This window comes from Pyrus communis, chromosome 16, assembly GCF_963583255.1.
Source record: "Pyrus communis chromosome 16, drPyrComm1.1, whole genome shotgun sequence".
Classification (NCBI taxonomy): domain Eukaryota; kingdom Viridiplantae; phylum Streptophyta; class Magnoliopsida; order Rosales; family Rosaceae; genus Pyrus; species Pyrus communis.
In genome coordinates, this window is record NC_084818.1 from 6,847,056 (window position 1) to 6,968,951 (window position 121,896).

At 36.9% G+C, this 121,896-nt stretch overlaps 17 protein-coding genes and 1 non-coding gene across 19 annotated transcripts; 11 read left to right on the plus strand and 7 right to left on the minus strand.

Moving 5' to 3' along the window:
- Positions 1 to 15,654: 15,654 nt before the first annotated feature.
- On the minus strand, positions 15,655 to 16,978 carry LOC137721266 (uncharacterized). Its single transcript, XM_068460368.1, has 2 exons — positions 16,296 to 16,978; positions 15,655 to 16,187 (listed from the first exon to the last, which is right to left on the minus strand). Exons 1-2 carry the CDS (start codon positions 16,962 to 16,964, stop codon positions 16,083 to 16,085), a joined length of 774 nt encoding a protein of 257 aa, XP_068316469.1. The 5' UTR covers positions 16,965 to 16,978; the 3' UTR covers positions 15,655 to 16,082.
- A 4,705-nt stretch (positions 16,979 to 21,683) lies between these two features.
- Positions 21,684 to 23,237, minus strand: LOC137719646 (beta-glucosidase 24-like). The gene has a single exon (XM_068458680.1). The coding sequence runs from the start codon at positions 23,235 to 23,237 to the stop codon at positions 21,684 to 21,686; it is 1,554 nt and encodes a 517-aa protein (XP_068314781.1).
- A 340-nt stretch (positions 23,238 to 23,577) lies between these two features.
- Positions 23,578 to 28,897, minus strand: LOC137721264 (protein-tyrosine-phosphatase MKP1-like). 2 transcript variants are annotated; one of them, XM_068460367.1, is made up of 4 exons: positions 28,688 to 28,897; positions 25,771 to 28,405; positions 24,922 to 25,112; positions 23,578 to 24,111 (listed from the first exon to the last, which is right to left on the minus strand). In XM_068460367.1, exons 2-3 carry the CDS (start codon positions 28,234 to 28,236, stop codon positions 25,056 to 25,058), a joined length of 2,523 nt encoding a protein of 840 aa, XP_068316468.1. In that variant the 5' UTR covers positions 28,237 to 28,405; positions 28,688 to 28,897; the 3' UTR covers positions 23,578 to 24,111; positions 24,922 to 25,055. The 2 variants fall into 2 exon arrangements, with proteins under 2 accessions (XP_068316468.1, XP_068316467.1); XM_068460366.1 differs by having other exon boundaries at positions 23,585 to 24,114.
- Positions 28,898 to 30,817: 1,920 nt separating this feature from the next.
- Positions 30,818 to 36,674, minus strand: LOC137720081 (beta-hexosaminidase 1-like). The gene is made up of 15 exons (XM_068459091.1): positions 36,093 to 36,674; positions 35,928 to 36,011; positions 35,330 to 35,365; positions 34,409 to 34,520; positions 34,235 to 34,305; positions 34,002 to 34,132; positions 33,813 to 33,829; positions 33,626 to 33,674; positions 32,865 to 32,965; positions 32,697 to 32,756; positions 32,391 to 32,424; positions 32,019 to 32,117; positions 31,703 to 31,762; positions 31,362 to 31,612; positions 30,818 to 31,249 (listed from the first exon to the last, which is right to left on the minus strand). The coding sequence occupies exons 1-15, from the start codon at positions 36,426 to 36,428 to the stop codon at positions 31,074 to 31,076; spliced, it is 1,617 nt and encodes a 538-aa protein (XP_068315192.1). The 5' UTR covers positions 36,429 to 36,674; the 3' UTR covers positions 30,818 to 31,073.
- A 6,581-nt stretch (positions 36,675 to 43,255) lies between these two features.
- Positions 43,256 to 47,072, plus strand: LOC137720166 (metal tolerance protein 11-like). Its single transcript, XM_068459181.1, has 6 exons — positions 43,256 to 43,629; positions 44,323 to 44,432; positions 44,517 to 44,762; positions 45,783 to 45,863; positions 45,994 to 46,227; positions 46,523 to 47,072. The coding sequence occupies exons 1-6, from the start codon at positions 43,464 to 43,466 to the stop codon at positions 46,868 to 46,870; spliced, it is 1,185 nt and encodes a 394-aa protein (XP_068315282.1). The 5' UTR covers positions 43,256 to 43,463; the 3' UTR covers positions 46,871 to 47,072.
- A 13,036-nt stretch (positions 47,073 to 60,108) lies between these two features.
- On the plus strand, positions 60,109 to 64,002 carry LOC137720165 (metal tolerance protein 11-like). The gene is made up of 6 exons (XM_068459179.1): positions 60,109 to 60,538; positions 61,235 to 61,344; positions 61,429 to 61,674; positions 62,716 to 62,796; positions 62,928 to 63,161; positions 63,455 to 64,002. Exons 1-6 carry the CDS (start codon positions 60,373 to 60,375, stop codon positions 63,800 to 63,802), a joined length of 1,185 nt encoding a protein of 394 aa, XP_068315280.1. The 5' UTR covers positions 60,109 to 60,372; the 3' UTR covers positions 63,803 to 64,002.
- Positions 64,003 to 65,423: 1,421 nt separating this feature from the next.
- LOC137719714 (probable sulfate transporter 4.2) lies at positions 65,424 to 70,232 on the plus strand. Its single transcript, XM_068458750.1, has 7 exons — positions 65,424 to 65,634; positions 68,442 to 68,494; positions 68,649 to 68,709; positions 69,015 to 69,094; positions 69,296 to 69,371; positions 69,787 to 69,863; positions 69,954 to 70,232. Exons 1-7 carry the CDS (start codon positions 65,424 to 65,426, stop codon positions 70,230 to 70,232), a joined length of 837 nt encoding a protein of 278 aa, XP_068314851.1.
- Positions 70,233 to 70,935: 703 nt separating this feature from the next.
- LOC137721583 (U12 minor spliceosomal RNA) lies at positions 70,936 to 71,089 on the plus strand. The gene has a single exon (XR_011066658.1). It is a non-coding gene; the product is annotated as a U12 minor spliceosomal RNA (small nuclear RNA).
- Positions 71,090 to 77,952: 6,863 nt separating this feature from the next.
- LOC137720913 (uncharacterized) lies at positions 77,953 to 79,339 on the plus strand. The gene is made up of 3 exons (XM_068460034.1): positions 77,953 to 78,102; positions 78,229 to 78,334; positions 78,979 to 79,339. Exons 1-3 carry the CDS (start codon positions 78,067 to 78,069, stop codon positions 79,119 to 79,121), a joined length of 285 nt encoding a protein of 94 aa, XP_068316135.1. The 5' UTR covers positions 77,953 to 78,066; the 3' UTR covers positions 79,122 to 79,339.
- A 3,949-nt stretch (positions 79,340 to 83,288) lies between these two features.
- On the minus strand, positions 83,289 to 85,701 carry LOC137720041 (glutathione S-transferase DHAR2-like). Its single transcript, XM_068459041.1, has 6 exons — positions 85,535 to 85,701; positions 85,345 to 85,435; positions 85,089 to 85,232; positions 84,491 to 84,608; positions 84,236 to 84,376; positions 83,289 to 83,525 (listed from the first exon to the last, which is right to left on the minus strand). The coding sequence occupies exons 1-6, from the start codon at positions 85,590 to 85,592 to the stop codon at positions 83,436 to 83,438; spliced, it is 642 nt and encodes a 213-aa protein (XP_068315142.1). The 5' UTR covers positions 85,593 to 85,701; the 3' UTR covers positions 83,289 to 83,435.
- A 4,517-nt stretch (positions 85,702 to 90,218) lies between these two features.
- On the plus strand, positions 90,219 to 91,613 carry LOC137719715 (uncharacterized). Its single transcript, XM_068458751.1, has one exon. The coding sequence runs from the start codon at positions 90,219 to 90,221 to the stop codon at positions 91,611 to 91,613; it is 1,395 nt and encodes a 464-aa protein (XP_068314852.1).
- Positions 91,614 to 91,841: 228 nt separating this feature from the next.
- LOC137719716 (uncharacterized) lies at positions 91,842 to 92,706 on the plus strand. Its single transcript, XM_068458752.1, has 2 exons — positions 91,842 to 91,959; positions 92,093 to 92,706. The coding sequence occupies exons 1-2, from the start codon at positions 91,842 to 91,844 to the stop codon at positions 92,704 to 92,706; spliced, it is 732 nt and encodes a 243-aa protein (XP_068314853.1).
- A 641-nt stretch (positions 92,707 to 93,347) lies between these two features.
- On the plus strand, positions 93,348 to 94,253 carry LOC137719633 (dirigent protein 10-like). Its single transcript, XM_068458674.1, has one exon. It carries the CDS (start codon positions 93,348 to 93,350, stop codon positions 94,251 to 94,253), a length of 906 nt encoding a protein of 301 aa, XP_068314775.1.
- A 1,233-nt stretch (positions 94,254 to 95,486) lies between these two features.
- Positions 95,487 to 96,626, minus strand: LOC137719568 (dirigent protein 24-like). Its single transcript, XM_068458606.1, has one exon. It carries the CDS (start codon positions 96,624 to 96,626, stop codon positions 95,487 to 95,489), a length of 1,140 nt encoding a protein of 379 aa, XP_068314707.1.
- Positions 96,627 to 97,939: 1,313 nt separating this feature from the next.
- On the plus strand, positions 97,940 to 102,825 carry LOC137720351 (spliceosome-associated protein 130 A). The gene is made up of 3 exons (XM_068459411.1): positions 97,940 to 101,006; positions 101,532 to 102,023; positions 102,139 to 102,825. Exons 1-3 carry the CDS (start codon positions 98,001 to 98,003, stop codon positions 102,274 to 102,276), a joined length of 3,636 nt encoding a protein of 1,211 aa, XP_068315512.1. The 5' UTR covers positions 97,940 to 98,000; the 3' UTR covers positions 102,277 to 102,825.
- A 729-nt stretch (positions 102,826 to 103,554) lies between these two features.
- Positions 103,555 to 106,851, minus strand: LOC137721095 (caffeoylshikimate esterase-like). Its single transcript, XM_068460210.1, has 8 exons — positions 106,664 to 106,851; positions 106,542 to 106,574; positions 106,325 to 106,451; positions 106,054 to 106,200; positions 105,789 to 105,919; positions 104,259 to 104,396; positions 104,072 to 104,170; positions 103,555 to 103,976 (listed from the first exon to the last, which is right to left on the minus strand). Exons 1-8 carry the CDS (start codon positions 106,664 to 106,666, stop codon positions 103,707 to 103,709), a joined length of 948 nt encoding a protein of 315 aa, XP_068316311.1. The 5' UTR covers positions 106,667 to 106,851; the 3' UTR covers positions 103,555 to 103,706.
- Positions 106,852 to 112,277: 5,426 nt separating this feature from the next.
- Positions 112,278 to 113,425, plus strand: LOC137720032 (large ribosomal subunit protein uL29-like). Its single transcript, XM_068459031.1, has 4 exons — positions 112,278 to 112,362; positions 112,455 to 112,590; positions 112,694 to 112,850; positions 113,142 to 113,425. Exons 1-4 carry the CDS (start codon positions 112,359 to 112,361, stop codon positions 113,214 to 113,216), a joined length of 372 nt encoding a protein of 123 aa, XP_068315132.1. The 5' UTR covers positions 112,278 to 112,358; the 3' UTR covers positions 113,217 to 113,425.
- A 3,699-nt stretch (positions 113,426 to 117,124) lies between these two features.
- LOC137721544 (3-ketoacyl-CoA synthase 19-like) lies at positions 117,125 to 118,776 on the plus strand. The gene has a single exon (XM_068460641.1). It carries the CDS (start codon positions 117,150 to 117,152, stop codon positions 118,575 to 118,577), a length of 1,428 nt encoding a protein of 475 aa, XP_068316742.1. The 5' UTR covers positions 117,125 to 117,149; the 3' UTR covers positions 118,578 to 118,776.
- The last annotated feature ends 3,120 nt before the right edge of the window (positions 118,777 to 121,896 follow it).

Below are 121,896 nucleotides of genomic sequence, written 5' to 3' on the forward strand. Positions count from 1 at the left end.
GTCTTTGTGAACGTTTTTAACTTTATTTTACGTTTTTGAGTCAGTTTCCAAATGATTTGCAATCCCTCCTAATCCCCGGTTAAGAACGATCTCTACTTATACTTATACTACAATTGACAAAAAGAGGGTTTAATTTGTGTGCGTATAAATCTCGCATCAAATTTTGGCGCCGTTGCCGGGGATTAGAAAATTTGCTAATCCCTTGGATTGTTTTATTTTCGTTTGTTTTTATTTTATTCCAGTTTCTTAATCTTGTTTTGTTTCTTGTTCTAGGTACTAGTTTATGACTCGGAGTTCTCATCCGATTCGTGAACATATCCTGGAGTGATTGGGTTCTTCGTCCGGCTGCAAGACGTAAAAGAAAGCGCTACTTGGGAGGCAACCCAATGCACCGAATAAAACAAAGCATGTTCAAAAAAAAAAAAAAAAAAAAAAAACATGGCAGAACGATGGAGGCTTCACAAAGGTTGTTTACTTAAAGACCCACTACGTGGCAAAACTCTTGAAGCGGAAGGCATCGGGACGGAAGGCATCGGAGCAGAAGACATAGGAGCGGAAGGCATCGGAGCTGGAGGCATCGAAGATAGAGCATTCGAGGCCTCAATACTTGGCCAAACGCTGGATGATCCAGGAAAAAGGTGCCTCTGGAGGAAAGACGAAAACCTTTGACGGTCACTTTGAATCCGACCTTCAGACTCTTGCAGTTCATCAAGCTTCCTCTTCATGCCCGTCGAATAGTTGTTGGCAAGCACGTGCAAACTTCTATTCTCATGCTTAAGCAGTTTGATCTTCTGCTTAAGACTTTCTACCTCTGCCATCAATGATTCCACCTGACGGGAGCGGGCAAGCAAGCGTTGGCCCATGTTGGACACAGAACTCGCACACTGAACACTAAGTGCGAGGGACTCTTGAACGGCCAACTCATCGGACCGTCCTGACAGCAGCCTACTATCTTGTGGAGTGAGGAGGTTCCTAGCTACTATTGTAGCTGTTGTGGCGTCCTGCATCACGGAGTCTTCACCTGTGAGATGACCGTTAGAAGATAAGAAAGAAGGGCGCCATACGTTACCTTGACGCGGCGCGCCCGTATCACTGCTAAGACTCAATTCTAAGCTAAGGTTTGATGGGTTTGCCATTTTTCAAAAGTGTTCAAAGAGATGGGGTGGATGGAGTTAATTCTCAAAGGGCCGGAGTCGATTTTCAAGAATGGAAATTCTTCAGATTGTGTTTGTTGTGGTGATCGATACCTCTATAAAAAGCCAAGGCGACGCGTCCACCAATTCAAAAAAGCCGGAATTTCTGGCGTAATTTTGGCGACGCTTTCTCGGCTTTTCAGAAGACGTTTTCAACTTTGTCAAAAGATTTGTTCTTTTCAGAAAACACGTGGAGGCCATCATCGCAACTACACGTCTTTTGCCGACAAGCGCAAAGTTCGGCGACGCTTTCTCTGCTTTTCAGAAAACGCGTGCAGCTTTGTCAAAAGAGCCGCATCCGCACTACTACATGTCGTTCAGAAAGCGAAGGGGCGTTGTTCAGAAATCGAAGGGGCACCTGCTCAGAAATCGAAGAGGCGTCTTCAAAGATCGAAGAGGCGCCACTATTTCAAAAAGCCGGATTTGCGAGATCAAAACGTTTGTCGACAAGGGTAAAAGAACAGTACCACCACTTGATATTATCTCTATATATGTCGACCTTCATCTTTTATGGCAAAGCAGACCTGAAGAAAATGCCCAACTCTCCCTCACCTCTGAGGGCGCACTCCCAGCAAAGCCTTTCGAAATACTCAATTCTTTCTTCTTCCCCAAAGATGATACCAAATGCCTGGAGTACATATGACCCAGGAGGAAACGGCGGATTGAAGTGTGCTGATTCATTCACCGCTTCTTCAAAAGCAAAGGTATCTCATATCATCAAGGTCAAAAGCAAAAGTATCTCATATCATGCTCTTTCCCTGTCTTTTTCTTTGTCCTTGTTCTTACTCGCATGGCAAAGTAAAAGAAGCAATCAGCCGGCACTTGGAGTCAGTCTTCCAATCTGGAGCCAACTGCCTGGAATCTATTCCTGATTGCTTACCTAGCGTTGCTCTCGAGTAGTCATCTTCAACGGTTGATACACTTCCGGAGAAGGGACCACTTCTGCAAAGGGGAGCGAGTAAGGCAAGTGAAAATGATACATTGAAGCATGTGGAGACAAACATAGGCTGAGTTATCCTCCAACGCTTTTCAATACGAATTGGAAAGATTGAACAAAGAAACAGACCAAAGGGGTAAGCTCAGACCTTCGGGGAAGACCAAAAGAATCCTCCAGCCCAGTAGCACAAAGGAAAATCAACAAGTGGAGGAGACCAAAAGAATCATCCAGCCCAGTTCAAGAGTAAGCCTGTGGAATCACAAAGATCAAAGCCTCAATGCAATCACCAAGGAGAAGAGGGAATTTACACTCCATAACCAGATTTGCGTCTCTAAACTCTTCTCTTTGTTAATTACATTTTGCCATGTTTAGTATGTTTAAGTGTTTTTTTTTTTTTTTTTTTTGTGTTTACTTATGTTTTGTGTGAATCTAGGCTTAAAACATTGAGGACAATGTTTGATTTAAGTGTGGGGGGGTAACTAAGTATTTTTGATGCAAATTCGTGGGATTTTATCACCCATAACTTCAAATGTTGTTCCTTGCTGTTTTAAGGTGTTTTTAAGTTGTTTTAGAGTGTTTTAGTATGTTTTGTTTTTATAACTCCGAAAATCACATAAAAATTTGAAAAACTTGTTTTAAAAAAAGCCTAAAAAGAGTGTTTGGAGTCGTTTTTGTGTGTTTGTGTCTTAGGGTACCTTCCAACACTATGACATGGATTTGGTTTGTAATTGCATGACTGTTAAAAAGAGTTATAAACATGGATAAAAGTTTGATTTACTCTTGGTATATGCTTGGTTATGGTTATAATGTATGACTTCACATGCAATCATAAAAGAAAAATTCGTTTTTGTAACATGCTTGAAGGAAGGAACTCAAACAAACGCTACAACCCTGTGAGACTCGAGCCATTACCTTCTTTGGAGAGTTATTTTCTGTGATTCTTTATTTTCTAAAGTTGTTGCATGATCTCATTATTCCTTGCTTGGTTGCTACTTAGAATGCAATTGTATCATGATAGAACTAAATGCTAGAATTTATATCCGTTTCATTCAAAGCATGACATTGAATTGCATAACACATATCAAGATGAAGTTGTGTAATTGCCACCATAACCAAATAGCCTTACTTCCCATATTTCGTATTTGTTATTAGTTTTAACCCCGTTGAGCCTCGTTTAGCCTATTTTCTTTGCTAACCACATCACCCCTTACCTAGCCTAGATTAGGACCATCCGTACCCTTGTTCTTGAAGCATAGTAAGCATGACGGATAATGAATTCCTTTTGATTAATATGTTGCAGAAAATAAGTGTGGGGGAAGGGATTTTTGTGTGTATGTATGTGCCTAAGTCTTAAAGGAGGCACGGGAAAAAGAAAAAAAAAATGTGAGAAAAAGAAGAAGAAAAGAAAGAAAAGAAAAAAAAAAGTGAAAATAAGTGAGAATGGACTCACAAGTGTGATTGTTGAAGAAATGGCCCAAAAAGTTTGAATATGGCCCTAAGTTTTGTGACTTCCCCTTGGGTGTTCAAAGTTGACTTCTGCGTTCTAAAGGGAATTCTAAGTGCCTAATTCAATACTTTGCTCACTATTGCTTTAAGAATGTTTGTTTATCCTTCACCTTTCATTGTTAGCCAATACCCTAGCCCCGTTTCAACCCTTATGCTTCTATCTTGAGTGTTATGTATTTCAATTTGTGGAGTTTGAACTTGGTATAAGCTTATGGTGTCACTGGTTCTCGCTTCTAAGTAGTAGCATTCCATTCATGAGATCATACCTAAACATGCTTATTAACTCCAGAAATTGCTCTCTTTATGATACATATATGTGAGTGTTCGTTTTCATGTTTACATCAATCTTCTCACATATAACTAGTGTAGGGTGTGAAGTTAGAAAATCTGTGTGAAAAACGAGAGTACATCTAGTAAGGAATTGAGCAAATTCTCTAAGGCATGTTACTACATTCAAAACATGGTTTTAAATGCTTAATTGTGAAATAGTATGTGGTGACTATGATTAAGAATGTACTCAAGTGTGAAGATGACTAAAATCTATGGGACTAATGATTTTTAACTTGTCATGTGCATTGGAAATCCGTGAGACGATTGTTGGAAGGTGTGGGTTGTGTTTTGTTCGTTTTGTTTTGTTTTTGGTTTCTTTTGTTTTGTTTTGCTCGAGGACTAGCAAAAGCTAAGTGTGGGGGAATTTGATAGGAGCATATTTAGGCGACTTACTTAGCTTGTTTTCGTGCATTTATATTGTTAATTCATAGTTGTTTTTGGCATTTAAGCCATTTTCGTGTGTTTTTAGGTTCATGTGGCTAAGGAAGCAAAAATATGCATTTTGGAGCATTTTGGAGCAAAATTGGACATGGAAGGGATAACTTATACTTGGAGCAAAAGGAATGGACGAAATTGAAGAGTTGATGTCACAAGGATTCCTACTTGAAGTAGCCACACACCTTCCACATTTCAGCCACATGCACTTGTTCCTCCATCATTGCACCAACAACAACATTGCACATGCACTCCCTTTAATTAATTAACCCACATGCACCCTTTATTCTTTCATCATTCCAGCCACTCCACATCCCTCACCAAGAAATCATTCAACACATGCATCCATAATCATTTCTCCACACCAAAACCGTGCACATGCATTCCCCTTGTGCAATTCCATCATTCCACACCTCCATGGCAGCCACCAACCAACCTAGCTGTCATGTTTCCCCTTTAATCATTCAAACATTCACCCACATGCATTTCTAACCCACATGCACCCTAGATTCTAATCAGCCATTCACATTTAATCATTCATTCCCATCAGATTTCTAGCATATTCACATGCATTCATCCTAGCTGTCATGTTTCCCCTTTCATCATTCCCTCATATTCTTTAAATCAGCCAACACATGCATCCACCTTTCTCCCATCAGATTTCCAACATTGCACATGCATTTCCACCCTTTAATCACATGCATAAATCAGCCACATGCATCTCCCATCACCATTCCAGATTTCCACCAAGTTCCTAGCTGTCATGTTCCCCCCATTTCACCTATAAATAAACCTTCATTGCAGCCACAAAGGGGGGGATCCATTCACCACAGAAATAAGGCCTTTGTGCCAGAAATTCATCCATTCCATAAACACTTCCATTCCATTGTACATACCACCAACACTTCCCCCTTTTGTGCCGTGAGTTTCCCTATTAATCCAAACACCATCCTTCCATTTTCACCACTCCCCAAACCATTCACACCATCAAACTATCCTTAGACCTTGTGCTACAACGAAGAGGAAGAGAATAGTGCCTAAACGTTCATACAATTCAAGTTTGAGTTGTTGGAATGTTTAGGTGTTTCTTTGATTTCAATGTTAATTTCAATACTCTTTGTTTTGTACGTATGAGGAATGGAAGAGAAGAGTGCCTAAACGTTCATACAATTCAAGTTTGAGTTGTTGGAATGTTTAGGTGTTTCTTTGATTTCAAAGTTATGGGATGATTCGAAATATATGTTTATGCTTGCATTTTGATTTGATTACTTCTAATTGCGTTTCATAAGTTGTGGATTCAATTCGTTTAACTGTTTGATTGATAACTTATTTATGTATGTTTATTGAGAGTGCACGCTTAATTTTCATGCATGAATATGACGCTAGAATATAAGTGAGTTTCACCTAATAGTTACGAACTTATATTCACAAGTAGTGGAGGTTGCTTATAAACAATCGCGTTAAACGAATTCTTGGCATAAGTTTCATGCGTATTCCATAGTAACGAGTGCCTCGTCAACACTTATAATTTTCATAGAGCGTAATGATTCTTGCTTGTATCTCTATTATGCAATCATGTAGGGGACTTGTGGGGAATGTTTTGAATTGTTGTATGCGCTAACCCATCCAATTCAATAACGTTAGGAAGATTTGAAGGTTAATTAGTGCATCACGGTTAACTTGGGGTGTTGAGAATTCATGGTTTATTGAAATGCAATTGGAAATCATTTTATTATGCAAGTATAACATGTATGGAGATGAACCCCTTAGCTAGGTTCCCATCCATTCAATTCCATCAAATTCATCTTTACATTCTGTCTAGTTTATTAACTTGTTTCGTTATTTCAATTCTCGTCAATTTAAAACCCCCCTTTACTTTCTTGTTCTTTAGTGTTTAGACTTTGTTTAGTTTATGTTTTAAAGTGTTTTGATTCAATTTATTTCCCAAAATTCGTCCAAATTCACCAAAGTGCTCAAAACTGCCCAGAAAGTGATTTTAAGGCTGTTTTGAGTGTTTTGGGTGATGTTTGAGTCTTTTGGTTTGTTTTAGTGTTTTAAAATTTAGTTTTGCATTCTTTGAGTCTAGTATAGTGTTTTATATTTTGTTTTTACGTTTGAATCAAACCATAATCTTAAATTCGTCCAACATTGGGTTTAAGGTCAGAAACTGCCTAGTTAGTGTTTTTAGGCAGTTTTGAGTCTTTTGAACTTGTTTTGAGTCCTTTGAGTCTTTGTGAACGTTTTTAACTTTATTTTACGTTTTTGAGTCAGTTTCCAAGTGATTTGCAATCCCTCCTAATCCCCGGTTAAGAACGATCCCTACTTATACTTATACTACAATTGACAAAAAGAGGGTTTAATTTGTGTGCGTATAAATCTCGCATCAAGGGGTGGGTTCCGTCCACCAAGAAACAATGACCCAATGGGGTTGAGTTTGTGTGGAAAATATTTGTGGGGTGTCGCTGATTCGATTGATGGTGGTGGATCATCGCATTGTCGTTGAGATTCGCCAAAGTTGGGGTCGGATTGCCGTAGCAAAACGGCCCTGGTCCCGTGGGTAAATAGGTCTCCCCTGCTAACCCTTTCTCCTTTTTTTTTTCCCTTTCCTTCTTTTGCTTATGCCCATTTTCCCGACTCAGAAGCTGCCATTTGGCAGTTGTAGAATTCCCACTTTTGGAAATTCTAATTTATGTAAAAAAATGATAAAATACCAAAAAGTCCTCTAATTAAAACGCTTCTAATTTCCTCGTTTCAATTCCGTTTCATGAACGATTTTCGTCTATGCGCTCATGGAATCGAACTTTATCTAAAAATACTAAGAGTGACCCCGAACTGTCTACGGATTTTAAATGATTAACTACGAAAATTCAAACTTTATAACCAAATAATTAAAATTCTAAAATTGACAAAATTGACAAAATTAAAATAAAATAAAATAATCACGTATTGTGACATCCCACATCGCCCCAGGGGAGTGATCCTTATATGTATATTCTCATCCCTACCTAGCACGAGGCCTTTTGGGAGCTCACTGGCTTTGGGTTCCGTAGGAACTCCAAAGTTAAGCGAGAAAGGGGCTAGAGCAATCCCATGATGGGTGACCCACTGGGAAGTTGCTCGTGAGTTCCCAAAAACAAAACCGTGAGGGAATGGTAAGCCCAAAGCGGACAATATCGTGCTACGGTGGTGGAGCGGGCTCGGGAAGTAATCCGTCCCGAGCCGGGATGTGACACGTATATGAGAAATACGTAAGTTGATAATGAAATCCGGAGACGAGATTTCACAATATAATCTGAAAAACTATTTTAACTAAAATGTCACTCAAATATCTTCTCATGTAATGCAAAAACTTTGATTTTAAGCTTAAATATATAATAATTCTTTCCATTAAGATTTGAGAGAGAAAACCATAAACCTCAAACTGGCCAATATTTTAATTTAAATTAAAATATAGTTCTAAAATATAAATCTTGCATTGAGAATGCTCTAAATCACAAAATTTGGATGTTAGATCACACTCATTTATTCTACTTTGTTGCGGTCGCTTTAATTTTAATGGATGAGTATGCATGAGAGCTTTATGAGAAAAGCAAATACTTTGCATTATTTTAAGAGTTGTGTTTCCACACCCTTTATTACTTATATATATATATATATATATATATATATATCTTAATTTACGGTCTTTAATCAAATAAATTAAAGAGAATTAAATAAAAAAAAATTAATAAAACATGCGCAAGAGATAAATCTTGCATTGAGAATGCTCTAATTCTACTTTGTTGTGTTCGCTTTAATTTTAATCGATGAGTATGCATGAGCTTTATGCGAAAATCAAATAATTTGTATTATTTTAAGAGTTGTGTTATCCACACTTTTTATTACCTTTTACATGTCTTAATTTTCGATTTTCAGATTGCACAAATTGAAGAGAATTAATTACAAAAAAAAAATAATAAAACATGTGTGAGAGATAAAAATAATGTGTTAAGACCTACTCTAACCCTTGGAGTAAAACTCACATTTTAAGTTCTAAATTTACCCCAACTTGCTCTAACCATTGGGCAAAATATGAGTTTTAACCAAAAACTAATTTTCAGGACAAATTTAGGTCAAAATTCCCCCTGAGTTAGTGGGCTAGCCCATCATATATGTGTATTTTGTTTTAGTTTTATATTTATAAATTCATTGAATCCAACGATTAAGATTTAATATGATCAAATCCAACGGTAAAAAAGAAGATCTAACTGTCCAAATTTACAAATCCAACACCAAAAATAATCTTTCATGTGTTCGATGTTCTTTCATAGTCTTTCATGAGTTTCATGATGTCAGTTTAGTAATTTTTAATATTTATCGGAATCTACATATTTTAGGTTAAAATGTTCATAAAATTAAATTAGGATAGTCTACATAAATTTTTTTTTTTTAAGTTACTATAAGAAAAAAAATTATTCTAAATTTATTTTTTAATAATATTGGGCTGAAAATTTAACCCAGAAGAATTAGAGTAGAAAAATTGTTTATGAGTTAAAAATTTAAAATTTTAGCCCAAGGGTTGGAGATAATCTGATAGCACCATTCTATTTCAATTGAATTATGAAATTGCATTTCTTTTTCTTTTCAAACTTGTAAAATAAGAAAGTGAAGGGAAACTAGGTGGTAAATAAATAGTGGTGTGCAAGTGGCCACTTACTACAGTAATGGAAAGGTATTGAGCCTTTACAAGACGACGTGAGTTCAAATCATGTCGGTAGCTAATCTAACATTTAATATAACAAAAATCTATTGTTTGTAAAATAAAAAATAAAAAAAATAGTGGTATGATTTGTGTGTAAAGCAAAACGGAACGGATTGCATCAGCTTGGATGCTGATTGGACCTTTAGACCATCTCCAAATGAGATGTCAAGTTTTAAGTATAAAATTTAAAATTGAAGGCTTATGTAGCACATTGATTTTTTTTTTTTTTCTAAGTTTGTTCTCCAATCAAATTTAAACTATTATTTATTACATTATTTACTTTTTTATAGTTATAATTAGTATTTTAAAACAAAAGATAAGTATAAAAATTATGAAAAGCATTTACTAATTATTAAAAATAGATTTGACGTTGCTGTCAAATTTGACCGTAACTTCATTTGCTGCATTTCCATGTCATACCACATAGGAATTGACATTTCGGTTGGAAAACATTAATAATGTTTTTTTTACCGTTATTGCTGATGTTGACTTTTTGACATCTCATTTGAAGACGTTCTTATCTACAACTTCTTTTTCCAAATGACATTAATTGAAGGCTCACATTATGGTCTAGCAAAGATTTTCATTGTATTCAGAATATGGGTAGTATATCACATGTCAATTTAAAAAAAAATTATTTTATAATACAAATATCTCACTATTTATATAGTGATACATAATGTATCACTCTATATTTCAAGCACAATAAAAAAAATCTCTCGAAAATTTGTAATTGTTATCATTTATCATATGGTTTACATGAAGACTTGTACTTGTCATCATTAATAACGCACTCAGTATTATTATTATTTTTTTTTATATATTTTACATTATTACAATTGTTTTATATAAAGATTTATCTATAACACTATCTTTTTTGGAGTATGATTTTCTTTCCTCTTTCTTTCCCTCCTCTTCTATCTCCTTCTATTTGAACGGTCACGGTCAAACCATGTCAACATCTTATACTAATTTTTTATAGAAAGAGAAAGATAAAATAAAAAATGTGAGATGAGAGGATGAAAGGAGATATAAATATGAGGCGAGAGAATCATAATCCATCTTTTTTAGCTAAAATCTTTTTGTAATTATATTTTATCAAACACTTTCACAATTACCTAGTCTTCCAGCAAAGCCAGAATAGTTTTTTTTTTTTTTTCAAAAGCAAAGTAAATATCAACCTAGCCCTTAATAATGAAATTTGTACGAGAAGATTGCATCAGCTTGTACGCTGATTCGAACACCTTTCTTTTTCCACAACTTTTCCTTTTCCGAAGGACATAATGGAAGACTCACTTTACCTTATGGTCTAGTTGAAGGCCTGTAGTTGAGAAGGTTTCAAGTGACTATTAAGTTTTAATCAAAGTTTAGTGTGAATAGTATAAAGTTAATTATAAAACAAGTCTTGTTCAAACATAATCATTTCGTGTTAGGTTATTTGAGCTTGAATTTGAATAAAGTATGCATTCGCATGTGTTAGGTTTTGCGTCAAAACATAACCCAACCGTGCACAATATCCTTAGTAACCATGTGGACTAAGATTAGTGAAAGAAACTTAAAATTAAGTAGAAGAACCTTTGTTCAACTAAACCGACAAATTGGTGAGAAGTGCCTTTGAATGCATGTTATCTTCCCTCCGAGGAACACATTTGTGATATTCCTTAAGCAATTTCACACCCTAAACATAATATTATCATCAATATTGAACACATAAAATGGCATAAATTCAACTACTAAAATAATTAAAATAATTCAACGGTTAAAATAATAATAAAAATTCAATGGCTAAAATAATTATAAAAAAAAATTCTTGTGTTTCATATTCTTTTATAGTGTTTCACGAGTTTCATGATGTTGGTTTAGTGATTTTTCAATATTTATTGGAATCTAAATAATTTTTTGTTAAAATGTTCACAAAATAGTTTACATTTTTTTTTTTTTAAGTTACTATAAAAAAAATTTCCTAAATTTATTTTTTAACAATCTCGGATTATAAATTTAACCCAAAAGAGTTAACGAAAAAACTGTTTCTGAGTTAAAAATCTTAGATTTTAACCACGAATTGGAGATAATTTGGTAGCACCATTCTGTTTCAATTGAATTATTAAATTGTGTTTCTTTTCCGTTTCAAACTCGTAAAATAAGAAAGTGAAGGGAAACATGTAGTGGTAAATAAATAGTTGTGTGGTTTGTACGTAAAGCAAAACGGAACAAGATTGCATCAGATTGGATGCTGATTCGACCTTTATCCACAACTTTTCATTTTCCAAAGGACATTAATTGAAGAGTCACTCTATGGTCCAGCCGAAGATTTTCATTGCATTCAAAATATGAGTAGTATATTATATGTCATTATATAAATAAATACTTTATTTTTTAAGTTGTTAATTTTTTTAACACAAGTATTGCACTACTTGTATAGTGACACATAATGTCTCACTTCGTATATCATGCACAATAAAAAAAAAATATCTCGAAAACTTGTAGTTGTTATCATTTATCATAGGAAAATACCTAGAAATAGGATAATTTCTTAATCTTGGGAAAGAAATAGGACATTTTGAATATGCACACACCATGCACACACCATGCACAACAATCAAATAAAAAAAGGATTTTTCCTACACATTTAAATGAGCATATTGCGCTCCCATATAAATGGTTATCCTGAAATTTCGACCCTTATTTCTCATTTTGTAGAGAGAGAAAATCTCTCTTGCCCAATTCCAGTTCAAAGAACCCTAACCCACCCATCTTCTTTATCCAAGAGCTCTCTCTCACCCGCCCATCTTTTTCATCCAAGCCTTCTTTCTTTCTTTCTCTCTTTCTCTCGCCTCTCTCTACATCACCAAGAGCTCTCTCTTTCTCTCTCTCTCTCTCTCTCTCTCTCTCTCTCTCTCTCTCTCTCTCTCTCTCTCTCTCTCTCTTTCTCTAACCCACCCATCTTCTTCAATTTTTACATTTTCATTTGTAGTTTTTGTGAACTAGGTTTGCTTAATTTTGCTTTTTGATTGATCGGTTTCTGAAGTTAAAGTGATTGGTTTGGTGTTTCTTGGAGGAAACCAAAATCCTTCCTTTTTTATTTTTTATTTTTATTTTTTATCATTTCTCTTATTTATATGTGAGTTTTTATTTCTTCTGTCTTCTCCCTCCCTTTGCTGCCTCTCTCGATCCAAATTTACAAGCACTAAAATAGGGTTTTGCTTTTGCTACAATTAAATGAAAAAACGTATTAAAGATCAGTTGACTTTTGGAGAAGAGATAAATTTGAGGGAAATGAGAGAAATTAGAGTGGAAAGAAGGAAGAGAGAAGGATATGGGAGAAATTGTTTCGCGTACTCGTTTGCTCTCTTTGTATTAAGCTCACTCATACATTGTATGTACATGACATGCATATGTCATGCACATGTTATGCTCATATATCTGAGCTCAACCCAAAAACCTATAGCTCATAGCTCTCTCTTTGAAATCAGAAAAATAACGCAATCAGATAAATGACCCTATGAAGAATCGAAAATTTATTAATTTGAATTTGGTATCAAATTTGATTGGGTTCAAATATTTCAAGGATTTGAAAATTGCAGTTTGAATGGGTACGAAAGAACCCAACTGAATCAAAGGAAATTGTTTCACGAACTCGTTCGTTTTTTTTTTTTTTTTTATATCTGCAGGTCTTGCCTTTGAATCAAAGGAAAATGTAGTAAACTACGTTAATGCAAAGAGTATCAAAGATGTAAATATGCACCATATACACTATATGCACACCACATGCACATAATATGTACAATACATGCACATGATATGCACAGAACGGGAGAAACTTTAGCAGCAACATATTGGTATAGTGAATAAAATATTATTATTATCTTTTTTTATATTTTATATTGTTGTAGTTATTTTATATAAAAGTTTATCTGTAACACTTTTTTTTTTTTTTTTTTGCCAAAAGCCCTTATATAATTATATTTTACCAAACATTTTTTCTGTTACCTTCGTCTTTCAGAGCAAAAATATTTTTTTTGTAGTTATTTTATATAAAAGTTTATCCATAACAGTGTCTTTTTTTTTTTTTTTGCCAAAAGCCCTCATATAATTATATTTTACCAAACACTTTTCCTGTTACTGTCTTTCAGAGCAAAAATAATTTTTTTCGAAGCAAATTAAATATCAACCTAGCCTTTAATAATGAAATTTGTACGAAAAGCAAGATTGATTGCATCAGCTTGGACATGTTTCGACCACTTTTCTTTTTCCGAAGGACACAGTGGAAGACTCACTTTACCTTACGGTCTAGCTGAAACTTGTAGTTAGAAAAGGTTTCAAGTAAGACAAAATTGTTACTATCAAGGTTCTAAAAGGCGTTAGGCATTAGTTGTGAGATCCCACATCAACCAACGGAGAGGGGGTGATGTGCCTTATATGTACATATTCTCCTCCCTATAGCACAAGACCTTTTGGGAACTCACTGGCTTCGGATTCCATCAAAACTCCAAAGTTAAGTAAGTTCGGGCGAGAGCAATCCTAAGATGAGTGACCCACTGGGAAGTTTGCCTGTGAGTTCCTAGAAACAAAACCGTGAAGGCGTGGCCAGAGCCAAAAACAAACAATATCATGCTACGGCAGAGCCGAGTCTGGGATGTGACAGAATGGTATCAGAGCCACTCTACCATGTGGTGTAAGTGTGCTGACGAGGACGTTGAGCCCCCAAGAGGGGTGGATTGTGAGATCCCACATCGACCAACGGAGAGGGGGTGATGTGCCTTATATGTACATACTCCCCTCCTTATAGCACGAGGTATTTTTGGAACTCACTAGCTTTGGATTCCATCGGAACTCCAAAGTTAAGCGAGTTTAGGCGAGAGCAATCCTAGAAACCCATTGGGAAGTTCTCGTGTGAGTTCCTAGAAACAAAACCGTGAGGGAGTGGCCGGGGCCCAAAGCGGACAATATTGTGCTACGGCAGAGCCGAGTCTGGGATTTGACATTAGTCAAGTTGCGGATTAGACTTAGTGCTTAGGTGGCTAGACGGGATCTAGGCGGATTTAAGTAAATTTATTTATTTTTTTATATAAATAATTGCTTATTTATACTTAAAAACACACACATAATTGTATTAAGTTACATAAATTGCAAAATAAAATAACATAAATTATAAAGTATTAGAAACATGGGGAACAAGCATATAAATTATAATGAGTGTTCATCCAAGTATTCAATAAGTCGGATTTAGATCTCATCCGGATGCAAATTTTAGGGATCCTAGGATTCTCACATCCTAGCCGTTCATTATACATCGTGTAACCAGAAATTATTTTGAATTTTTTTTATTTAAAATTAAACAGAAATAGCACATAACGAAAACTGACCGCATGATGTACGATAAACGATTAGGGTGTGAGGATCCGGATAGGATCCTCATCCCAATAAGTCTCCTACATTTTATTGAAAACTTAAAATGTAAAATGAAAGTTTTTTATTTTCTATTTAAGTGAGAGTCGCGACCGAAACGGACACCTGAGCGAGTCTAGATACATTTTCTTAATTTTCAAACGCTTAAAAAATAATCGGGGCAGTGACCAGCCACCTAGCATCAAGAATTTTTATAACAGTGGTCACTATTAAGTTTTAATCAAAGTTGAGTGTGAATAGTATAAAGTTAATTATAAAACAAGTCTTGTTCAAATATGACCATTTCGTGTTAGGCTATCTGAGCTTGAATTCGAATAAAGCATGCATTCATATGTATTAAGTTTTGCGTCAAAACAAACCCAACAATGCACAATATCCTTAGTAACCATGTGTGGGCTAAGATTAGTGACTTAAAATTAAGTAAAAGAACCTTTGTTCAATTAAACCGACAAATTGGTGAGAAGTGCCTTTGAATGCATGTTATCTTCCCTCCGAGGAACACATTGGTGATATTCCTTAAGCAATTTCACACCCTAAACATAATATATATTATCATCAACCTTGAAGACATGAAATGGCATATTGTGTCAAATTAACTAGTTTACAAACTTGGAGTGTATATAGATCTGCTGTCTGCACCAACTCCCAGTCCAGAACATCCATCTTATGTTACTATATTTTGTACCGATGATGTCTATAGTATCTCTCACATATGACGAATTTTCAAATCTAATACGTGGACAACACATATCGAGTGACATGTCCGTAGGTATTATATACATACCTCGTCCCTGCTACTTTCTCTTCAAGGACACTGACGTCCGTAACATTAAGCCTGTTGAACAAAGCTACACTTGAACCTATAGACATAGGTTTATCACCATGTATTTAACAACCCCGCATTTTTTTTCCAAGTTAATATATTTAAATATTTTAGTGGCAATTGTATGGTGAATCATGGTCCAGAACTTAAAAGGCCTTGTGTAGCTACATAACTATATGATTATAAAATAAGAGAACATAATTTATATAAAAAGATAATTTAAAATAAAGGACTGAAATCCAAAACGAGACCGTTATCAAATTACATTAATCTTCCTGGGCATTGAGTATATATCACTTCCAAAACAACACAGCAAAACAGAGTCCAAATCAACCCCAAGTACAATAGATCTAGACAGGGACCTTCAGACAAAAGTCCTAAATTACATAACATCTAAAAAAGTTTGAAAGCCAAATCTACGTAGGTCATCACATTTTGACACCAAGAAGTTAGCAAACACATGAACATCCTCCAATTTGAATCACTCTAAAATTTGTCTGTTTCATCATGTTTTGCTCCAGAGCAAGTCGAAAGTCCTACATTAAGAATATAAATCAAAATATCAAAATTCTCGCAAAATAACCATTAAATTAATAATAAGAATAGGGTAAAATATATAATATAATATCGACTCATCACATTTTATCACCAGACATACAAAATAAAATATCATTCAGAAACAAACACCTCGTAGAAAATTCAGATTGTTCATTCCACAATACTTTCAGTTGAAGTGCACGCTTCATTCTTATCAAGGAATACGGTGGTCAGAACCAAGTTTGACAGCAACGATACCCTCAGCAATTTGACACCCTACGTACAAGGTTCAGATCACACATTAGGTCGACTACAAAATATGGACTCACAAAATTGAGAGAACAAAGAAAAAAAAAAACGGATGTGATTAGGTACTTTTCAGACCTCTTCCATGGTAAGATGGACCACTTTCTCTTCAAGGGCACCGACATCCTTGACGTTGAACCTGTTTAGCATGGTTATGCTTGAAATGCTAGACATGGGCCTCACTTCCAGGTCATCCATAATCATATACGTCACAACACCTTTCACATATCCTCCCTCGTCGGCCGTTTCTCCTTCAGCAGCGGATCCATGGACAAAAGTCGCCTTGGTATTTATGCTTGAACTGCAGTATGGACAAATGGCTTTAGGGTTGTCCGTTACAACGGTGGCTTTAGGGTTGTCCATTACAAGGGTTGGATAGGTTTGGTGGCGACTACGACAACCACAATAATAGAATGACTTTTCAGCAGAGGAGTCGTCTATCGTCAGCATATGAAGGACATCGGCACCAACACCAATCGTTGATGTTGCGTTAGGTTTCAGGAGGGATTCCTTGTTAAAGTGAGGTTGCATGTATATGCTGCTTAGGCTTTCGACACTGCCGTAAAGTTTGCCTAACGAGCCAACCATGCCATCTTTGGAGAGAAGCCGGATGACAGTGCCAATCGGCAAAGACAGAATTGTGAGGAGAAAGTCCACAAAGTCTTTGCCAGCTTCAGCATAGAGAACTCGTTGACGCGTTGTGTCGATAAGGAGCTTCAAACAAATACTTGGCTTGGAGGTTTCCATGTACACCGAGGGTTTTTGAGTATATTGTTCAAGCAACGGAAGTTTAGTGCATCTTACCTGCAATAATGGACCTATTTATAGAATTTGCTAAAACTTAGGCCACAAAAATGATTGATAAGTTTTAGTAGGTTCAGTTTTGGCTACACATTATACATTTTATTGGATAATGCCGTCTGGGAAGAGCTCATTCTCTTGCTGCGAATAACGTATCTTGACTGTGTAAATTTCATAATCAGAATTGTTTAATTTCTTGGAACTCATTTGGATGTGCTTTTAAAATGACCGAAAGCGTTTTTGGTGAAAATGTTTCTAGAACCAATATTTAGTAAAAATGTAAGTAAATCCTAGAAAAGCACTTAAAGTGCTTCCTGGAAGAAGCACATAACTGATGCTTCTTACAGAAAGCATTTCAAGTGCTTTTGGAACCCAAAAGTAATTTTTGTAAAAGCGCTTTCAGTCATTTTAAAAGCACATCCAAACGAGTCATTAATGTTCATTTGAAGATCACCCTTACAAAAAATCATTTCAATCAGAAATCATTTAATCATTCAAATGTATAAAGCAAATTGATAGTGCAGATACTAAATAATATATTCATGATGAACCGTGTATCTATTAGATGGGTTTGGGTGATGAAACGATCTCAAATTTGAATATTTTTTGTAGGAGTGATCTTCAAATAAAAGTTAATAACTCATCACTTTGGTCCCCGAGATTTAAAATCTATAGAATTGGTCTCTAAGTTGCTCATCGTCAATAATTTTGATCATTCCATGAAAAATTCAGGTTAGATAAAAAAATAAATGATAAAAATTCCGACGATCAAATATAATTCATGTCAATATATGTATTTAATACAAAAATCATTTGATCGTTAAGATAATAATTCGTTCAAAAACATGTAAACAGTGTTTTAAAAGTCTACATAGGCAATCCCTAAGCACTGAACGGATAATTACCGCTGCAATGAACTCCTAATTGGTCAGAAAACCAAAATCCTCAAATTGGCTACTTTTTTAATTTAAGTATATGCTCTATATCACAAAAATTGGATGTCAGATCACTCTCGTTTACCCCACTTTGCTCGTCGCTGTAATTTTAATTTATGAGTATGCGTGTGCTTTGTACGAAAAGCAAAGACTCTGCATTATTGATCAGTTGAATTATTACATTGTGTTTTCTTTTCTTTTCTCACATTTGTAAAATAAGAAAGCAAACGGATACATGTATTGGTAAATAGTGGTAGGATTCGTACGAATAGCAAGACTGATTGCATCAGCTTGGACGCCGATTCCACTATTCTTTTTCCACAACTTATATTTTTCCAAAGGAAAATAATGAAAGACTCACTTTATCTTATAGTCTAGTTAGAGAGTTTTTTTAATGTATTGGAAACATGCTCGTTATACAAAGGATGCTAGTATAATTGTTTATTTACACCTAGCTTATCGTACAGATCACATTAGGTGGTTTTGATTCGTGTGCAAGTTTAGAGCAGTACAGGTCACATTAGGTGACTCCGGCTGGATTGATGAGCAATAGGTTCAGCCGTACAGGTCACATTAGGTGACTCCGGCTGGCATATCACTTTTACATTGATTTATATCACCTAGCTTACATATTTACTGCTGAGATAGTGACATGGCATATACTTGGTTTTCAATACTCTCAAGCATGATTTCTATATACGTATGTATTATTATTTTCTAGGAAATTATACGGGTTTTACGGCGAAGGGTTATAACGTTTTCAAAAGGTTTTTATTAAAAACTTTATTTTCAGGCCCACTCACCCTTGTTTTTGCACCCCTCCAGGTTTTAGTTGCTGAAAGTTCGTATCGATGAAGATTCTTGGCAAATCTTAGTATAGGTGGCTACGTCTGAGGGTATAATTCTTACCCACACTACTGTACTTTACTTATGCTCAGACGTCACATGTGAAATGGGTTCATTCCCGCTTACAGCGCACTCTTGTCTTTAGGTACTTTTAGGTTTAAATTTATTCACATTTTCCACATTACTATACTTTATGGCTTCGTCACCTTCCGGGTGTCGGCTAGCACAGCTCGATTAGGAGTCCTGGTGGATATTCCGGGTCGGGGTGTGTCAATAGTTGGCTCTAACAAGGTTGTTATCCACAAGAATTGAATGAATAATTTATGTAAAACCAAATCTTAATGAAGTAAGGGGATTGTATAACTTGTAAGGATTGCAAAGTTATACCGAGAAAGAGCTTGGCTAATCAACATCGCTTGTTGGTGATAAATATACATATCAAAAGAGAGAGAAAAAAAAAGAACAAGACTTTGAAGTGTCCAAGGACTAGATGGTGGAATCTAAAAGGAGAAAAACAAGTCATTTTCGAAGAGAAAGTAATTACCCAATGCATTTAGGATAGAGAGGGGGAAGCTAGCCAAATGTGGGATTCCATGGCTAGTTGTATCCAAAAAGTAGCAAAAGGGGTATTAGGAGAGTCCAAGGGCTTTGCTCCATACTAAAAAAAATCTTGGTGGTGGAAGGAGGAGGTACTGACAAGGGTTAAGGCTAAGAAGGAATGTTGTAAAGCCTTATACAAAGATAGAACCTATGAAAACGGTTAAAGGTAAAGAATAGTGAAGAATGAGGCGAAGAAAGCTGTGAGAGAAGCTAAGTTAACGGCTTTTGACGATAGGTATAAGCGACTAGATACCAAAGAATAAGAGTTGGATATCTATAAACTAGCTAAAGCAAGGGAAAAGAAGACAAAGGATCTAAACCAAGTGAGGTGCATCAAGGATGTGAATGGAAATGTTCTTGCTACAGAGAACGCGGTCAAAGACAAATGGAGAGGTTATTTTCATAACCTTTTCAATGAAAGACGTGAAAGGAGTACTTTTTTTTTAGGAGTTGAGTAACTCAGAAGAGTGTAGAAACTACTCCTTTTACCACCGAATTAGGAAGAAGTGGTTGTAGCTTTGAAAAAGATGAAGCATAGAAAAGCAGTGTGCTCAGATGATATACCGATCGAAGTATGGAAAGTCTTGGGATAGATAGGTATAACATGGCTCACAGACCTTTTCAATAGGATTTTGAAAATGAAGAAGATGTCAAATGAGTGGCAAAAGAGCACTTTGGTGCCTATCAACAAGAATAAGGGCGGCGTACAAAATTGCATGAACTCTAGGGGTATTAAGTTAATGAGTCATACAATGAAGCTTTGGGAGAGAGTAATTGAGCATAGACTGAGGCAATAGACACGGGTCTCGGACAACTAAATAGGGTTCATGCCAGAGCACTCAACCATGGAGGCAATGATATGAAAAAGAATTTGCACATGGTCTTTATAAATTTGGAAAAATCGTATGATAGGGTCCCAAAAGACATTATTTGGAGGATTTTAGAGAAGAAAGGAGTACAAGTAGCATATATCCAAGCTATAAAGGATATGTATGATGGAGCAATGACTGTCGTAAGAACTCATGAAGGACAAACCGAATAACTGTAGAGTTACATCAAGGCTCATCTTTAAGTCATTACCTTTTTGCATTAGTAATGGATGAGTTAACGGGACATATTCAAGATGATATTCCTTGGTGTATGCTTTTCGCAGACGATATAGTGTTGATAGATAAAACTCAGGAATGAGTAAATGCGAAGCTTAACCTTTGGAGAAAAGTGTTGGAATCTAAAGGTCTTCGCCTAAGTCGGTCAAAGACAGAGTATATGGAGTGCAAGTTTAGTGCAAACAGATGCTCAAATGAGTTAGGGGTGAGGATTGGATACCAGAAAGTACTAAAAAGCGACCGCTTTGCTACCTAGGATCTATCTTGCAAAAGAACGTAGAATTGGATGGAGACCTCAACCATAGAATACAAACTGGATGGATGAAGTGGAATAGTGCATCCGGCGTGTTGTGTGACCGTCATATGCCACTAAAGCTCAAGGAAAAATTTTATAAGACGACAATAAGGCCGACAATGCTTTATGGCATAGAATGTTAGACGGTGAAGCATCAACACGTACATAAAATCGATGTAGCCGATATGAGAATGCTTCATCTACTATTTATTCAACGAGGAAGGGAATACAAGACATGAAAAAGATCCACCGTCATAGAGAGGTCCGATTAGATGTGATCATGACATTCTGGTATGTCATCAGTCACGAGTGATGAACCCATGGGTTGCTCCAAATATTGTCCTATTTTTAGCCCATTTATTAAAATTTCCCTAAAACAATTGTCAGGATACATCCTCAGGTAAATTCACGCTTCGATCTAGCTTAAATGATCCAATTAAGCATTCATTTTATTTAATTAAAGTAAAGAAACATCACAAAAACACCATTGCTAAAGCAACAATAATCTCAAATGTTTATGCCTTCTTTTGACCAAGGAACACATTAGTCAGAACAGTGTTGGTCTCCAACGATGCAAATATTTTTAAACGACTGAAAGCGCTTTCAGAGAAAATGTTTTTGAAATCAATCCTTAGTAAAAATACAAATTAACCAAGGAAAAGCAGTTCAAATCTAAAAACATTTTCTTTAAAAATGCTTTCAGTCGTTTAAAAACACTTACCAAACGAGCTCGTAATTAGTCCCAATGGAATTGCTGTTTTTATTGTCAAAGTAAATTGGAAGAAAACAGCCAAAAACATAACAAAGAGTGAATCCAAACTGCAAAAGATAAGAAGAATTGAAAAGACTTGAACTGGGAACTGGGGTTCGCAGTATTGTATCTTTAGGCTTCACCCTTCAAGAATTTAGGGAACCACTTAGCGGAGTCTTTAGGAATGCGCTTAAGATTGTCTTTGTAATCGATGTAGTAAAGCCCGAATCTTGAGGTATAGCCATCACCCCATTCAAAGTCATCAAACAAACTCCAGTAGAAATATCCTTTCAATTTCACACCATTCTGTCTTGCCTTATTGATCCAGTACAAATGCCGAAGAGTATTTTCGATTCTATGTTGATCCTTCAGCACTTCTCCAAGTCCGCGTTTATCATCCTTTGGCTCGGTAATTCCATTTTCTGTAATGTAGATCTTCGGACTTCGATAGTGTTCCTTCATGAACGCCAACAATTTCTCCAGACCTTGCGGATAAATGTAGATGAAAGTACTCCCATTAGCCGGAGGTCCGATTAGGACTCCATTTCTTTGTTCTGTCAGTGAAGCTAAAGCATCGTTGTGGTAGCATGTTGGTTTCTTTGGACTTGCTGGGTCGTTTTTACCATATCTTGATGTATAATAGTTGATGCCAATAAAATCAAAAGACCCTTTTAACAATATCTTTTCCTTCTTGCTAAACTTGGGTAACCTTTCCTTGACCAAATCTCTCATACTCTTCGGATAGTGTCCGTATACTAATGGCTCCATGAACCACCCGAGGTTGAAGTCCAAACCTCGTTTCGCTGCAGCTCTATCTTCCACCGAGTCTGAAAAAGGCTCGACATAGACTCCTACAAGACTTAATCCAATTTGTCCGCCTTGTTTTTCTTGGAACTTCTTTCGGTATAGCTTAACAACAGTGGCATGCGCGAGGAGAAGGTTATGGCTCACAATGTAAGGTTCAGTGGCTGAATTACCAGCTGTGCATTTAAAGCTTGTGTCTACAGAACACCTGCCTGGTGCAGAAATTCCAACATCATACCCCATGAAGGCAACAACATATGGTTCGTTGATCGTGATCCAATTTTTAACCCTGTCTCCAAATGTTTTGAAACAAATTTCACTGTAATCCTTCAAATCATTCACAAACGAACGGTTCAAGGGGCCTCCGTACTTGTCTTCCAACGCTTGTGGCCAATCAAAGTGCAATATGGTCACATAGGGTGTAATGCCATTCTTGATTAACTCATCGATGAGGCTGTTATAGTGATCGATACCCTCTTGGTTTATTCCGCCACTTAAGGTTCCCTTGGGCAGAATCCTTGTCCAGGCGATCGAAAATCTGTAGAAATCAACTCCAGTGTCCTTGAGAAGCTTCACGTCTTCCTTGTATCGCTTATATGAATCGATGGCAGTGAACATGTTCGACCGGTCCACAATTCTTTCTGGGAATTGCTTAACAAACGTGTCCCAAACACTTGGTCCTTTTCCTGCTGATTTGGCTGATCCTTCTATTTGTGCTGCAGCAGTAGACACTCCAAACACAAAATCGCTCGGGAAGTCGGCCCTCTTAACTTGGAGTTCTTTCGGGTTAAATGCAACGACGTAAACTTGTGACAAACGGGCAAACAAACCGATGATGCACATCCAGTTTAAAACCCTTAAGAAAGGTGGCGAGGACGCCATGGTTAAATTTCAGCAAGAGAGAAACAAGAAAGAACTGAGCTTGGCTTGATTAAGGATGCCTGGAGCAACTTCCACTATTAGTAACAGTGGCATTAATGTGTCCAGCATTTGCGTTACAAGAATATCTAGACAGTTGCCCTTTCTTTGATCAAATTTATTTATTGAGTAGTAAAAGTAGTAAATGTTTGACAGTTTCAGTCGTTTAAATTGTTGTTAATGCTCGTATGCATTCGCTGTTAAATGGTTGGAGCTGTTATTCGCACTCTAAAGTAGCCATCAATTTATGATGAAAATAAAATAAAAAAACAGGAAAGAGCGTTCATCAAGATGATAATTATGACATACTGTAGGACATAGTTTCACTCAGTGGGCTGGCGAAATCGCTTTAGGGCTGCTCGGGCCTTGGATTGCCGTTGGTAAAAAAATTGACCGGAGTTAGCTCCGGCAGCAAACATCCTAGGGTTCAGCAAGGTCTCCTTTATAACAAGGTGTTCGTACGTGTCACTAAGGTCTCCTAATTAAGCTGCTTAGAAGGTGAGGAATGAGCATCCCCGTTTGTCCGCAACTACCGAGTCTCCATTTTGTTCGAGGAATAACGAGTTGTAGCAGTTAAGTTAGCTCTACAATTTATTCGAGAACATACACATAGAACCAAATGGTTACAACTTACAGCCATTTCTTTGGGGAGAGAGAGAGAGCATTTCGAATGGAACGTTTAATATAAATTGCTTGTTGCAAAGAAAAGACAGTAAGGATTTGATCCTCGTATCAGTGAATATACAAGAAAAATCTTACGAGTTACCAGGGAGGGCGTTAAAGCGCTGTACAACCAGTAAAGATTAGCAACGAGGCAGTTAAGAGTTGAGAGGGCGGCCTACTGCACAGCATAGTACAAAACACACCATGTCAGGATTACAAAAACACCCATAAAATAACACATTTGTAAACGTAGACAACAATGAACAGTCCTTAAATGGAATTCCTACGGACCTAGCTATGCAAAACCATTGTTTTATGAAAACTTCATCTTCCCTTGGATCGACAGAAAATGGCATCAAGAAAATATCTCAAAGTGCTTTAAAATGGAGCCTTTATCATATGTCTGCATTTCACCGTTGTTTTACAGCAACTTTTTAAACTATTAGGATTAAAACGGACATCAGAATACATAAGGGACAGGCATATGCACACAGTGTTTACGCCAACCATGCATAAATCTTCCTTTAGTTTTGTTTTCGTTTTGATTGATTTACTCGCAGTAGCAGAAGCTAGCATCCAATCAAAGTTCACTCCTCAAGGGAATTTTTTCAAGAAATGGGCATTAATAGACTCTTCGAGGGACAACTACTGCAGCTGCCCTACTTGCAAATAAGGTTTCTGTACATTTAGTAAGTGCTTCAGCAACTTCAAACAGAAAAGATGCATGCACAAAAACATGTCTAAATGCAGGCAGTGGAATAAAATCAAGTGAAACGGACCAAGGGTGCATGTGCCGTTTAGTAAAACCTTGTATTTAGTGCAGCAAAACAGATCATACTAAGATGGTTGGTTCACTAGTGACATGCCACCCAAAGCCTCCAAGACGAAGCTACTATCCCAATCGCAGTACCAAAAAAAAAGTTGACTAGCATGTCTTTAGATATTAAGGAATCAGTTTAATAATGGTTACCAACTACTTCATTACCTTAATGTTTTAGCCACTGGCGTTTATCCTGATGATGCCTGGAAAATGTTGGACTGCAAATTAAGTCAGCTGGAGAAACAGAAGATTGATTTGGGCAACATGACCATAAAGAATCTCCCCTAATTGCACTGGCACTACAACCGGCTCAATATTTCAAGAAACTCCACTGGTTCTTCATTTTCTTTAACAATCTGTTCATACAGCATTCAGTGTTCACAGTTAGAAACCCCATAGATTTCACAACGATTGACACGCATGCATTCACAGGCTTTAATCCAACAGAAAATTACACTTTGAATGAATGAACACGAACAAATCGACATAGATACCTTAAACCCCAAATGAGCCAAAAATGAACAGATTATCGAAGAATATAATTGGTCACTGCTGAGTAATGACATCAGGCTAATAATCAAAGGAAAGTCAAAGACAATAACAGCACCAAAGATCTTTTGGCTTAGAGTAGATTATGTAAAAAACATAAAAGGAAAAGAATCAAACAATGTTGGAAAATCAGATTATAACAGATAAAAGGATCACAAATCTTAAACGTAAAAAGAGACAACCTAACGCAAAATGTAAGAAACTGCAACTAACCATGCAAAAAAATCAGATTTAAAAGAGGAAAATAAAAAACCCTAACAGCTGTCAAGAAACTCACTAATCAAAAGTCAAAGCCCCTGAGACCCAAAAATACTACGGATGCATAAGTAGATGGCAACAGAAATCTTATAGCAAACATACGCAATTACAAGAAGCCACATTAACTGAGCCCTAGAGACACAAGCACCAAAAATAAAGACGAAATCAGATAAAAAGTAGAGGTAAACACAGATTCATATTCCATACCTTAATGATTGTGTCCTTTGGCAGACCCATTTGAACAAGAACATGAAAACCAACTTGATCCCAGTCACTCTCTTCTACATCAGTTCTCTCTCTTCCACTATCTAGTTGAATGGAAAACTTATCACTGTCGAAAAATCTCCCCACCCAGAGGTACAAAACCCTGTCTTCACTTTTTCCAAAATCTGTATTTGGTGAGAAAATAGTGTAAGCAGCTTTAGAATCTAGTTCCCTCACACCAAATGTTGCAATCTTCTCTAAACTGGGCCAGTGGCACACAAAAGGTTGGATAAAATTGCATTGCGCTGGACAACTTTCCACAATCTCCTTTGAGGCAGAGGATTCTGTACCTTCCTTCAAAGGGTTCCAAGCCTCAGTGGAATGTTTGATAAAAGAAGTTTCCTTCTGGCATGAGTCAATACTATCTTCCTTACGTGGGGATTTGTCTCCCCCTCCATTTTGAACATCATCCTTCGACTCTAAGGCATTGTCAATATTATCTACGTGACCTATAGAAAAAGTACTGTCATTTATCCTAACACCGTCTTCTTTACTGGGAAGAAATTTTGACGAAGGACTCATCAGCCTCATCTCATCACTAATCACAGGTAATTTAAGAGACAAATTACCTCTGCGCTTTGCAAGCGAAGATGAAATTCTTTTAGATGGTAATGAGATTGATCGTGAATAGGGCTGTGAACTACAACTGGAAACAACATTTTCTAGTGTGTTAGACATGGGTTGATCTGATGATTTAGCTGAGAGGAGTGACACATCAGAATCATCTGACGATGTTGAAGATACTGGAAGAGAGCATGAAGCTGCAGATGGCGAATCGGTAGAGGATTCTGAAAAGTACTTTGAATTAGTGCTTGATTCAGAAGAAATGGAATCTGGTGATAGATATGAAGGTGACGAAGAAGAAGCTGATGAAGATGAAGACGGCGCTGATACAGGTGATGACGAATTTTTAGCTGAATGAACTAACATCATAGAATCTGAATAGACCCTGGAGAGGGATATCCTGGGTGCTGACACAAAGTCCTTCATACTTTCAGAGGCAAACTTACGCCTGAGAGCACTCCAGCTGCTCTCTCTAGCAGGAAGATGGGTTTCGTGTTCGTTCTCTGAGGATGCAATTGGAGGTACAAAACCACCACTAATAGCTTTCTGGAAAATTTCATAATCAATATTATACATGTCTGTTTTTCTTTCACCTGGGCGAATCTTAACTACTGACTCCCCAACGTCCCCTTCATTGCCAGACTTATCCATCAAAGGTAAAATGTTCGAGAAAGCATCCCAAAAGTACGCTGGTTCTTCCCCTTCCTTGATTATTGTTATTGGACCTTGCACTCTCTCATACCGAACTATCTGACAAACAGCCCCTCTTGCATCCCTTTCCATGATGGCCTCACAATTCTTACCAATCCAAACATATATGGCAGAAGGTATATGAACAATAAATGCACCTCTAGAATCCAAGGCAGACTGCGAAGGATCATTCAACATTTTTGGAACAAGATGCAAAGGATCATATGGTGAATGTGGGGCAATTCTGTACATCCTCAATAGTGAACTCGGGCTAAGAGGGAAAGCATGGACCCTCTTTTGGCACTGTAACAACTGACAAGCAAAACCCATATTTGGATCAGCAATACCTCTTGCTGCTTTCACATACTGAAACGCATCATCGAAACTCTGTCCTTCTCTCCACATAAGATACGCAATCACCAACGATGTGGACCGAGACACACCTTGACAACAATGAACCAAAACTCTTCCACCTTGTTCCCTAACGTCTTCAAAGTAATCAAAAACATCATATAAAATACTTGTAATATCCTCAGTCGGACTATCCTGCAACCACAGAGTTCTGTACACAAAATCCGCCTTGAAATACTCGGGACAAACAAAACCCACACAATTCAGAACATGGGTGATCCCGCTCTGCTTAAGTATGTCCCTATCCCTTGCAACAGCATCTCCACCAAGATAAATGTGTTCAGCCACTTTGGAACACTCTTTATCAAAGAAAGCAATCTTATCCCTCCTCACAAGCCCGCCATTCTTTTCAGGATTTCGCTGAATAGCTGACAAATCAAGCTTCAACCTCTCCCCACCGCTTCTTCCACTTGGGGTAGGAGGTTGTGGCCACTCACCAATATCATCTGAACCTGCCTTGGGCCACTCATCTAAGCTACGCCGAGCAATGGGCAACTGCAAGGGGGGCAAACCAGACCTAGCCTTGCTATTCTGCTGGGACCGAGGGGTTAAGGGTACAGGAAACCTACGATGGTTTTGGACACTGTTTCCTACAATGGCATTTGGATCTGCTAGGTCTCTTTCCTCAGTCTCAGGATTGGTCCGGGAAGCAGACCACGACGCTGAGCGCCAGAACATCTTCCGAGAGCTCGAAAGCTGGGCCGGAGGCCGTGAAGTAGCGGAGGCATCCTCCTTACTCACCATGCCCAATAGAAATTTTTAGTGAAAAAAACCCAGAAATCCGAAACACCCCTTAATTGAATTCCATTTCGCTTCAGTACACTCCAAATAAAGAGAAGAGCGTAGGGTTTTGATTTACAAGAATGTCAGGAATCAAAACCCTATCAGATCAAGCATCAGCAACAAACCCACTCTGAAGAAGAAGAACACAAAATCGTACTAATCTCATTAATTAACACCAAATCAAAATTCCCATATAAATTAGCGGTAAATCAGACCAATAAGGTCCCAAAAATAGAGAGAAATTAAACGGTAAAACTCATTAGGGTAGAATGGAAATCCCAATCTTAAGCTAAATCCTGAGTTTTTCGTCGGCAATAAGAAATTGAATAAAAAACGTGCAATTTCTGAGTTTCTAGGGTTCTATGTGATGCAAAACTTACAGAGAGTGAGAGAGAGAAGATTTGTGACTTACAGATTGAGATGTGAGAAAGGCGGAGCACAGCAGAGCTACGGAGGAGTGAGAAGGCTTGAGAGTGAAGAGAGAGAAGGCGGGAGGAGAGAGAGAGAGAGGGAGGGAGGGAGGCAAAAGCACAGGAGGGAAAGGGGGGAAGAAGAAAGATTCACAGTAGGAAAATGGCAGTGGGTTTCAATTTGATTCCTTGTTTTGTTTATTTGACTGTTTCAGAGAGACTGACATTTACATACCATTTTCTAACCCGCCCAATATCCCATATTCCCATGCCCATATGTACCGTACAATATTTGTCAATACAAGTGTGGGAGGAGAAAATTGAACTCAGGAGCTCGGATGCAAAAATAATATAAATAGTATATGAAGTAAGAAATTGAACTCGGAATTCAGTTGCAAAGTGAATAGTCTTAACCAATTGAATGAGAAAATTAAACTCTAGAGCTCAAGATGAAGGAATGATACAAACAGTTAAGGTAAGAAGATCGCACTCGAATGTCGAGTACAAGGTCAGTTCCGGCGCATGAAACGGGTACAAGGAGGGGGAAATCAAATATCAAATTTGAAAGTCAAGTGCAGGGTGAATATTCTTAACAAACTGAATGACAATCATCTCTCATAGTGCACTCTATATATAATATGATCATCATTCTATAATTATTAATTATTCAATGATGATTCCATGTTTTGTTTTGTGTGTTTTCTTATTGTTTTGGTTATATTTTTATGGTGAAAATTTAGAATTCTAAATTTGGTAATTGGTTGGTCCAAAAGAATTGGTTATTGGTAGTCAAAAAGGAAAAGTCCCAGAATTAGCACTGTTTGAATTTTTGGCCAACTGGCTGACTAGTGAAGATTAGTACAATCAAATCCTTGCCTTCCAAGTAAGAATGGAAACGACTTTGATTGGTATTTGGTAATTTCATAAAACTTGGATTCAAAATATGGATTTGAAGTTTGAACGTCATTGTTACTTACCAAAGTGAAATTGCATATTCAAAATGGTTTGTTTAGAAGCTGCTTATTCAAAAAGCTGTGTTAGTATCAGTCGCTCACGCGTGTATGGATGTTTGTAAGTCATTTATTCATATGGGGCTTGCTTGTGTAACAATTACTGTGAATAGTTGACCACTATTTTTCTTTTAATGACAAACAACATGAGGGATGAGAGTAGTCGATAGAGCCATGTTTGTTGGATCGTGTTGAACTGGATTAATCCATTAAATTGGACTAATGTCAGGGTTGGTTGTTTTTGATGAACTTTTAAATATTTGGCTTAAACTTATTTTTTATAGCAGTTCAACATTTATATCTTACACACACATTCCCGAAATTTAACGACCTCAATTTCAATCTTGTCCAATCACAACGACCAACGTAATAATTGAGAATATCGTCATAAGTTCTTAAAGGTTTTCCTATCATTAGGAAACAAGAGATTCGAACTGGGAATAAGTTTACGAAGTTATTAAACTACAAAACTATTAAGGTTGATGATTGATAGTTTTATAAAGTCCTAATTGCTTTGAATTTGGTGGTGCCAAATTTCCAATACAACAAAAGTCTCCCAATTTGGGTAAAATGCAAATTATTTCTACTTTTTACTAATTTTCCACATTCAATTCAATGAGGAAAGGGACTTCATGAACCTAAAGTCCCCAAAAATCAAACATTTCCTAAAGCTTAGAATATGACCCTTCAGAGACCCGTTTGTGATGAAAATTTGGTATTTGACATCACATATATTCCGTGTTTAAAATACATGTATCAGTGAAAATATCGATATATTTGTAGAAATATCAATACATCGACATCAGTTGCCTTCAATGGAAATGATGGAAATTATCTCAAAAACGTGGAAATTTAAAATGAAACTCAATGTCAAACACTAGTTTAGAGAAAATATAAGAATTTCTCCAATATTTAATCCGTATGTCAGAAATATCAACAAATCTATCGATTTTAGCCAAAACTAAAAATAAAAAAAATTCCGATACGGGATAAAGTCTAGACTTCACCTCCCCCTCCCCTTCTACCACATCTTTCAATGATTTTTCGGATATTTCCGCGGAAATTTAGAAGCTAATAGTGAGGAGTACAATGATATCCATAACACGAAAGAAGATCGGATGGTAACACGAATCATATCGATTTGATTTCAATAAGATTAGTAATCTACATTTTACAGCAAATCAATAACATCAAATTTTGCCAAATACAACGAGTCGTTCAAATCTGGCTCATCAAACTGACAGCAATAGCTACCATAAATAGGCAATGCATGTTCAAACGAGTGAAACAATGAATTCTGTAACGGTTCGTTTATTTGTAGAAGAGTGGAAGGGAATCTTACGACGCGTGAAATCACCTAATATAACAGTTGGAAGTGTTATTGATCGTAGCACGATCCAGACCAAGTTGGAGGACTTCGAGCATAGAAGTTTATCACTGGAGCGGCTTGAACTCCACGTCTATTTAAGAGGCATCTAAAGTATTGTAGCCGATGTAGTGCCGTTGCGTTATTCTTTCCACCAGATGTTGCCTCCCTCCTGCTCCACAAGCGTTCTATAGGGAAAACGAAATGCCATTAAATCAAATTAGACAGGCATCAAAAGAAATCCGCGGTGCAACAAGTTTACGTGTGCATTGTAATGGTGAACTATTTTTCACTGCTTACCTGCAGCAGCTGCTGCTCGAGGCCAAATTGTTTGCTGAACATCTGATGTATCAGCTTTCTCGCCCCACATGCATACTTCTCCTCCAATTACAAGCTTCTGCTGAGAAATATCCGTAATTCCTTCAAGTGGTTCAGCATTGTAAGTAACATTCCAAGGGACGTCTAGATGGTCAAGATACCAAACACCCTGATTGCTGAAAATACATCTGAAACCTTTGGCAACAGCCTTCGGACAAACTCCTGAGCCCAACCTGTTGCATTTAGAAAGTTAGTAAGTGCTTGAAACGAATAGAGCTTCACTTGATGCCAACACAAAAAATGTGCACAGGGAAGAAAATCACCAGTTATGCACTATGGTCTTGGGATTGAGCTTCGTTGGGAAGGTATCGAAGGTTTCTTCCCTGCGTAGAGAAAAATTACATTTGTCAAATGATGCTTTACAGTATTGAGGAACAAAAAAGATGAACACTCATTGATTTTAACCCCTTTATTTAACAACCAACCATTCATAACTGGAACCTGATGAAGATCCTAGCAAGAACTTATGAGTGAGAAAAAAAAACACTGCATTCAAATTTTCCATGAAAGCCAATGCAAAGGAAGAAAAAAAAACTTTGAAAGGACGGTAGCAAGTCAATGATATGATTTTTAGCATACCAGTTTACCGGGGACCAATTCTTTGAAATTGCTACTTCTTGGGCCTTGACAACAAAATACTGATATGCATCTTTAGTAGTCATGTTCCGCTCTTCAAGCCTAAAGATATGAAGTCCAATAAACATATCAAACACAAATCAAGCTTGGCTAAACAAATCATCTGAGGTTGGCGTGATGATTGTAATTAAATCAGTACATGCTCAATAGAAACATTAGCCAGTTCAAGATTGCGTGACTGTAAGACAAAGTTGTTCAAGTATTTTGTTGTGATTTTAAGTTATCATTGCTTGAAAGGTGCAAGAATTACATGCAAACAGTAATCAATCGTATAAGATCTGAAAGATGATGAACAAAGTCAAACGAAGTAGGTACCATTGCTTCACATGTCGAGTGGTGCTCCAACAAGCTGCCAATATTGAAATAACATCAGATGGTATAAAAGGATGGAGAGAGAGAGAGAGAGAGAGATTATGCACATGACATATAATTACAGGGGTGAGTAAGGGGAGAAAGGGGTGCCGGAAATCATTTCCTAAAATGGAATGCCCTTACGGTGAAACCAAAGTAACAGCAAAGAAGTTTTAAGAGAAGAAAGTATCATGTTCCCTTCGTATTAGTTCTTTCTAAACAACATGATTGCAGAATGTTAGTTTAGAACAAATGTTGCTTTTAACTTACTTGTATCAACTTCATCACCGCCCAAGTGGAACAGCTCGAAGGGAAAAATCTTTCTCATATCTGTATAATAGAAATTAAATTTCATAGGTATATGCAAGATAAAGGCAAAACTTTCCCCAGTACTTGCACACAGAGAGAGAGAGAGAGAGATGTTATCACGAGGTTAACCTGTCAGAATTCCAGAAATCACATCTAAACTTAATTCCTTCGAAACATCAAGTGGCTCTTTGCAGGAAGGGGAAGGCCAAAGATCAGGATACCCGATGCCCCTGCACATGGGGATCAAGAAAAGGTAGAAGTTACATGAATAAGTAGTTTTCAATAGTTAACCGAAAAGCATAATTCTTCAAGGATAAGGCAATGTCAGCAAGTTCTGATTTTTTGCTAATTCTAGATTTAAGTTCCCAGAAAGTGAGCACCATGTGGTAAAGGCACAAAAATAAATTACCAAAGACAAAAAGATTCAGTTCAGCCAGACCAAGTAGTAAATGAGAAAGAATTTTCTCCATAAGACGAAACCATATAGTGGTATGCAGTAAGTTCGTCATCATTCTCTCAAAATCATTTTAACTTTTAGCAAAGGGAGTTATTCAAGAAACCAAGATTACGGTATGATCTCCATAGAAAAAATTTACCCTTTTATATAGAAATAATTGAATAAGAGATTGAAAGGGAAGTATCTTCTTCACACGTGAAAATCCTAGAAAGCCAGACGATAATTACTGAAGAAATCAAAGGTGAGTAAGCTAGGTCTTTTCATTTGGTACGACCACACTAATGAACCATCAACTTCTAGCTCAGAGAAAATAGCTACTTGATAGGAAATGCTGAAATCCACTTTCTTAATTTTTACTTGCAATATTTTAGCTACAATGATACGCTCATAGCCTTAGTTTAAGACAACAGTTGATATTGAGAGAGGTTTTTACCAAGACGCTGCATGACCAGGGACATCTACTTCCGCCATAACATTGACGCCTGCCACAAATCATCCAAAATGATTAAGTAAAATATGAAAAAAAAATTTAACCCTTATGCAATAGGATGTCCCGCATCCAGGCTATATAAACAAAAAGGAATAGTGAAGAAAGTAAGCTTGTTTTCTGGCCCGGTAACCTCTTGTTTTGGCAAAGCTTCATGTTAACATGTCAAAATGTGGAAAGAAAACACACTATTAGTCTCTGTAAGAGTAAGAAAGCATGAATTGCACATAAGAAATGCAGATAAAGGTTTTCTTTTCTTTTCTTTACAAAGCATTTACAGTTCAAAAGCTAACGAGGTTTAGATAATCTTCAGAAACCTTACTTGACGATTTCAATTGCATCCTCAACCGTGTAGCGCTCCCATTTTGTGTATGCACCATTCCACAACTTTGGATATGAAGGTACTTCTAGAGGAAAAGCCTCTCTATCTATGACGTGCCAATGAAGAACATTCTACTTGATGTAATTCTCAACATCAGTATTACATGAAAAATAATTAGAGAAGCAGATCGGGATTCAAAATAAGTGAAAAATCCTTCGGATAGCATAGCTTACAAGTTTAGCATACGACATCGACTGAATTATTTGCTTAATCACTTCAATTGGTAAATAGTGCCTTGATGTATCTGGAAAAGTATCAACAAGATAGGCGCTCAGAAATATTATAGAATAGACTACTTAATGAACTTTGCATGGAATTTTATCTTCACAGGAAAAATTGCAGCTTACCAATCAAAAGCCCTCGGTATTGAAACCTTGGACTGTCCTTTATGTACCAGGGTGCCTTATATACTTGTACAGATTTACTCCCGTAATCAAAAGTACACAACTGGCTGAATGTCTAGAAAATGGAAGAAGAAAATGACGAATAAGGAAGAGACAGGAACAAGACAGAACCCCACCTATTTGTGAAAAATCAGAGATTTTTTAAGCATCCTATAATGCATACAAATTTTAGCAGCTTATCCTACAGTTTGGTCTCAATTACCAGTCCAGCTATGCCATTCTAGTTTCTCTATAACTAAAGCACGAAATATATCATCATTTCAAGCAAGTTTTTTTCTCAACCACCGGATTTAGAAGAGGATCATATGACATCATTCTACAATTTCTAAATGCAACAGTTCAGCACACATCATATGCATCCCGTTAGGTATTTCGGGCATCCAGTATTGTAATTACACCCATCTAGAATCATACAAAAAACTCTAACGTTACAGGAATGGATGTTAAGACAAGACACTGCCAAGCTGACATAAGGAGAGACCAGTAAGAGGAAGACGTCATCACAATGGATGCATGACCCTTTACCCTAATTGCCAGACTAGAGCACCAGTACCACAGTAACATTTAACTGGCAGCTGCAAACCGAACAAAGGTTTAGTTATGCATTCGCTCATTTCATGCACCTCAGTTTGGGGGAGCAGAGATAGAGGAAACATGATTTCCATTTGTTGGGCGTCTATGCAAAGTTTAGTGTTATTGAATTGGAACGAGGATGGAAACCTCAACCATTCCTCGCTTGCCTAAATGAAAGTCATGTTGCAGTCCTAAGTCCTAACTCACTATTAAAGAAACCCTCTAAATTATGTACATGTGCTTATACATCCATGCCTAATTCGTAACGAAATTAGCAACAATCACACATACCTCCAAAGCCCGCAGAGCACCATACACAGTGTTCGCCTGCAACCAAAAAGGGATAAAAAATCAACATCCATGGAACTACTGCACAACCCTACCATTATCTTTGGCATGTAAGTCAAGATTAATTAATTATGATAAAAATGCAACCTATGCTAGTCAGAGCCACAGGATATACTACAGAACTGCAATACACAATGCTAGAATTGTTGCACTTATAGTCATAGAAAGCCGTTTCAGTGAAACGGAAGTAAAATCTGTTAGCTTGATTACATTGTTGATTCATTCAACCAAAGCTTAAACTTTTAGACAGAGTGATAGTCTAAAATGGTGCCAGAGCTCTAGTTCGTTGATTTGAAGCCTCTCGTCCCCATTTCGTGTTCTCTGTTAACCCCAAGCAGTGCAGTCAATGCAAGCTGGGACAGCATATATATATGTTCTGCTTTATATACATTGCTCCCCATTCACGCTTAAGCTTTTCGGGACACGGTACCGCAGAAAAATTAAGTCATCAAATGCACAACAAACAATCATCTGCTTCCGCACCAAATTGCCATCAAACACCAAAAAATGAAAAAACCAAAACATCCAACCATCAATTTACCTCGATCGTCGCCTCCCCAACAACAGATTTCCCATCTTTCTTCGCCACAAACAAAGTATAGCTCTCATCCACACCAAGTTGCAGCTGCAAAAACACACAAAACCCACAATTATTTTCTCAGAAAACCAAAAACAAACTATAAATTTCAGCAAAAACCCAACTCACATCTTCGTTGCTCGATTGAACCACAATTCTCAGCTTATTAATATCAAAACTCTGTCTCTTTCCCCTCAGTCTATTCAAAGCTAAAACCCCATGACTGTTCTCGAATATAATCTCTCTGTATCGATCAAAACCCAGCTTCAGAATGCCGGAGCCGCCGCCGCTCCCGCCAACAACCAGCGACAGCGCCGGGTCGACGGAGAGGGTCTTGTTCCCGAAGGTGAACTTGGCCGGCAGCGGCCATAATAACGTCGGAGAGTCGTCAACTTTGCCGGCTGAAGTAACAAAAACACAGAGGGAGTGGGAGAGTAAGAACAGGATAAGGAACAAGGAGGACATGGTTTTCGGGGATTTTCAGAGGTTTTGGATTTTAGGTTTTTGAGTGTTCGACAAGAACTATGATGTTTTGGTAACGGACGAGTGGAGTAGGTCAGGCGGAGCGTCTTACGATGTTGTGAGGAGAAAACAAAGTTGGTGATGATACGATGATACAGTGTTTTATGATTGAATGTTTGTCTCCCGTGACGCTGTATTTATGACGGAATATCTGCAATTATTGCCGCGGTTAGACTTTTGGTGGCTGCAAAAATCCAGGTAGAGGCTGACTTTTAAAAATAAAGTTTGAAAGAAGATAATACTTCAGCAAGTCCGCAAATATTAACTTTTTAAATTTGATACAACTGTTAAAGTTATTACAATTTTTAAAGATGACTCTTATTTGTAGCGGTTGGATCAAATTTCAATGAGCCGAATCGATGGACTTAGTGAAAAAGATCCGAAAATAATCTCTTTCCGTATTTCAGAACACTAGAGAATTTTTATTAATTTTTTAAAAATTGCATCATATATTTGTAAAATAGTTTGATCATTCTTTACGTTAACGAAAATCAATTACACAATTTAGTTTTATAGTCGTGTGGTTTTTAGGTCAACATGTAAACGAACCCCTTATCTTTCACAACATTAAATAAGTGGGGAATTTGAGAACACTTCTTCATTGCTGAAAAAATGGCATCAGTTGCTAAACTCACAATAACAGATGGACAGGTGTTAATTTATAGTTTTCAATTTCAATTATTTGTCGAAAATTAGACATAAAATTTCTTATTTATAAATAAAAAGAAATATCATTAAATAGTAGTATTAAATGACAAGTAGTGTTTGAATTTAAAACCCATAATGCAATTGTGAGAATATCACGTGGAATAGAAAAACTCAACCAACGTAGCAAATGATAAGATCCGTATCACTTTAAACAACTAAGAAGTGGGTGCGCAAATATCAGATATTGTCCGATCTACTGTTGTCATGCGTGCCACCATGAATAAACAACCCATCATTTGTTTTGTAGGGGAGCTAGCGCGCCCCTTTCTTTCTCCAAGTACGTTGTATTTTTTTGCTCTTTTAATATTGATGAAAAGAGTTACTAGCTTTGTAATGTTTGGTCTATCGTTTATCGGCTCTTCTTTCCGGCTGGACGAAAACATAAATTATATAGAAAGTATGCCCTATGCTTCATGAATAAACCTAGGTAAAAGCGAGGTTGAATCCCCCATCATCCGTTTTGAATTTTTCTTTAACAAACGATATCATTCGTTCTGACTTTTTATTTTAGCCATATAAACTTGTATTTTATCTTCATTGATGTAGACATTCCAGTAGAGGACTACAATTCACATACTTTGTTTTAGCTCTCATACGCTCTTATTAATTTTATTCTTTGATCTTCTTCAATTTATTTTATCTGCCCAATCAAAAATTAAAAGATGTGTGTAAAGAGTAAAAATAACTATGTGAATCACACCATCCATTAAAGTATGTAAAATTATATAATGACGTGACATACTGCCTATTTAATTTTTCTCATTTAAAATTATGTCACACCATTATAGATTGAACTAAATAGGTAAGGTTATATCTTATTATTTTCTCGCAATATAACAGTTTTTATTTTGTCACAAAAAAATTATTATAAAAAGATTAATGGGGCTCGAATTGGCTATTCATGCTGAAGTAGGCAATATTGACTACGTTGAGGGGGAGTAGGCAAATACGTATACTATTGGAGTTAGTTTTGACTCATCAAAATGAATTTACCTTCTCAATTACTTATATTATTACCAATAGGATTCTTTCATGATTTTTTTGGTGAGGATCTTAAAGATCAGTTAACTGTATCCGTTTATCATAAATCATGCAATCAATTTTTGTTAAATACTGTTTATGTTTATTTTTAAATAAAAATATGTAAAATGATTTCTGACCGCACAATTTACGATGAACAGAAATGATTCACGGATCTTCGGAATCCTCACAAAGAGGACTAGCGAGGATCCGCACTCATATTATTATAGGAAAACTAATGAAAATGGCTTTAAAACTTTAAGTTTTAATCAAAATGATAAAAATATGTTATAAGTGAATAGTACTATGAGTGACTTTTTAGAGTAAAAATGTCATTTTCATTAAAAATAAATAGTACTGTAAGTGTTTCGTTAAAACCTCCTATTATTATTAGAGCTACTGATACTATATTGATTATCGTGTAGTCTACACGTGAATCGTGATGTATGAAACGAAAAATAAAACTTGTTGCTTTGTTGTACACGTGATGTTTTTGGATTTCATTTCAAGTTTAAATTATTTTTTGTTGTTTGCATTTTATCTCCACTTTGCTAGAAAGAATGGTTTTCTGGAGTTAAAAACCAGAAACTCCCTGAACTTTCCCTGTGTTTTTGTGAAGAACTTTAACGAAAATGTTTTACCACGTCATCAAACTAAATTAGTGATTAAACCTTTAATACATTTACTGTCACATTCCGGCCCAGGGCGGATCACTTCCCGGGCCCGCTCCACCACCGTAGCACGATATTGTCCGCTTTGGACTTACCATTCCCTCACGGTTTTGTTTTTGGGAACTCACGAGCAACTTCCCAGTGGGTCACCCATCATGGGATTGCTCTAGCCCCCTTCTCGCTTAACTTCGGAGTTCCTACGGAACCCGAAGCCAATGAGCTCCCAAAAGGCCTCGTGCTAGGTAGGGATTGGAATATACATATAAGGATCACTCCCCTGGGCGATGTGGGATGTTACACTTACCAAATAAAACTCACATAAAAAAAGAAGGGAGTGACCAAGAAAAATAATTTCAACGCACCGTTATAAAGATCTTTTTTAACGTTCTTTTTTTCTAGTATTTGACTTGAATAAATTAAGAAAATTATTATTAGCGTTCTAAAAATATTATCCTACACTCCTCACAAGTATATATTTTTTTTAATTTAAAAAATTTAGAATGTAAAATAAAACTTTTAGAGTGCCAATAATGATTCTCTAAATTAAAGATGGTTGTGAATGCAACTCAGGGTGGGTTCAAAAAATCGAAAACCGAAAAAAAAGGAACCGAACACCGAACCAAACAAAAAAAGAAAAAACTAAACCAAACTAAACTTTATCGGTTCGGTTTCGGTTTTGATTTTGGAGGTTCGGAAACCAAACCGAATCCCTTTTACACTTTACGAATGTATGCCCATGATGTTTCTTTTGCGAAACTTTGCAACCAAGTTTGAAACTAAGCCTAAGGCTTTTTCAATAAGCATACTTGGTTCAATTAGGGAGGATATTTTATTAGTTATAAAATAAAGTTTTGGGAGGCTTTGGAACTTGTAAGAGCTTCTCTATTTGTTTGCTTTGGAATGGATACAGTGATTTTTTTTTTTTTTTTTTTTTTTTTTTTTTTTACAATTGATGTTATTCATAGAATAAGATTGGTTTATACGATCTTGTATATGTACAACTATCTTCCCACTTTTCTCATTTTCTTATTATTAATCTACCAATGCAAGCCTCTTTTCTAAATTTCATATTTAAAAAAAATCAAGTTTATAAAATAAAAAAATAAAAAAATAAAACGAAACCAAGCCGAAAAAAACCAAACTGAATAAAAACCAAACTAAATCAAACCGAACCTAATGAAACTAAACTCACCCCTAAATGCAACCATAGCCTAACCCAACTCTAAATGCAACCAGAGCCTAATTGGCCATAATTTTTACGAGCTGGATTGGAATTTGGGTTACTCCTAAAATATGAGATTGAAAAGCCCATGTTCAAACCCATACTCTCTCTCTCTCTGAGTCAGATACATCATTTGTCGGGATACTGTCTTAGTCAAATAATGACAACCCATCATTTGTTTGTTAGGACCAGAAGAAAAAAAAACCCATCATTTATTTGAAAGCTACAAATTAAGAGTTCGTTTTGATGTGTTTTTAAAATGACTGAAAGTGTTTTTAGTGAAAATCTTTTTGGGAACAATCCTTAGTAAAAATGCTAATAAATCTTAGAAAAGCACCTAAAGTGCTTCTTGAAAAAAGCACATAACTAGTGCTTCTTGTATAAAGCATTTAAAGTGCTTTTGGAATCCAATAACATTTTCTCTAAAAACGCTTTCAGTCATTTTAAAAGAAAATCCAAACGAGCCCTAAAATCGAAAACAAATAGGCTAGCAATAATGTGATTCAATTTCTCTATTTTTAAACATGTTCAAAACATCTTAAGAGGCATGTAATGCCAGTTATAAAAAAAATATTTCGCACGTGGATAATAATGTGATTAAATTAGTTGTTAATTATTTTTTTTAACAAAATGATATTATCTACAATAAGGGGGAGGGGTTGGGATTAGTCTCACAATGGGCTAGCAATAATGTGATTCAATCAATTGTTTATTAATATTATTTTCTCTATTTTTAAACACATTCAAAACATCTTAAGAGGCGTGTAATGCTGGTTATAAAAAAAAGTTTTTCGCACGCGGACAATAATGTAATTAAATTAGTTGTCAAATGATTTTTTTTTTTTAACAAACGATATTATTTACACTAAAGGGGAGGGGGTGGGATTAGGCTCACAATGAGCTAACAATAATGTGATTCAATCAATTGTTTATTAAATATTATTTTCTCTATTCTTAATGTAAATTATATAGAGACCGATTTTATTATGTGAATTCAGCTGTTTTAATTGATTTATAAGGGCTTTCCTTTAGCAAGATCAAAGATTATTAATTTATTTTAAATATTTGACTTTTCTTTTGTTAACTTACGCAATATATTTCAAACGTATAAGTCGCGTGTAGCATGCTGTGATTTAAAAAATGCTTTATGCACTCGCATGAGCGCGTGTATGAACACTAGTATTAATAAAATGAAATGTTATTAAAATATGAATTTGGTGCACTTTTTTGACTTTGTATTAATCAGCTCTCAGTTTAGTGATGTCATTATTTTAAAATGTCTCAAGTTCCAATTGATAAAATGTGGCATCCCATATCGCTTAGGGGAGTGATCCTTAAATGTATATTCTCATCTCTACCTAGCGCGAGGCCTTTTGGGAGCTCACTGGCTTCGGGTTCCGTAGGAACTCCGAAGTTAAGCGAAAATGGGGCTAGAGCCATCCCAGGATTGGTGATCCATCGGGAAGTTCTCGTGTGAGTTCCCAGAAACAAAACCGTGAGGGCATAGTCGGGGTCCAAAGCAGACAATATCGTGCTACGGTGGTGGAGCGGGCCCCGGAAGTGGTCCGCCCCGGGCTGGGATGTGACAAATTGGTATCAGAGCCTAACCCTGGTTGTGGTGTGCCGACGAGGACGTTGGGCCCCTAAGGGGGGTGGATTGTGACATCCCACATCGCCCAGGGGAGTGATCCTTAAATGTATATTCTCATCTCTATCTAGCGCGAGACCTTTTGGGAGCTCACTGGCTTCGGGTTTCGTAGGAACTCCGAAGTTAAGCGAGAAGGGGGTTAGAGCAATCCCATGATTGGTGACCCACTGGGAAGTTGCTCGTGAGTTCCCAAAAACAAAACCGTGAGGGAATGGTAAGCCCAAAGCAGATCATATCGTGCTACAGTGGTGGAATGGGCTCGGGAAGTGGTCCCTCGGGCCAGGATGTGACATAAAAGAAATAAGTATTGAAATATTTTTTTATTTGTTGTAATTTTTTTTTTTTTTTTTTACAAACAATACTATCTACATTAAGAGCTGGGGAAGTGAGTTATGCTTCACAATAGACTAATAATAATGTGGTTTAAATATACCTTTAACAAGAATCAAACTTAAATCATCTCCTAAAACACACAAAAAAATCAAATAAATAAAAGACGACTTCCCAAAAACAAAACCGTGAGGGAATGGTAAGCCCAAAGCGGACAATATCGTACTACAATGGTGGAGTGGGCCCGGGAAGTGGTCCCCCGGGCCAGGATGTGACATAAAAGAAATAAGTATTGAAATATTTTTTTATTTGTTGTAACTTTTTTTTTTTTTTTTTTACAAACAATACTATCTACATTAAGAGCTGGGGAACTGAGTTATGCTTCACAATAGACTAACAATAATGTAGTTTAAATACACCTTTAACAAGAATCAAACTTAAATCATCTCCTAAAACACACAAAAAAATAAATAAATAAAAGACGATCGCCAAATTATTTATTATGCTTCAAAATATAAGATACCTTGGAAGATACTAAAAAACCTGGAACAAGGGCCCAAATTATTGAGATATGTTAGTTGGACAAGAATTGTCTGCCCTCCTACTTTCGGTGTTATTTTCGTGCTTTTCTGTTTTGTGTGGTCACCGTTAAGGCACGTCAACATTTTATATATTTTTTTATAGAGATAATAAGACAAAAATAAATAGTAAATATAAAATATTGACGCGACTTAACCGTAATCACTCAAACATAATGGCACGGAAGAGTACTAGAAGTAGGAGACCAGAGAATCTTTATCCATGTTAGTTAGATCTGAGTCAGCAAGTGGGCCCACGAATATATCGCGATCCACCCATTCCCAATTTTCACGAAACACCCTACCCTACCAACACTGACTATGCATATTTTAATCTGCAAGTTTCTGACCAAGCGCGCCATCATTGGTTAATCGCAACCCGTTTGCTCCATCTGACGGTCCATAAGAGAAGGTCTATGTGCTCCTCCGTCGCACCGGATAACCCATATCTGGAATCTAATCCAGAATTGGTACAGACGCGGGCCCCACGGAATTCAACATCCAGAATCTGCGGCCCAGACATTGTCTGTTCCCTTCTACCTTCGCCATAACGCCATCATCACCGTCCACGTGGCATCAGTATCGATCAGAACTTCCGTTTTCTTAGCTCACTTTTCCCTGGCGTTCTACCGTCCGAGCGTCCTAATATAATTTCCGTATCCCCAAAAACCCCTCGGATTCTCATCGAATTTTCAGTCCCTGCCCCTCGAATGCTCCTCTGGTCATCGTCCCACACACTCTCTTTTTACCTAGCCCTCTCTCTCCATCTCTTTCTCTCTCTAGCTCACCGTGACCGGGAGAATGGTGGAGCCGTTGACGCCCGACTACGACGAGGAGCGCTCGCTATTGCAGGAGTCGAGCATTGTCGAGGGGTCGTGGCGATTGAACTTCGACGGATTCCAGGTGTCGTCGGAGCACAAGGAGAAAAAGCCTCCGCGCGGAATCCATGACTGCCTTGGGGTTTTAGGTAATTTCCGCATCTTCTCCTCCATTGTTAACGTAATGGAATATTTGATTGTGATCTTTATATTTTATTTTATTTTATTTTATTTTGTATGGTCTTGAATGGGAATATTAGCTGAGTGTTCTGGTCTCCGAGAAATTTTCTTTTTTTGGTTGATTAAAAACTCGGATTAATTTCTGTGGTGGGAGTTTAGTTTTCTCTTTTCTGCATATGTATATATGATTCGAAATGGAGGGTTCAATTTGCTGTATATATATTTTTGTAATCGAAAAGCTCGAAGGAGAGGTTAATTATAAAGATTGGTGGGAGAGTGATGGAGTTGAGGAGTTCAGAGTTTGTGGGGTTTACTTGAATTTTTGTATGGTGTCCCTGGTATTGCTAGATCATTGAGACTGACTGTCACAGTGTAAGTTCACCTATTACCTATTTGTTTATATGTTTTCGACTTTGATCATCGGACAAATAAAGCGTTTTCGGGTTCTGGGTGGGAGTTTAAGTATTTGCGAGTTCATGCTTTCATCTTCCGGTTTCATATTTTCGGGTTGTCGTCGATGCAAAGTGGTGAAAGGGGCAGACGGATGTATGAAATGTTGTCGAATATTTGTAGATGTTCTTTATGTTAAAATGATGTATTCATTTAACATATGAGGAGGTTGCATGGGCACTAAGTTAAAGTTTTGTGCTTGATTGCCTCAGGTCCGGAGGATAATGTGGCGGAGTACTACCAACAGCAGGTAGATATGCTTGAGGGCTTTACTGAAATGGATGCCTTAGCGGAGCGTCGTTTTATTCCTGGAATGTCGAAGGTTTGATGTTGCATCATGTTTTCTGCCTTGTTCGCAGTATAGTCGTATTAGTTTTAAACTGATATGTAATGATTTCTGTCGCAGGAAGAACAGGAAAAGTTGGCAAAAAGCGAGACATTTGCCATCAGAATATCCAACATTGCCAACATGGTTCTCTTTGCAGCTAAAGTTTATGCATCTGTCAGAAGTGGTTCATTGGCCATCATCGCATCCACATTGGACTCATTGCTTGATCTTTTGTCCGGCTTCATCCTGTGGTTTACTGCATCCTCCATGCAAACCCGTAGCCCATATCATTATCCTATTGGGAAGAAACGAATGCAGCCGTTGGTACGTCTCTGTACTATTCTTGACCGTAGTTATAGCCATAGTTTCAAATTGTGTTACAGTGTTTAATATACAAGTTATGCTGCCTTCAATGTTCAAAGTCATACACCACGCCCTTTCTTTGTATTTCTGCTCTTTGTGGGGATATACATTACTGTTATATGATATCGTAGGTCTAATCACCAAAGCATGGTTGCTAGGCTTCATCGTGCAACTTGAATAGTCATGTGGCTCTCCAGTCTAGATCATTAATGATTTCGGGGTTCACCCATACACAGTGCGCTTGACTGTTGAGATTGGATACAATTTCTATCCTCTCTTCTCTTTTGGGAATGAAGATGGAAGTTATACATGGTAGTGCTTTTTCCCACTTTTACAAATAGCTAAACATTTATTCTTAATTCAGGTTTATGTATTCCATCTAAGAACTAACAGCAAAGTTCTAACAATCGTTCTTGATTCATGCTGCCTCTTGTCAAATGGTTCAAATCGTTCTCTATATGCTTGACCATTATCTTATTTATACCCATATGGATTTTTCATTGGCATATCTTGGCTACTTTGCTTTCTTCCATCAGCGCTTGCAAGGATTTTATCTGCCAGTCTGTAGTGCCTTTTGGAATGTGTATGTGATGAATTGTTGTCATGTGTTAGGACTTAGAAGTTGATCATATATTGTAAGTGTGTGTGTAACTTAAACCAGCCTACTAGCAAGTCTCACGAGCTAATCCCTGTTAAGCTCGTTTGGGTGGTTTTTCAAAAAACTGGTTATCATGTAGCTCAACAAGCCCTCTTAACTTTACACCAAGCAGGTTCGCTAGGTGGATGGATTGTTATACGATAGCTTGGTTTGTTTATTTGCCAGTGTTTTGAAGACATGGAGGTAGATGGATTCTTCTACATATAGCAGTCGTTATACTTCGTTTGAATTCTTGTATGGCATTTTTTTTTCTCATCTGTTATTAAGGTGTTGGTGAAATGCCTTTGTCATAAACAAATCTGAACCTTGGAAAAAACATGCAGGGAATCCTTGTTTTTGCCTCTGTTATGGCAACCCTGGGACTGCAGATCATCCTGGAGTCAATGCGCACACTAGTTTCTGGTGTAAGTTGTTAGATGCTGTTATTTAAGCAGAAAAAGATATTTGTTCACTTGGAGCTTGCATAAATGATGTCTTCGATTGATTGTTCAAATAAACACTCTCATGTTGACTTTGAAATTTATGTTTTTATAGGAGGATGAGCTCAGCTTGACCAAGGATCAGGAGCGATGGGTCGTGGGCATTATGCTCTCGGTGACTTTGGTAAAATTCCTTCTGATGCTTTACTGCCGCAGTTTCAAGAACGAAATTGTTAAAGCTTATGCCCAGGATCACTTCTTTGATGTTATAACTAACATCATTGGTCTCATTGCTGTGCTCCTTGCTAATTATTTTGATGATTGGATGGACCCCGGTGGAGCCATCATTGTAAGTGGCTTCCTGCTCTCTTCATTCCTCTACCCTTCCTCCCCACAAATAACTATAGGGAACTCTTTATGCTAAGAGTGTCGAAACTTTCATATTTGGTAGAGGGATGGTAAATCTTATGAAGTACATAGCAGCCGAACAAGATATTAGATGAGAGGTTGTCAAACATTTGTTCACAAATAACCGACGTCTCCTGGGTGTTGATTATCTTATGATTTGTGTGTTAAACTCAAATGTCAGTTGATGCTATGTCCATTATTTTGCTAAATGGGGTTTTGACCTTGGATTTTTGCAGCTGGCCTTGTACACCATTCGCACATGGTCGTTGACTGTGCTGGAAAATGTGAACTCGCTAGTTGGAAGATCAGCTGCTCCCAAATATCTACAAAAATTGACATACCTTTGCTGGAACCATCACAAGGCAATACGCCATATTGATACAGTCCGGGCTTACACCTTTGGCTCTCACTACTTCGTCGAGGTTGACATTGTCCTGCCGGCTGACATGCTCATACAAGAGGCTCATGACATAGGGGAAAACCTGCAGGAGAAGCTTGAGCTTCTGCCCGAAATTGAGCGCGCCTTTGTTCATCTGGATTACGAGTTCAGTCACAAGCCCGAGCATGCACAATCACACTCATAAAAGTCGGGATATTTCTACTTATTATTTTCTTCAACTTTGTATGCTAGAATCGATTCCGAATGGAAGGCAATATTAAACTGAAAATGTGTAGTTATTTGGTAGGCGTCAAGGACAAGCTGGGATTCTTGTAACACTGGGAAAATAGCATGTGTGTGTTTGGGTCTCATGCACCTATAAAAGAACAACCTACTAGTTGACCTTATTCCCCTTCAGTAACAGATCCAGAATTATAATGTCGGGTGGTCCTAATGTAAAGGTTTAACCAAAAAACATTACAAACTACAAAGACTAAATTTTTCTACGATGATGTTTCATAATCTAAAAATGTTTTATGACAATTTCATTATGCGTATGAGCGAAACCAACACATGAACCGAGAAGGAAAAGCTCATGGTTTTCAGTTGGTTTTGCAAATTCAAACATAAATCACCGTATAATCTATTTATTTTCATCTTTGCCTCACTATGAATTTTTGAAAATTAAGGTGAGACTTTATGTTGAGATTCTTGACTGTAGAACCCCATTTGACAACGTTTGGGGCCTCACTACTACAATTTTCACTTATTTTTTTACATTTCGGCTTAAATATTATACTAAATATACACTTGTTGCTCAATAAATCGTAAATCCGTTTCCAAATACATTATAAAGATTTGGGTCAATTTCAGTTTACTACCATGAAGTTTTTTGGTTTTTAACGTTTCATACATCAAGTTTTTTTCGTCCCTGTCTGAGCATGCAAACAAGGCAGGATACGTTGCACAAATCGATGTCAGCACTGCGCATGAAAAACAAGGCTAGCTCCATGCATGCCAAAACGACACGAGCTCCGTGGACGCAAAACGGGGCCGGCTTTTGGCACGCAAAACAATACGAACATTCATATGTAGGACGAGGTGAACCCAAGCACACAAGATAAGGCGGGGTTCGCGCACGCAGAATGATGCGAACTCCCAGGTGCTCAAAAAACGAATTGGGCTTCACACACTGAAAAATATATTTTGAAGAACATGAATATGATAGTTTGTTGTAGTGGTAAGAGAAATAAAAACAAAACAAACAAAAAAGTACAAAAATAGACCAAATTTTTGGGGTGCTAGAAAGCCTTGAATCTTTCGTTAATTTTCATTTTGTTTCTCTTACCAATACAATAAACTATCATATTCATGTTCTTCAAAATTATTCTTTTTCACGCAAAATCTATTATAATTCGTATTTAAACACTTGTATTCAACGATTTAAAACCGAAATTTAACGATATTTGAACCTTTTTTTTTTTTTTTTTGTTAATTTTTCTTTCATCTATATGTAAACTACATATTAACAGAACCCTCTTGACAAAGAGGGTGAAAGATTATTTTTTTTTTAAAAAACAAATTTTTGCTATTTTTTGTTTAAGCCTCACCTACGGATGAATTTGACATCCCTAATTTTATAAAATAAAATAAAAATATACACAAAATATATTTTTTTGTTGCAGTCATATTTAGAATAAGAATGTGGTTGTGTAAATCCTAGTAGATATGAGAATGTATCTTACATTCCAATTAGGATTAGATTACCTATTAAGAGTTGTAATCCTAAAGGGAAATGTTTTACCTATCCTACTACATAAATAAAGGCACAAGGGGTGGAATAGAACACACCCCACAATTACACATATCTCTCTTCTCTCTACTATTGCCGCACCTTTCTCTCTCTCTATGGCCTCTATAATTGTTCAGTAAATTATGCCTACAACACGTTATCAGCACGTTCTTGACGCTGCGCTAAAAAGAGTTTATTCTTCAATGAGGGGAGTATTACGTTTTAATCATTCTTTTTATGATTAATTTATTATTTTGAATTGATCTACATGTTATTGATTCAATTTAATTTTTCTATGTTGAACGTGATACAACACATTGGAGATACAATTCCGGCTTTCCGAGAAGGATCTTCTACAAATTCAAAGGCTTTGTCGTTTTCTGCTAATCAAGTATGCTTAAAATAAAGGAAGATATTTGAAACGTCCACGAAGCATGAAAACATTCCCCATAATGCATGAACCCCTCCATGTTTACATTTTCCTTCTGATATATATATTGGATATGTTTATATATTTTTCAATATATATATATTTGTTTCATGCATCGTATTTAAATTGTTATGTGGAATTTGTGAGTCAAATTATATAAATAAATTAGAAGCAATTTAGGGTTTGTCAAACCCTAACTATGTCGAAAGAAAAAAAAAAAAAAAAACAATTTGCGGTTGAGCCGCGTGCCATCACGCCAAACTCACCCCAAGCCGAGCCTGCAACTCGAGCCTTGGGCGCTGGAACTATAAGGTAACAGCCCTTTGGGCTTTGTTACATGCATTGACCATGCCTCTAACTTGGGTTTTGAGCCTGCCTGGCCCATTATCGCAAGCCTCATGCTTGCTAAGCCTTACCTTTTGTCTCAATCCACCTTCCATTAGCCAGAAGCTGACTGGGCTTGCTACTTGCGTATTGGACTAGGCCCGACTGACTAGGTTCCTTGATGCTGGGCTTCGGGCTCGCAGGCTCTGACCCAAAAGCCAGCCCAGGCTGGGCTTTTACTCACGCCGTATACCACACTTCCTGCAGCCTTTATACTGATGGGCTATGTCTCCTGGCCCACTAATCTGCAATCAAATTGGGCTGTTATGCAGTCGTGTAATGTAACCTAGGGCCTGTAAGTTTTGCAGGGTCGTGTATTGCAGTCAACCAAAGTGTGTTGGGCTGCATTCTTTTTTGACCCAATGCTATTCTTTTGGCATTTTAAATAATTTTAACCTGAATGTTATTATTATTTTTGCTTCTACGATCGACCCCGAATGGTCTTAATCTATTGAATTAATTAAAAGTGCCCTGCAGTCCATGAATCTGATAATGAATCCAAAATTATGGACCTGAAGATCACTTTTGGACATTAATGATTCAATAATTTATTTTTATACTTTGAACCGTCACATACTTTCGTAGTAACGAAGCTCTCACACTTGAGTTCCCGAAGAAACTCAAATCCACTATACTTAAATTAGCATATTGCATTCTGTGTTCCTTACAAAAACCTCTCATTATGAACTAATTGTTCATAAAACTAAATTGAACCTATAGTTTCAAATTTAGTGCCTTTGAAACCCGAAGTTTTCATAAAACAATACACCCATGAAAACCCGACGTTTTTCATGAAAACCATGTCTTAGCACTCGAATGTTCTAACTTTGATACTTATGGTTAATTCATTCCCATAGCACTGATCACAATCGTGTTCCCTCCAATTCAGTGGATTGTCGAATTGTAACAAGTTCAATTTTCCTGATTTGGACGTTTCTAATAAAAACCACTTTATGTGGGGTATAGGACGTGAATCTCCACTTGACTATTAAGAAGTTGAGAAACCATTGAAGCCAACAATGGCAAGGAAGAGCTGAATAAGCTTCCGCCATGATCTTCATTCGATGACTTATGCCCGAAGCATTATCAATGGAAATACATCCCGAACGAGGATTCCATAGCTCTTTGGCTCGCTCCTACGAACTGTGTGATCATGCGACATATTGCCCGAAGCACACCATGATTACATCCATGAATGAGTACAATTTTGAAGTTTATAAATGCGATTGAATTTTGACTAGAGAATACTTTTCTTGTCCTTCATGTTTTTAACTCGCCCTTGAAGCAGTAGGTTAGAAAGTGGAAGTTTACCAAATTCTTGGATTTGATAACTACCACAAACATAGGGTAGAATCAAGGCCTGCCAAGGTGTGGCATCATGCTTGAAGCGTGATCCTTGGCACCTAAGACCTAAAACTTCAAGAATAAGGGATAATATTCCCGAACCTTAACCCTGCAAAATCTTCTTCCGTCTTGATAGAATAGATCATTGGTTATGCACTTGTTCGTGCCCCTACCAATGTTGGTAAGGAGTACCATTCTAGTAGTCAATATGTGAGACTAATTTTTTGCTTCACCAAATACCGTTGAAAGAGCCGAATTTTGACATGGATGACCTTGTTGGCCAAATCCCCTTAGTAAACCATTTACTTTGTGAACATTTTTCCATGTTCTTGGATTCAAGCTTGGTGTATGTTTTGCTTATGGATAATCTTATTGATATTGTCCTCGAATATGAGTTAATTGGATCATGTTTCTTAATACATGTGACCAATTCAATTAAACACGTGATTAGGTAGGAATGTGGGAAAGTTACTTGTCTGGATGAATGCGTACTACGCACACTAACTTTACACCTAAATCACATCTCTAACAACGACTTCAGGTCTATCCAACCTGATTAAGAGCATTGGCACGCTCCATGTTGTATGAATGGTACTGCATCACCATTTAAGGGACCTTAAATTCTCCTTGACGTTGAGTTTTTAAGGATATTCGAGATGACAATGACCATAAATGAAACCACTGAAGAAAATAGAGTGAAATATCTTTGCACCACCTCCAAAAATGAGTCTGAAGCTTTGATTTGGGGGCAATTGGTTGTCTCCCAATTAGGAATACACCACATATGGCCAGTCTAGAGCCTGGTGATTAAGCAGTTTACTTGATTTGGCACGACCTTTTGGGACACTTAGGTCAAACAATGATGCTACGACGCATCTCCATACCCGAAGTAAGGATATTGCGCCTACAAGCATACTTTGCCAAGCTTGCTCATGAAGGAAATTGATTTTCTATATCATTCCTAGCAAAGATATGAAACAACCATTCTTTTCACAATGGATTCAAGGGAATATATGTGGACTAATCCAACCAAAACGTGGACCATATAAATACTTATGGTTTTGGTTAATGAATCGATAAACTGGTCATATGTTTATCCATACACATTACTGCTAAACCTCTTGGCTGATTAAGGGTTCACCACCATACTTATCCCTTATGGACCGGGAGACTGGATAATGTCGGAGAGTTTATATCGACGGTTTTCGATAAAGTATTGCATGTATTTTAGGTTTATAATTGAACATCGAATTCCCATGTTTCATATTTACGCATTTGGGTGAACATTCCATATGCCACGTTGCGCCGCAGCAATGTACCACCATGGGTCATCAAAGAAAGATGTGTATCTTTTGTCGATCATGATTTTCCTTCTCACTAGCTCTCTTAGAGCCCTTGCATATGATCTCTTTACCGCTCATTTACGGGTTGTCACTTTAATGAGACAGTCTTACCACCGTTAGGGGGAGATAAGAACGTCAACGTTCCTGTAGAACGTCGTGAATTTGCGTAGACATTACCCACTATGTCTCATCTCGATCCCCATACCGCACATGTATGATAAGTAAGTGCAATGAATTCTAGATTTCAGAATGTTACTCCGGACGCATTCCTTTGATCTAGCTAAAGTGACGAGATCATATACCAGTTGTAAACATGTCTGCAAGGATAGACGTACTTAACGAACATTGAGTCAACATCCCTTGAGGGTGTGCCGCCATCGTTAGACGGTTTGGACGCCCCAGTTGGACAATCCGGTACACCGGCGGATAGCCAATCAATCTGTCTTAGCTTGAAGCATGACAAATCATTTGGTTCGTAGGATTCACTTTCTTAGAAGAGGAAAACACGGCACAACAATGAATCTAAACTCAATTGCTGTCTCAAATCATTTCCATTTCATGAGATTAATCTGGATTTCTCCTGAAACTTAAAGTTCTTGGTCCAGTATACTAGTTTGGATGAGCTAAATGGAATTGAAATGAGATTATCATGGTAGCTACCGACATAAATGAAAAACGACGATATCGAACCATGTTCCGTTGATTAAGTGACAACGTAGAACTGATTAGACAACTAAAGTTACAATCCAGGTCAAATTCCTTACCAAAGTGTGTATTGGACCTATTGTTCCTACGCAGCCTAAGGTAACCCTGTTGTGTTACAAGTGGAAAAGGAAGCGTTATGAGATGAATGAAATAGTGCGATATGATGCACGCCTTACGGCGCAAGGTTTTTCTCAAACGTCCTGTGATTGATAGTAGCATTATTATGTGGTTAGTGTTTTCTCCATGGGGATATAGATACGAAGATTTACATGTAAGTTTCCGAAGAATTACATGAATTGGTTCAAATAGTTCCAAAACCACGGATTGAGGCGTTCACTTATGGGGATTGAGGCGTTCACTTATGGATTGAAAAATTCGACGGATGTGGTATACCCGTCTACGTGATTATTTGATCAGTCATGGATGAATTATGCCCTTACGTGTTAAACTATGAAACCTTATTCCAAATTGCTAGAGTTACAGTTTATGTCGTTGACACGAATCTCACTAAGACTCCGAAAGAGCTTGAGAAAACTGCCTCGCATTTGAAGATGAAATTTGAGATGAAGGATCTTGGGAAAACTCGTCTATGCTTTGACCTGAAGTTCAAGCATTGTTCTGATGGTATTTTGGTCTACCAGTCGAACTACACCCCGAATGTGTTACTTTTGAGTATACCTTTGATTATCCATACGTTATATGCAAATGAGACCTTTAAGAGGTTATGGAATCCGAAATTCCATATCTAAAGTTCAACTTTGCGCTTCGTTGTACTTAACTCATTGAATTTAGATAGTATATCTCATTTGCTGTTGATTTATTGGTAAAGATGCAGCAATGCGCCTACACGCATCCATTGAATTGGTATTAAAGATGTATCCTAAAGGTACTACATGGGCAAATCCCAACGCATCTCAGTGGATCTAACCCCCTGATCCTCAGAATGATGTTTGCCTTGTTTGTTATGTTGACGCTGCTTACATATCAAACCCACACAAGGCAAAATCCCCAAATGGTTATGTCTTTATCATTAGGGATATTGTAATATCTTGGAGGTCCACAATATGACCTTAGTTCCGAAATTTTCGAATCATTCCAAGACTCACCTCACTTCACTACGCCACAAGTGAGACATGGTTAGGAGTTCTTGTCGAGAATTTCGAAGTACTTGTTGTGTTTCCATCCATCGTTAAGTCCCGACAACGATCCATGAAGATTATGCCGCATGTATCAACCCGACCAAGCCATGATACATCAACGAAGTCAACACCAACACATATTGCGCCTACATCTACATTAGCAAAGCATCAAGAGATTGAAGTTATGTAATCCATTCCCAAGACAACTTGGCCAATCTCTTCACTAAGTCATTGCCTAAGTCTACATTTCAGAAGCTCGTCTAAGGAATTGGTATGCGTAAATTATCTAAGTTGAATCGCTTGTAGTTCTCTTATTTAGAAGTTATGTCTAACTTAGGGGGAGTATCTTGAAGCATACTCACATGATCTTACTGTGCTTGTTTTCCCTACGATTATGAGCATTTTTCCCACTGGGTTTTTGCTATCTAACTAGGTTTTAATGAGGCACTCATCCCGGGATGATCATACTTGGTTAAGTTCACTATTCTATCTTATCTGCTGAAGAATCTGATGCGATGGTTTGTTGAGTATTTACACACTCAAGGGGGAGTGTTGTAGTCATATTTAGAATAGGAATGTGATTGTGTAAATCCTAGTAGATATGGGAATGTATCTTACATTCCTATTAGGAGTAGATTACCTATTAAGAGTTGTAATCCTAAAAGGAAAGGTTTTACCTATCCTATTCCTATAAATAAAAGCACAATGGGTGGAATAGAACACACCCCATAATTACACATCTCTCTCTTCTCTTTACTATTGCCGCACCTTTCTCTCTCTCTATGGCCTCCATAATTGTTCAATAAATTATGCTCAACAATTTTAACATCTCTAGATTTTTCACTTATTTTATTACTTTTGGGCTTAAATATTCTACTAAATATACACTTGGTGCTCAATAAATCGTAAATCTGCTTCCAAATACATTATAAAGATTTCCTTAATGCTCCCTGAAAATATTTCTAGAAAATAAAAAATTTGGATTTTTTTTACAAAAAACGTGGATTACACACCTATGATTATCTCCACTCCTCTTCATATTTCCTTCCATTCCCTCATCTCACATTCTCTATTTTGTCTTTCTCTTTCTATAAAAAAATTAATATAAGATGTTAATGTAGCTTAACCGTAACCATTCAAATAGGAGGGAAAAAAATAGGGGAGAGAATCTAACTCCATTTGTGACGGAATATCTGCAAACTTATTGCCGCCATTAGACTTTCGGTGGCTGCAAAAATGCAGGTAGAGGGTGTCTTTTAAAAATAAAGTTTCAAAGAAAATATTTCGGAACACTAGAGAATTTTTATTAATTTTTTTAAATTGCAACATAAATTTGTAAAATAGTTTGATCATTCTTTACATTAATGAAAATCAATTACACAATTTAGTTTTATAGTTAAGTGTGGTTTTTATCTCAACATGTAAACGAGTCTCTTATTTTTCACAACGTCAAATAAGTGGGGAATTTAAGAACACTACTTCACTGCTGAAAAAATAGTAGCACTTGCTGAACTCGCAACCACAGATGGTCAATTTCAATAATTTGTTGAGAATCGAATCTAAAACATCTTATTTATAAATAAAGAAAAATATCATCAAATTGTAGTATTAAATGACAAGAAGTGTTCGAAAACAATAGTGATATAAAATGTTAACGTGGCTTAGGGATGAGAGTGTATGGGAACTGGGAGGGCAGAGAAGCCAGGTCCATCAGATATTGTCCATTCTACTGTTGTCATGTGTGCCACCATGAATAAACAACTCATCATTTGTTTTGTAGGGGAAAAAAAATCCCCCATCATCCGTTTTGAATTTTTCTTTTAACAAACGATATCTTTCGTTCTGACTCATTTTTATAGTCATATAAACTTGGCGGTATCTTCATTGATGTAGGCAATTCCAGTAAGGGATTACAATTCACACACCTTGTTTTAGCTCTCACATGTTCTTGTTAATTTTGTTCCTTGATCTTTTTTAATTTATTTTATCTGCCTAATAAAAAATTGAGAGATGTGTGTAAAGAGTAAAATGAGTATCTAAATCACACCAACCATTAAAGTATGTAAAATTATATAGTAATGTGACATACTGCCTAGTCAATTTTCTCATTTAAAATTATGTCACACCATTATAGGGTAGGATCAAGATTTTCCTGAGCTAAGGATGATGATTCTCCTGAGCTAAGGATGAAGATCCTTCTGAGCAAGCCCATTGAACCGTTCAAATTTTATCCAACGGTTACAATTATTATAACTTTTAGAGGGTGTAGGCAAATATTGTATACTATTGGAGTTAGTTTTTGCATAAGTGACTCGTCAATATGAATTTACCTTTTCAATTACTTATATTATTACCTAATCCTATAGATTGAACTAAATAGGTAAGGTTGTATCTTATTATTTTCTCGCAATATAACAGTTTTCATTTTGCCACTTTTTTCACATAAATTTTATTATAAAAAGATTAATGGGGCTCGATTTGGCTATTCATGTTGAAGTGGGCAATATTGACTGCGTCGACGGGGAGCAGGCAAATATTGTACACTATTGGAGTTAGTTTTTGCATAAGTGACTCGTCAATATGAATTTACCTTTTCAATTACTTATATTATTACCAATAGGATCCTTTTTGGATTCTTTTGATGAGGATCTTGAAGATTCGTGAATTGTGTCCATTAATCCTACATTGTGCGATCAGTTTTTATCAAATACTGTTTATGTTTATTTTTAAATAAAAATGTGTCCATTAATCGTACATTGTGCGACCAGTTTTTATCAAATACTGTTTATGTTTATTTTTAAATAAAAATATTTAAAATAATTTCTGATCGCACGATTCACGATTCAAGAATTTTCGAGATCTTCACAAAGAACATCTGAAAAAAATCCGAACTTATATTATTATTAGAGCTACTCATATTATCGTGTAGTCTACACGTGAATCGTGATGTATGAAACAAAAAATAAAACTTGTTGCTTTGTTGTACACGTGATGTGTTTGGATTTCATTTCAAGTTTAAATTATTTTTTGTTATTTGCATTTTATATCTACTTTGCTAGAAAGAATAGTTTTCTAGTCAAAAACCAGAAACTCCCTTAACTTTCCCTGTGTTTTTGTGAAGAACTTTAACGAAAATGTTTTACCACGTCATCAAACTATACTAGTGATTATACTTTTAATACACTTACCAAATAAAACTCACATAAAAATAGAAGGGAGTGACAAAGAAAAATAATTTCAATGCACCGTTATAAAAACCTTTTGAACATTCTATTTTTTAGTATTTGAATTGAATAAATTAAGAAAATTATTATTAGCGCTTTAAAAATATTATCCTACGTTCCTCACAATTGTATACTTTTTTTTAATTTATAAAATTTGGAATGTAAAATAAAACTTTTAGAGTGCCAATAATGATTCTCTAAATTAAAAGATGGTTGTGAATGCAACTAAAGGTTGGTTCAATCAGGAAGGATATTCCATTGTTTATAAAATAAAGTTTTGGAAGGCTTTCGAACTTATAAGAGCTTCTCTATTTGTTTGCTTTTGGAATAGATAAGGTGATCATTTTTTTTGCAATTAATGTTATTCATAGAATAAGATTGGTTTATATGATCTTATATATGTACAACTATCTTCCCACTTTTCCCATTTTCTTATTATTAGTCTACTAATGAAAGCCTCTTTTCTAAATTCCATATTAAAAAAAAATCAAGTTTATAAAAAATAAAAAAAACCGAAACCAAGCCGAAAAAAACCAAACTAAATAAAAACCAAACCAAACCGAAGTTTTGGTTTGATTTTGATTTTGACAAAAAGCCGAACCAAACTGAATGAAACCGAATCCACTCCTAAATGCAATCATAGCCTAATTGGGCCATAATTTTTACGAGTTGGATTGGAATTTGGGTTACTCCTTTTATATGAGATTGAAAAGCCCATGTTCAAACCCATATTCTCTCTCTCTCTCCAAACTGAATAAAAACCAAACCAAACCGAAGTTTTGGTTTGATTTCGATTTTGACAAAAAACCAAACCAAACCGAATGAAACTGAATCCACCCCTAAATGCAATCATAGCCTAATTGGGCCATAATTTTTACGAGCTGGATTGGAATTTGGGTTACTCCTTTTATATGAGATTGAAAAGCCCATGTTCAAACCCATATTATCTCTCTCTCTCTCTCTCTCTCTCTCTCTCTCTCTCTCTCTCTCTCTCTCTCTCTCTCTCTCTCTCTCTCTCTCTCTCTCTCTCTCTCTCTCTCTCTGAATTTGGGTTACTCCTTTTATATGAGATTGAAAAGCCCATGTTCAAACCCATATTCTCTCTCTCTCTCTCAGAGTCAGATACATAATATGTCGGGATACTGTCTTAGTCAAATATTGACAACCCATCATTTGCTTGTTAGGAGAGAAAAAAACCCATCATTTATTTGAAAGCAAATTAAAATCAAACAACTGGTCATTGTTATATAATTATATTAGGGAAGATATCATCTTCGGATCTTTCCTATGAAAGCCCACCAATCAATTAATTCGTATTTTTGAAATTTGATCCAACGGCTACAAACAAGGTGTCTTTTAAAAAGTTATAATAATTTTAATCGTTGGATCAAATTTTAAGAGTCCGAATTAATTAATTGATATGCTTTGGTGGGGAGAGATCTGGAGAGAATCTCTTCCCATTATATTATATGTAATTTTTTTTATACAAACGGTATTATTTATATTAAAGAAAGAAAGTGACATAATCTTACAATAAATTAATAATAATTCGATTCAAATTCTTAATTTATTGACATTCAAATCTTTACTTTATTAGAGCATTTCTAACCGGTGCTTTAAATTGCCCAGTTGACGTGTGATGGTAAAACAAGGCATCTTATTTTATTTCATCTCAATCGATCAACCAAAAGTTGATGTGAATTGATGGCTTGTTGGTTGGGGTCAAAATTGCTGGCTAGAATATTCAGATGCCAAATGAATTATTTCAGTTTTTCTAACTTTTTGGACCAGCACAGTAAATGTATACGTGAAGCTATTTCTATTTCTCTTAGATTATCAAATTGAAATATCATGTGCAATGTTTAACATTTATTTTGGAGATGCCTTTAGAATTTAAAACTTTAAACCTAACCATCTCAATATATTTGCATTTATTTAAGTTGGTCGAAAATTGAATTTTCATTTTTGTAAAAATAACAGAGTACAAGAGATTTGGGAAGTAAGGGAAGCCTCGTTAAAAACCTCCAGAGAAGAGGGAAAAAAGAGTACTTCACCAAATTACTCTCCACTTACATTAATTATCATTTTCCAAACCTACTTCCAAGAAAGGAGCAAGCCAAATTGGCTCCTCCTCAATCCATGTATGAAATCCTTCATTATAAAGTCCAAATTTTGCTAACTCATGATCCACCTTATTTTATTTGCGTCGTTGTCACTGACATGAAAAGTAAGTGAACCTCTTATTTAGGGTATCAATCTCCTCCAATGTAATGTGTTTTTACTCGCCGCCCGTGTTAAAACATAATCAAATAAACTGGTTATTTAATAGGATGTGTTTTTTTGTAGCAAAAGTTACAGAGTAACATATTATTCAAACTTTTCACGACAACTATTGAACGCTAGATGTAACATAAAATTGACAAGCTACAAAAGGGACGGTTGTACATCAAATTCAACTGCATTTTTCTATGTAAGTGAGATTTAGCATTCATCAAAATATTAATAAAATGAAATGTTATTAAAATACGAATTTGGTGCACTATTTTGACTTTGTATTAATCAGCTCTCGGTTTAGGGATGTCATTATTTTAAAATGTCTCAAGTTCGGATTGATAAAAGAAATAAGTATTGAAATATTTGTTTATTTGTTATAACTTTTATTTTTTACAAATGATATTATCTACATTAAGAACTAGAAGAGTAAGTTATACTTTACAATAAATTAATAATAATATGATTTAAATTCGTGTTTAATAAAAATCAAACTTAAACTCTCTAAAAAAAAAAAACTAACAAAAAAAAAAAAGGCCATTGCAAAATTATTTATTATGCTTACGTCGGAGCATATTAAAAAACTTGAGGACAAAGTCCCAAATTATGGAGATATGCCTAACAATAATTAGATCTGCGTCAGCAAGTGGGCCCACGAATCCCACATATGGCGATCCACCCATTCCAAATTTTCACGAAACAGCCTGACTCTGCATATTTCAATCTGCAGGTTTCTGACCCGATTGCTCCATCCGACGGTCCATAAGAGAAGGTCTACGTAACCACGTTTGACGCGGGCCCCACCGAATCAGACATTGTCTGTTTCCTTGTACCTTCGCCATAACGCCATCGTCACGGACACGTGGCATCAGGTATCGATCAGAACTTCCATTTTCGTAGCTCACATAATTTCCCAACTGCCCGAGCGTCCCAATATAATTTCCGTATCCCCAAAAACCCCTCGGATTCTCATCGAATTTTCAGTCCCTGCCCCTCGGATTCTCCTCTGCTCATCGTCCCACACACTCTCTCTTTTTACCTAGCCCTCTCTCTCTAGCTCACCGTGACCGGGAGAATGGTGGAGCCGTTGATGCCCGACTACGACGAGGAGCGCTCGCTGTTGCAGGAGTCGAGCATTGTCGAGGGGTCCTGGCGGTTGAACTTCGACAGATTCCAGTTGTCGTCGGAGCACAAGGAGAAAAAGCCTCCGCGCGGAATCCATGACTGCCTTGGGGTTTTTGGTAATTTCTGCATCTTCTCCTCCATTGTTAACGTAATGGAATATTTGATTTTGATCTTTATATTTTATTTTGCATGGTCTCCGAGAATTTTTCTTTTTTTGGTTGATTAAAAGTTCGGATTAATTTCTGTGGTGGGAGTTTAGTTTTCTCTTTTCTGCATATGTATATATGATTCGAAATGGAGGGTTCAATTTGCTGTATATATTTTTTTGTAATCGAAAAGCTCGAAGGAGAGGTCAATTAGAAAGATTGGTGGGAGGGTGATGGAGTTGAGGAGTTCAGAGTTTGTGGGGATTGGTGGGAGGGTGATGGAGTTGAGGAGTTCAGAGTTTGTGGGGTTTTACTTGAATTTTTGTATGGTGTCCCTGGTATTGCTAGATCATTGAGACTGACTTTCAGTGTAAGTTCACCTATTACCTATTTGTTCATATGTTTTCGACTTTGATCATCGGACAAATAAAGCGTTTTCGGGTTCTGGGTGGGAGTTTAAGTATTTGCCAGTTCATAGTTTCATCTTCTTTATGTAGGGGTTTCATATTTTCGGGTCGTCTATGCAAAGTGGTGAAAGGGGCAGACGGATGTATGAAATGTTGTCGAATATTTGTAAATGTTCTTTATGTTAAAATGATATATTTATTTAACATATGAGGAGGTTGCATGGGTACCAAGTTAAAGTTTTGTGCTTGATTGCCTCAGGTCCGGAGGATAATGTGGCAGAGTACTACCAACAGCAGGTAGAAATGCTTGAGGGCTTTACTGAAATGGATGCCTTAGCGGAGCGTGGTTTTATTCCTGGAATGTCGAAGGTTTGATTATGCATCATGTTTTCTGCCTTGTTCTCAGCATAGTCGTATTAGTTTTAAACTGATATGTAATGATTTCTGTCGCAGGAAGAACAGGAAAAGTTGGCAAAAAGCGAGACATTTGCCATCAGAATATCCAATATTGCCAACATGGTTCTCTTTGCAGCTAAAGTTTATGCATCTGTCAGAAGTGGTTCATTGGCCATCATCGCATCCACACTGGACTCATTGCTTGATCTTTTGTCCGGCTTCATCCTGTGGTTTACTGCATTCTCCATGCAAACCCGTAGCCCATATCAGTATCCTATTGGGAAGAAACGAATGCAGCCGTTGGTACGTCTCTGTACTATTCTTGACCGTAGTTGTAGTCATAGTTTCAAATTCTGTTACAGTGTTAAATATACAAGTTATGCTGCCTTCAATGTTCAAAGTCATACACCACGCCCTTTCTTTGTCTTTCTGCTCTTTGTGGGGATATGCATTACTGTTATATGATATCGTAGGTCTAATTACCAAGGTATGGTTGCTAGGCTTAGTCGTGCAACTTGAATAGTCATGTGGCTCTCCAGTCTAAATCATTAATGAGTTCGGGGTTCACCCATACAGGGTGTGCTTGACTGTTGAGATTGGATACAATTTCTATCCTCTCTTCTCTTTTGGGAATGAAGATGGAAGTTATGTGTATAACATGTACATGGTAGTGTTTTTTCCCACTTTTACAAATAGTTAAAACATTTATTCTTAATTCAGGTTTATGTATTCCATCTAAGAACTATCAGCAAAGTTCTAACCATCGTTCTTGATTCATGCTGCCTCTTGTCAAATGGTTCAAATCGTTCTCTATATGCTTGACCATTATCTTGTTTACACCCATACGGATTTTTCATTGGCATATCTTGGCCACTTTGCTTTCTTCCATCAGCGCTTGCAAGGATTTTATCTGCCAGTCTGTAGTGCCTTTTGGAATGTGTATGTGATGAATTGTTGTCATGTGTTAGGACTTAGAAGTTGATCATATATTGTAAGTGTGTGTGTGTGTAACTTAAACCAGCCAACTAGCAAGTCTCATGAGCTAATCCCTGTTAAAGCTCGTTTGGGTGGTTTGTCAATCTAACTGGTCATCATGTGGCTCAACAAGCCCTCTTAGCTTTACGCTAAGCAGGCTCGCTAGGTGGATGCATTGTTATGCGATAGCTTGGTTTGTTTATTTGCCAGTGTTTCGAAGACATGGAGGTAGATGGATTCTTCTACATATAGCAGTCATTATACTTCGTTTGAATTCTTGTATGGCATTTTTTTTTTCTCATCTGTTATTGAGGTGTTGGTGAAATGCCCTTGTCATAAACAAATCTGAACCTTGGAAAAAACATGCAGGGAATCCTTGTTTTTGCCTCTGTCATGGCAACCCTGGGACTGCAGATCATCCTGGAGTCAATGCGCACACTAGTTTCTGATGTAAGTTGTTATGTGCTGTTATTTAAGCAGATAAAGATATTTGTTCACATGGAGGCTTGAATAAATGATGTCTTCGATCGATTGTTCAAATACACACTCTCATGTTGACTTTGAAATTTATGTTTGACTAGGAGGATGGGTTCAGATTGACTAAGGATCAGGAGCGATGGGTCGTGGGCATTATGCTCTCGGTGACTTTGGTAAAATTCCTTCTGATGATTTACTGCCGCAGTTTCAAGAACGAAATTGTTAAAGCTTATGCCCAGGATCACTTCTTTGATGTTATAACTAACATCATTGGTCTTGTTGCTGTGCTCCTTGCTAATTATTTTGATGATTGGATGGACCCCGTTGGAGCCATCATTGTAAGTGGCTTCCTGCTCTCTTTATTCGTCTACCTTTCCTTCCCACAAATAACTATAGGGAACTCTTATGTTAAGAGTGTCGAAACGTTCATATTTAGTAGAGGCATGGTAAATCTTATGAAGTACATAGCAGTTGAACAAGATATTACATGAGAGGTTGTCAAACATTTGTTCACAAATAACCGACGTCTCCTGGGTGTTGATTATCTTATGATTTGTGTGTTAAACTCAAATGTCAATTGATGCTATGTCCATTATTTTGTTAATGGGGTTTGGACCTTGGATTTTTGCAGCTGGCCTTGTACACCATTCGCACATGGTCGTTGACTGTGCTGGAAAATGTGAACTCGCTAGTTGGAAGATCAGCTGCTCCCGAATATCTACAAAAATTGACGTACCTTTGCTGGAACCATCACAAGGCAATACGCCATATCGATACAGTCAGGGCTTACACCTTTGGCTCTCACTACTTCGTCGAGGTTGACATTGTCCTGCCGGCTGACATGCCCTTACAAGAGGCTCATGACATAGGGGAAAACCTGCAGGAGAAGCTTGAGCTCCTGCCCGAAATTGAGCGCGCCTTTGTTCATCTGGATTACGAGTTCAGTCACAAGCCCGAGCATGCACAATCACACTCATAAAAGTCGGGATATTTCTATTTATTATTTTCTTCAACTTTGTATACTAGAATCGATTCCGAATGGAAGGCAATATTAAACTGAAAATGTGTAGTTATTTGGTAGGCGTCAAGAACAAGCTGGGATTCTTGTAACATTGGGAAAATAGCATGTGTGTTTGGGTCTCATGCACCTATAAAAGAACAACCTACTAGTTGACCTTATTCCCCTTCAGTAACAGATTCTGAATTATAATGTCAGGTGGTCATAATATAAAAGTTTGACAAAAAAACATTACAAACTATAAAGACTAAATTTGTCTACGATGATGTTTCATAATCTAAAAAGTTTTATGACAATTTCATTATTCGCATGAGCAAAACCAACACATGAACCGAGAAGAATAACTCACGGTTTTCAGTCGGTTTTGCAAATTTGTCAATAAATCACCGTTCAATCTATTTATTTTCACCTTTGTCTCATTGTGAAGTTTTGAAAATTAAGGTGAGACTTTTTGTTGATATTCTTGATTGTAGAACCCCATTTGACAACGTTTGGGGCCTCACTACATTTTTCATTTATTTTTTTACTTTGTGGCTTAAATATTCTACTAAATATACACTTGTTACTCAATAAATCGTAAATCCGCTTCCAAATACATTATAAAGATTTGGGTCAATTTCAGTTTACTATCTTAAAGTTTTTTGGTTTTTAACGTTTCATACATCAAGCTTTTTTCGTCCCTGTCTAAGCATGCAAAACAAGGCGGGATACATTGCACAAATCGAGGCCAACACTGCGCATGAAAAACGAGGCTGGCTTCGTGCATGCCAAAACAACGCGAGCTTCGTGGATGCAAAAAGGGGCTGACTTTTGGCACGCAAAACGATGCGAACACCTCATATGCAGGTCGAGGTGAACCCAGGCATACAAGATGAGGCAGTATTCGTGCATGTAGAATGATGCGAACTCTCAGGTGCTTAAAAAACGAGTCGGGCTTCACACACGGAAAATATATATTTTGAAGAACATGATATGATATTTTGTTGTAGTGATAAGAGAAATAAAAGCAAAACTAACAAAAAAAGTACAAAAATAGTTCAAATTTTTGGGGAACCAAAAAGTCACATGTGAAATCGAGGCCAGCCCTGCGGACTGAAAATGAAGCTGGCTCCGTGCACGCCAAATCGATGGGGCCTCATGGATGCAAAAAGGGGCAGGCTTCTAGCACGCAAAACGATGTGAAAACCTCACATGCAGGACAAGGCAAACCCAAGCACACAAAACGTGCCGGGCTCTACGAACGCATGACTTTCTGGCACCCCAAGAATTTGAATCTTTTGTTAATTTTTCTTTTATTTCTCTTACAACTATAACAAACTATCATATTCATATTCTTCAAAAATATATTTTTTCGTGTAAAATTTATTATAATTTGTATTTTGTGATCAACGATTTAAAACTGAAAATTTAGAGTTGAATTCTCGATAGTTTATTGCAAATGGCGGCTTATGAGGTTGAATTCTCGATGTTTTATTTATAACTAATTTGGGGTCCTGGAAACTGGATGATAAGAGTTCTTAAGAAGATTAGAAATACTTGTTTTTATAGGTTTCTAGGCCTCACCCACAGGGTCGAACATAACATGACTTTATTATCAGTTCTGGTTGAACTTTACGATATGAAAGACCGATGTTTCGTGCTTCCTAGTGGGTGCAAGTTAGTGTTTACCCTCGATGATGTTTCATACATCACTGGGTTGCTAGTTGATGGCAAAGCTGTTTCTGGAAATGATTATGGTGGAGAATATATGTTGCGCCACTATTTTGGGGAGGATTTTGTAGTCAAACGGGGAAGTATAAAATTCAAGTGGCTTAAGGAAAAGTTTGAGGTAGTGCCACATGAAATAGGCGTAGATAGTCCACAGTTGTTACCTTATGTTAGAGTAAACCTTTATATATTATTTGCAATTGTAATACCGGACTAAACATGTAAAGCCCAAGCTGTTTTTCTTCCTCTCTTGGAGAGCATCCAAGAGATTGATACCTGGGTGCTGCTTTATTAGCGCACCTACACTTTTGACTAAAAAATGTTAAGAAAAGCATAGCAAACTACAAAAGCGGTATTTCAAATGTGGCGTCATTTTGTGTGATGGGACATACTTACTCCTTGATGGTAAGTATTAATTTCATGTGATATTCATGTGCTATTTTTTTTTGTACATTTACATTAGATTAACTATTTATTGTTTTTTGTCTTTAAATGTAGAATTTTGCAATGGAGCGTATTCCTATGATTGCATCGCTATGTTTGGGTGCAAATCCGCAACCAAATCTTCCCATGGATTTTCCGTTGCTAGTGGGTTGGACGGAGTTATTGAAGAAATCCACTAGCAACTATTTTGGAGTTGTCCATGATCTAGGAAGATTGTTTGACATGTGAGATCGGGGATGAAGATGTAAATATATTTTGGTTGATTTTTTTGTTTTTGGCGAATTGAAGTGGTTTTTTAATATCAATTACTCATGGCAGATCGAATGACATCCATACAAAAGGTTGCCTGAAAATTCTCCCAAACAACTTAGTTGGGCAAGAAAAATTGAGACGGTCCCGAACCATACTTATCTCTTTTGAAAAGAGACCATATCATTACCCTGATAAGAGTCCAAAGCAATTTGACATTCAACGGTTGGATAAAAGAGGCTTGAGGAAGGAAGTTCGATGCACAAAAACAATTTCAAGGAAAGGGCCCAAAAATGTTGATTGTAGGACGCACCACAGTCATAGAGTGTACAATGAGGAGGTAGCCCTTTGTATGGCTGACATTTGATATGCAATAGAAATGAACGAAGTTACCCAAAAAATGTAGTAGTCTTGAGTGACAAATGATTCTTGGGATGAGTTGCGGACAAAGTTGTTCTTTTTAAGACATTTCACGGCTCTACCCAAAGTGTGCAAGCAATTCACAAACAACCTTAGGATAAAACAACGTAGAACCTTCTTCTTCTGATAAAGTTTTTCCTTGCACAGTGGAAGAACCTTCGAACTTGCACCCTTTTGATATGTTGCTATCAAAACTTAATTTCACAAAAGATATGTATGTATGTAAACTTGTTTTCTTTTCTATCTCTACATACCGATGCTAAGGACGTAGATATATATAGATATAGATACACACACACACATACACACACACACACACCAAAAGAAATGAACGTTGAGGTGTTAATTGTTTGCTAGAAAGCCGGACGAAAACGTAAAAGAATTATGAGGAATAAAAAAGGGCAAACGGATGGATATGCACCTGGACTTCTTCTTTGTACAGAGGAGGGGTTTTCAAAAATTTATTTTTCAAGTGAGAAGTTTTCTCACGTTACAACTTTAAGTGGAGGAGAATTGATTAGGTTAAAAACAAATGACAGTTATATATTTAAGAGACTCATATTTAATAGTTGTAATAAAACAAAACTTAAATCTATATGAATATTTAAATAAAAACATGTTTGCTCCAACAACTATTAACAAAATTTAATCTTAACATGCAACACATTTAAGAAAAGACTTATCCTCAATGTATTCAATCTTTACAATCATGCAACACATTTAACAAAATTTACTGATTAATCATCAAGCATGGCATGCATCAGCTGGAATTATTAACAACAGAAGTGAATCCAAATATAAGTTTAAGCACTTTTGGTTAAAGCTTAATTGGTTGTCGCATGCTTGTCATTCCATTCGGGTGTATATTTTTCATGTTCTAACTTTGGTATTTATTTTCTCTTACTTCAGTGTGCTCTGGCGGCCATTGTGATCTCTGCTGTGATATTGTGAAATTTGTTTATTAGCTTTTATGCAGCCAAAGTTAATATCCCTAAAACATGTATCCGTATTACCTGCAATTTGAGTTTATGCATATTCATGGAAGAAGAAAAGTTCCATTCTGGCTAGTGGATAGCAAAGAAAATGACATGGTAGCTATCATTGACATGTGCGCTGATATTTCGAGAATGATAGCTACCATGTCATTGAACTGGTTACTTATTTTCCATTTGTGGATTCTGCTTCTGTCACTGTGCGCTGATATTTCGAGATAATTGAACTGGTTACTACCGTTACTCAGACAACAACTTTTTTCTATCGAAATTCAGGTGGACTATGTCGAGGCTATATTTTTAAGGGGTGTAGATAAGAAAGATTTTCTTCTTTGGACCATTACAGCCACTACGACATTGTTCCTTGGCATTGAGATTGGCGTCCTTATTGGGGTGAGTACTTGAAGCAATGTTATTTTTGGGAGAGCTTGTTCCAACTTTTACCCAAAAGAATCCACATTTTCATACAGAAAGGCTGATTAAGGCGTAAGAACTGTCATTTGTTGTGTTAAATACAACTTTTTCATGATAAGAATCCAATGTTGCCTCAGTACCTCAATCTCAGACGACAATTAATTTGATATGCATGCAAGACAAGTTTTCGAATTTAGTTCGCATTAGCTTGACATGTATATCGTTGTCGTGTTCTTATTAGCTCAACCTTTTGTGGCAATAGATTCCAATGCAAATTTCATATAGATCGTTGAAGTTCCAGATGATCGATCTCTCTCTCTCTCTGTGTTTCCTTTTTCAATTCATACAGTTCTAATGTGCTTGTGTGATTGCAGGCTGGTGTTTCGCTTTGTATTTGTCATCCATGAATCAGCAAACCCGCATATTGGTGAGTGCAATTTCAATTTATCCTAAAATTATGTGCACATAAGTAGATGCACCTTGTTCGTAGCTTCCTGAATTATGTGTTTAACTCGGTTCATGTTTCAACTTTCAATGATTCAAGTAATGAAGTCCATCCTGTTCTCTTGTTCTTTCTATAGTTTTCATCATCGTCGTCATCTCTGATTACCTTTCTAAATGTCATCGTCATCTCTGCTAAAAGTCTGAAACTTCGATTCCTTGCTTAACAGGAACGACATTGTTATTGTCTGGATTTTCTTTGGCCTCTTGGAGCCTAAAGAAGATGCCAAGATTTTCTTGATAGTTGCATCTAATGATAATGAAACCCTTGGCCGTTCCATTTACGCTGGAAAAATAAATTTTTTCCCTCCATGTAACCTTTTTGGAGTTTGCCAGTAAAAGCTAAAAGCAAAACTTCTTATCTTTGTAGTTCTATTTGGAATCAAGATTCATCTCTTCAGGGTATGCCAATACCGAATTTGCTTATAATTTCTTGTATGTTGCAGCTGTCTTGTGGCGTCTTCCCGGCACCACTGTATATAGAAATATTCAACAGTATCCAGAAGCATATACATACAATGGAATTGTGATTGTTCGAATTGACGCACCTATTTATTTTGCAAACATTAGTTACATAAAGGATAGGTACAATTTCAGGTTGTGCCATTTTGATATTCTGTGAATCTAACTGTTTATTTACCTTGCAAGTCTCTTCAGTTGTGTTAGTTTTCCCCAGTTAAGGAATCATATTCAAGTTAATTTAATTGCTTTCAGGGTACGAGAATAGGAAGTTGAGGTTGATAGGTCTGCTAGTCGCGGACCAGAAGTTGAAAGAATTTATTTTGTGATCATAGAGATGGCAAGTTAGTTTTTGCTAATCCTGTGCTTTTTTCTTTTGGAATTTGTTCTTCTCATGGGTTATGAAGAAGCATTTAGTGATCAGATATTCATTCAAAGTTCAAACACAATAATATCGCTAAACATTCGAAAGAATTCCAGTTCTGCATGCTGCAAATATATACCGCATTTGATTGACATGGATGTTTCAGTTCCCAGCAAAATCTAAGCTGATGCTTTTCAATTATTTGACGTTGTCTGTTATGTCATCTAATTCAGTGATTTGTTTTTGGAAATATTTCAGGAAGTCATGCATTGTTGTTTCTAGCTCTCGAAAAATTCCATGGACTTGTCTCTTTTGTATCATGCCTGCTGAGCTTGTTCAGAACTATCTAAATAAGGTCTGGTGATTTTCTGAACTGTATCATTATCGTGTTGCAGCTGTAACATACATAGACTCCAGCGCTGTCCAAGCCTTGAAAGACTTGCATCAGGAGTACGAGCTGCGTAATATCCAGGTGAGTTTCTGTTCTGGTGGAGTTGTTTCTGGTCATTGTTTAGGAGATTGCTATTAACATGTTGCAAAAAACCTTCTGCGTGTGATGCAGATAGCCATTTCCAATCCCAATCGAGAAGTTCTGATGACTTTATCAAGCTCAAATGTAGTGGACCTGATTGGTAAGGAGTGGTACTTTGTGAGAGTGCACGATGCAGTTCAAGTTTGCCTTCGGCACGTCCAGAGCTTAAGGGAGACGCCGAAAACAGCAGACCCTTCGTCTGGCACTGGAGTCTGGCAACGAGCAGAGGATTCATCGGTGTCCGAACTGGAGTCTGGCACCCAGATTGATCCCCAGTTGGAGCGGCTATTGTCACGAAAATCTTCTTGACATTGATGGCATGTAATATATGATGCCTATATTTTTGCTAGGCGGCTTTGTATTCAATCACATCAATCCCATTCTTTTAGCTGTTCAGGGTTTTGATTATTTCATGTAATTAGGCGCCTTTGTAGTTGTATAATGTAATACACGAGCTTCCTTGTTAAAAGAAAAAAGCCAAATTGCAAGTAATGTACTTTGAATAAATGCAGAGAAACAAATGTTCACGCCGCGTTCGATGTTATGAAGGCGTTGTTCTTCAATCGATCTAACTTCACCAGTACATGCTCTTCTGGTTTCTGTTTCTTGCTACTAGTACCGATATGGTTTCAGTGGTTCAATAAATCATGGAGGTGGAATGGCTTCCCATAAGACTTTTGGCTTTGCTGAATCTTGCGTGTCATCCGTTTATACACATCCATGAGTTACGTGATGAGAGATGCAGACGCACGAGTATAACCGATGAGAACATAATCACTCCATGTATTTCTCGAAATATAGAAATGGATTCACCTATACATAGACACCAAAGAATCCACAAATCGAACTGCCTAGAACACTTCTTCTAAAAGTCAGAACTAGTTTTGGAAGCCTACAGGAAGAAGAGAAGGCAAACTTTCTTTTATAAACTATTTGTCCCACATCGGTCATTTAATACAAACTCGGTCCAAGTGGGGATGTATAAAATAAAGCTGGGTTGCTAATTGGTAACTTGCCTTAAACTAATGAGTAAGGAAAACAAAGCGAGCGGTGAGAGCCGCTCGCCGCGCAAAGCAGGAAAGTGCGCTCGAATTTATGGAGGGGTTATAGGCTGGCCGAGTGTTGACGCTGTTACTTTGCAGAACTCGCTCGTGCGGGCCTCCCTATTACCCTCACCAAACCCATTGGCAATCTTGACATTTAATAATTAACGTATTATTTTTATACCAAAATCAATTGAGCAAAAGGAGAACAAAATTAATAGAAAGTGTGCGCGCAGTAGCTAATTTAAAACTTCAGGTCTTCATTTGATCTAATTAAGTAAATCTAATGCCCTTCTTACAATGTATTTCTTGTTGTAGAGGTGCATGTTATTATGGACTTTTAAGTATAGACGAAGTCAAGAAAAGTGGGTCTCCACTCATTCAATTTTAAGGATTTCTACCAAATTCCCATAAGCAGCACGTTTCACAATTTCTATATAAAGGCTTATTAGCTCATAAATGTAAGACAAGCAGTAAAAGAGAGAGAGACTGCTGCTACTATCTCGAGGATGTATTTGCCGAAATTCGTAAATATTATATCTTATTTACTTTATATTCCTCAATTTCACAATATTATAAGTATTTTTTTTATTTTTGAAAATTTCGAGAATAGATAATAAATGAATATTTTTATTCTTGACGCATCTTCCGTTTACGTGTTTACATATAAGCCCTTAACAAAATTACACTACTTAAAAAACACTTCAAAATAGTTTGACAAAGCATCATTCTTGCTTTACAATGGAAGACTGGCGCCACAAGTAAAACATGACAAGTGGATGGAACCTTATGATTGTTGGATTTTTTCTTTCCTAATTTACTACTTCGGTTACTCACAATGAAAGAATACCCACGTTGAAACTCAATTTCAACAAAGTATCATTATCGGTGTTGGCTTGGTGAGGGTGTTTTGGCACAGTTAGAGTTTTACTTTAGAATTTGCCGTAGATGATCTCTTGTTTGGCACTTTTCACTGTAATTTTCATGTGTTGGGATGTAGTTTTACTTGTTATTTTGGGCTACCTTTCTATTGGGCTTTTCTTACTTTGTAATAGCCATATTTTATTATTTTGAACAAACAATATTATTTATACTAAAATGATGAATGAGTGGGCAGTTAGCAATAATGTGGTTCAAATTCACTTTTAGCGATAATCGAACCTAGGATCTCTCACTTACAAATAAAGAAAAATACCACTAAATTGTAATACTAAGTGGCTAGCCATATTCATCATTGAATTTTATAATTAATAGCCATCAAATCCAAATCTTTATTTTTCTTTAATTTTCCTCCGTCCAAAGGCAAAGGGTGCTAAAACTCTATGTTGCACGTGTACCTCCTCAAAATGTATTGCAACAGCCGAAGCTTTCAACCCCGCATCCTGACCTTCTCTTGTAATTCACGAAGATGGAAATTTAGATGGCAGAAAAATCATGTGCCGTTAGAAATCAAAGATCAAACGTCCAATCATGCATCCTGCTAAAGTCCACAATAATTTTGTTTCTTCCTCAAAAGTCTACTGAGTTACTATTAGTTGTTTGAGACGAGAAGTAAAGAGGCAGCTGATTTAATCGGCAAGTGAGCTCTCAAGTGATTTGATCGACTACGTACGTAGTTGCCAGTGTTGAAACTGAGCTATGCATGCACCTGGTGAACTAGCTTTCATTTTCAGTTTCACCCTCTGTGATTTGAGCACGCAGAAGATGAAATATGGTCCTCCTCTTTTGGTCCTAGTAAACAATGTGGTCCTAGCCAAAACTAGTACCTTAATTGGTCCTTTTCTTCTGAACGGTGGAAAGTGATTTTAGCATACTTCCTACTTTCTATTAGGATGGTTAATGGGTACTCATTTAGTTAAATAGAGGACCATTTAAGTATAGATATGTGTTATCGATGGCGGTGAGTGGTGGTGTTTGTGCTTGGTGACGATGATGATAGGATATGGAGTATCCATGAGCACCCATTGACCATCACTACTTTCTATAGATGTACTTTTTTTATTTATCCATCTTTTGATAATTAAAAGAGAATTAGAAGACAAAAATAACACGTATGTGCAAAAAAAAAAAAAAAAAAGTGTGCGAAAAACATTTCTTTACATGCTCTCTCATGATCTCTGATGAATAATGTTTTTGGTAATTTTTTATGTTGCAGAACGTACAAAAAGAAAGAGTAAAGTTTAACTAGGCAATTAAATTAACTACAAACATGATATGAGCTCTTTGGATGAAAGGGGCTCAGCACCCTAATAGAGTGTGGGAGGAAACATGTTTGTAGTCTTACTGACTATACTGAAGATACACCCTTAATTGAAGAGTGATAGGATTTTTACCACCTGCAAAAGTAGATATAAAAATACTTACAAATACTTGCAAGAATACAAAGTTATCGTAGTATAGCAGCTCAAGCAAGGTCGTTTTCCACAGGGATTGAATGAATAATTTGTATTTAAACTAATTCTTAATTAATTATTTGAACAAGATTTTGGAAAAAGGTTGATTTTGTGACTTAAAATATTAAAAACGAATTTAAAATAAAGACAATTAAATAAATCAACTAGAAACCAATTTAAAGAAAATCAATTTGTAAAAGCCCTAGGGTTCAGCTGTCACCTTAACCATCCTACGTAATTCTTCCAATTACTTATGAATTGCCCATGTATATTTCAAAGGTTAGGCTTTCCTAATATATATTCTACTTGGAACCTCCAACATAGAACGTATATCTAACATGCAACCCGTCCAGACGTTCGGATCAAATATGAACATGAGAGACTCATTATGCTTTATGAAAACCCTTTGAAAAACCATGCAACCCTTAAGACGTGAAATTCATCTTAAGTGAAATTACAATTATTAACCACAAGAAGCCAACACCAATTTCAGGGAATCTTCCGACCAAAATTGCATCAAATTACTTTTCTAAATATCCTAATGGTCGCGAATTACTAAGACACTTAAATAGTTTAGAACGGTGATTAATAATTCAAAACATGCAAGCATTATATCATAAGCAAATTGAAAAGAAACTACATATTCTTGCTAAGGCTCAAGGTTTCATCCTAGCAAAAGAAACTAGCTACGAACAATCATAAAACAAATTATTAATGAGAATAAGAATAGACAACACCTAAAAAATAAACTTGAAAAACTCTCTAAAGTGTGATTGCGTTCTCCTCTTCTTCTCTCCTTCTCTGATGGCTAAAAAGCCTTATTTATACTACTCCAAATTAAAACCCTCATAGAAAAGGTTTTCTAAAAAACTAAAAAATAAAATAATAAGGGGATAACTAGGAATTACATTCCTATTCTAACTACGAAATCTGCCCATCAAAGAGATAGCCATGTTTCTGGACCTTCAGGGCTCCAAAATAGGGATCAGGATCCTCTCATGATCTAAGGATGAGGATCCTCATGACCAAGGAGTGTGGGTCGTTGGATGAAAATTCAACGGCTACAAACAGGGAGGGTCTCTTTAAAGTTATAATAATTATAACCATTGGATGAAAATCTAACGGTCCACACTCCTTGGTCATGAGGATCCTCATCCTTAGATCATGAGAGGATCATGATTCCCAAAATAGGCCCAAAACGACTCGAATTAAAGATTAGGACCTCCTTTTTAAGTTCCAAGAAGAGCCCAAGTCCAAAATTCATCATATTCCAACCCAAAAGTCACAAATAAGCTCTGCAACCCAATCTGCCAGTACTGCACGCTGTGCATAAATTAATTCGCCACGATCTGATACTTCTAGATAAAATTATAAAATTTTGATACAACCTTCTTGACAGATTCGCGAACCCGTTTCAATTGGAATCACTCAAAAATTCCACCGTTTGTACTTTTTCTTAGAACAAGCTCGCATGTCCTACATTAAAAACACACAGGAAAGCATCAAAATATCACCAAAATAATAAACAAAATATACCAAGAATAGGGAATGATATATAGTATAAAATCAACTCATCAATGAGCATTACTCTTTTTTTTTTTTTTTAATAGAGCATTACTGAATTAGTTTACTTAATTTCTACATGTAAGGTGGCATTTTCTATTTACTTAGCTTGCAAATACTCATTAATGTTATGAAAATAAAAATTGTTATGCGCATGTTAAATTGTAATTTATCTACAAAAGAATGACTCATGATTAGCGCTAAGAATATTTCTTTGATTTTTTATTTGATATGCATTTGCCCAAATTGCTCTTAATTTTTCGTTTACTTTGTTTTGTGTTAGCTTTTATTTGTTTAAGCCTCGGGGAGACTTTTGTAGTTGCATTTTGTTGCTTTGGGATTAGATTACATTGGGTCGAGTCACAGATTCACTTCACAATTCTAATATTGGTAATTCTACAGACACCCAAAAGTTCTCTCCAAACACCAACTATTGACTATAGAAGTTGATAGCTCTGTTGATATGTATGAGCAAGGCACTTAATTAATTGGCTCGATTATTGGTCCTTGCTCATTATTGAAATACATGTGAATGCTACTGCATGCGTGCTTTGAGCCATCTGCTCCGTATATTTTGAACAATGAGTACATCACATATATTTTGTGAGAACCTTGTGAATCCATAAATCGTATTCATTTATAGTATATCGTGCAGTCAGTTTCCGTCATGTAGTGTTTGTGTTCAATTTTAAATAATAAAATTTAAAATGATTTTTTACCGCACAATATACGATGAATGAACATGATTTACGGATCTCTTAGATCCTCACAAAGAGGATCCGAAGAGGACCCTCATCCATGTAAATCATACAGTTGGCTGGACCATGTGTACTATGAATTGAGAAAGATCAATCCACCATAAGTCAACATTCTAAGATGTTTGGTGTTAGCGAGATTCTCGCGTATCCACAAATCTCTCCGTAATTTTCAAGATATATTGTGTCAAAAATGAAAAGTTGTGTCACTCAGTACTACGGTTTGGTGATATTCTTCTGCACTTGGAAGTGAGAGGTCTTAGGTTCGGCCATTTAAAGCCGAACATACCCTTAAAACTTAAGAACTGTTGTCAACCTACTAAACATCATTAAAACACTAAAAGTCGCCATTAGTACCTAGCTAACTACGTACTGATTTCTTGTACCAGTCCGTGTTCAGCTGGTAACATTATGCATGAGCAATGTATACTGTCTTCAATGGGTGAGTAGGAGATAAGGATAAATCCGTTGATCATATAGCTAGGGCTTAGAGTCTAGTGGTGGAGACTGGATAGTTGGAAGGCAGTGATAAGGCTGAAGGTACGTAATAGTTATCGAATAATTTAGAGAAGGGTAGGGCCTAGCTGATAAATAAATTGAGGCCGTTATGTGTGTTTTTATAAAAATACGAATAAAGGAGAAAAACCCTTCGAACCATGAATTGTTGCTGCTAAACAAAAGCATCCAAATTTCGAGTCCAGTACTACTCTTATATGAATATGATGAATACTTGTCTCATATCTCTGCAATCAAGGAAGGAGCTAGGAGCTTTCTGCAGCCTAAGAATATGCGGTGTACTACAGGTATGTATGTATGTATGTATGTATGTGTGTGTGTGTGTGTGTGTACTGAATTAGTTTCATTTATTGGTGCATGCAAAAGAAAGAGCATGGCCATTAAATATTCGTACATATTTTTCAATGGGAGCTGCAAACTCTCATTTGATTCATCTGATTTGATCGACTTTTATGTTTGCAAAAAACAAAATGATATAGTGAACCAAAAGACGTACATCGTCAGAAAAAGAAAGCAGCCCCCAAAAGTTAAAGATTCTAAAATTGTTTTGGTGACCTCCACAAGTTTTGTGCTCTTTCTCTGTAAATTAAGCAAGACAAGACATCGAGCTGATCTTTACATGTTCATCACTATTAGCATTGAGCTCGATAGTGCTGTCGAAGAGTAAATTCTTCGTCCGAAATTAAATACCACTAAACTAATATAGTTAGTTGGCAAAATAAACTCCATATTTAAAACATTGGATGTTATATCATACCAGGCTGATATTATTATGGTTATAGATCCACCAATCAGCAGATGCCAGGTCCTGTTATGGGCAAAGTTTGTAGCATAGCAAGCACTGAAAAATCATGAGAAGTAGACATATATACAATTGTCAAGATCGATAGAGAATCCATTGGTTTATTATTAATTAATCAATTATCGACCTAAGTTTAACCAACTACTAGCCAAGTATGGGTAAATTAGTGAGATATTTCAACACGTTCCTTCACGTGATTGTGTCACACGTGAAAGATCAACTTCTAACAACATCGATATTGTCTCAACTTGTTAATTACCACATGCACAATTTGTTAGGTGTGGAGTTTTATCACAAAATGCCTCGATGTTAGTTGTAGTAGGATTAGAATATTTAAACTCTTATTTTCTCATAAATATGATTAATGTGGGATATTTCATTTACGGTACTCTTCAACAACAATCAAATTCACAAGGCAAACCAAACCCTCATTCATATATATGATCTCATGGAAGAAATTGAGAAATTTTCCTTTTAGGGCTGCCAAAGCCAAACCAATGAAGATCGATTATTGCCATCTTCATCACTGATCTGTATTAAAAAGTTGCTACTATGCCTTGTGGCTTTGTCAGTTTGGAAGAGATTTGACTAGGTTGGGACCCACTGATCACGTGGAAGGGCTGCCTAAATGCCACTGGGGAACAAACAACTGCAGAAAAGGAGGGTTAGAAGACAAAGAAATGGTCATTTACAAATCTCCTCTAATCGCCTCTCCACCAATTATAATCTATCTCCCAAGTGGGACTCCTCCATTCGCCAACCCACTACTGCTTTGTAGTACGGCATCCTTTGCTCTCTTTTTTTAACCCAGTTATTTTTCATTCGATCTCTATATATCTCTCTCTCCCAATCATATGACTCTCAGCTCCCTGCGATATCTAGCCTGCTAGCTAAGCTTTGTATATATATCTTATAAGCAAGTCCCAATCATAATATACTCTCTCTCTCTCTCTCTCTCTCTCTCTCTCTCTCTCTCTCTCTCTCTCTCTCTCTCTCTCTCTCTCTCTCTCTTGTTTGTGTGGTTAAGTTCCAGAAGAGTTCGACCTACTTAAGATTATAGAAATAGAGATCATGGGAGATTCTTCATCAGCATCATACATACACATGGTAACTTATTCCACTTCGAGTATGCATACATATAACAGCTATATGTCCATGTTCATGTTTCAGTTTTTCGTTATTGGTTATGATATATATGGGATGACGGTTGCGCCCTAATTTGAAATATTATAGGTGCAGCACCTGATAGAGAAGTGTTTGATCTACCACTTGACCAAAGAGGAGTGCCTGGAAGCTCTTTCTAAACATGCAAACATCAAACCTGTTATCACCTCTACTGGTTATAACTCACTCTCTCTCTCTCTCTCTCTCTCTCTGTGCAACGTAGTCATACTATCATAATATGCATGCAAGTAAACGAACATCAAACCCACGCACCACAGAAGTTCTTGAAGCTGTGAGTAACCAAGAGATCATGTTTGTAGGCTGATTATCACCCGTGAGTCGTTACTCAAAATTATTGTTCTAAAATTGACGAACACAAAAGTTAGTGATTCTTCTAATAAAACTGTAACTGCCCCGGTAAAGAATCTGCCCAATTTTGGCTTAAATTAAACGAATTATATGGGCAGCCCCAAAATAAGATTAAGCAGTCGGATGCTTGTAACTCTAGTGTTTAAGAGTGTTCATAAGTTAATAACATAATATATTAGAGATTCTGAGTCAAAATTACCACTCTTTATATCTTTTGTTCAAAAATAAAATTGAGCCAAAGTCGATCGACTACGGTACGTACCATCTTCAACAATCAAACTATTAATGTGCATATATGTAAATAACTGCAGTGATTTTATATATATATATATATATATATGAATTTAACCTACTTGGTAAAATTTTTGACTTAAATTCTTACTTAAAATACTGATAATAAAGTAGTGATGATCATATGTGTTGATATATGAATGATTGTGGTGAGTGCAGTATGGAATGAACTGGAGAAAGTGAACAAGGAGTTCTTCGAGGCATATGAAGAGTCTCAGAATAAAGGAGATCGAATGTCAGAGGAAGAGATAAGCCAATTGATACAAAAGATGATCTTGGATTCCAAAGATTCCGACGACTAGTTATTTACACACACATGCCAACTATCTATCGATCAAAAGCGATCTCACTTTGGCTTCTGCTTTCTGGTTGGTAGCTTCAGATATATGCAGCCAAACTACAATAGGCAATAAGATCGAATGATTATAGTCTTATTATCCGGCCCCATGCGCAAATATATATGTATGTATTATTCTGTATGAAAATAAATAATACAGAAGAGTACGGATTTATTTTATAACCTTTCGTTTTTAATTTTAATTTTTCTTACTAAATATAGTGAGAAAGTATATTGAAGAATACATGAATTAAGATTGAGGAGCAAGTGTGGTTGGAGGAAGAGGGGAAAATACACTTGGAATATCATACAAATTAAAAACCCAAAACTCAAAAACCTATTCACTTGTTTTCAATTTTTGATTTGTGGTTTTCATGTAACATTTCATGGGAGTTTCTTTCGGCATCTTTCTCATCACTCTTTTTGTCCATATTCATTCCTCATTTCTACCTTGTATTTTGTTATTCTAACGAAAATTAATAAGTAAAACATATCAAAACGAGTTCGTAAAGATGCCAAGTAATGCAATTTACAATTAGTAGTTGTAAACACAAATCCATCATCCATGCACGTAGGTTTAGGTCGAACTTACTATATAAACACATGTAATTAGATAATAATTTGCAATAATAATAATGTTGAAGAGAAAGTAGTACTGTCCGTAGCTGCTTTTCGGAAATTTGTCGTATGGTGGGGCTGGTGGGCGCAAACACACCAAGCTAGAAACTTCACGTGTCGACAGATGTCATTTGAGTTGTCATTGTGCTTCGTCTTGTAGCAGTAGTAGTGTTTAAATAGAGCAGGATTCTTTTCTTCCGCATTTTCTTTTCTTTCCTCTCTTCCTCTCTTATTTCTTTTCGTCTTTTGTTGAAAAAAAAAAAATCTATGCAAGACGTTGACGTGTTATAATCGCAACTATTTAAATAAAAAGAAATGGTAGGAGACAAAAATTTGAAAGAAATAGAATCTCACTCTGCTTAAATACATATTCATATGATGGCATGCAAAGCATTTGCATTATAATAATGTTTTTTTGAAAGATTGTAGTGATGTTATTTGTTTATAGATTATACAATGAATGAAGCAAACAATGTGGGGACTCCAACTATGTTGCGGGGTCGTCGTAATCACACTTTTCTTTAATTCCCTTGTTTTGTGATCATTTGTTTGTTTCTTTGTTTTTTACCAGCTTGTTTTTTGTGAAAAAATCTCGAGTGCCCATGTGGTTTTACAAGATATTTTTTTTTTACAAGAAGCGTAAGTTTGATATTTTATTAGAGTAATGTGATACTAACTATATATTTATGTAACCTTTCTAATAAATGTAGGGCTCGCCAACATATATGGATCACATTTACATTAGAATGATGATACAAATATGTGATAAGAGTAACATTTTTATTTTATTAATCAATCTAAACAAATAAAAAGGTGCCAATTTGGCACAATGCTCTACTGATCAAGAAAATGATCTAGACTGAATTTGCTCAAATAGACAATTATGGTAAATCCCTAAACGGTTATTACATGTACGAAAATTATAGTGTCTCCAATATTAATCTGTTACAAAACGATAGACGCAACAAATATGTATTGACAACTACAACAGCCCATCACTGAATAGTGAAGACATATAAAACTATCATAGAGAAGTGAGACCACATAAAGTCGTTGGTAGACGAGACCACAAAAGTTATTGCTCTAGATGAAGACCACACCACATAAATTATACCTCAAGACGAAGACCACATTTAGTCGTCAATGTATGTAGAGTAACCACAATACAACATAACTGCCATACACCGAGAAGGGACCCACCAGTCATCTCATCAAGCCACAGCTACCTACTACCTACTACCTCAACCCTCAACGAAATTTGAAGCTCGACATGGCAGAGCCACTATATCTGACACGCGTAAAGCGGTGGGATAAACGGAGCTGCTCACCCAAGGCGGTGCAAGCATCATATCCCCAAGCCTAGGGCGGCGCAGCCGTCACTTTCGATCACTGAGGCGGTCAGCCCAATGGTCAGTGCACACAAGGCGGTGGGGCTGCCTCTGAACGCCTAAGATGGTTGAGGAGTCAAAAACTTGTCGCCCAAGGCGACACATATGGCAGATCCCGATGCCTAGGGCGACACAGCCTTCAAGGGCGATCAACCATCCAATCTGAAAGCATAAGGCAACGCAGCCACAAAAACAGGTCGGTGAGGTTGCTGCATGCAGATTCAAGCGAACGAAGGTGGATCCGACCCACTAAAGCATAAGGATCATTGATTAGTGCAAAAAATGGACTGGTTGTAATAAAAGAAGTTAAAACTGTCAATTTTTTTTCCTTTCTTTCTTTGAAATTGAAGGTGGAAGATGAATTAGTCGTGATACAAGCTTATATCTCTAATGTTTATTTATCAAGAGTAGATAAGCATCGTATGACTATCATTGTTGCTTCTAATTAACACATTATGTGTTTACTAACATAAAACAAAAAAAGTAAGTGAACACTTTGTTGAGATTAAATATGTGATACCTGAACAACCAAGTACGTTATGGATAGGAACGATATCTCATTGTTTATATCACACATTAACAATGAGATATCGTTTCTATCCATAACATCTTTCATTTCTAAGAAAGAAATCCTATCATTTTTGTGAGGATTGGAAAGAATAATGTAGTTGCATAATCAAATTCATTCCCATCCCACACAAGGACACTTGTAAAAGACAGAGAAAAAGAAAACAAAGGGGCTCAATCTCAATTCCAGTAAAAGGGTCGAAAGAGAACGTAGCTCAATAGAAAGGTGCGTTTTCTAAGTGTGCTCAATGGTTGGAAGTCATATGGCCCAAAAAAATCATTGATTGGTTCGGCTGGGCTACTATTAGTCGGTATGGCATTGAAAAATCATTGAAAAATCATTGATTGGTTCGGCTGCTATTAGTCGGCTACTATTAGTCGGTATGGCCCAGAAAAATCATTGATTGGTTCGGCTGCTATTAGTCGGTGGCATTGTTAGCATTGTTTTGGGCCACATGTGAGTTGAGTTGCCTCGATAGGTGCGTTTTGTAAGTGTGCTCGATGGTGGGAACTCATATGGCTCCGAAAAATCACTGATTGGTTCGGCTGCTATTAGTCGGTTAGCACTGTTTTGGGTCCTAGGTTTTATTTTTATTTTGTTTGGTGTGTGTGAGGTCGTACTCACGAATTTCTCTTTAAGAGCGAGTTATCTCAATTGGGCAATTGAATTCCCCAAAATCTCAACATTCCTATCCATCCCAGCCTAATCAGTCGGGCCATTGGTAGGCTCAAAACCGCCGGACAAAGGAGTCGGGCAGGAACAGCCTAACTCTGCACCCGAGGCCATGTGATGTTAGCTTGGTGTCATCTACGTTATAATTTTTTTGCGTCAAGTGCGTGCGCTTCATGCATGCTTGAGGCGAGCGGTCCAACAAAATGCAGGTGGCAATGCCCACGCAGCAGGCACTCAGGCCATTTGCGATTTTGGGCCGTTGGATTTCCCAAATCCGATGGTCCATATCAATCTGAAGTTTTTAAACAATTCAAAACAATAAAAAAGGAAATATATGAAACAGACTTTCTAACCACGTGGCACAACCTGGACTCTTGGATTACCAAAAAAATGTCATCTAACATCCATATTAGTAAAAAAAAAATGTTTAAGAAGTTATAAAAATAAAAATGTAAAAAATTAAATTAGAAGATTATGAACCGTGGTATGACCGGATTCAAATAATGATACGTGGTGTGACGTGACTAGTTAGAAGTTCTATTCAAAATTAAAAATTTTACTTTCTTTTTTTAAATATAGTTTTTTTAATTCTCATTGCACCGCCAATTCATTTACGACGTGAAATTGCACTCAGACAATTACTATTCTTAAGGCAATAATTATCTTTGCCCAATTGACGGGGCAATTATTGTCTTAGTGGGGTAGACTTGCCCAGGGAATGATGAATTTAACATATCCCAATCTTGTCTAGGGTCGTCAAGATCAAAAGTTCACTAGGGTTGGCTCAATGGTTGATTAACATTTTGGAATGAGGCATATTTCTTAAGTCATTTCATGTAAACACAGAAAAACACCTACATAAACAAGTAATAGCAAACAGCGGAGCTAATACAAAATAATAGACGATTTGGATCAACACATTTATTAGACAAGGGAAATAACCCAAGTTTAGCTTCCACAGCTGACATGCATATGTCTTCAAACCTATTACACAACTAAACTTGAACAAATGAGCACATAATCTAGGACTATTTCATGGATTCACCTTCGGCTCCCATCCTGCAATCACATATTTCTCGTCAGCAGGAGCGGTCTTCACGAAAGATTCCCTTGAGAAAAGCAGCTGCAAAAGCATAAGAAAAATCGGCTCCCATCACTGTTTAGACTTCGGATTTGTGAGCACTTGAAAGATTACCAAAAATGTTAAGTATCGGGCTTTACACATTGGAACAAAAGAAAAACGTTCTGATTGCGTACCAACAAATGCTGGTCACAGGCAATCCCTTACGAGGAATGTAGGCTCTAGTTCTTACACATTAAGGCATTGCATTGAAAATTATTCTATGCATCAGAGTGCACAACCACAACACATGCAATTGACCAACTTTCCCAAACTTGCAGACTACTTTTCACACACAAACATGGGGAGAGGGAGAGCGGGCCACACACACACACACACACACACACACAGGTGGTGTTTGAAGGGAGAGAAGAATAGCAATCACCTAATCGCATGGTGGCTGAATTCAATAGCATAGCTTTTAGACAAATTGATTAACCAACAAACCTAACTACGTAGGAACCACATCTTATTTATTGCAATAATCTAAATCACTAGTCTATAGCATTTCATGGAAATCAAATTCTGCATCCAGAATCACGACAGATAACGAGCAGAAGTAAAGGGAGATTTAGAACTTAAACACATTATAACACTTACTAGAACAAAAATGGTCTCCTATTTATAAAACATATACACTGAAAAATTGTTTACTGGAAGATATAAAATATACAGCTCCAAGTATGCAACATCATGCATGAAAAATTTCATACCTCAGTGTACTTATGGTAATGGGCCAAATCTGCTGGAACCGTCCACTTCTTGAAATGGCCGAGAGCCACCTTGAGATGGTACAGTTTCGGTGCCAAGCTTAGATCCGCAGCAGTGACCTTCTCCCCAGCAATGTACGGACCCTGGTTTCATTCGCAAGATATTACAATTTACAACATGTTCCACCAAATACAAAGACCACAACTTTTTAGAAGAAAAGGTAAAGTGTTTCTTCATCACGACGTAAACTGACATACATGTGCCTTAAGATGCTCATCTAATGCCTTCAGTTCCGTAAGCAAAGCCTGTTCTGATCCATCACCGGGATCCTTACTCTTCAGAAATGTCACAAATGATCCCAATATCTTTGATCCCCTGCAAATTCACAACAAAAAGATCACGAAATATTAAGCAATAAAGATATCCTCAAAAATTCAAGTTTAGCAAACCATGATCACAATACAACGGGCCATATTAATAAAAGTTATATGCTTGACAACCCGTATGAAAAAGAGAGAAATTTAAATATGAATTCCCTTTAACGTTAGTACTCAGATGTTTACCAGGCCAACAAACATTAACCAAATCAAATTAAGAGAAACGAATCAAGGAGCCTACAGTTACAAAAATATGAACAACAAATAAAGGCCCGTTTGGGACTGCTTCTGGAAGCACTTCCAAGTAATTCTCAGGCTGTATTTGGATTTTTAATAAAACTATGAATTTGGTTATACTAAAAGCACTTCCAGCAAAAACGCTTATAATCATGAGTGCTTCCAACAGCGGTTTCCCAAAACTAACAAGAGAGAGAGAGAGAGAGAGAGAGAGAGAGAGAGAGAGAGAGAGAGATCATACACAGAAGCAAATTCAGGAGGGGTTTTGAGAGAAGGCTCAGGGTATTTTTCCTCAATGATCCCAACAATCACATCGGAATCAGGCACCCATTTGTCATCAAACTTCACCACAGGCACCTTCCCCTCTGGATTCACTTCCGTAAACCTACAAATCACCAACAAAAACACATTAAATCCATTAAAACAAAAAAATCCAACATTTCCATCTCTGCCTGCACGTTTTTTCTGGCTCAAAAATCCAAAACACAAAGAAATACCATTTGGGTTTGTCGCTGAGATTGATGAGGTGCAGCTTGTAGGGTACTTTCTTCTCCTCCAAGGTTAGAGTAACCCTTTGGCAGAAAGGGCCTGTCGGAAACGAAAGACGGACGATTTTACCAAATTAGCAAAATTTGATCAAAATCTAGGAAGGAAATCGAGGGAAAATAGAGAGAAATGTGAACGTACAGTCGCCGAGGAGATCAGGGGCGCCGACAGCGGCCTTGGCAGCGACCTCGAGAGCCATTAGAGAGCCGAGGGGGTAGAGAGTGTGGAAGATGAAACTGAAAGGTAATGGGGCAGAACGGTTCGTTATGGAGCGAGAGTTGATGAGCTTCGAGTGTGTGCGCGTTTGTGTGTGTGTGTGTATATATATATTAAGGCATATGTCAGTACTGACACAAGCTTAATACACTTTGCATATAAAAGGCTTATTAATTAATTTTTCTCTAAAATTGTCTTCAATCATATTTTAATTCTAGAAATTTATTTACTCACATTTTGTTTCTTAAAATTATCTTTTCGTCTCATTTAATGTCAGTTCATTCTCGTAAATGTCATGTCACGAAGTATAAGATTTATTTTTCCAATGTCAAAAATAAAATGTTCATACAATCTTTTAATTTAACATCTATTTAATAGAATAAACGAAAATAAAATGAATTGAGACTAAATAATATAAAAACGATAGTTTCAAAAGATGAAGTAAAACAGAACTAATTTAAAAAAAATAAAATAAGACTAAATTATAATTTCATTATGCAAACAAATTAATAATAAGCTCATAAAAATTGGTAGATCATTTGTCCAAAATAAAAGTAATTAAAAAGACCAGAAATTTCTAGATCAACAAATATTAACATCATTTAACTTGAATGAATAAATAAATAAATAAATATATATATATATATTTTAACTGAAAAACAAGACCAGTAATGAAACAAATACAACATCATTTAACAAGGGAAATAAAGATAACATCTTCTCGAAAAGAAATGGTTTCTGAATTTCCTCAAAGAAGACACAATTTTATTTGTTTAATAAAGTACAAATAGTTTTCATTATTTTAATAGCATGTTAGTGTTAATTACATCATTTACAATGCACATAACCAATTTTCAGAGACACATACATCGGCAAAAACTGCGTTTATAAAGAGAATTAGTCAATTAATCTTTTTTTTTTTTTTTTTTTTTGTGTGTTCAAAAGCCTCTGACTTTGAATTGGTATGTGATATGTGGTTAATTGATTTATCATTCAGAGGAAATTGTAGCAATGGACGGTCATGTTTAATTGAATTAGAGCAATGATCCTTTAATTAAAAATCTACGATTATTGGTCCCTTAAAACGTGCATCTATGGTTCTTTTCATCAACTCTGTTAGAATTTGTCTAAATGAGTCACGTGTCACGCACATAGGGCTCAATCAAGTGGCAAATATGGAAATCAAATAAGAAAATTTTAGCAATAGTCCCTCAACTTTAACCAATTATAACAAAGGTCCTTCCGTCATGATTTATTTTGATAGAAGTTCTAACAGAGTTGATAAAAATGACCATAACTACATATTTTAATAAGTTAGGAAACCAATAATCAATAATTTTTAATTGAAAGACCAAAATTTCAATTTGATTAAAATTAAACGACCATTATTCCAATTTTCTCTCCCATTAATTAATAAAATGAATTTAATTCTCCAACTACCGTTTATATCTTGGCAAGGACATTTGATTTATCCATTTAGGTCGTTTACGTGTCAAGCATTCAACCACAAATTGTGGATCTTCAAATTTCCATCTCTTTACATTCTAATCACACTTTTCTAATCATTTTCTATGTTACAAATCACCACGAACATGGTACGAATGTTGACTATATACATAATACCACGTGGCCCTTATTTCAACCGCCATTTACATAGTTACCCGAGCATCCTCTTAGGATTTACTTGGTAGGGATTCTAGGAATCCCTGCATCCTCGTTAATCGTACATTGTACGATTAATTTTCGTCAGATATTATTTGTGTTTAATTTTAAATAAAAAAATCAAATAATTTATAACCACATGATACACAGTAAATAACTAAGATGTGGAAATGAGATCCAATTCCGTTGGCAATGGCAACGGCGACTCTGAAGGTGGCTGACTTCAGGGGACGTGTGTAGAATGATTGTAATTGGAATTAAGTGTTTAAATAATCTCAGTAAAACTCTAGATGCGAAAAAATAAAAAAAATAAAAAAACTGAAAATGGGTCTAATGGATATCCATTAACTCAATAAATTCATTTATTTTGTCATTTCGAACTGCATGTTGTCCTAGTCTTGAGTACATTGCTTTATGTGAGAATATATAACATTATTGTTGAGAGCAAAGCCATTGGATTCATTTACTTGTCAACATATTCAATAGAATTGGTTCCTTTTTAATTTTCATATTTCTAATCTCTCCCTATATCCCATTTTCTGCCACATGTTTGATATTCCTTTCGGTGTCATAACAAGATGAAAAGGCATATATAATGGAAGGAAAAAGGTGACTTGGTTTTCATGGTTTTCTCTGCTTTTTCTAAAGCATTATATGAGAGATGATGTGATTGTTTGGTTTTGTGGTTTTCTTTACTTTATCTACTTAGTATTACAGTTTAGTGACATTTTTCTTTACTTGTAAGTGAAAGTTTTTATGTTCAATTCTCACCAAAAACGAATTTGAATCACATTATTATAGCTCGCCCATTGTGAGGTTAGCCCAACCTCCCCCACCCTCAACTTCTTAACATAGATAATATCACTTGTTAAAAAAAAAAAAAAAAAAAAAAAAAGTGTTTGGATCACCACTCACCTGACAATTACTTCATGCAATTGAGTGCAATTGAATTGGGATCTAAAATTTCTAGTTTTGAGCTGATCAAAAGGAGTTATATTGGCAAGTAAAAGAAGCACTTTTAGATCAGTATTTTATTATTAGGTTGATCTAAAATTGTACGTTATGAGACTATTTCACGTAGTTGGCCTAATTTAGTATTGTATTATATGTAATGTAGTTGACTTGAAATTGGTCAAACCCATGCAAACTAGGTCAAGCCCGTGTGTAATGTTGAAGTACATGCAACCAATATGTTACGATAACACCAAATTTATCACGTATTATCATGTGAGCAAACTAAAACATATTGTAATGATTAATGCGTGATAAGCATGAATGCCACCATATTAGCGTTCCGTCTACACGTATCTCTCGTTTTGATCAAGAGTGAACTTGCAGACAGTCTCATAGGCGCAAAAGATTATGTGGACTAAAATCTTGTTCCACAAGCCCCAGGCCCAAATCCATGACAAATAAACACAACCCACTATTTCTCAACCTCCAAAAACCCAGGAACACCAGACCGAACCACCCCCGCCGCCGCCACCGCCGCCACCGCCGTCCCCATCTAAAAGTCAAAATTTGAACCATAATCTCCCATGCAATCATATGAATCGGACATACCAAATACACACCCCAACATTCCTCTATTTCCACTCCTAATTTCTTCACAGAATCCACTCCCACAAACCCCCTCCATGCCTGGACTAATAAAAATTTGGAAAGCTCCAATCAAATCCCCATTAAAAAACCATATCGTTGTGGCGGGAGTTACGCAAGCAAGACAATTAAATCATTTGGGTATATTACGACAAAACAAATAGAATAAAACGACCCCAACCCAAACGATTTTGTATTGTTTCTCTGTTATTTATTTATTTTATTTTTTTAACTTTTCCTTCTTCCGCCTTCCCAATCATTTTTTTATCATTCGATCCAATTTTTTCTTCAGAACCCAGAAATTAAATCCAAAACCCATTTCCAAGATTTGAATTTTCAGCCATTTCCCGTGCCCAAATAAGCAAAAATTATTGGATTATTGACTTTAGTTTTTCAAAATATTTTGTTGACCAGATTTGCGGGTGTACCGCTGGGTCATTTTCTTGGATTGATTTATATAAAACCCAGAGTGTGACTGATGAAATTATTACGTTATTAAATTCTAGTCCAAAAATGAAGGGAGAGTTTTTATAAAGATTGTTGGTTTTGGTGAAGGAATTTAATTATGGTGGCCTGACCAATGGTAGAAAGGTAAGCCTTTGAGCCTTTCATTAATTCACAAATTTTGATTTTCTGGGTTTTCTTTGTTCTTTAATTTATAGAGCGATTCATAATTTTATTGGGTTTTGATTCTTGCATGCTTGTGCTTTTGTTAATGATGGTTGTTCTTTTTAATGGGATTTCATAGTGGTGGCATAAATGATGTTGTTGCTCTTTTGTTTGAGCGATATTTTAATCTAATTTAAATTAGCGAGAGGGAGATTCGAACTTGAGTACAGAATGACGGAGCACGTTACTATAACCAACTTGGCCACGTTCGGTATTGCAAAGATTTTGTTTCAGTGAAGTTGATGTGGTTGTTGTAGTAGTTAGGATGATCATATCATATGATGGCCGTGTGGGTTCTTTGAGGTTTAAAGGTCTGAAATTGTCTTTTTTGTTTTGTAATTATGATGTTGTGTTCAATTTACTTAGATTCTTGTTGTTCCTATTGTTGTTGTTTCATTGATTGCTTAACAAAAGTTGTGGTAATAATTTGGTTTCTACAAACTTTTAGTATTCTGCATCTCTACTGGGTTTCTTGGAACAGTAAAAATTTATGATCATTCGGATTCTCGAATGGGTTCACTGAATCCTTTTCTTTTTGTTGTTCTTCGGATTTTCACGCTGTATACTTTTTGCTTGTTCACCAAGCATCCTCTGATTTTGTGCAGTTCCGTTCCTGCATTTTCTAGAAAGTGAAGTGTTCACGGTGCCTGTATAGATTATATCGGAATACTTGGCAGAAATGGAAGCTACAGGTACACCAAGTGTCATGGAAAAACTGATGGGTCTTAATGACTCGCCGCCTCAGGCGCCTGTCCAAAAACAAAGAAGAGTGTTGTCTGAGAATTACCTGCGCAGAGTTGCTTCCATTGGTGCCAGAGAGTCTCGTCATTCGTTCAGGTTGAGAGTACCGGAAATTATGGATTATGAGGGTGATTATGTCACGGCATGCCTCCCGAGGGGCAGTTCTTTGATCAGCGAGCATCGGCATAATCTGCAGGTTTCCCCTTCGACATGTACTTCTGGCAGTGGAAATGTTGATATATGCAGGAAATCCGGGAGGAGATATGAGCTACCAAATGCCACTTTACTTGAGACGTTTGAGAATGGAATTGTCACAGAATCCCTTGGAGAAGTTGGACTCTTAAATTCAGATGATTTTTCAAGATCTCAATTGGGGGCGAACAAAGAAGGATGCATTCCAAGTAGTAGAATTGTTGTTTTGAAACAGAAGCAAGGAAAGGCCGAGATTTCTGTGAGATGTTTCCCTTCTTTGAGTTCCCTTGATGATTCTCATTCCAGTGATCGAAAGTGCATGGAGTATTCTAGTCCTGGTAGTGGGAAACTACATGTTGAAGTAAAAGAAAGGAAGAACTTGACATTTGACATGGAACCAGTAAGCTTAAGGTCTACAATTTTGATTGAAATATTGGGGAAGCTAACTGAAAATACAAGTTGCAACAAAACCAACATTGATGCGACGGTATCACGGTTAGGATCCAGAGGTGGCAACTCAGTTGCAATGAAAACTGAATCGATGAGGCTGTCTTCCTCGAGATACCAGTCATTTCCTTATTCAGATGAATCATATGTATATCGGGAAGCCAAAAAGCAACTCTCAGAACGACGGAAGATGATTAATAAGCTGGAAGAAGTAGGAATGGCTCGTAGAGGCGCTACCCTCTGGAATTCGCTTGCCATGTCTGCTCAAGAAACAGGCTCAAGAACATTGGATGACAGTCTTGTTAGGCATCTTCAACCAAAAAGAAAGCTCATTAGGGATGACGACCTAGACCTCAGGAAGTTTAGAACACAGCAAGATAAATATGTAGCTCTTTGCAATGAGTGGAGTTTCAAGCCAAAGGGGTCAATTAATTTGGTGCAGCACAAGTCAAGGGAGTACAAATTCAACCAGAATGATGGTTTCAGACCTATAAAGTTGAGATCCAACCGTAAGAAACTCCACTTTTATCCAAGCCTAGAATTCAAGGGTGTTCGCACTGTGGAAAAGACTTCCGGAAATTTCAAGAAGCAGCCATCTGGACGCAGAGCCGGCATTTTTGTAGACAAAAATGACAATTCTTCCAGTCATGGCACAGATGCTTCAGTTCAACAGATTTGTTGTTTCTTTCTTTAGAAGACAGGTAGTTCTTTTATACATGGTTTGATTTGGTTTTTTTTTTTTTTTTTATCAGTTTGCTGTGAAAAGCCGTATTAATTGTTGCTTGGTTATTCATGCCATCACTAGATTTACTACGGCCCTACGCCACTTTTCTAAACTATTGTGAAACTGCAGGAAACATCCACTGAAGACAAAAAAGAAGGTCCATTTCTTTTGCACTGCTCCACCACAGAGTCGGATTGTATGGCGAGCTTGGAGGAGGCTGATAAGCCTAGTCCAGTTTCAGTTCTGGAACCAATATTTAGTGGAGAGCGGTCGCCTACACCAGAATTCCCGCGAAGGATGAATGTTGACATCACAGGTGTGTTTAGTTTGTTGACTAGAAGTTTGATTTCTAAGATATTAACCCTTTTTATTTTTTCACGCTTTTGACTATTTATTTTTCGATTTATTCATGCTAAATTTGTATATGCTACTTGCATTTCTGAAATCAGACTACTCTGACACATACTCCGAAGGATCTGGAATGATTGTTTCAAGTGACGATGATGATGATACTATTCAAGGATCTGCAAGCAGTTACAGAGAAAATGAAGATTCAATGAGATTGTTCAGGGTTGAAGAAAGTAGAGACTATTCCTACCTTGTTGATGTGTTATCGGAGATAGGTTTTTATGGTAGGAACTCGACGATGGACTTAGGCACCTGGTGCCCTCTGGAATGGCCAGTAAGCCTTGCTGTCTTTGAGACCCTGGAGAAGAAGTTTGGTGATCAGGCATCATGGAAAAGGTCAGACAGGAGGCTTTTGTTTGACCGTATAAATGCGGGGTTGATGGAGATTTTCGAGCCTTGTATGGGTGTTCCCACGTGGACAAAGCCCATGTCTAGAAGGATTAGATCCACGCCAAGTGAGGAGATGATAGAGGAAGATCTATGGATGTTGCTTGTTAGCCAAGAGAAGGAAAAAGGTAAGGACTCCACTGAAAAGGCGCTAGGAAGGGAGATTGAGTTAGATTTAGGTGATGATATTGATGGTATTGGTAGAGAAATTGAGAGATTTTTGTTCGATGAGCTCATAGCGGAGTTTGTTACCATGGAGAGTTTTTAAGACACTAGTGATTATTGTCTTGGTAGAGTAATTTTGTGAACAAGTTAGACAGAGGTACTTTTTCATAGATGTGGCCGCAGTTTTGATCAAGTGATAGGGTTTGCAAAGGATATATGTATAGACTCAATTTTTATACAAGATAAATGAAATTCAGATGTGTTGGAATTGGATGTTTCCTCTCCAGTTCAGTACTTGCAATTGTTTCTAGAAGGATGGCTAAACGAAAACCAGGAAGGAAGCGTAAGGAAGCTCTGTATATAATTATAAACGGCTTCATGAAAGTTTGAGGACTGCTTGTACATCCTCGTTTAAGAATCGACGTCAGAAGCCGTATTCCCTGAAATATTGAACGATAATCCGAACCTTTTGAAAGCTAGGATCTTTAGTTAGGCGACCTAAACCTCTCTTTCCATATCCAAACCATTCCTCTTTTGGAGTCAAACTTTACTCTAGGAGCCTAACCAACACACTAATTAGGAAAGATTAGCACTAACTCCATTTGACCAACTCCTTTCAGAAGCTCAATCTATACATACACTATTATACATCCACACGAACGAAAACATCCCTTCGATCCTTGAATTGAAACCCGAAAGGGAAACAATTTCGACTCCCCTATTTTATTTTCCTCTCAAATTAACATGGAAGCTCACAAAATTTTCTCCATCTTTGTCAAGGCTGCTGCGTACCTCCTATTTCTTACTCTCACCATTTTCTCTGCCGCTTCAGCACGAAATCTCGAGGAGCAGCCACAAGTTCTGGTAGTTGCCTCAGTGACGCCCGATACGTTTGATACGCCCACAAATGCTGCACCAGTAGCTACACCTTCAGCAGCAACTAGTGTTGCAACAATTGCAAATGCTGCTGAACACCCTACCTTAATCTTCTTTATGCACGACATCCTCGGAGGATCGAACCCCACTGCCCGAGCCATGACGGGGATAGTCAACAACCCTGCAGTCAACGGCCAAGTACCGTTCGGCAAGCCCAATGGGGCAGTCCTACCATTTAACAACGGAGTACCCCAGAACAACAACAACAACGGTCTCATAAACAACAATAACATCCCATTTCTCACAGGGCTTAGTGGAACAACACCAAACGTGGGACAAAACAACAACGAAAATGGTGGCGGGTTTGGAAACTTTCCAATAAATGGTGGGCAGCTCCTGTCAGGCTCTTCCGCACTCCAAAATCTCATGTTCGGAACAATGAGCGTGTTTGATGATGAGTTGACTGAAGGGCATGAGCTTGGCTCTGGCTTGGTTGGCAAAGCACAAGGTTTCTATATAGTGAGCTCTGAGGACGGTACCAGTCAGACTATGGCTTTCACTGCTATGTTCCAAAGTGGGAGTTACACCGACAGTCTTAGCTTCTTTGGGGTTCACCGGACATCTGTGTCAGAGTCTCACTTGGCCGTGATGGGAGGCACCGGAAAGTATGTCAATGCTAAAGGTTTCGCATTGGTTAAGACCTTTTCGGCTTCCAACCAGCAAACTGATGGGGCGGAGACGCTGTTGCAGTTCACTGTTTATATCACTTACTAATTATATATGATTGAGAGCATTTGTGTTTCAAGTTTGTTTGTAAGGTCTGCAGAAAGAGCGATAAAGTTTGCTGATGCGGGCTTTCTGAAGAGATATTTTCTTGTATTGTATTGCTTGTTATTTTAGAGAAATGAAATGATTACGTTTTGTTTTCTGTAACATTGTTCAAATTGAAACATCTGAACATAACACAGGACTGCAAGTTTAGATCCGAACTTCTTTCCTAACGGAAAAAATCAGTTCATGTCCGTATGAGCGATAAGGGCGTATCATATGAGTAATTTTTCTAGGATAGCTAGTTAAAGCAATCAGCGTATGTCCTACAAAACGTTACTACAATGAAAATGGAGGACTAAGATTAGCGCGGTCTATAATCTCCGATTATGTGTAACCTCTGTAGGTTTTGCCTGGCTACGCCAGCTGGTTTGTAACTCATCGTCGATTAATTCCTCCCGTCAAGATTTAAATCTTGGTTGAGTGTTATTATTTTCTGTGAACAACTCTGCTCTCCATTTATCATCTTGTCGAAAATTGCAGAACCATATTGTGGACTTGTAAGTCGTCATCCATTAAACTGTAAGTCTTTCTAACGTCTAAACCAGCGATATTGGTAATGAACAAATGTTACATATTGATAAGCTTTTATGATTCAACTAATACAAGATAATTTGACAAGCCAAAGATTTTTTTTCCGCTTTTCAGAAAAAGGGTAATCTACGAGTTATCCAATCGATTACGATATATCTGTCAAAAACATGAGACACCTACAAGTTGAAGGAATAGACTTAGGAACATATCACGACTTGAACTTGAATGAATGAATTGTGAGAAAGTTAATGGTGCCTATTGATGTAAAACTAATAGGTTTGAACACAGAACGCAACAGAAAAAAGTTGTGATATTGATACTTGGCTCTGCTTATGACATTTTTAATGGTTGGTTTTTCTTCTTTGATTAAACAAGAAACGAGTCTGCCCGCGGAGTAGTTAAGTTGGCTAGAATGGATGTGCTCTCCCATAGTTTAGATTAAAGTAGAAAACTACTCGAATAAAAGAACAAAAATAGGTTTGATCGGACTTTTTAATGACAAAGATTTCATTTTTCATTCAATTAAAGATACATATAGAAAGTACATCAAATGCACATTGAAAAACACACGACCACCTTCTATTCAGAAAGGTAAACGCTGATCTGCATAATAGTATCCACCCCATCAGTCGTGTGCTGGTCCTCCTAGTGCAGGCTTTCAATGGCGGCGTACCTGTTCGCATTCTCGTACTTCCCAGTCCCACCGATCACAGCAATGTGGGACACCGGCGACGCTGTACGGTGGACCCCAAAGAGGCTAATGGTGTCCTCCACATCATGTTGAACTGCGTGCAGTAACACAGTAAATGCCATGGTGTGGCTGTTCCCGTCCAGCGAGCTAGCCAAGTAGAAACCCTGTGCCTTTCCGAGCACGGTAGAGCCTAACTCGTGTCCTTCAGTCAGGTCGTCATCCATCACGGTCACAGATCCGAACATGAGCTTCTGGAGGGTAGCCCCGTTAGGGAGCTGGCCGGCAGTGACGAAGGGCTGGTTGCTGCCATCGTTGACAACGTTGTTGTTGCCACTGTTCTGGATGACCGTGCTGGACTGGGAGTTGGTAATGCCGCTGAGGCCGGCGATGTTAGGGATGTTGTTCTTGTTGTTATTGAGGAAGCCGTTGATGTTGTTGTTGGTTAGGGGGGTCCCACCGCTGACGGGAAAGATATTGTTGTTGGGTTTGGAGAATGCAGCGTTGAGGACTGTGGTGGCTACGAGGCCGGTCACCACTCTGACTGAAGGGTGGGATCCTCCCAGAATGTCGTGCATGAAAAAGGACAAGTGTGGGGTTTCCGCGCCGGGTTTTGCCACGATGGCACTAGCGGCCGCGGCAGTTGGGTTAGGGCTGGTTGGTGTTGTGGCGACGGGACCTGCCACGGGTGTGGCGACTGGAATGGCGGGTGTTGCTACGGGGGCCACATCAGCAATAGGTGTTGGAACTACGGCAGGTTCGTCGTGTGTCTCTGGTAGTGGTGATTTAGCTTGTGGGACCGTTGTGACAAGAGGGACTACTGGAGGCATCACCTCAGCTTTTGGCGGGGTATCATCAGTCTCCGGGATTGGTGAGTCAGCGACGTCGACAGTGTCATCGGCGGTTGGGGTGGTAGGGGCGACGGCAGGGATCTGGCCACTTGGCAGAGGGTTCGTGGTTGGAACAGTTGTCGGAAGCGGATTGGACTCATCGGGTTGCACCTCATCAAGGATCCTGGCTGGGCTGGCAAATCCAAGGGTGATGGCTAGAAGCAAGATGCAGAGTGTGGCCTTGAGTGGTTTGGGGGACTTCGCCATTTTTAGGTTGTGAGCTTGTGAAGAAATGAAGGGTTTTGTATTGAATCTTATTCTCTTGAGAGAATGTATTGGATTTGAGTGTGTGCTGTGTTTGAGAAATTCAATGATTTGTGTTGTTATTTATAGGTTGTAATGGAGTTGTATGAAGTGATGGAGTTGGTGCACCCTTGTTTCTTATCGGAGTTGGTGCCTTTTTTTAGTCGTTTAAAATGGTGCTGGTATGAGCATATAAGGTGCTGCCAACTACAGCCCGGAGTTTTGGCTTCACCTTTAGGAGATTTACCCTGAGGTAATTTTGAGCAAGTGAACCACATCATACACAATGCTAAATAACTACACTAACCGGTTAACCTATAATTTTATGTCAAACTGTATATCTGTTATGAAGAGAATCTGCCATACAACCGGAGATATATCTCTTTTGTGATGGATGAGTAGTAAATAAATAAAAATATTGATGACTCGGACATACTTGATCCTCGTCTATTTCAATTACTTAGGATCAAATGGCTCAGCATTTTTCCCTGTTTGAAGAGGAGAAATTAAAATGAAATCTCATTGAAGTGGTAAAAGCTTGACGATCCTTTGAGCGACCAGGACTGCATCAAGTTCATTAGGGTACAACAGTTGGTCAAGTTCTGTAAAGTGGAGTTATATATATTAGTCCTCAGGTTGATCATACTTGGACAGAAAACTGCAGAAATCCATCGGACCATCGGTAGCATGTCTTCGTGTGACCTGAAAACACACAATTTTTACGGCAAAACAAGGTTTCAAGCTACTAGCTGAGGTAAATATTGAGCCTAAGAGGCTTTCTTCTTCCCATATAGCATTAGACCCTGCATTATGTACTGCCTTAACAGTTGCATAGCCATTTGCACCATCATACATCCCAATCCCACCAATCACAGCAACATGAGACCCGTCACGCTGGTGCACATCCATCCAGAACTTCAATCCATTCTTAAAACTCGCTATCTGCGAAATGTGCAGTCATAGTCATCATGTAACTGCTCCTATCTTCAGAGCTTGCAACAAAAATCCATCGTGCCTTTCCAATGATTTGTGGACCATAATACCCTGAGCTTTCAAAAAACCCTCGTGGTTTTCCAGTTCTTGGAGTTTAGCCCTAGCAGGAAAAAACAGTCCACAATATGCTAACCAATGAAACTACAAGGACAAAAATGAAACAACAAAAAATACGTTGATGAAAGTGAAAATATCAATAAATAAGGGACTATTGGTGCAATTAAGCTTTTTTTTTTTTATAAACAAAACCCTAAACGGGCCTAAACCTCGTGAGGTCCCAACACTCCCCACTTCACCGTCCTCCCAAAACCCTAGCTTTTTCCGGCATCCACAAATTTCCATGCCATGTATCTCTACAGCCTTACTCTCCAGCGCGCCACCGGCATAGTTTGCGCCATCAACGGCAATTTCTCCGGCGGAAAGGCCCAGGAGATCGTCGTCGCCCGCGGCAAAGTTCTCGACCTTCTCCGTCCCGACGAAAATGGTAAGATCCAGACTCTCCTCTCTGTTGAAATTTTCGGCGCAATTAGGTCGTTAGCTCAGTTTAGGCTCACTGGCTCTCAGAAGGACTATATTGTTGTCGGGTCCGATTCGGGTCGGATTGTGATTCTAGAGTATAATAAGGAGAAGAATGTGTTTGATAAGATTCACCAGGAGACTTTCGGGAAATCGGGTTGTCGAAGGATAGTTCCGGGCCAGTATTTGGCCATTGACCCCAAGGGGAGGGCTGTTATGGTTGGGGCATGTGAGAAGCAGAAGCTTGTTTACGTTTTGAATAGGGATACTTCTGCTAGGTTGACGATTTCGTCTCCGTTGGAGGCTCACAAGTCGCATACGATTGTGTATTCAATTTGTGGGGTTGATTGTGGGTTTGATAATCCCATGTTTGCTGCCATTGAGTTGGATTATGCGGAAGCTGATCAGGACTCTACTGGGCAGGCGGCTAATGAGGCGCAGAAGCATTTGACTTTCTATGAGCTCGATCTTGGGCTCAATCACGTATCGAGGAAGTGGTCAGATCAGGTTGATAATGGTGCAAATATGCTGGTCACAGTTCCTGGAGGTGGGGATGGGCCAAGCGGTGTATTGGTCTGTGCGGAAAATTTTGTGATTTATAAGAACCAGGATAAACCGGATCTCAGGGCTGTGATTCCTAGGCGTGCAGATTTGCCTGCAGAGCGTGGGGTTCTTATAGTTTCAGCAGCTATGCACAAGCAGAAATCAATGTTCTTTTTTCTTTTGCAGACAGAGTATGGAGATATATTTAAGGTTACTCTGGATCATGATAATGACAAGGTCTCAGAATTAAAGATCAAGTATTTTGATACAATTCCAGTTACAACTTCAATGTGTGTGTTAAAATCTGGGTTTTTGTTTGCTGCGTCAGAGTTTGGGAATCACTCTTTGTACCAGTTCCAGGCAATAGGGGAAGAACCTGACGTGGAGTCTTCATCAGCCACATTGATGGAAACGGAAGAAGGTTTCCAGCCTTTGTTTTTCCAGCCCAGAAAACTAAAAAACCTTGTTAGGATTGATCAAGTTGAGAGCTTAATGCCGATAATGGATATGAAGGTCAATAATCTCTTTGAGGAAGAAACACCTCAAATATTTACACTTTGTGGGCGGGGTCCTCGTTCATCCCTCAGGATACTAAGACCTGGTTTAGCTATCAGTGAGATGGCCGTGTCAGAGCTTCCTGGTGTACCGAGTGCGGTCTGGACAGTGAAGAAGAATGTGTCCGATGAATTTGATGCATACATTGTGGTGTCATTTGCAAATGCTACTCTTGTGCTTTCAATTGGTGAGACAGTTGAGGAAGTTAGTGAAAGTGGGTTTCTTGACACTACCCCATCACTTGCAGTTTCTTTGATAGGTGATGATTCTCTCATGCAAGTGCACCCAAATGGAATTAGACATATTAGGGAAGATGGACGTATTAATGAATGGAGAACTCCTGGAAAGAGGACGATTGTAAAGGTTGGCTCTAATAGACTTCAGGTAGTTATTGCACTGAGTGGAGGAGAACTCATATATTTTGAGGTTGATATGACGGGTCAGTTAATGGAGGTGGAGAAACATGAAATGTCTGGAGATGTAGCTTGTCTAGACATTGCTCCTGTACCTGAAGGGAGACAGAGATCTCGTTTCCTTGCAGTTGGTTCATATGACAACACGATTCGTATTTTGTCATTGGATCCTGATGACTGTATGCAAATTCTTAGTGTGCAAAGTCTTTCTGGAGTTCCAGAATCTCTTCTCTTTCTTGAGGTTCAGGCATCAATTGGTGGGGAGGATGGTGCTGATCATCCTGCTAGCCTTTTCCTAAACGCTGGTCTACGCTCTGGGATTTTGTTCAGAACAGTGGTGGATATGGTCACAGGTCAGCTCTCTGATTCCCGTTCTCGATTCTTGGGACTAAGAGCGCCAAAGCTATTTTCTATTAGTGTGAGAGGCAAGCATGCTATGCTTTGCTTGTCAAGTCGGCCCTGGCTTGGTTATATTCATCAAGGACATTTTCTCTTAACACCCCTATCGTATGAGACCCTTGAATATGCTGCCTCATTTTCATCCGATCAATGTTCGGAAGGTGTAGTTTCTGTTGCTGGAAATGCTTTGAGGGTTTTTACTATTGAAAGATTGGGAGAAACATTTAATGAAACTGTGATTCCACTGAGGTACACCCCTAGAAAGTTTATCATTCAGCTCAAACGAAAGCTTTTGGTAATTATTGAAAGTGATCAAGGAACGTTCACAGCAGAAGAGCGTGAAGCTGCCAAAAAAGAGTGTTTTGAGGCTGCGGGTTTAGGTGAAAATGGAAACGGTAATGTAGAGCAGATGGAAAATGGCGGAGATGAGGAGGATCCCTTATCTGATGAGCACTATGGGTATCCTAAGGCAGAGTCTGACAAATGGGTGTCTTGCATTAGAGTTCTTGACCCCAAGACAGCAACTACAACATGTCTTCTGGAGCTTCAGGATAATGAAGCTGCATTCAGTATCTGTACAGTGAATTTCCATGACAAGGAGTATGGTACGCTTTTAGCTGTTGGCACAGCGAAGGGACTGCAGTTTTGGCCAAAAAAGAGTGTAACAGCAGGCTATATACATATATATAGGTTCCTAGATGATGGAAAGGCCCTTGAACTTTTGCACAAGACACAAGTGGATGGTGTTCCTCTTGCCTTGTGCCAGTTTCAAGGAAGGTTACTAGCTGGGATCGGACCAGTGCTCAGACTCTATGATTTGGGGAAGAAAAGATTGCTCAGGAAGTGTGAGAATAAGCTGTTTCCCAACACAATTGTGTCAATCCAAACTTATCGCGATCGGATTTATGTAGGTGACATTCAAGAGGTATGTTTTCTTTCTCTGTGGGTGTATCTGGTTCATCTATTTGTTTGTGCCTCCTGTTGTGCAGTACCTTCCCCCGTTACATTTTTGTTAAACATGGGTAACTGATATCCTGGTGTTCGTTTAAAAAACCAAGTTATTTGACCTTGGATTATATAAGGTAAATAACTAAGTAGGTACATGCTTGGATTTTTATTTTTTATTTTTTGGTTAAAAATTCTTGGGGAATGGTCAAATAGCCGAAATTTAGACTAAAATTTCTCTTCGTACAAATTGCAATGACATATCATATATTGTTTCCTGATGTATACTGGGTTCGGAGTTACTGTTATATGTAATGAATCATGTTCGGTTGTGTAGTCTTAGTTCGTGGTAATATTCCAATATCAGCTTTCTGCATACTGGATGTGAGGTGCATTTTTGTGTGGTGGATTTCTTTGAAGTACATATTCTTGTTCTTCTTGCTTGCCGTTCTTTGTTCACTATAAGGGACTAACTATATTTCCTATGGTGTTAATTCTTTGGCAGTCATTCCACTACTGCAAGTATAGGCGGGATGAGAATCAATTGTATATCTTTGCTGATGATTGTGTTCCAAGATGGCTTACAGCATCCTTCCATATAGATTTTGACACCATGGCAGGTGCAGACAAGTTTGGGAATGTTTATTTTGTGCGGTTACCACAGGATGTTTCAGATGAGATAGAAGAAGATCCAACGGGTGGGAGGATAAAATGGGAGCAGGGAAAGTTGAATGGCGCTCCCAACAAAGTAGAGGAGATAGTGCAGTATCATGTTGGTGATGTTGTCAGCTGCTTGCAGAAGGCATCTCTAATTCCAGGTGGTGGGGAGTGCATCATCTATGGAACAGTGATGGGTAGCTTGGGTTCCTTACTTGCGTTCACCTCACGTGATGACGTTGACTTCTTTTCTCACTTGGAGATGTATATGAGGCAGGAGCATCCACCCTTTTGTGGTAGAGATCACATGGCTTATAGATCAGCGTATTTCCCGGTCAAGGTAATTCAGCTGTAAAATATAGGTTTATTTTTTCTTTCGATTTTATTGTTATTTACCATTTTAGTTTGATCATGTTAGAAAGCTTAATTAATAATTTCTGTAATTAATTTTTCAGGATGTGATTGATGGAGATCTATGTGAGCAGTTCCCAACATTGCCCATGGATCTGCAGAGAAAAATTGCAGATGAGTTGGATAGAACTCCTGGAGAGATACTGAAGAAGCTTGAGGAAATTCGAAACAAGATCATTTAAGAAAGAACAAGATCAAAAGTTCGTTCATGTTTTTACCGCACCATTTGGTTTTAGCATGCATTCATCGCATAACATCGCTGTGTTGGTCAAAAGGGTGAAGTGGATGAGTGCTCAATACAACTGAGAATTTTGTTCATCTGTAGTTCATCGCAGTGTCAATTTGCTGGGATCGATGATGACTGTCGTTACACTAACAGGACAAGCATGCTAGTGGTTGTCTTTTCCTGATGTTGCCGGAATGAGTGAACTTTTCTGTTTCGATAAAATTGAGACGCAGATGGTTGAGACTAAATTGAAGCGTATCAGAAGCAGCAGCATGCATCTTTGCACCTTATAGACTGCATTAACTGTTGTTGTAATTAGTAATAATAGAGATTAATGTTTTCCCCTTTTGTGGTTCCTCCTCTGTTGAACAATGTTAGCAAGGTTGATGTATTTTCTCTGTAACCCTCTCTGAAATCTTGCACTGTATTATGTATGGTTGTTTTTATGGCTACAGAACCTCCATATGTTTATGGTATTTGAATTCATTGAGTCTATTTGCGTCGTCGAGAATTCAAATCCAAGTATCTCAGTTAGAGAGGTGGTAAATCAACTTATTAATTGAGTTGTTAATGGGTAACTATTAAGATTCATTCAGTTTGATTCACCATAATAATGTGTACCATTATCACCATTACCAATCCCACCACCATATTAAGGCGAAATGGTGAAATCAAACTAAACGGGTCCATTCCATTAACAACCCAAGATTTCCCACCTTTGATTTGAGTAACCTATAAATTTGCGAGTTGGGGGTTGGTTCTGTGCGTTTACTTAGATATGATTACTTGCATAGCATCAGAATTCAAGAGTTATCCTTTACGTTTACTAAAACATGAGTATTGAGAAAACTTCATGGCATGCTACTTGTGTTAAGTAACCATAAGAGAATGTTTACTAAAACATAGGAAGTGAAGTGTGTTTGCTCATCATAAATGAAAAAGAAAGCATCAAAGAACTTAGAAATAAGAGAAATGAAGACGGGTAATCATATCAATTGTCATGCTTATTTGACGTGAATGTTGATATTGAGGTATTTAGTTACGAATTTCAAGATAAAATTTATAATTTTTCAATTCCCCATATTATTTGTAAGTAAACACAAGAAAAAGAAAATTAAAAAGTAAAATGATTCTTATACTGATACTTTAGTAAACGCGTTGAACCCAAGACCCAAATAATTAAAATTTATGTAATCAAATACCATAAAATCACATCAATTAAGGGAAACGAAACTGAAAGATTGAAACTATTTTTATTATAACTTTTGTTCTTTTGTATAAATAAGAACTTTACAACTGAAGGGTATTTGAATTTTACAAGAACAAACCAGCCACCTCCCTTGAAGTCGAAGAAAGAAACCATGTTAATTATTATCGTTTTACTTTTTACTTGGGTAGACCGTCGTTTTCACTTTTTAACTCTCCCTCCAGCCTTGCATTTCCGAAGCAACTCCTCTCATCCAACCAACTGATTATATCTGCAAAAACAACCTCAATGTTTTCTGGTGTTTCTCCATAGAGCAGTCCATGCCACATATCCGGGTACATCTTCAACGTCTTGTCATGGCTGGAGGCTACGTCATGGAGCTGTTTGCTGACGGATTTATCGGTAACCTTATCGTCTTCGCCATGGAGAACTATAAACGGCAAGGTGACCTAATCAAAGTAGACAAGAACAAAAAACAAATTATTATACGTGACGCAAGGTAATGTAACAGTAATGCCAAAGAGATTACGTTTTGGTACCGTACCTCGTCGAGTCTCTGTTCAAGCTCCGAACTGACCCTCAAAAGTTCGTAGCCGGTTTGGAGACGAGGCCGGCCTTTGTAGCAGTAAGGGTTTTCTCTAACCTGTGATTAGGTTAAAATTATTAGCAATGGCCTGCATTTTAAACTTGGATGATATATATTTAAAATAAATACAGAATTATATATGTACCTGTTTTCTTATTTCAGGCATTTTGAAAGCGACATCGATTATATCATTCGTTGGGATTATTTTCCAGGTCGGGATGAACTTGCAGAGCTTTGTCAAAGCACTGATCACAAATGGAGATGGTTTTATATCATCTGCAATCTGTAAATAAAATGATTTATATATAAAGTGAGCACCCTAAAATGGTGAAACATTCAAAATATCAAAAATTGCCCTTTAAGAATTTCATAAATTACAATTGAACCAAAAAAAGCTAAAGTGTTTAACCATATTTTTATTTTGAATGAATTTAATATTTAAAATTATGGAAAAAAAAAAAAACCTCCCTCACATTTTTAATTCATTTCTTTTTTTTTTAAATAATTTTTTTAAAATATGTAAATTAATTATTTAAATTAAAAATAAAAAAGTCAATTATCACCCACGTATACTTGTGGCAAGAGACTAGTATAAAATAAAACCACCAAACGTGTTAGTTTAGCTTTTCATGATTTGGAGTTGAATGTAAAGTCCACTTACTAAACTTTTTATAAAAAAAATTTAAAAAAAAGTCTACTAACTAAATTGTATTATTTGTTTCAAAATAATGGGATTTCGAAAGTGAAAGACCACCAAACATTTTTGTATGGATGAAGATAAAATAAAATAATACATATTTTTCCTGTTCAAGACAGCGTAATTTTTATAAATTATTCTAAAGGAAAAACGTCATATTCGCATATAGTTTTCTTTTTGGGTAGTTCCAAATAAACCCAAAAGGCAAAAGCAGTTTCGAGAAGTGTGTGGATTTGGAAATTTGAGACGAGGTGGAAGCTCTTGCTAGGATGCATGGTTATTCGGATAATAAGGTCAGAAAGATTTAATCTGAAAGTGTTTTTTCTTTTTCACTTTTGTCTCTTTGTAACTAAAAACCAAAAAGCTTTCACTGAAGGTTGTTTACTTTTTATTTTTTTTATCAAGACGGTTGTTTATTTTAATACAAGAATAACGTGACAACGAAAATATGCCAAAAATTCAAAAGCCATACATATCAAACGCTAACTTAGAAATAATCCTAGGAGGAAAGTTGCTATCATTGAAAGTTAGATGTAGGGTTATCACATCAGTTGGTTAAAATTGTGTTTAATTAAAAAAATATTCCAAAGAAATGTCAAATTCAACAATGTCATCCGATGAAGAAGAAGGCTAGTCTAGATTGATAATATTAAACACCTATTAATTTGTGCGGAGAGATTCAAAGTATGTGTTGGACCAATAAGGTTATTAAAAATACAGATTTAGCAGAAATTATCGCAAGGAATACAAATTTTTACTATCACCACAGAGATTTGGTCAACAAATTAATTTCAAAATAATAAATAAAATTAAAAAAAAAAGTTGGAATCTTTATGTTGGGGTCCAAATTCAATTTTGCATATGAATAAAATATAATAAAAAAAACCCACCAGAAGTGGGTGGATGAAAAAACTCCAATGAGTTCCATAACAAGGACTCCAATGAGAGAAAGTCCAAAAAGAATGTGGAAGCAAATACCTTACACATGGGTGCAACCAAAACCGCACCATCCCAAAACTCTGGCTTTTTCCTGTGCACCAGCAGAGCCACAGCTCCTCCCATCGACTCCCCCATTAGATACCTCATCTTTCCGTTGTTCTCTTTGCTCTCTGAATTCATCAACAAATTATAACCAACGACAAAAATACTGGCACTAACGAGAATAGAAATTCTCTGTACATGACATCTCATGTGCAGGTAAGAATGGTAAATTGAACAGATTGAAAGGGTGCGAAAATCTAACCACATATGTTTGTGAAGTGGTTGGTACAGTCATCCACCACATCATCAAAGCTCTTCACGTAACCTTGTAGACCTGCTGATTTTCCATGGCCTTCATAGTCTATTCCATATATGGCGAAGCCTGCTTTGGCTAGCCTGATTGCAGTGCCTGGTCAAAGTGGACAATTTTGAAAACCTGTTAATTTCAGGGGTACATATATAATATAAATGATTTCTTTTGGGTATTTTAATTAGAATTATAATTTGATCGGGAAGAAAAGTTTGACACTGACTGTTCATGGTGATGCTGCATTCCATGGCGTACCCATGGCAGATGAAGATTAGGGCTTTGGGTTTGGTGTTCTTCGGGAGCCATCTGCATGTGAAAAGCTTCATGCCTCTAGGATTTAAGATGTACTCCTGCAAATTTATAAAAATTAATTAGAATTAAACACACAGAAAAATATTTTCTCAAAAAAGATCACAACCCAATACAGAACTAGGTCTAACCTCTTCATATTTGACAAAATCCATGTCAGAGGCCTGCAGAAAACCAAACAATTATAAGAAACTAATACATAAACAAAGATGAACAATGAGAGAGAGAGAGAGAGAGAGAGAGAGAGACCAACCATGATGCGTAGAGTGCTTGATATCAGGAAGAAGCCGAGATTTTTCTGGAAGACTGCTAATCGTATGATCAGTGAGAGAGAAATACGCAAAACTCTGATGGAATTTAACAAATTAGGATTTAGAGTGGAGAGTATAGGGGAGTTGATATTGTATATATAGAAACCAACGTATACATGTGATGCATATATATAGGCCTGCCTTGGAGTGATAAATGTGGTCAACTTGGACTCCCACATATATTTGGACTTTTGATAAGGTTGAGATAAAAATTATGGAGTGTAAAATAGAAGAAGAATAATGGAGACGTGACTGAAAAAGCTCAAGAAAATAAATAAATAACCGAAACAACATTAGCGAATTAACAAAAGCTTGTTGCTGTTTACACACACAAAATTAACTACTATTTTAGGTGAAACTCGCATATAATTATATGTCAATAAATATGTTAATTTTATGTGTTTAAATATTTTTTTTAAACAAATTAACAATGAACTGATTTAACTTACCAGACGTATCATAGTTGTAAAGCTCATATTCTAACTTTTAAGTAACTACCAAGAACCCCACACCCACATATATATTATATAGATCCAACCCAATTGGAACAAGACTTTAACTCCTTTGCTCAAACAACGGATCTGCATCTTTTGAAACTTAAGCCAATTGGTAATATAATATTAAAGGCTTCTAATAAACTAGTTGTACACACAAAGAATGTGAGACGTATTTTATTTAGGGTTGTTAGTCTTTCATGTAATGTATTTATATATCATTATTACAGGAAAATTATCTCTCATTAAACATCAAATATCATTAATTGTGTGCGGCCAAAAAATAACTAACCAAAAAGAGACATATTGTATGAGGAAATTGCAGCAACGGTTCCTTAACTTTAATCTAATTAGAGTAATGGTCATTCAACTAAAAATTTGTGATCATTGGTCCCTTAACTCATCAAAACGTGCAACTATGGTCATTTTCGCCAACTTGTTAGAATATCTGTCAAAATGAGTCACATGCCAAGTGTCACACACATGAGGTTGAATGCATGAGCAAATATAGAAAACCAAATGAGAAAAATTGTAGCAATAACCCCTCAACTTTAACCCAATTGGAGAAATGGTGCATCAACTTTAACTTAATTGGACCAATGGTCCCTCAACTCTTTCCAAAATAACTCAGTTTGATGGATGTTCTGATAGAGTTGACGAAAGTAACAATAACTATACATTTTGATGAGTTAAGAGATCAATAGTCATGAAATTTTAGTTGAGAGACCATTACTCCAATTGAATTAAAGTTAAGGGACCGTTGATACAAGTTTCTCCACATCATATTGTCTTTGTATATGCACTATTGATTTGAACCAAAATTTCCTCTCAATGTGATAAATGGTTGACATGGGTTCCGGAGATCAGTTTTGTACAAAATGTATTGATCACTTTTTCTTCTTTTATATATATTTATATATATATATATATATATATATTATATTCGATGTTGATCACTTTTTCTAGATGTATTTGATTTCTTTGGTCAAGGGGAATGGAAGACAATAATGTGTGTATTGGAATTAAGAATTTAAGAGTAGTAATAAGCTCATTCAATGTTTGAATTTGTTTAAAATGTTCATTAGGGAACACCAGATAAGAAGAAGGAAAAATAAGTGGGCAGATAAGACTCCAAAGTCCAATCCATTGGCCAAGTGGATATAATTATGCTCTATATATGTGATTAGAAACGTTGGCTTCGAGATGGGGAATCTAATTTCTGTAATATTTGAGTAAAAAAAAAGAAGAAAAAAAAATCTACTATTTGGGGTCTGATTCATATAATGGACGGCGGCCATTGGGGGTTTGACTAGGCACATGGATCATGAGTCGCACGAGCTTTTCTTATTTACATTTATTTATTTTAATTTTTGGGCCGACGCGTGACTATGTAATCTGTAAGCAAATGCAACCATGAACCCTTGATCTTTCTAAGGGTTATATTCTTCCATCTAACAATAGAACAGTATAGTAATTGGTAAGGAGATTGTAATTTAGTCGGTTAACACTTAAGAGCATGTATTCTTTTAAACGCGAAGCTTTGAATTCAATCTCTTTTTAATTACCACTTGTATTATGCGGATTATTTATATGTTTAATATGTACAACAATTCCTGTTATAGGCTAATGTGATGGTTCTTTAGTTTGACATATGAACAATATTTTAATTATTTGAAAATTATTTAGTTTGAAAAGTCAATTAGACATGTATCAAACTAAGAAGCGGTCACATTGACTTTTTAGTAAAAAAATGTCGCTGATTGTTCGGAAGCCAAACTTTGTTCTATCATATCTCATATCGCCTTGGGGCCTGCATCGGGGGGCTCCTCTAGCTGTATTACTTGTTCTCTTTCGTTGGTTATATTATCGATCTGTTTGCAAACCCTAGCTAGAAATTCGAATGTAGACATGTAAAAATGCAAGGATTTCTTGACTTTTTACTCCAAAACCCTGCAATGGGGACATGGAGAAAAGGAGAAATCTTCTTCTTCTTGTTAGCTGTTACTTGGTCAAATCCTACGAATTGCTAGGGATGAATGGATGATGATAGTCAGATAGTGGCATCTTATTTAATTAAATAATTAGTTAGATGTCATCTTATATATATTTATGGATGAACAATTTGAAGGGTTGGGGATTTGGGCAGAGGTGGCCTCTCCCCAGCTTAATGGCTGTCTAAATCTATATTTCAATACGCCATTAATTAGAGCCAAGGAGCATAATAATCTTTTTTTCTTCAAAAGATAATTTCTGATGAATAGGCAATATTAGGTTTGGGGCAGGGAAACCAGACCTTGTTAAAGTTTTAGAGACAATGGTCAAAAAGTCCAACAAGACTAACACGATATTGTCTCTAACTTAATTACTATATATTAAAAGGTGTGGAGTTTCCAACAAACTTAATACTTTAGGTGCAGAGATAAATATTTTTAATCACTTGAGCTACAAGTTTCTTACATATTATTGTTAATTCTTAGCATTCACTATTAGGAGAGTTTTCAAATATATATTTATCTTACACACTTCCTAAGTGAATGTTTTTTTGCTTATGTTTTGGTACATATATTGCTAAGTGTTCGTGATGACTTTTTTCGATTGCCGACTAGTTGTTAGTTTTAGTGGTACAATGATGATTGCTGGTAATGACAAATAAATGAGGAAATGCTTAGCTCACAAGTTTAACTTTTTATTTGAGGAATTTGTCAATGATCTTCCCAAACTTGTAAGGAGCTGCTAATTTTCACTATAAACTTTAATTTAGCCAGTAATCACTTGAACTTTTATAATTGGCCAATTTTTCCTTGAATTTTAATTTTAATTGATTAACCTCCTGACATTTTTAATTGGGCAGTTCTCCCTGTTCCATTTTAGAAAATTTCATCCATTTATAATCGGTGAATATTACTTTTTTATTTTGATGGCTTGAACTTTAGAAAAGGCCTTTGAAATTGAAATTGAGACATCAATGAGATAATATTATCTAATAACAACAATAATTTACCCTAATTATATAATTAATGGGTGATGAATCGCTTTGAAAGATCTATTAAGAGATTTGAAATCAACAAAGATCTGTTAACATGTTGACGGTGGAGATTTGATCAAATTAACGTACTAGCTTTCGTCAAATGACTCAAATTTCCTTTCCACTACTTTGATTTTTGACAAATATCACCACTGTAAATAATGTTTATATGAATAAGTATTATTGTATCAGTGTCAATGCATGTGTCATATATCATTATTTGCAAAGTTAGGCCAATCGAGAAGGAACTGTTGACATTATGAGAAAGTGAGATCTCCAAAGTTTTGGGGTATTTTAATCCATGGTATCACATTCTTTTTGGAAGAGGGTATGGCGTATGGATTTGGTTTATATCGTTGTCGAAAGAACGATATCTATGCACCAACTGCAGTTCCAAGTTATATTATCGATTGATGTATACAGGATGGGACATATACAGGGCTTCAAATTGCAGACTTCTTATCCGGCATCTCACCATGTCAACTTCGTAGGTTCACATTAATTGCGTGCAACTTTGCTGCATTTATATACTTTACGATGGTATTTTGTTCATCCAAACTACCTAGAAACAACAGGCTACTGAACCAGCTGCAAAGAACCTTCAAAGTTGATGCAAATTATGGATGCAACGCGCAGTTAAGTTATCAGTTTTGGGCTTATAATCGATGGATGCCATGAGTTTCTGGATGGAGCACTTTTGTTAGGAATACTTCTCAAGGAAACAATTATGTTAAACAAGCGTCCTAAATATTTATTAGAATACCACTTTTTAATATTTATCAAAATAAAAAACTTTTTTGAAAAGTACTTGAAAGTGCTTGATGAGAAGCCAATAAAAACTGCTTTGGTAAATCTAGAAGCATTATTAAGTCTTTCGGCCAAACATTGTCATAATTATTTATGATTATCTCAAAGTGTGTTGAGTCATTTTTCTGAAATATAAGCGATATTCCTACTCTAAACTGCACTAAGGAAAGGAAAAGAGTTTGAATCTTGAACATGACGGATTAAAGAGAAAAACCTTAACCATCATGACAATCTACCACTTGCGCGTGCTTTTGAGTTATTTTAAAGAACTTTCATACATACCTTAAGGAAGATATCATTATCATGTATAGATAAAAACTTTTGGTCTACGTCTTCCTCACCACAAGTTGTACATAATCGGTGCCAAGAAAACATTACTCCTGGTCCTAGTGATAATGGTAATTAATGATTATACTTTCACTCAAAGCCAGAGTTACAAAATTTCCCGAATTTTCGATCCGAATTTTTCTGAAGTGTTCCGAATTTATTTTGACAAAGAAAGTTTCAAAATATTCCCATTTTTTTTATAGTTATTTACTCAAATTATGTATTTTGTAATCAGTTTTATATTATATTATATGTGTTGGATACTTTTGTTCATTGTTTTTATATTAAAAATACACTTATATATTAAAAAGGATAAGCATACTAGTGTACCAAAAAATTAATTAAATTTATACATAAGCAAAAAAAGAATAATAAATTGTATGTACGAAAAAGTTCATGAATATCCAAAATATATAATTTAAATGAATTTCCAACTTATGTTCCAAATTTTCGAGATTACTCTAATTCCGAAAATTTCAAATTTGAAAATTGTGATCCGATCAAATCCAATTCCAAAATTTTGAAATGGAAATTGGAAACGTTATTTCTGATTTGATTCATATGAAAATCACCCCTAGATGTGAGCTTAAGTCCATATTTAAGTGTTAAACTTGTTAATTTGGGAGTCAAGCTTGAGATTTCTAACTTAAAAATAAAGAAAATATAACTAAATTGTAGTACTAGAGACATCTCTCATTTTCTTTTGGCATCAACTTTTACTAAAAAAGAATATGTGTGCTACAAATTGGGCTAAGTTCTCAAGACATGGGCTTTAAGTTTTATCCATAACTAATTGGGCCACTACACAATGACCCATGTGTTGGACCAAATCACCAATAGCCCAATCATACCAACCTAAAGTCCATAAGCCCGCGCTATATATAGAACCCGCTAAACCCACCACCACTCATAGTTTAGGGTTTCATTTTCCCGTCAAGCGAAAGAGAAAGCCGCCGTTGCAGAGCTCGCACACCCGCAGTAGCAATGGGTACTTCCACTTTCTCTCTGCGATTTCGTTTCCCCCAAAACGTTATCGCTTTTGCTGATGATTTTGTTCTTGTTGTTTGTAAAATGTGACAGCGAGAATCAAGGTACATGAGCTGAGGCACAAGACAAAGCCTGACCTTTTGGCCCAGCTCAAGGATCTCAAGGCGGAGCTCGCCCTCCTCCGCGTCGCCAAGGTCACCGGCGGAGCGCCCAACAAGCTCTCCAAGATGTAACAGTCAAAACCCAATTTTTTATTTTTCTGATTTTTGTTCTGAAATCTGTGAAAACGAATAGAAATTTGATTTTTTCTCTTGAAATTTTGGTTTTTGCAGCAAAGTTGTGAGGCTGTCGATTGCCCAGGTGTTGACGGTGATGTCACAGAAGCAGAAGGCTGCTCTCAGAGAAGTGTACAAGAACAAGAAGCTCTTGCCTCTTGATCTCCGTCCCAAGAAGACCAGGGCCATCCGCCGGAGGCTCACCAAGCACCAGGTACTAACGTTTTTTCGATTTCGATTGCTTTTGTTTATAGCTGTGGACCGAAATTGAAATGAAGTATTCTGTAATGGCATTTGATTCAACTGTTTGTTATAGCTTAGCTAAATTAATAGCATATGAAACACAAAACTCGCATGGATTGTGGACAATATGTTGTATGTGTATATTCCGTTGATCGGCATTGTGCTTTTGTGAGTTTGATGGAAAGCTAGATTGCCTAATCCGTAGTTTTTTTCAGTTGGTTTGTGTTGGAGTGTAATTTTGTTACGCTTTGGTATTGCGCAGGCTTCTTTGAAGACCGAGAGGGAGAAGAAGAAGGAGATGTACTATCCTTTGAGGAAGTATGCCATTAAGGCTTAGAGGGTCGAATTGAGTACGTTAGTTCGTCATGTTACCTTGCTGTAATAGAATATTTTGTTCACAAGTTTTGGCTTTGAGTTTAATTATGATATTAGACCTGAGATTTTGGTGTTTAATTGTATTCCTCTAGGTTTGGGTAGGCATGCCTTGCCCAAATTGACTTAAATTTTCTTCGGGTGCAATGATAATTAAGATTCTGTTGATGTTTAGTTCTCTGCTTCTTGAATCCCTGAAGCATTTGGCCATTTTTTAGTAGTACATTACTACATTTAATGGGCGCGTGTAGTCTTTTCGGAAACATTAAGCTGATTGCTTTGTTTTAGAGGTCTCTCATATTGTCCACTGTTTCTGGTGTGGAAATGATTACTAGTGTCGCATGTATTCACAGAACACATTACTTTTTAGCACAAGCATGATTGTCAATGATGTACATAGCGAGAAAAAGCGAGCGTCTAATCAGATCCATTCACGAGATAGGCAGCGTTGAAGCTGAATGTTTGTTATCTGATGTGTGTTTGGGAATTACTAGTGATGATTAAGTGTTGAGTTGAATTTAGAGTGGGAAAGTTTTTCCTCTTTTGCTTCCTGGTTTAGTGATTCTATGTCCCCAGCTTTGAAGCTGCAGGTCCTCTCTTCAGACACCAACATCAGAAGAGTTCGACATCCTTCCCGGCTCAATGATGCCCTCCGACACCCCGAAGAGTGTTTGTATTAGTTCAAAACCTTCCCATACCTCTTCTCTATTGCCGATGAAGAAAACGTTGAAAACGTTGAAAACGATATCCATCATCACCAAATGGGAACCAAACTCCTCCAGATACCCTAAACCCACGTCTATCTTCCAGAGTAGCAGGAAAGAGGCCAAACAGCTTCTCAAATCCGTGAAGAACTTGCGCAGTGCTACGCATGTTCTGGTTCGTGAAAGCTCTCCATACGGCAACCTCGTGCTTGCTCAAAACCTAATGCAAACGGCTATGAAAAGGCTTGAAAAGGAGTTTTATGAGACATTGTCCGCAAACCGCGATCACCTTGACCCCGAATCTGGTAGAGCTCCGCTCTTGCAATTGGGTTGTTGTAATTACGGGTTGGATGTCTAATTGTCTAGGCGGTAATGATAGCATCTTGTATCTGAACCGGTGGCAGTTTCAAGTCTATCTTCAAGCAGATCATGCACATTTTATGGAGAAGACGAGGATGGATCAGAAGAAGAGTTGGAAATCGTTGGCGAGTCGATCACTGAGGTGGTCAATGGCAGATGACGGTTCAACACCAGCAGTGTCAGTCCACCTTAATCCTAAAAGATTAAGGGCATGTTCGGGAATGCTTCTATGAGGAATAAAAACACTTCTGACTTTTTGCAAAAGAAAGTTTAAAGTGTTTCTAGGTCGTACGAACTCTTTCTCGATAAGTACCTAGCTAGATGCTTCTTGAGGAAGATTCAAGTGTTTCTAACAAAATAACTTCTAGCAAAAGCACTTATGAGCATAATTGCTTCCTACATAAGCTGCCCCAAACGAAACCTGACAAGAGAAGCAAAAAACAGATGCATAACTTTGGAGTATGGAATCCAGCCAATCTGGTCCCTCCTCCAGCAATGTGCTACTTGATTACAAATTCTTGGGCAAAATGAGCACCTAACTTGCAGAAATGGTTTCATTTTGTTCTATCTTCTTAAAGCAAAAACAGCTACCAAGGCTTATTATAGCTCTCAAATTTTCAGTATTTTTTTGGACAAGAAAATATCCAAAATAATCTGATATACGGTAGAGATTCGAATTTAGATGCATGACGGGTCTAACTTACGTCTGCAGTTTACCAATTCTCAGCTTCCATCTAACCCCATATTCAATTTTGCTCAGAAAGAAAACCCCTCCACAAATCCCAAATCATCTAATTGACCTAAATGACTAAAACAAACGTGGGAAAAAAATTAATTACCGATAAGAATCATAAAATTACCTGCCAATGTGGTCACAAAATAGACCGGCCTGTTCAGGCCACCAATGGCGAACCGGCTGAAGCCCTCGGCCCGACCGGCCATTGATCTCAGGCTGAAATCCATGTCGGCGTACGGTAGAGAAGCCATGTCCGTATTTTCCTGTACCTGAAATTGGAATTCTATATACCTTTTTTCTTTTTTTTTTTTTTTTTTTAACCGTTGTTTAGTTTGGTTTTTTTTAACCTTCTTTAACATTGCCTCTAAACTTTGATGCATATACAATTTTGCCCAACAAACATGCAATTTGATTCTGAGCCCCTAAAATTTCAACTTTGTGCCAACATCACCCCAACTGTATATCATGTCACAAGTTTTCATTAATTTCGTCATGTATACTAGCCTCTTTGCACACGTGCATGAGACATTTTTTAATTACATGCATCACTAATTCATCAGCTAAAATATTTCCGAAAAGTTGAAAACTAAGCGATAAGGATTTTGTGAAATTTTCTAAGATGTTACCTCTCCGCATGCGCGCAAGAGACATTTTTTAATTGCACGCATCACGCTTGACTGACAAAATTTTAAGATATCAAGATGATAACAATTTGCATAGATTTGTTCAAATATGGTTGAACATTGAGACAACTAAACCTAAAAATATAAACCCATCAAATTTGATGGTTGTGTGGAAATTGACTAAGCATGTGATCTAATATCTTAATGAATAGGATGTTAGGTTTTTATCCATGTGGTCTTCGATTCGAAACTCTCACATCTTCTAAATTATTGTAAAATTTAGAATCCTCCCCTTCCCTCCCCTTAATAATAATAAATTGCTAAAAAAAAAAAAAAAAAACTAATGAAACGGGTAAACAACGGTAAAAGAAAATGGTTTAATTGGGTAGGACGATATAAATTGAGGGGATGGACCATTGGTCCATTGGTTCAGTTCAGTGTGTGTGTTTTCTTGGCTTACAGGGTTTAAATAGTACAATTCATAAGCTTCGTCCTTCATTCACTCATACCAACCATAATTACAGGCTGGATCTTTTCGACATCATCAGGTATTATTGTGTGCAACATTAAGTATTTCCTATTTATTAACAAGGTTTTGTTAGGTTGACATATACTTACGTACATTACTCCTCACATAACATCATTTTACTGTATAAACGTTATGGTTATAATTTAATATTCTTTCTATCGTCTTCTAAATATTATATTTGTTAAAATAACTATCGATTTGTTTGACACGTCCATATAACCAAACGTGGATGATCTTTAGAGGATGTCAAGGATGACAAGAAGAAGGGGATAATGCTTGTGTTCTCCTATGGGAATCTACTAGTCCACCCACTTGCAATTTAACGAATCTTTACTCCCGATTTTATAAGCGGAACTGTTCGTATGATTTAGCACCTTCTAAAGATCACATATATATGAAAGAAAAAAAAAAGGGTTTAATTTGGAGATTTTTTAGCCATTCATAAAAAACAAATGGACGGTTCATCATGAGGATGTTACTTGTTACCAAAATTGTTGATTGGTATATGTATGGATGACTAAACGATTTCTAAATTGAATGATGTTTTGCAAATATAATTTTTAGATGATGATAAAGAAGATGATGGAACGGTTTCAATTATGATGTTTGGAAGATAAAGATTAGTCAATCGTAAGTGAGGGGACAATTAAGTAGGTTTAGCTATTGCAACAGGTAAAATTGAACGGAATCATTCGTGTGTTGACACATGATAATCAACTAATCTTCACTATGACATGCCAATGAAATTGGATAGGCATACCACGTGAATCCTATTAAATAGTATTCGTCATTAAAACTTGGCCTCAATTTGAAACATAAGAATATAAGAAATTATATCATAAAAAGATTAGTTACTCAACAGTTTTAGTATAAAATCTCCACAAAGCACTGAGTAGAAGTAGAACTCCCAAACATTAGAAATCTCTCAATTTCTCTCTCTACCACCATGGAGCTCTTGTTAGCAATGTGTTTATTGCTTATATTCTTTGCTTGCATCTACCTGTGTGAGTTGCTGCTTCAATGGAGGCACCAACAATGCTACTTATTAGCCTATGAGTGCTACAAGACCACGGACGAGCGGAAGCTGGACACTGAATCCTGCGTCAAGATCATCCGCCGCAACACAAATCTGGGGCTGGAAGAATATAGGTTTCTTCTCAAAACCATCGTTAACTCGGGCCTTGGAGAGGAAACCTACGGTCCAAGAAATGTCATCGCCGGCTGCGAAGACTGTCCTAGTTTGGAAGACTCACTGTGGGAGATGGACGACATAATGTTTGGCACGCTCGACAAGCTATTCCACAAAACAGGAATTTCACCTTCGAAAATCGACATACTAGTGGTCAACGTGTCGTTGTTCTCTCCTGCACCTTCTCTAACGGCTAGGATCGTAAACCGTTACAAGATGAAGACGGACATCAAGGCGTTCAACCTCTCGGGGATGGGGTGCAGTGGAAGCCTCGTGGCCATTGATCTTGTGCAGAACTTGTTCAAGACGTACAAGAATGTAAACGCCATCATTGTCAGCACAGAATCTCTTGCTCCAAATTGGTACCGCGGCAAAGTTCAGCCCATGATGCTTGCTAACTGCCTCTATCGCTCAGGAGGGTGTTCTATGATCTTTACAAACAAAATCCATCTCAAGTATCGATCACTTTTGAAATTGCAATGCATCGTGCGAACGCATCTTGGTTCACTCGATGAAGGATATGGCTGCTCCACGCAAGTAGAAGACAAAAATGGATTCCGTGGTTTTAATCTCAGCAAAAGCATAGCCAAGGTTGCAGCCAAAGCTCTTACCATGAACCTTCGAATCCTACTGCGAAAAGTGTTACCGCTTACAGAATTACTTCGCTATGTTATAGTGTCACACCGTCAAAACAAAGTTGCAAATGCTGGCTTGAATCTCAAGGCAGGACTTGATCATTTTTGCATACCCCCAACAGAAGCTGCAGTTGTAAATGGGGTTGGAAGGAGCTTAGGACTCAACGACTATGATCTCGAGCCTGCGCGAATGGCGCTGCACCGATTTGGGAACACGTCTTCGGGTGGGCTTTGGTACGTTTTGGGGTACATGGAGGCTAAGAGGAGGCTTAAAAAGGGTGAGAAAATTCTTATGGTCAGCTTTGGAGCTGGCTATGAGTGCAACAATTGTGTGTGGGAGATTTTGAGGGACATGGAAAATGCCAATGTGTGGAAAGATTGCATAGAAACTTACCCTCCAGAAACCATAGTGAATCCTTTCATGGAGAAGTATAGCTGGATCAACGATGAATATTTGAGCTTTGTCAGATTTGAGGAGGTTATGAATGCAATTTGTGTTGATGGTCAACACTCCAAGAAAAATTGGTCAACGCTTTCAGGAGAGGTATAGTTAGATCAGTGAGTAATTTTGGAAGTTTTTAATTTTAATTTTTCTGAGTAATCTGTTGTTTTTGTAAGGAAAAATTGCATTGATTTGATGTATTTCATAAAATGTGAAGTATATAGGTCAAAGGTTGTGATTTTTTCATGTTATTGTTAATTAATTAGAAAAATAAAAAATTGTTCTGCTACAACTTGAACTGCAGAAAGGAGAATGATATATTGTTACGAAGAGAAATGTTAAGGAAACCTTCTCAAAACTGAAACTCTCCTTAAATTTTTTGTCATTTTAGTTTAACGTTAATTCACGTTCAAACATTATAAGGCTAAAAATCCTTGAAAGATCACACTTTTGAGAGAGTCCCCTTTACATTTATCTTAATATGAAAATTTTGTTCTGCCACCCATATGAGACTTCCAGAAAGTAGCATGTAGCCTCTGTTTTGGAGATAGCAACCAAGTCTGCAACTACTTGGAATTTTCTGGAGGGGCAAGAAGTTCCCTTGTGGCCAAACTCCTCAAAAGCTTGTACCCTATCACAAGTCATATTATATTACACAAATTCCAATTAGTTTCATAACAGAAATAAACCATATAAAGTACTGCTATTTGGACTGCATTTATTAACGTAATCAATAAATATGATCCATACAACGTTTTTCATACCTAAGTTGGCCTTGCATGCTTAGATAGGTCCACTTATATTGCAAGTTGGCCAATAATGTAATCCATAAATATGATTCAAACAACATTATTCATACATATAGATAATTAAGAACCTTCAGAAGAGAAACTCTCTTTTTTTTGCAAAACACTGTAACTATTTGTGAGCTTACCCTATATTGTACTTTAATTAGGATGTATAATTCATAGACCATCGTTGCAACAAATTATAATTTAGACACTTAGTGGATAGGGTATTGGATTTCCAAACATATATCACTTTTTCTTCTCCTGAATTATTATAATAATTTCGAACTCTCCTTCTCCTCTTACTAATAATAAAATTAAAAAAAAAAGAAATACTAGATTTCATGATAAGATTCAAAATGAGTAAATAGTATCAAATTAAGGTGATTTTTCCACGTTAAACTATGAACAGAAACAAAAATAGGTAATTCTGAGGATGGCTGTAAAACAATGCAGAATGAGCCTCATGAATCAATCCCGGATTAAAATCACATATGCAAATGTCTTGAAATGGGTATTTATATTTTTAGTTGGCCGAAAATCTCTTCAATAATGAAAAATGTAAATTTATATACATATTTTTAAAATTTTTTTGAAGGTGAGTCCCGCTGTCAAAGTGAGAAAAGCGAATATGATAACAAATTTACATTTTTTTAATTATAATAAACTCACATTTACAATCTTAAAAATGTAAAATGAGATGTAAATATGAATTTTATGATTCAACTTTACATTTATGTCGTTGAATATGCTTCTTAGTTACCCATAAATAGAACCATGAAAAAGAAATTCATCATGTTGCTTTTATCCCACCGACAATGTCATTGGCTTCTTCTTTCTCTTTTTCATTAATGACTTCAAGTCAATGATTCAATGTAATCAAAACACGAATAGTATATCACGTATTTTTATATAAATTGTGAGAAATTTTATTTTTTAAGTTATTAATTTTCTAACACACATATCTCACTATTTGTAGAACAACACCTGTACCACTTCGTATTCCGATCACACTAAAAAAATCTCTTAACGACTTTTTTTGAGCATGTGCATTCATCATAATTCATTAGAACACGGCCTTTGCTGATAAATAACACGATTTAAAGCGGCCTCTACCAACTTCTATTTCATGAGACCAACTGAAAGTAGGTTACCCATTAACCCAAATTGAAAAAAATTAAGGTTTTCCAATCTATAATTCATCAAGCATGGAGAAAAACCATGGAAAAATATAAGCTAGGGCACGAGGTATTAATAAATCTATCCCTAAAACGAGCCAAGTGTAAATGAACTGCAGTTACAAAACAGCATTCAAGCTGCTCATAATTTTTACGAGTGGCCAACATATCAAAACTAAGGCTTATGTTTAAGATGAATGAAACGTTCCACACCGAAATCTGAACAAACTAAAATACAATATATAATGAGTGGTTTTACTACTATTGCATCGGGACCGATCATGTAAAACCCCATAATATTGACCTTTAGCATAAAACCCTACACCTACTGAATTGTGCATGTTAATCTCTGTGAAATCTTAAAAGACAATGGCATCTACCAAATCTATTGTCTGTTCTTTTATGACACGATATGAGTCATGACAGAAGACTTGAAACTGACATTTTTTTATAAATTTTGGGATGATACTCAAGGGTCTAGTATGAACAACTCTAACTTTTTTTTCCCTTCGGGACAAAATGGTACCCAGAAATTTTTTCCATCACTGAAGGCACATGAGTAGATCTCACATTATCGGCAGTTAATTTCTAGGTCCATTTATCTTTCACATTTGTACCGTATAATCCTTTACCAGTCTTCTTTGCAAAATATCAGAGTTAAAGGACTGTATGACAACTTCTGGGTACTTGGGCCCCCACCAAATAAAAAGAACTTTGTGAAAGCCAAGTTACCAACACGTAGTAATTAAAATCCGTTTGCTTCTGAGTACTTTTCATATATTATGTGTATATACCGATAAAGTATGTTTATTTTGGTGTTTTTGGTTGATTGTTTGGATGAGTTTCTTAGGATTAGAATGGCAGAGAATGGAGAGAACTTGGAGAAGTGATTGACAGCTTTCAAGGCTATGCAAGATGCAGCAGCAATAATTTCATTAAGTAGGTGAATGTTTGTAGGGTATGGTGCGTTGCCATAACCTATACTTGTTTAAAAGAGTGATTGACAAGAGGCTTAACAACCATTTTAGCCTTAACTACTCCAGATTTAATCCTAGCCCTTCATTTGGGTTTTAAGTGATCTAATATGGAGTGCACACTTGTCACTCACACACTCACACATACATTTAAACTGAAAAAACTAGCCGTTGGGACTAAAACCCTTCATTTCTTCTTTATTCTTCAATGCAGACAGCAACCATGCTTGGAAGCACCTTGCTGCCTTTGATCCCTCGACTTCAGAAGTTGTTTAGCTTCCAACACTCCCCTCTAAACTGCTTCTGGGAGTCATTCCGAACAATCCCCTCATGTAATTGAATCTCTCATTCTATAATGCTTTTGTGAAAATGTCTGCGACTTGATCTTCTGTGCTGCAATAGATTAGCTTGATTGTGTTGTCCTGCAATGCCTCTATGATGAAATGATATCTTCTCTTGATGTGCTTTGTTCTTTGATGAAAAACTG

Excerpts from the sequence above, each read along its gene's own strand:
- LOC137721266 (XM_068460368.1), bottom strand. The coding sequence starts at position 16,964 with ATGGAAACCTCCAAGCCAAGTATTTGTTTGAAGCTCCTTATCGACACA. Across the intron at positions 16,188-16,295 it reads TCCATCTTACCATGGAAGAG|GGTGTCAAATTGCTGAGGGT; the intron begins GTCTGAAAAGTA and ends CCTTGTACGTAG.
- LOC137719646 (XM_068458680.1), bottom strand. The coding sequence starts at position 23,237 with ATGGCGTCCTCGCCACCTTTCTTAAGGGTTTTAAACTGGATGTGCATC.
- LOC137721264 (XM_068460367.1), bottom strand. The coding sequence starts at position 28,236 with ATGGTGAGTAAGGAGGATGCCTCCGCTACTTCACGGCCTCCGGCCCAG. Across the intron at positions 25,113-25,770 it reads CAAAGGACACAATCATTAAG|ATTGTTAAAGAAAATGAAGA; the intron begins GTATGGAATATG and ends CTGTATGAACAG.
- LOC137720081 (XM_068459091.1), bottom strand. The coding sequence starts at position 36,428 with ATGTCCTCCTTGTTCCTTATCCTGTTCTTACTCTCCCACTCCCTCTGT. Across the intron at positions 32,757-32,864 it reads GATTTCTGGAATTCTGACAG|ATATGAGAAAGATTTTTCCC; the intron begins GTTAACCTCGTG and ends TCTATTATACAG. Across the intron at positions 32,425-32,696 it reads CGGTGATGAAGTTGATACAA|CTTGTTGGAGCACCACTCGA; the intron begins GTAAGTTAAAAG and ends CAATATTGGCAG.
- LOC137720166 (XM_068459181.1), top strand. The coding sequence starts at position 43,464 with ATGGTGGAGCCGTTGACGCCCGACTACGACGAGGAGCGCTCGCTATTG. Across the intron at positions 43,630-44,322 it reads TGACTGCCTTGGGGTTTTAG|GTCCGGAGGATAATGTGGCG; the intron begins GTAATTTCCGCA and ends TGATTGCCTCAG. Across the intron at positions 46,228-46,522 it reads ACCCCGGTGGAGCCATCATT|CTGGCCTTGTACACCATTCG; the intron begins GTAAGTGGCTTC and ends GGATTTTTGCAG.
- LOC137720165 (XM_068459179.1), top strand. The coding sequence starts at position 60,373 with ATGGTGGAGCCGTTGATGCCCGACTACGACGAGGAGCGCTCGCTGTTG. Across the intron at positions 61,675-62,715 it reads AGAAACGAATGCAGCCGTTG|GGAATCCTTGTTTTTGCCTC; the intron begins GTACGTCTCTGT and ends AAAAACATGCAG. Across the intron at positions 62,797-62,927 it reads TGCGCACACTAGTTTCTGAT|GAGGATGGGTTCAGATTGAC; the intron begins GTAAGTTGTTAT and ends ATGTTTGACTAG.
- LOC137719714 (XM_068458750.1), top strand. The coding sequence starts at position 65,424 with ATGACTTTATTATCAGTTCTGGTTGAACTTTACGATATGAAAGACCGA. Across the intron at positions 68,710-69,014 it reads CATCGTCATCTCTGCTAAAA|CTGTCTTGTGGCGTCTTCCC; the intron begins GTCTGAAACTTC and ends TGTATGTTGCAG. Across the intron at positions 69,864-69,953 it reads ACGAGCTGCGTAATATCCAG|ATAGCCATTTCCAATCCCAA; the intron begins GTGAGTTTCTGT and ends CGTGTGATGCAG.
- LOC137720913 (XM_068460034.1), top strand. The coding sequence starts at position 78,067 with ATGGGAGATTCTTCATCAGCATCATACATACACATG. Across the intron at positions 78,103-78,228 it reads CAGCATCATACATACACATG|GTGCAGCACCTGATAGAGAA; the intron begins GTAACTTATTCC and ends GAAATATTATAG. Across the intron at positions 78,335-78,978 it reads ACCTGTTATCACCTCTACTG|TATGGAATGAACTGGAGAAA; the intron begins GTTATAACTCAC and ends TGGTGAGTGCAG.
- LOC137720041 (XM_068459041.1), bottom strand. The coding sequence starts at position 85,592 with ATGGCTCTCGAGGTCGCTGCCAAGGCCGCTGTCGGCGCCCCTGATCTC. Across the intron at positions 84,609-85,088 it reads CCTCCTGAATTTGCTTCTGT|GGGATCAAAGATATTGGGAT; the intron begins GTATGATCTCTC and ends GTGAATTTGCAG. Across the intron at positions 83,526-84,235 it reads ATTACCATAAGTACACTGAG|CTGCTTTTCTCAAGGGAATC; the intron begins GTATGAAATTTT and ends ATGCTTTTGCAG.
- LOC137719715 (XM_068458751.1), top strand. The coding sequence starts at position 90,219 with ATGGAAGCTACAGGTACACCAAGTGTCATGGAAAAACTGATGGGTCTT.
- LOC137719716 (XM_068458752.1), top strand. The coding sequence starts at position 91,842 with ATGGCGAGCTTGGAGGAGGCTGATAAGCCTAGTCCAGTTTCAGTTCTG. Across the intron at positions 91,960-92,092 it reads GATGAATGTTGACATCACAG|ACTACTCTGACACATACTCC; the intron begins GTGTGTTTAGTT and ends TTCTGAAATCAG.
- LOC137719633 (XM_068458674.1), top strand. The coding sequence starts at position 93,348 with ATGGAAGCTCACAAAATTTTCTCCATCTTTGTCAAGGCTGCTGCGTAC.
- LOC137719568 (XM_068458606.1), bottom strand. The coding sequence starts at position 96,626 with ATGGCGAAGTCCCCCAAACCACTCAAGGCCACACTCTGCATCTTGCTT.
- LOC137720351 (XM_068459411.1), top strand. The coding sequence starts at position 98,001 with ATGTATCTCTACAGCCTTACTCTCCAGCGCGCCACCGGCATAGTTTGC. Across the intron at positions 101,007-101,531 it reads ATGTAGGTGACATTCAAGAG|TCATTCCACTACTGCAAGTA; the intron begins GTATGTTTTCTT and ends ATTCTTTGGCAG. Across the intron at positions 102,024-102,138 it reads CAGCGTATTTCCCGGTCAAG|GATGTGATTGATGGAGATCT; the intron begins GTAATTCAGCTG and ends TTAATTTTTCAG.
- LOC137721095 (XM_068460210.1), bottom strand. Across the intron at positions 106,201-106,324 it reads ATGCAGCATCACCATGAACA|GCACTGCAATCAGGCTAGCC; the intron begins GTCAGTGTCAAA and ends CACTTTGACCAG. Across the intron at positions 104,397-105,788 it reads TGGTTGCACCCATGTGTAAG|ATTGCAGATGATATAAAACC; the intron begins GTATTTGCTTCC and ends TTTTATTTACAG.
- LOC137720032 (XM_068459031.1), top strand. Across the intron at positions 112,591-112,693 it reads CCCAACAAGCTCTCCAAGAT|CAAAGTTGTGAGGCTGTCGA; the intron begins GTAACAGTCAAA and ends TGGTTTTTGCAG. Across the intron at positions 112,851-113,141 it reads GGAGGCTCACCAAGCACCAG|GCTTCTTTGAAGACCGAGAG; the intron begins GTACTAACGTTT and ends GGTATTGCGCAG.
- LOC137721544 (XM_068460641.1), top strand. The coding sequence starts at position 117,150 with ATGGAGCTCTTGTTAGCAATGTGTTTATTGCTTATATTCTTTGCTTGC.